General features: G+C 43.1%; 1 long non-coding RNA gene across 1 annotated transcript; it reads right to left on the bottom strand.

Moving 5' to 3' along the window:
- Nucleotides 1-439: 439 nt before the first annotated feature.
- Nucleotides 440-111,149, bottom strand: LOC142494398 (uncharacterized). Its single transcript, XR_012801416.1, has 2 exons — nucleotides 110,941-111,149; nucleotides 440-677 (listed from the first exon to the last, which is right to left on the bottom strand). It is a non-coding gene; the product is annotated as an uncharacterized LOC142494398 (long non-coding RNA).
- Between the last annotated feature and the right edge of the window lie 10,747 nt (nucleotides 111,150-121,896).

Here is a 121,896-nt window from a genome sequence, read left to right as displayed (position 1 = left end):
AAGTATTTACTGTATATATAGAATAATATTTTCTTATGTGATGTGACTTCATTGAGACACAGTTATAGCAAAGCCCAGGGGATGTTACAAAAACTGGAACCAGCAATCAAAGTCTTGAAAATCTTTGCTGTTCAACATCACCAGAAATCATTTCACAAATGAACTGCAATGATGCAGCTAAAATTAAATATTCTTAGGAAAATAAGCACAATATGTGAGGACATGTATCGTCTCGAGCTTGGAAGAAAATATTGCCATTCGTGGCATTACTTGTAGTTAGGGATTTTGGTTTTCAGTGTTTATTTATTTTTTGTAAAATCAGTGTTTGTTTGTTTGTTTATTTTATATATAAATACTTTTCCATGTGCAAAAAAAAAAGGTGTTTTTTGTGTTTAAATAATATATAACAATAAAAATAAATAGCAAGATGACAATATAATTCTGTGTTTAGCTTTTATAATTTTTTACCACACACATCAAAGAGCATAAATGCCACCTGACATGGTAACAGGGGGAAGAGTGGGGGAGGACAGGCTTTTGTAGATCTTCAATGTTCATTCAGGGTGTCAGCGCCTCCAGCTCCAGTGGGCTCCAGGATTTCCAGAGTTAGTCCCCCACTAGGGCAGATTCCATCCATACCTCTACCCAATAGACTGAGACCTGAGGCAGGGGTACACCTGTATATAAAAAGGGATGATTTATTGTAGCAGCCACTGCTAGCAGTACAGCATATGCATGAGGATTGATCTGGGTCCCCAGACCTCTGGATGGGGCCTTGGCTCTCTGGTAGACTTGAGGCCTATAATCTCTCTTGTTCAGTCAACCCATGAGGGACTGACTGCATGTCTCACTCCCAGCCGGGAGGAGATGAGGTTCTTGTTTCCTCACCCAGCTATAATTTAGCACTTCCTCTCTGATGCACCAGAAGTGCAGGGCACAAAGTCTCTACCATGATTGGTTATACACAGACCCTTGTGGCATCACCTCCTCTGTCACTCAGAGTGTCAGCATGAGGGGGGGGGGGGTCAATGCCCCTAGGATAGCCTGCCACAACCTGTAGCTACTAAGGACTTATGTGACAGGAGGCAGAGAGGCAGTCTGGATCAGCCATTGCTACACATGCATAAGTCATTGCCCTTCTACAGAGTGGGTATTCCGCCAAGGCCTCCGCTTATGAAAGACTTTTCTGCTGCCAACCTGCTGCTGGATCCAGAAAAGAAATTATTTAAATTCATCTTAAAATATACTATATTTCCTTTTGAATTTTTACTTCATAGAAAATGGAAATACCTTAGGCACTTATTACTTAAAAAAAATGTATTGATCATTTTATATACATAAAAAATAGGGTATGCAGAACAGAAACAAAAAAGGGGAGGGGGGATACAATAATACAAATAAGCTGGTTATAAAACAATAAGGGGGGGGATCATGGAAGGGGGGGATGGGACAGCATTTGTAACAATATAACACTGTAAACAACGAACTAAATACCACATGTATCACTCTGTTCCAAGCATCCTAGTCTATATATGGGGATATACCTGCAGGACGGAACTAAGGAGCCTAAATCTCAGAAAATTGCGAGGTAGAGCCGTTCAGATAGGCTGAGAGTTTTTCCATATAGACTATATGCCAAATTTTATTATTTATTTGGTTTAGGGATGGGGGCAGGTTGTTTCCAATTTTTGGCAATTGTACACCGTGTAGCATTTAAAATTTGGCACTTATTGAGCTTCCCTTTCAATGGTCGATTAAGCTTTATAGGAAGACCCATTTACAGTACAGTCCTGCAGTGGATAGTTGCATCACATAAAGAGACTAAAAGAGAGGACACGCAATAGCCACTAAATTAATATATGGTAATGTCATATCTGATTCTTTCTAAACAAATTTCCCAATGCAGTGATTCCCAATTTATACCAGTATCATTGGTCCTAAAATATGTCCTTAAGAGTACCATTTCTGTTGGGGCAATAGGGGCAAAGATACATTGATTGCAATACTCATTCCCACCAAAAGATATTTTTAGGTATACATTGTCAAACATTACTAAAAATAAGAGGGAATAGTATATGGTACACAAGTGGAAGGTATGATATATGTATTCGTACAGATATTCTAGTAAACTTCTTAACACTTGGTAGTATAGGGATTTCTGTGATCACGTTATGCTGTCATAGAACAAAATAATATTGTTATTTTTTTCCATAATGTTTAAATTACATTATTACTAGATTGTTTTAGAATTCTGCTGTGACAAAAAGCCTTGCATTTTCTGTTGATACAAACAGTTTAATTATATGTTTTACCTACTTTGTAAGAATATAATTGGCAATACAATATAAAAACGATGTTGTAATCTATTCCAGCAAAATAACTCTTGTGTATTTAACTTGCAAAATAACTTTTTTTGACCTCACTCTCAGTGCCAGTATGATTAACCTGTGGGAAGGAGTGATACCCTCCACCAATGGAAATAATTCCCAACATGTCAATGTACGAAAGTTACACATACCATTACTTGAAGTGAGCTGCATGTGAAAACAAGATTACTCTCTTGTAACACAACATGTATCTATGCAACTCTACAAAACATGTTTACTGTGTACAGATATTTGAAATCAATGATTTTTATTATCTTCAGTATTTTTTTTCTTTACTTACTGCAAACACATTTGTGGGCTATATTTTTATACTGTGTCCCAATACTATTAAGATGTTTTGATAAACATCTCACTATTCCCAATCAGGGAGAGTGTTGAGGCCCAAAACACTCTCTTGTCGTTTAAATGAATATTGAAAAGATTATATATTATTTTTATTTTATAAAACATATTGCATGTTCACAGGAGCCCTGTATATCAAGACTCAAACTGTCCAAACTACAACTGTAAGAGTTCCTGAAGAAGCCAAGTAGACTGGCGGCACATGTTGAGCCCATCTGGAAGGCAGATCCACGTTGCTACAGAGGTTTACTTGGAATCCCACATAGTGTGACGTCATCCGACTAAAACAACCTCACTTGGTGTCTGTGTGAGGAACAGACAAGCAGCATAAGAAGTAAAGCAGTTTCCCTCTGTGGGTGAAACAGGGAAACAGAGGAGAGAAAAAGACCTTGCCAGACACTCTTGATGTTAAGCACTGCTTGTGAGTGCATATGCCATCAGGAGAGCTGTTCTGTGTGTTCTCCCATTTTTTTCTAGTGCAAACTACAGATGTAACCATTAGTTTTAGTTACTTGTCTAGTTACTGTGGAGTGCTAAAGGACACTTCTTACTATGATCCAGAGCATGTTCTTTCCTGGTAAAACCAAGACACACCTGTCTGGAGTTTTGCACCTATTGAACTAGTACCAACAGGGACTGAGTGCCTGGATGGTAACCTTTTCTAATAATTAAATGTCTTAAAGCGGCAAAGGCCTTTGCAAAAAAAATCGTCGGCATGGATTACTCCTTTAAATACCTTCTGTAAAAGAGGCGCTGAAAAGAGTTTCCATAAAATATGGTCAACTTCTTCACTCATCTGTTTACAGTTCAAATAGTATTTTCTTTCATACTCCTTTGTTAAGACCTATGTAAAGTATATGCCCTGATGATTGGTTTAACTTTTTTAAGTATCCATGTATTTTTCACTTCCATTCACTCACCTTTTGCTTTCCATACCCCTACCCATATTACAGAAAATGTGTAGATAAACATTTTAAAAAGGGCATATGAAAAAATTAAAAATCACTAATGACTGCCCATTATCCCCACTGCTATTTGCTCTCACTAGCTTGTACAATATATGTATGTATGTATATATATCCTTATTTATATAGCATCATTAATGTACATACTGTAGCACTTCACAGCAGTAATACACGTGAAAATCATATAAATAACAAATCATACAAATACCCCGTTAATACCTCTCAACCTCGTTATAGCGCGATCCGCTACAATGCAGATCCACTTATAACGCGGTCTGAGTGTGGCTCCCGATTTAAAAACATCACCAAGTTTTTTTGTTTGTTTGTTTGTTTTTTTTTTTATCAAAATGGCCGCCGTGCGAGGACTTACCCAGCATCTGCAGCTCTCTCCTCTCTCCCTTTTTTAATAACATTCAATTCTTTATTGCTAACGGACACACAACATACAACACACACACACACACACACACACCTCCCCCTCACTAATAATTTTATCATACCATGCAGGAATCAAACCCATGACCCTTCATACACTAGTAGCGATTCTTTACCTGCTACACTATAGGATTGGTGTGATGTCATTGACTCCATTATCAAACTTAACTTCTACTGCACAGTAATGCCTTTCAGTATAATCGGTTATAACGCAGTCTCATTATGTGGACCCCGCGTTATAAAGGGGTTCAGCTGTAACAAATAATGGGAAGAAGTGCCAGACATAAAAGTGACATTTAGAAAAGGAGTCCCTGTCTCTAAGAGCTTACAATCTAATTGGTAGGTAGGAAGAATGTACTAAGACAGTAGGAGGGTGTTCTGGTAAGTGTGTCTGCAAGGGGCCAAGGTTTATGTATGAGGTGTAAAGTATCAGCCATGGAGCTACTCATATGCTTCGTTAAGGAGGTGTTTTTTAAGATGGGTCTTAAAGGTGCACAGAGAGGGTGCTAGTCGAATATTGAGAGGAAGGGCAATCCATAGGTGTTGGGCAGTCAGTGAGAAAGGTTTAAGGCGGGTGAGGGCTTTAGACACAAAAGGGGTAGAGAGAAGACAAAAAAACAGATTTTAAGTGCGCAAAGAAACCCTCTATTGCAATAAGGGAATATAAGCCATATACACCTAAGTGATATAAATATAACACAACCTTGGAAGGTATAGGGTCTGCAGCTGTGGATATAGGAGTGAGAAATCACTCCTAGAACTGAAACAAAAGAAAACAAGCGCAGACGCAAATGGTGAAGTAAGTTCAAATCAATTAATATATATTAAAAGGTATGATATCTGCGTACATCAGTGAAGACAAAAGTAGGCATATCGTGCACTTAGGTTAACATGTTACCCGGCACCGCCAGACGCACAGGAACCGTAGAACCGCAGCAACCGCCGTGTCACCAAAATGGGTGAGGTAACGCTGATCGTCCGTCATTTTAGGCCGTCACTGGCTGTCTTAGTCCGGCTCTACGAAGTCTGCAAGAACGTCTTTGCACCGTGCCCGCTGGAACCGCCGTCAGGCTCGTCTCTCCGGTGCCGGGTAACATGTTAACCTAAGTGCACGATATGCCTACTTTTGTCTTCACTGATGTACGCAGATATCATACCTTTTAATATATATTAATTGATTTGAACTTACTTCACATTTGCGTCTGCGCTTGTTTTCTTTCGTTGTAGAGAGAAGACAACCTTGAGCAGAATACAAGCGTCAGGATGGCAGCAGTGTTTAGGATAGATTAGCAAGAACAATCCCAATATCCAGGCCATTAATATTGGCATTAACATTGCTTCCTAATTTACAGGCCACGCTATCAGAGTCTGGCATGTTGTCGGGACACAAGATAAATTCACAAGATAAATTCGGATAATTTAGAGGTACTAAATTTAACCTTGACAAAACATGACATGAAACTACTCCAAATAGACTTTAATTACAAATGGAAAGACATATGCCTAACTAAGAATTACCACTCCATGTATAAATAAAACTATCCCAATTTATTAGCCCAAATTAAAAAAGACTTGCTCACATAGAATAATTTCCATATAGCATGGCTTTGATGTATAAGCTCTATTGAAATTTAAATTTAACAAAGATTTTGTACAATTTCCAAACACTCACTGTCCCCATACTTTTTAAATTCATAAAAGACCTGGAAAATAGATTATTTTTTTTCCCCAGTTCATATGGCAATATAAGAAATAGAGATAAGTGAAATTAGTTCTACTCAAAAACAGGGATGGCATAGCGGACCCAGATATATAGCGCTACTATATAGCTTCTCATTTAAAGCAAATTATTTTCTTACACTCTGGCCTGAATATCTATTGCTGGGTAAGCATATAGGGGCTTATTCACTAAACCTCGATAAGTGGCTTATAGACTATAAGTGCCCTTGTAGTGCGATATTGCCTTTGCTGCTATGCACAAAGCTCAGATAACAGGGCAATATTGCACTAAGCGGCCTATTCAATTAACTACTATTATTAAAAATCACATTAAAGCAGCTTCATTACCTTAGCAGCTAGCCGCTACGGTAATGAAGTTTTAATTTTACATTTTTTTTTAATAATAGGGTACAGGAGCAGGGGGTCTCTTGAGCTGAACCGCAATAATTTGAGCCTCATGGACCCCCTACTTCCCGAGATACAGGCCCCGGTAAGGCTAAGGCCCCGCTCCCAGAGTCAGCGCACCTGCGCTGCTGACAGGCGGTGCGCTGAGATACACAGACCGTGATCTGCGGTCTGTAGGGAGCGGGAGCCGGAGCGGGAGGTGGGCGGGAGGTGGGAGGTTTGATCGGGAGGTGGGCGGGAGGTGGGAGGTTTGATCGGGAGGTGGGCGGGAGGTGGGAGGTTTGACAGGGAGGGGGGCGTGGCTTGAGCGGAGGGACCCGCTACTCTCCCCCCCCCCTTCCTCCACGGACTCGGGCTGGAGCTGGAAGGTAAGTTTAAACACACACACGCAGGCACTCATTCATACACGCGCACACACACACACAGGCAGGCACTCACACACTCATACACACACACACGCGCGCACACACAGGCAGGCACTCACGCACTCATACACACACACACAGACAGAGGCAGGCACTCGGGCACACACACACACAGACAGGCACTCACGCACTCAGACACATACACACACAGACAGGCACGCACTCAGACACACACACAGAGAAAGGCACTCACCTGCTTTCACTCCACACTCCTCCCCGCTCCCCGAAGCCTCTCCTCCTCCCGAAGCCTCCCCTCCCCATTGGCTCACAGCCACACACGTCACGCGTCAAAGCTAGAAAACACCATTCTCTGGTGTCTCCAGCGGCTGACGCGCTACAGCGTGTAGTGCTCTGTGCAGCCAGTGGGGACCGGGACCGGCTCGCGAGGATTCCCCTGCTGGTGGGGAACTTGCGACCCGCCGCCCGCGCCAACGAGCGCAGCGGGACCGAGGCCTAAGGGGGGCCGGTATCTCCTGCAGTATTTAAACCCCCGGTCTCGTGGGCCGTGATGCATAGGATTTAAAAATGGCGGAGATACCGGCACCACATAATGGGACCTGTATCACGGGAAGCAAGGGGTTCCTGAGGCTGAAATAAATGTGGTTTAGGTCAGGAGACCACCTGCTCCTGTACACTATTATTTAAATGAATATTTAAACTGCATCAACGCCTGTAAGGTCTCGGCCATAGTGTAAGCGTGCACACACGTTGGCGCGGCGTCACGTTCGCCTCAAGCAGGAGAGATTTCTGTCCTGCAGGTAGAGGCAATGGGGAGGTGTCAGGGGCACGGCCGTGATGTCACAGAGAGGATTCACCCTCATTGGGCAAACCACTCATGTGAACCGGCCATCGTGCGGCAAATTCAATTTAGCTTGTTGCGCGAAGCACAGTCGTCCCATCGCGCTTGTGCACACACTCATAAACAATAGCATCCTAGTGTTTGTTTTTGGCGCGAGCGACATCTCCTGCATTAAGGACACAGCCTAAGGCCAGGTCCATAGTGCCTTCGCCCATGCGGAGGCGTGTGTGGCCGTGTTGTCACCTGCTTGAAGCGGGTGTGTTTTTGGCCATTGTACGTGCGCCGTCCATGGGCATGTCTAGGTGAGTGCCAGTGACGTCACAGAGCTGGTTCACCCTCATTGGGCGAACCACTCACGTGACCGGCCTGTCACGCCAAGAAATCAGTTTGAACTGATTTCTTGCGCAACGCGAACACTGGATGCGAACTGCGTTAAGGCAGTCTTCGGACGCCTCCGCACGGTCTGCAGTACCATGGCCTCAGTCTAAGAGCCGTGCATGGAGGCACAGCGTCTACATGCAGCTCCTCCAGGCTGCAGTTTAAACAAACACTTTCAGTGCGATAACTCAGAAAGAAAAAAAAACCAAGTAGTGCGTTCTTACATTTAATTACCACACTTTAAAAAGATGGTGTTTTTTATTAGTGAATACCGTTTTGACACATGTTTTATAGTTCAGTAAAATAAAACAAAGTCGCTTGCCTATGCACTGATTTTATTGAGGTTTAGTGAATAGGCTTCATAGGGCCTCATGCAGTAAGCGTTGATAAGGGAATTATCACCATTTTATAGCCAAAATTGGGTTTGAGATTCAGTAAGCGCCGATAAGTGCTTGATTTCGCCAGGTTTCGGAGCCGATTATTTTGTTATGGCCAGTCGGCTGCCGATAAGCCTGTTTTCGCCACAGATCGCCACTTTTTAAATCGGCTGGATTCAACAAAAAAAAACAGCTTATCGGGGCTGATCGGCACTACGAAATTGAGATGTTATGGCCGATTTCTCCCGCCAACTAAAGTTGGCAGTTTGGACGGGAGAACGATCGCTAAGGCTGCCGGAACGGCACTTAGAAAAAAAAAATCTTCTGTACATCAATGGAGTCAATGGAGCGGGGACGTATAACAGTATAGTACTGTTTACGTTTCATTGCTCACAATACAAACGTCATTTGCATTACAGTGTGGGGGGCATTCCCTGCATTGTGTCACGGCTGACGTGTATTATTTGCATAACATTATACTTTTACATGTTTGCAGCATTTGCGGGTCACATTACTCATCATGTGATGATGTGGCAAGGGAAAATACTATACTCAACTCTTAAAGGAGAACCTCACATCATAGCACACATTTTACTGCATTGATCGACAATTGTTTACATGATGTTACACATGTCACACATGTCACACATACACCGTATATTCATGTTCCTTTACATTACACAATGCTTGTAATGTATCACGCATCTTTAAACCTTCATGTACATCTAAATTCTCATGTTTACATCTACGTTTGGTCCTCCCTATTTTCATGACGTCACTTATTGGACGCTCAATCACATTGCATGTTTACATTGTAACCGTAGCATTACAAGCACTTCAACCTAACTTATACACACATGTACAGTAATTCAGCATTGGGACACCTTGTAAACTCATTCTATACCAACTATCCTCCTTACAGAAATGCATGCATATGCACACGACTATTCATTGTTGGCAACATGTCACAATAACATGGCTAATTACACATGTTACACAAAACTTTTCCCACATCAATCTCAGCCTTTTTGTCTCATTACATGACTGACTCTTGCGTTCACAAGTTTTACATGCATTGCACATGCAACTATTTATTTGCAAGCAATGTTTCTACAAAGCATCACGTCACATCATTGGCAAATATCATCATTCCCTGCAGAATACACACAACAACTGCACACAGCTTGCCACACAAGTACTTTATTATGTTCATGTAAAACCTTGCATTTTACTATGTCACCTGACATCATTATACCTATTTAAAGGACGCCCATTACCTGCTCATTCACAGCTACTCATTTCAAAATGTTGAGATTGTTTAGGAGACGGAGGAACATTCTTTTCTATGACATGCTTGATGATGAAGACAATCATATAGGGCAAGGGAGGGACACACCGAGGGACAGTGACAGGGACAGTGACGCGGATACGACAGGGACAGGGAGAGGGACAGGCCGAGGGACAGGGAGAGGGACAGGAGATCAGAGGAGAAGACAGAGGAGACAAGTTGTGCCTCGTCCGCGTCTGTACAGGGAGAGAACCCTGTTAGATGGGATGAGTGAGGAGGAGATTGTAAGTCGCTATCGTTTGAGTTCAGCAGCAATCTTAGCTCTTTATCAGGAGATAAGGGGAGATTTAGATTTTTTCACAGCCAGAGGTCGTGCAGTCCCTGGGCTTGTTAAAATGCTGTGCTCATTACATTATCTTGCTTCCGCGTCATACCAGACAACTGTGGGCATAGTGGGCGGGGTCTCGCAATCTACATTCTCGCGGGCCTTGACCCAGTTTCTCTATGCACTCAATAGACGCGCTAGGAATTATATTCATTTTCCTACAGAGGCGACAGAGTGGCTGGAAGTCAGGACTGGCTTTTATAATATAGCAGGGATACCATGTGTGCTGGGTGCAATCGATTGCACACATGTTGCTTTGATTGCACCTAGTCAGAGTGAGCATGTGTACCGCAATCGGAAGCACTACCATTCACTCAATGTACAGGTGGTATGTGATGCGACGATGAGGATAATGCATGTGGTACCCAAATTCCCTGGTTCCAGTCACGATTCCTCTATCCTGAGGAACTCTTCAGTCTTCCATGCGTTCGAAGAGGGACCTTTTGAATATGGTTGGCTGCTGGGTGAGTACACATTTACATGTTATAACACAAAACACATTTTTATTTAGGAATGTTGGCATTGTAGAATTTGATCACTAATGTAAGCTTATGTGTGCTCCATTCATTATAGGTGACTCAGGATACGGAATTAGGCCGTGGCTCTTGACTCCGGTGCTAAACCCTCAAACTGAAGCAGAGGAGAGGTACAATGCAGCCCATATATCTACAAGATCTGTTATAGAGAGGACATTTGGCCTACTCAAGACCAGATTTAGGTGTCTGGACAGAACTGGTGGGGCTCTTCTATACAAGCCTCAAAAAGTCTCTGATATTATCCTTGCCTGTTGCATTTTGCACAATGTTGCACTCAGGCACAATGTACAATCAGACCTAGCTGAGCCTTTGGTAGACGAGCATCCCACCCATGTAGCTGCTGAAAATGAACAAACAGCCAGTGGTGGCCAGACACGCCAGAATCTCATCAATTCATTTTTTTCTTGTAAGTAAAAACAGATATGTTCCAAGTTCTACTTTTATACTTACATTATGTTATCTTAACAATAATGTTTTTTTATATAACCTTCTGTTAGGACACAGATGAATATGGGTTGCACACCTTTCTTTTCTCTGCTGTGTGCACAAAGGGATGTGGCACCGGTATGTTATTGTTGCACAGGTTATATAATCCCTCTTCAATTGTACTTTAGTTGTGTGTATGTGAATACAACTGGGGTAACAAAGCACTAATATTTTAGCATTGTGTTGTTCCTTATGCTAACACAATACACATATTATGCCCATACTCATTCATGCTTCTAGTATGCTTACATACAATGTTATTGGTGCAGTGTAACATGTACATCCATATGATGTGTACACCAGGCTCATTTACATTTTGAATGTCATTAAATATACATGGTGTTGCACATTTAACACCAAATACACACTTTGATGTGTTGTTTACGGTACTGAAGATGGCATGTCAATGTTTGCAATTTATATATTGTTCCTTTGCATTATAGGTATATCTCCAGTATGACTGATCATGGTATGTATATTTGCTGACATCTCTCATAAGATGTGGCTACCTCAATCTTCCTATAATTATTTGAACTAAAAACACAACATATTGGTTTAAACACAAATGTTACATATATGTACTTTCTGTATCATGTATATGCATTTAGCTACTCTTGAGGTTTCATGTGCATTGTATTACAAAATGATTACTCACATTTCATCACATTTTATGTATGTTTCCTTATAATTTCCATTAATGTAATATAGAGGTGTTTGGAGAAAAGGGGATAACTGTACTTATTTGTTTACTTACGGGAGCACATTCATCACTAGCATAGACACACTTTTTAAGACAACTGTTTGTGTCTCTATCAATTGGTGTAGGATCCATGTATAACACCGACAAATGATAACACCAGCTTTATTATGGTAGCTTATATCATCATATTGACTATACTATGTATTTTTAAACGATTAATAAACACCGTAAACTATAGTTAGTTAGGTTAATGAAATATACACAGAAACGTACTTCATAACATGATGGTGATGTCATATTCAGAACATCATGCATTGGAGGGGACCATAACATCTGGCCAGTAACATTATTTGCTACAGTCCCAAACCATTTTATCTACATACCCATGTAACACGAGATTTTAAATATAAATGGCTACTTGGTTGTAAGTGTCCTTTACATTGGGAGAAGGAGTGGCTCAGTGAGTAAAGACACACACTGGCACTGATAGTTTGAAGCAGGGGAGTCTGGTTCAATTCCCGGTGTGGGCTCCTTGTGACCTTGGCCAAGTCACTTTATCTCCCTGTGCCTCATGCGGCAAAAAAACATTTGTACATTCCACGGGCCAGGGACCTCAGGCTGAAACATGTGTCTGTAAATCGCTGCGTACAACTAGCAGCCCTATACATGAACATGCTCATATTATTATTATTATTATTATTGTTACATAGTTTCGACAGTCATACGTTCCATTACACAATAGAATACACAAATGTGTTAGCAGAGTGGGAATGGTTGTTATATAAAAAACACACCATGTCATAAAATGTTAGTAGTCATTAAAGAACACTCAAGAAAAATTCAAGAGGCACTATTTTGCAACATCATTATGTTAATTAAGTGCTTATGCAATATAGGCATAAGGGTATCACTTTTTTAATTGTTTGTTAATAAGCGCTGCAAGCAATATAAAATTAGTTCCATATGTAGTATTGTAGTCGGTGGCTCCTCCTCACAATCATCTCATATAAAGGTAGACTCTTCTGAAATCATACATTGATCCGATTGTATCTTCCCCGACATCTCTGAAATACAGCAAACACATGATGGTCAAAGATGGCACCTTACTATATATGTATCCGTGACAACGCGTTACACAGCTCTATATGATTGTGTACATACACACGTCACTCATTTATATGTTACAACTACAAGTGCACATCAGTATGTAATTTTTATTATCATTTGTAGCAGCCATAACTATGTATATGAAGTGAACGTTGCCTGTATACTGAAAAATGTGCGCGCACATCTTAGTGTGCGCACGCACTTCACGCTTGGCTCCACTAACTGTTAGCGCATGCGCAAAACAAAGCGAACGTTGTGCGTTCAATACATGTAGAAAATACCAGTAAACATCACATCTTTATTTCAAATACAATGAAGATGAAACTAAAATCATTCTAAACGAGTACATCTGTATTCTTTTAAACCAGACGTGTTTGGACAGAAAGGACGGCCGATAACACAATGCGCAAATGCAATACGTGTGACGTCATGTTAAGCCAGCGTGAAACGCACGCTAACACTCCTCCCACTCAATTAACATTCGGCTAACGCCCAGGGTACGCCTACAAACACTGAGCCGCACGCATCACACACTGCAGTTACCGTTACTATAACAAAACATGACAGCCAATAGGCTTTGAGGCGCGCACGTCGCTTGGGGGCGGGACTTACATCCGTAATCCTTTTTAAGGACGCCTTGGCCCATGACAAGGGTCCCACGTCATACGTGGTGGACCCGGTTTTCAATGTTGTAGATGTTGCATGATAACAAAACAGGTATGTGTTAGAGTTATGGAAAAATGTTGCTAATATGTTTAAAGGGATAGGAAAGTACGTATATGTATACCGTCAGCAATGTGTACTACTCTTTCAGGTTCTACTATATTGTATTAGGAAACAATTTGTTTGTGATCGCTACATGTTATGCAGTCTGCAATGTTACGCTGTATCCACGCATTGAAAGTGAAAATGGTGGTTACAAAAAAAAAAAAAATTTAAACGCAGAGTCAACGCATAACGATAGTTATATTTACCATTCTTCTAGAATTAACTCTTCGCCTGGCTGCAACTGGTCGCTCCAGAAATGCAAGGCATTTTCATCCACGCTTGACCCAACCGCTGAATCCAGTATGACACATATCTCCTCCAGGATGCGCTCATAGGAATCGCCACTGCTTTCTTCAAATAATTGGTCGGGAGGTAGGTTCATTTCTTCGGGTTCCCATTCCAATGCATTTTCAGCTGAAAGGCTTGGTACATAATCATAGTACTTTTGTTCTTGTACAATGTGGGTTTCAGGAATGGAGGCTGCAGATATTGCAGCACGTATCGATTCAAACGGATCAGTAGTAGCGGATACATTGCTATTGCCATTAGGAATAAATATGCCTTTCACGACAATATAAGTGCCGTCTTTCAGGAGAAATTGTTTTTCCGGGGCAATCTTCCAGAAACCATAGGTGTGTTGTAGCTTATCCTGGTCACGTTCAAAAAAGTCATTACTTGATAAAGTGAATCTTATTGAGGAATTAAAATTCCGTGCATGCTTACGGTCTTGGTAATAAGGATATTTTGCTCGAATGAAATCATCGATTTGGCGTGTGCTTGCTTTCTGTCCGCGACTGTTCAAGATGGCTTCACAGATCATGTACTTATACCCTAAAAGGGGATTAATATTGTTAACGAATTCATCAGCCATGTCTGAGTAGCACAAAAGCTGTGTGCAGGTCTGTGTTATTTGCTCATCAAAATGAATGTGCTGAATGGCTAACAAACTCCTGTTTTTCCTTGTCAAGGTCAACAAAACTAACTACTTTGACTCCTTATTTCAAACGCCAATTGGATTTGTTTGTCTAATTGGGTTAACAGTTGTGGTTTGTGATATGGGACTGTGGGAGAAACATTTCTCCTTCTTTTATCTCGTTTGTGAAAAACATCCCTAGAATTTGAATGCGTTCACATAGTGTTTTTTTGAAAACTAACAAAGACCACTGTGTGAAAATATTTCTTAGCCAGGCATATCAGTACAAACACACACCTGCAAAAAGAAATGTTTTTTCCCCGCTTACATTTCTGTGTGTATGTGAAAGTCTGGTTAACTCCCTGTCTGCATGAGTTTAAATACGTGTGTATATATATATATATATCTAAATATATCTCTCTTATAAAAATATATATATTTATATATTATATTTTATTTATTTTAATATTGCAGGAGTACACACAACATTGATGGCAGTAAGTATACCTTGTATGAAACCTATTTAAATGGTGAGAAACATGATTGAATGAAGTAATAAACATTTGTTTAAGCACAATACTGTTAGAGTCTCATACTTAGGATATTTCTCAAACATTATGCCTGTATTATTAAAATAGTGTGCTTTCACAAGGAAGCATGAAGTGTATTAGTTTGTAAAATACATGTATACCAGTTTATATAGTACTATATATATATATATATATATATATATATATATATATATATACATACATACACACACACACACACACACACACACACACACACACACACACACACACACACACACACTCAGTGTGTGTGTATATATACACACACACTCAGTGTGTGTGTATATATATTTGTATACATTCTGAGATGTTATTGAAACAAGAACACACAAATGATTAAAGGACAAAATTAGAATGCCCAAGCAAGGCAAAGGTAAGTAATAATTTACACATAATCCTGCTGTACACGTACAAGAAAGATGTTTGCAGTTACTTAGGTGTTTTTATAAATGCATGTGACTAATATGCATATGCAATTCTTACATCAATTAACACACCCAAATGCAATGTTTTGCTGCAAAGTCAATGGCAGCTTCTCTAAACTTTGCAACTGGTTCCAGGTGGACCATTACTGAACAGACGATTAATACATAAATATTTATAACACTATTCATTAATTGAGTGTTAACATTTCCAAAACTTCACGTGTACAAGAACATACTTGAAAGTTTGGAAACAACACAGTCTTCAGCATACATACAATAGTAATTAGATAATGTGAAGTCAACAAAACAAGGCCAAAGACATATTTTCTGAATTATAACATTTATTTTTTTTGTTCCTTTTGCGAGCGAGTAACAGGCCTGCTTGTTGTCTCTTGAATTTTCCTTTTTCTTTTGCCACCAACTTTAGGCACAGCAGAGCCACTTTGAGTGGCCTCTGGCACTTCACGGGCAGGGCTTGTGGGCAGTGACTCACCTACAGGGCTTTTGGGCAGTGACTGTTCACCTACGGGGCTTGTGGCCAGTGACTCACCTACAGGGCTTGTGGCCAGTGATTCACCTACAGGGCTTTTGGGCAGTGATTCACCTACAGGGCTTTTGGGCAGTGATTCACCTACAGGGCTTTTGGGCAGTGATTCACCTACAGGGCTTTTGGGTAGTGACTGTGAGCAAGTTGGTAGACACTGCACAAGTGATGGTTGGTCTGTTTCATGTGTGTCTTTTGTTGTTTTTGACCAAAAACTGGTCAGTAGTAACTGCTTGTATTTTGTTTTTGTGGGCTCCTTTGTAGGTGTCAGCTGCTGATTTTGTACAGATGGCAGTGGTAGTATGTCGTCAGGAACCTGCACAGCAATCTCTGCTACTTGACCGGTAACATTTGGGCCTGGTGAATGAATATCAGATGAATGTGGTGAAAACTGACCTGCATGAACAGATCCTGGCTGGGAGGTGTTGAATTGTGGTACATTAGTCATTCTCCAGTAATTAGCTTGTGTTTGCTGAACAACTAATGCTTCGAATGAGGTGTTGATTTTTTGCAACTGTTTCGGCACTTCAATGAAGACTCTGTGGAGATGTGCCAATTGTGAAACTGTTTCTTCCTGCAGTGCAATCATCCTTTCCAGCACTGTCATGAAGTCAGAATGGCGACGATTTTCTGCTTCCACAATTTTTCCCTCAGAAGCTACAATTGCATCGTATGTCGTATTTGCTGGACGATTTGCCGGTAAAACAGTTTCAATTGGAACGTCTTCATGGTCACTTGCTTCTATTTGTGTGTGTATGGCGGTGGCGTCATCATCATCATCATCATAATCCTCTTCATCATGTTCTACAAATAAATGTACAAATTATTAAATGTCATGTTAATCTCTGCTGTGTTACTATGTAATTGTACTGTGTCATAAGTAACAACTAACATGTTTCCATACGTTTTATAACCTCACATTAAAAACTACCTTGACTTAAGAATAATGTTTGGACTCAGTATGAAATATGAGTGAATGAAAACTTGCTGTAAACTCAAAACTCCTACATGATAGTTAACATCACTAACACAATACAAGTTGCCTTACACTTCATTTTCACTGACACTAAGTAATCCTATTTAAAGAAGATGTGCAAAACAAATAATGAACATGACAACATAACATATAGAAGAGCACATATTATATGGCCACCAACTGATACACTCACCTTCTAGGTGTGTTGAGCTGGCTGACCCAGGTGAAGACACTTGTTCAGTCTCAGGTGACACATGTCCTTCAGGGGCAACTATATATAACAATAACATAAGTTTTACATTTACATGTGTAAATATTGAACAAACAGTTATTGTATGTTCTGTATTTATGAGTATCTAACAGCATCATTTCCTTAACCCAAAATGTGTGTGTGAAAGTGAACATAAATAGTTGTAATAACAATGTACATGCCTGTGTACTTAGAACTTTTGAGTTGCCTAACATACAACATACTATGGTTCTGCAGTAATGCGTGAGGAAAAATACATTAAATTTGTCCATAAAAATCATATGTTGTGTAGTGATATCAGTATCATAATGTACATAACTATCATGAGATGACCATTCACAATGGTTATCATGAAGGTGGTCATATTGCAAAAAGTGTTGTTTTTGGTAGAGGATATGTGTGGTACATTAATATAAGATGTGGCACACATGAATGTGGCTGTGACTAAACAAGACAAGACATGCAGTGTGTGATAATGTGTCGTTGATAGTAGTTCAACTATAGATATGAGTGAACTAATGTGTGACGTACGGTTTGATAAGTAATGAGTTGTTGGGGCATTTAGTAGCTAAAGTGAAGCTTTCAAATGAGTGTGATTAACTTCAGTTGTGCTAGTGAGGTTGTAAGAACGGTTTTCCCTTCCCCAAAAAGCCTAATGAGCCACACCTTTCAATTACTTGAAACAGGTGAAAATGGTGTGAACTAAGTTGCCCCTAAAATGAGGCTGTAATTAGTGTGTGTGCTGAACCCCACCCCCTCTGTTGAAGTGTATGCTGTGATGAGATATTAATTGCAGCTGCTTTAACACAATGGTAGATGAGCTAAATAGTCGTGTGCAGTTTTGAAGTTATGAAAACAATGACATAAAATATGATACGTGTGCCTCATTATGCTGTCTGTATATGACTTAAAGCAAAAATGGACCTTTTCATAAACAACTATAGATGTGTTAGTGCAAGTGATGTTTGTAGGCCGTTGCATGCAATATATTTGATGCATGCTTAAAATAGGCAGTAATGTCATGTTTGTCGGAGTAAAATAAATAAATACACAATAATATTCTACATATTTCTGTTCTGTACCTGTAGCTAGTAATAATTTCTGATTAACATGTGTTACACATGTGTACTACCCTGTTGTTCCCCATCTTCGCCCACCATCAATTGCTTCCACTGCAGCAATGCATTTTGGGAATTCACATGTAAATGAGCACGCAATGGCACGTGCTATATTAGTTACTGCTTTTAGTAGGACTACAACATATATGTCAATTTAGATATATATATATATACAGAATCAGACATATACATATATAGATGCAGGTATGCTTATATTGTGAAGACAGTATAAAAAGCAGTGTAACTATGCAAAATAACTGTAAGCAACGACACGCCTAGTACAGTAATATTTCTCACCTGGTGGAAATTGTGAGGGGTAAATTCCTATATCACGGTCACCAGGTAAGCCTTCCACGACGACGGGAAGTAATTTTGCCCGAAGCAGCTCCTCCAATGGACTTAATATGAGACGTTGTGGTGTGGGCCCACCTCCAGTGCCAGTAGCATGCACGCGTTGGTGTTGTATTTTCTTTTTCAATTTGGACCTAATATCATCAAATCTCTTGTGACAATTCCGCTTGTCCCTCACATGATTCCCACACGCATTGACACCAATGACTATTGTGTCCCACATTTCTTTTCTGCTTGCTGAACTTGTCCGCCCTTGAAAAACATATCAAATATATGAGGTAAATGAATAATAATATAAGCACCAGTTTCCTACACTGCTAGCTGTTCCAAGAGATAGCAAACATGCTGTTTTATGTGTAATATGTGAAGCACATGAGCATTCACTACTAAACCTATACATGTAAGCAAGGTTGCATTCATATTGTATGCAGTTATGGCAAATTGACCGCCTGTGTTTAGTTGTCCTTGTAAGGCATGCTAAAAAGCTGTGTTTCCAGACTAATTAACATAGAAAGATATTGTGAAGCCATATTTGCATATGAACAAAACTCAGATGACCTAGGATCACATGTATTTGAATAATAAATGTAAATGTACACTTACCTAGTAAATGTCCATATATACTGTCATAGTGCTCCAGAATGCCAGTGACAAGAGCTGTATTTTCCTGGTCATTGAAGCGAGGATTACGTGGCTTCTCCACACGTTTCTTCCGAGCAGGTTTAGGGTCAGAGCTTGGCTGGTGCTGACTGGACTCTCCTTCTTCCAATGGAAGAGCCTCCAAAAGCTGCCCACCAGCAAGCACGCCACCACCATCCACCCCATCAGCAGCACTCCCAGCACCAGCACTCCCACTCCTAGCACCAGCACTCACACTCCTAGCACCAGCACTCACACTCCTAGCACCAGCACTCACACTCCTAGCACCAGCACTCACACTCCTAGCACCAGCACTCCCAGCACCAGCACTCCCACTCCCAGCAACAGCACTCCCACTCCCAGCACCAGCACTCCCACTCCCAGCAACAGCACTCCCACTCCCAGCAACAGCACTCCCACTCCCAGCAACAGCACTCCCACTCCCAGCAACAGCACTCCCACTCCCAGCAACACCACTCGCAGCACCAGCACTCCCACTCCCTGCAACACCACTCTCACTCTCAGCAACATCACTCCCCTGAACAGTACGTTCACTCCGACGCGTACTCCCACGAGTAGCACTCCCACTCCCACCAGCATCACTCTTCCCACGCTTTGCGGGCATACTTCCAGCACTCACAAAAAACAGACAATAAATGTACAGGCAATCACACGAAACACTTCCACATATAAAACAAGACAAAGATGTAAACAAAACAACAATGGACAAAGCTCACCCAATACACAACAAGTCTCTCAGTCAATATGCAAATCTTCAAACAGCCAGCTCTGTGCGTCTCTCTCTCTCTCACTCCCAACAACACAGAGAATGATTAGCAGTACACGTTGCCTTTAAATATGGCGCGCAATCCAAAACATGCTTGTTTCGCCTGATTCAGCAAGATTTGTGATTGGGCAACCTAACAGCACCCCGCCACGCACGCCGATACACCTGTGTGTGATCGGCTAATCATCGTGAGAGTGGGCGGATTTGTTTTTGGGTTGATTTTGAATGTATTCGGCACTTACTGCATACGGAGAGGAAAAAACGCCAATAACATGACTAATCGGTAAGATTGCCGATTTCACATAATCGACGCTTACTGCATGAGGCCCATAGTCTGTTCAATCAAAACCAACTTGTTAATCAGCACTTCTTTAGCAGAATAAGGATAAAAATCATGGGCCTCAGATTTTGTTGCCGACTATAAACCTTAAATCAAAAATGCGATATTATCGGCCAAAATTATTACCTGCGGTACTTTTATGATGCAATACATAATGTTGCACCACTATAAATAGCGTATTTTTTTACACCGACCGATAAAAATATCAGGATTTACATCAAAATGACTAAATATCAGACTTTTAGTCATGTTATGCCATACTTGAAGTTCCAATATGCATTGTAACTACGGTTGAACCAATAAACTCTGCATTTTTTTAATCACATTCTCCAGGCTGGCGTTAGCCCTGTCTTGCCTATGTATATAAGGGTTATTATAGTTGCCATTGTACTGTGTACACAGACAAGATATCCTAAACCAACCTGAAATAGATAATACATTTTTATGTACTACACATTACAGAACATATTAACCTCTTAGTAGTCCAAGTGGTCAACTAGTCATGAGTTTCCATGACTAACTAAACACTAAGGACTACAAAGGGGTTAATATTAGCACTAAACAACACTACCTACCCCCTTAGCGACCTCAATGGCTAGTATAGCATTGCTATACAATTCTTTACTAACTGCAAACAAGGGGTTAACCCCTACCACCATCCCCCGGGGTCCTAGCCACCCTCCAGGGGCAACTACTCCTATCACTCACCCACTCAGCCCTATTGACTAATGGCTTATAGCCCTATTAACCAAATGTGGATAATAGGGCTTTTAGCCATTCAAAAAAAAAAAAAAAAGACATTTAAAAAGAATACATTACAAATCATCCAAATTCTGATGGCATAAACCCAAAAAATAATACCAATGGCCTATTTGTAATCCAAGGCCATCCGTGGCCTGCAACGTAGGATCCTCAACTTGGCCCGAAGCTTTCGATCCTCTGTTGCTTGAAGAATCTTCTTTGATCAGTATTTCAGCATTGATTGTCAATGTGACAACCAATGGGTTTATGTTTTTAATGTATTTTTTTTTTATTATGGTATGTATATTTGTAATGTATATTTTTTTATAAACTTTTTTTGGTGTTGCTGATGGAAAGGCTTTCCATATTCCAAATAGAGATGGGATCCCTAATAGAGATGCCGGAGCAGGATTTTCTTAGATAAGAGCTAGAGGATATGATGACTATACAGAACATTTATATAAAGTCTAGTAAAGAAAACCGACCCCAAGTGGAGTTGGTCTTTCTGCAGATACAATGCTAACATGAATAAATCAATTTCTCTTTATAAGTTTATATTGAGCAAACCTTATGAATGTAAATGTTGGTGGTATCCCTCCTCCTTCCCCTCCATATTTTTAATTTTGGGGGGTATTTTCTTGAGCAAAGCCAGATAGCAGGAGAGCTTAAGTATTACGCATACATGCACCAAATACATAACTCACTTTGTTGTAACATATTTTAATTGCATATTCATGACAAGAAATGAAAGAGATAGGAAGCCTGAGAAAAAACTATTTAACTAATGGGCGTTTTCTAATTTGTTATTTTTAGATTTTACCAGATGTTTCCCAATTTGTACAGTATGGGTGTCAATTTCTGTCTCTCCTGGCACAGTTCTTTATTGGGCTACTTCCTCCAGAGTCTATTTTGCTTGTAGGCTTTTATTGCTATACAACTCCCTGATAACTGACATACAAATAAAAAATAAAGAAATGATCTGCATGTAATTACAAGTTTCAAAACTCAACAACATTTCCATCAGTTTGAGAAGAGTTTGGGCAAGATCCACAGAGCTCTGTTAAGTCAAGGTACATTATGGTCCTGTAGCCCCGGTCCCCTTGGACTTCCAGAGACCCCCCTCCTTGCTCGCAGCCCGGGCGCGGGTGCCGCCGGAGTCAGCGACGGACCCGCCGGCTGTCCGCAAAGGTGGGGGCCGGAGCAGGGAGCGCTCCGATGCTCGGGAGGCTCTGCGGCGCACCCGGTTAGCAGGGGCCGCCATTGTATATGCACGCGCAGTGGTCGCGCATGCGCAGATCGCGGTCGGGAGTTGCTGCGGCCATTAGAAAGTTGCGCATGCGCAGTACGATCGCGCACGTGGCCCCAATGCAGTAGTAGCCTCCACGGGACTACAATTCCCATGAGGCTTAGGGCAAAGTACACCAGGTGCTCCCATGTGGCCAATGAGGGCCAAGGATTCCCGGCAGCAGCAGATAGATACATTTCGCGGGCTCTGAGTGAGGGAGTTGGAGCAGGGAGCTGGGTAAGTGAGGGTGCAAGGGAGCAGGAGCCCCTTGCATTAGGCCAGTCACCCCCAAAGGCCCAAGATAACTAATTCTATTGCCCCAGCTTGTGGTTGCTTCAGGGACAGGCCTTAAGGAAGGAGATCTGCCCCTTTAGCTATTTGGTTAAGCTAGGAAACACTCGGTGGCGCGCAGCCTGATTCCTGGGTCTGGGCTCAGACCCCTCTATATATAGAGACTATCTTCACGGAGGCCCCTGCTAAGCAGTGACTGAGGCCTGCCGGCTGCAGATGGATACACTTCAAGGTATAGACGGTACGGTGCATGGTGATATTATCCACGCCAGAATTCACCACACACCTACGAGGACTTCTCGTCGGATCAGGCGGATCCCATCAAGTTATACAGCGGCACCCGTGGGCAGGAGCCCGGGCAGGTATCTATAGTAGTGCACCAACACACCAAGGGATAGCGCTATCTCCAACACATTGGGTGGGTTTGGACATAAAGGACATCAGGGAATTGGTGTGCAGCACCCAGGTACTTTGGGGAATATCTATGTTGATGTGTGCACCCGGTGCACTTCTATGTGTATGGTTATAGGCATTATTCTGTGTGGTACAGGGTACCGAAGTTAGTAGTAATAGTAAAACAGTTATTAGCATACACTGTGTGCGTGTTTTATTATTGTTGTTCCTGTAAGAGGACCATCCCACTCAGGTGGGAACCTTACAGGTGGGGGCGCTGTGTTTGAATGATCAGGTAACCCCAGGCTCCCAGTGGCAGAGGTTCAGGCCTTCTGTGAGCCTATCAGGTAACGCACCACATCCGGTAACGCAAGTGTAGATTTCCCCACATGGTCTCTATCTGCGATTGGGGGGGTGGGGGGGAAGGTGTTACATTTGGAGGAGCTGCTGAGATCTCAGACCTGGGGTGCCCTATTCTATTTTTCATCCAAATTGTTCAATTAATTTTCCACTATGTGGGTGCCCTCAAGGCAGGAGGTCCACGCATGGGCCACAAAGATTAGCCAGACCCCCAACCGCCTGGTCGTGTAGGTGGAGTTCCTGCTCACGCATTCGCGTTAGACATCCAGGAGCATGTTCGCAAACTCCCTGGACTGGCGCAAGCATGGGTCATAGGGCGAAGGTATGATTCCCTCTGTCAATGGAGTGCCATGATAATAAATGTGGGCCATGCCATATGTGAGGAAGATGGCCGCCCCCAATTCCTAAATATCCCAGAGGGTCCAACCAATGGGTGCCCAATTATCTATCCTGACCTAGCAGTTTGGCTCCCTCATCCGGGGAGGCTAATAATGAGTCACACCTAAAATGGCATCTCCCACCAAGTCAGGAGAGTGCACGTGCTAATGGCTCCAGACTGCACCACAATGCTTTACAGTAACCTGCCCGGGTCTGGCGGGAGAACCAGAGCGCCACCCCCGTGACATCAGTGGCTAAGAGCAGAGCCAGAATCATTCCCTGATAGAGTGTGCCCCTTCTCTAGATTTTACCAGCGGGAGGAAGCACAGTGAGTTTCAGTCGACAACTTCTGTTCCCCAGCAGGGAGGAACAGGATGCAGCGAACTGCACCCTCAGTTATATAGAGTAAGAGGAGTGAAAGTGCCCTATCTTTTGTGCCCGTGCTTACAAAAAGAATTGAATAAGTATGGCGGTATGGACTTTGACCCCTATCATCTACCAATAGAACTTCTGGCGGCAAAGGTGGACAAGCAGGGGTGCGTACAATGTTTCTGTAGCAAATGTGACTTTCCAGATGGAGAACTGACTTTGGGATCCAAGAGTATTTGCTGCGGAGCACAGTTCCTGCAGCCCATGCTGCTGCGGTCTATGGAACCACAGATGATGGAACCAAAGGAGGGTAAGGAATCTCTACCCCCATGTTCGTCTACTGACGACAGTAGCCAATCAGCCGTGGTTATGCGCCAGCCGGCGGACCACTCAAGTGAAGCTGAGGACAACGGCTGATTGCCACATCTACTGCGGACCCTGCTGTGGGCCCGTGGGCCCTACTGTGGCCAGTCCGGCCTACAACGATGGTACCATCGGTCCGAGGCTTGGGATCAGTACCTGTCAATGACGACAGGGGTGAGTTGACTGCCCCAGGGGTGTCGGGTGTGAGCTCCCCGGTGATCGCGGAGCACAGTGGCTCCAAAGGTATGGTCACCAGGGCAATGGGCTCACCCCGTCATCGTGTGGGTGAGGTGTCCCCCCTAGAAGATCTCTGCAGACCAGAGAGCAAATGTGACCCCATCAAGGTAACCAGTGCAGCGGAGATGGTACTTGACAGCTGTTCAAAGTAAATTAAACTGGCACTTACCCTGCCAGAATGAAGGCTGTCCTCATTCTCATTACTGTCCCTGTCCTCCGTGGGCATCAAGAGCACAATACAAAATACAATCTAATGGCCCCTAACCCCTTAATCACCTTTGCGGTTAGCTACCGCTATAGTAATTAAGGGGTTAACCCACCCTCCCCCACTGCCCACACACTCTACCCACGGACATCATCCCGCTACCCATTGATTGGCACAGTGTTAAAGCATGCCCATATAATATTGGCATGCTTTAACACTATAGCAATAAATGGGAATGCTAATCAAAAACAAGCCCAAAATAAAAAACAGTATTATAAAGAAAATAAAAACCCATTAAAATGCAAAAAAAAACAACTGATTGGCATGGTGTCACACCCAGGCCCTGTGGGCATGAACTGCAACCATGCCAGGCAATATACAACCTGCCAATCACCAAAAGAAGCCTCAAATAAAAAACACATTCAATTGTAATCTTAAAAATACCAAAACAAAAAAGATTGGCATGGTGGCAATCAGGGCATGAGCTGCCACCTTGCCAAGCAATATACAACTTGCCAATCACTAAAACAAGACTCAAATAGAAAACACATTCAATTGTAATCTAAAAAATGCCAAAAAAAACAATTGATTGGCACGGTGGCAACACCTATGCCCTGTGGGCATGAGCTGCCACCATTCCAGGCAATATACAACCTGCCAATCACCAAAAGAAGCCGAAATACAAAACATTCAATTGTAATCTTAAAATGCCACAAAAAAAAGGATTAGCACGGTCGCACACCCATGCCCTGTGGGCATGAGCTGCCACTATGCAAGGCAATATGCAACCTGCAAAAAAAATACAGTACAGTACATACATCAAATAAAAACCACATTGCATTGCCAGCCATAACACAAAAAAAGCCAATAAATCAATTGCCATACAAATGCCCTGTGGGCATGGTCCATCACTCTGTCAATCAATTGGCAACCTGCAAAAAAATGAATGCATCAAATAAAAACTACATTACTGTACTGTACATTGCCATAAACAAAAACAATAAACCAATTGATTGGCACAGTACCACACCAATGCCCTGTGGGCATGGTCTGTCACTATGCCAGTCAATGGCCAACCTGTAAATTATACATGCATCAAATAAAAAAGACATTAATGTAGATTTTAATTAATAAAAATGCCAATACAGTACCAACCTAAAAAAAAGCTTGCAAATAAAAATACAAGCACCAAACAAAAGACATTTACATTGGAATACAAAAGTTACAGTATGCCAATGCAAATGCCAACCTAAAACAAAATACAATATTAAATAAAATACAAGCCATCTTTTTCTTACCTTTTGATGTTTTCACCCACCGAATCCAACTCCAACACCAACACCAGCAACAGCAGCAGCAGCAGCAGGAACTCCTGATCCACGACGCAATGATCCTCAACAGCCACGACCCACGGGTAAAATCTTTAATTCTTGTCTTGTTTCTTTTCTTGTTTATTTTCTTAATTTGTAATCCATTTTGTGGTCTTCTTTATCTTCATCTGTACTTGTAATCCACTCGTGGTTCTTCTTTATCTTCATCTTCATCTGTTCTTGATCTGTTCTTCATCTGTTCTTCATCTGTTCTTCATCTGTTCTTCATCTGTTCTTCATCTGTTCTTCATCTGTTCTTCATCTGTCAATCCAATAGAGACATGCTGCTCATTCAGGCCTGTGCAATTAAATGAGACTGCACAGGCTTTTATACGGCCTGTGACGTCAAATTTGAATGAGAAATGGTCCCCACGCCATCTAATTGGCTGGGATAACCATGTGGGTTTTTTTTGGATGTGACATCATCAAAAGGGAGTGAAGCCAGCCAATCAGAAAGGCTCAGCTTCCTTTACCTTTAAGATGACGTCACAAAACCCAGAATGCATGGCATCACATGGTACTGATCCCAATAGGATTGGGGGTCATCCTATTGGTTCTAGTAAACCATGTGACAACTTCCAGTTTGTTAAAGGATCCCTTGAGGATATCACATCCTCTTTTAAAGAAATGCCTCGTTTACTAGAACCAATTGTTATTTTGGCATTTTTAAGATTAAATTGAATGTGTTTTTTATTTGAGGCTTCTTTTGGTGACTGTCAGGTTGTATATTGCCTGGCATGGTGGCAGCTCATGCTCACAGGGCATGTTTGTGCCACCTTGCCAATCAATTGTTTGTGTGGCATTTTTTTGATTAAAATTGAATGTGTTTTTAATTTGAGGCTTGTTTTGGTGATTAGAGAAAAAAGAGAAATGAGCACTGCAGATGTAAAAATGAGACTGGCCGTAGGTACAAAATCATTTATAAGGCTGTGTCCATACTCCTGCCTCTCGTGCTGAGGCGCGCTCACGCTGTGCCTAGCCAGCGCAAGCAGGAGCTTTTGCCTGGCCTGGCCAGCGAGGCAGTGAGCGCGCTTGCGAGGCAGCAGGATGGGGGGCGGAAGGCGGGGCGCAGGGCGGGAGGCGGGGCATCAACCCCCCGGAGCTTCAACTCACCCACCCCACTGGCAGCCAGTCTCTCCCCTGTCCCCTTGGGATCCTCCTCCCCCCCCCCCGCAACAACTCACCCCGCAAGCAATAACTCACCCCGCTGCCAGCCAGACTCTCCCCCGTCCACATCTCTCCCCCTGCTCCACTCACCTCTTCCTCATTTCCTGCTTTGTAGTCACGTGAGCGGACTCAGCTCTCAAACTAAAATCCGACAGTCAGGTAAAAGTCAGCACGCTTCCGCACGCCTGCGGAAGCGTGCGCAAGCCCCTGCTAAAGCCGCTCTCATTGTGGTTGCAGGAACTCACTGCCGAGCGGCAGTGCGGGTCAGCGCCTAAGTGCTGACCATGTCCGCGGCCTTAGGCATAACAGCCAAATCTAAAAGCAGCAAAAAATCCTCTGACATGTTTCCCGCCTCTGGGGCGCTTTATCAAAGATTGATTTTTTTCCGGCAAACAATTCTATCTATAGATCCTCCCCGTGGACAGGTGTAACCAACATTGCCTCTAATTGGCTTGATCCGTGAGAATCAGGTGCAACTACACGAACTGACTAATGAAAATACACCAGCCCACAGGGAATGAAGTGATAGAAACACATATATAAAAAAATATATAAAAAATATCATGGACAAACAACCAAAAACATGACGGTATAAGGACTTCTCAAAATATGCACTGCTATCTGAATGGTCAAGACGTAAATAAGTACACAAATGATATGTGTGAGGATTCGCCATCATGGTGGCTTAAACTCATCATCTCGTACCTTCCCTTCAACCACTGGAGACGCTCAGGATGTGCGACATTGCGGCAGCCCTACTATACGCACGCGCGTGGATGTGCACGGTCGTCTCTTTCCCCCGCGGGCCCCGCCTCTGGACTCCGCCCCCACTCTGACATCAGTGCCGTGTGGCGCGCACGATCTGCCAGTCTTCCCTCGGGCCCGCCCCCAGACTTCGTTCCCGCTCTGACGTCGGTTGTGTGAGTGGCGTGTGATCGGGTCGCCACGCTCTGACGTCAGTGACGTGCAGGGTGCAATATACTACACGGAGTTCCACCCTCACTTCTAATCTAATAGGGCGCACCTGCGCGACCCTGCAGCCTATCTGGTTTCTTCTTCCTGGTTCCTTGTTGTCTTCCTATTGGAGGGAATTCCTTTATATTCCTTGCTTGCTCATTCTCTCATTGCTGAGCATAACCTTGGTTTGTGACGCTGTACCTTGTGCAATTTCTGTATTGATCCTTGTCTGCCTTGTTCCTGCTGTTGCCTGACCCTGCTTCGCGTTTTGGATTCCGCACTTCTCCTCTCCTGACCTGGCTTACGTACGACTATCCTGAACTCTCCTATATTGACCACGGCTACCCTCGCAATGACCATTCTCCACTCTCCAATCCAGACCTCGGCTAAGTACCCCAACGATCCACTACTCTACTGTCCAGACCCGGCAAGTATAAACAACTATTCTAACTTCTGTACCACTGACCTGGCTTGCAAGACTACTCTACACTCTAGGTGCGCCCTCGCAGTTGTGGGTTGGCGTTGCATACAATTCCCTACCTCAGCCTCGCGGTCGTGTCTGGTTTGTGGTGAGCTACGCGTTACAATAAGTACATAAATGTTATAAATGACGAATGTTGATATAAATACTATAACATAATCTACTCTAAATGTGCATATGTTCTCATTTAGCATTGCATCAAAAGAAAGCCTGGTGTCCCACTATATTATTCTTAGAAACCGAACTTCGCAAGAGAAGTATGATACAAACAAGAACTATGTATTTCATTTTTTTTTAATGCACAGGATTGATACCGCAGGACTGCGGGAACCCCCCAAGACCATTAGTCTGCCACGGCACATTTTGAAAGGATTTCTGGGAGATCTCGTAAACCAATTCGAGAAATGGTCGGATAACGGCCGCTGCATCTGTACCCTCAATGCGAATCTCTTACTGACTGATGCAGCCCATTCAGAAGTAGGGATGCCCGCTATGTTAATCCTGATGGGCCATTCCACCTTGCCAAGCACTGTGCCGTGACCTCTCAACTCTCGGTACACAGCTTACCAGCACATGTCCTGTAGTTGCTGATACATACAAGATGCTGTATTGCATTGCATAATTTCAAAATGTTCATTAGTAACTTTCGACTTGAAATAAGTTTTTTCTTTGGCACAGAAATCACAGACTTGACAACTCCCACCTCCAAAGAAACCTTTAGGCAATTTTAGCCAATTTTTATTATTCTGCTCTTTGACACATTGTTTTAATTGTACATGGGCTAATTTGCTTTTTAAATTAGGAGCTTTTGTGAAAATGATATTAGGACAGTTATGAATTGTTCCTCCAAGTACAGGATCATTTTGCAAGATGTGAACCTGTTTAATTCTTAAAGCATCTCAATTGTAATGTATTACGAAAGCAGATTTGAAGTCCTTTCTAGGTTTTACCGTTATCTCTCTATGGGGTCTATGCAGTAAACGGCAAAAAGGCACTTTTTGCCAGTTTCTCACAAAAAATGCCTGCTGCGATTCAGTAAGCCCCGAGAAGCTGGCGAGAGAGAGCAAATATCGAGGTTTTTTTTTTTTGCCGAAATTTTTTTCCGGCAGACGCGTGGCGAAAAGCCACTTTTCGGCGCTGTTCGCCCGCTTTTTAAACTCGCTGAATTCTAGTAACCCTGATCTGCTACTCGCCGCTCTAAAATTGAGAATTCCTCTCCAAACAATCCCGCTACAAAAATTTGGCAAGAGGCTAGGGAGAAGCAGCGAGGAGCGGCGAGGAGCGGCGAGGAGCGGCGAGGAGCGGCGAGAGAGGGGACTTAGAAAAAATCAGGCCCTTTTCCTGCCACGCATTGATGCCGGGGGTCTCCGGAGCTAATACTCATTAATACCAGCACCGGAGACCCCCGGCATACCCCCAACAACCTCTATACCCCCCTAACATACAGTACATTTTTTTTTTATGCACAGGCCGGCATTGGCCCTCGGTGGTCCCCGCGGGTCCCCGCTTGCCTACAGTACCAATTCTGTGCCCCAAAAAATAAATTAAAAATACATAAATACTTTTAAATAAATACACACACAAATCCACCGGACCCCTGCACCTTAACACATACAGTATAGTAATGGACAAAATGACTATTATCCACATATGGATAATAATGCATTTGCCCATTTATAATACAATAAGCAGCAGAAATAAAATAAATAAATCTTGCACTCACACCTGCCAGGCACCCACGATGAAGGCCGTCCTCATCCTCACCCCGTCCCTGCCCTCCGTTGCGGCAAAAAATACAGAAGAATAAAAAGAGACAATATAATGTCCCCTAACCCCTTAATCACCTTATCGGTTAGTAACCACTAGAGTAATTAAGGGGTTAACCCACACTCCCCCACTACTCACCAGGGAAGCCTAACCCCCCTCCCCCACTACCCACCTGTGAGACCTAACCACCCTCACCCACTACCCTCCAGGGAGGCCTACCCACCTATGGGGACAATACCCCCTTCACACACCCCTCCCCCCCCCACTACCCACAATAAAAACACTACACAGAACAGCCCCACTAGCCACCTCCTAGGCCCACAATATTACCATATTTAATAAACAATACATACTGTAACCCGCTTCCCCCCATAAAAACATGATTATTATAATAAATACAGGCTTAATAACCTAGGCCTACGGTAGACCCCAGTGGTCCCAACGGGTGTCCGCAGGCCCCATTGTGCACAAGAGGGGGGTGCCCACAGGTGTCTGGGGGTCTCCATGTGGTCCCCACTAGGCACCGTGGGCCTCCAGGTGGTCCCCGTGGGTCACCATGGGCCACAATGGGGTCCACGGGTGGGCCCGCGAGTGTCTGGGGTCCCCGGGTCATCCTCACAGGTGTCTGGGGGCCCTCGGGTGGTTCCCATGGGGGTCTGGGGCCCTTGGGTGGTCCTTGTGGATCTGCGGGGTCCCCGGTTCTTCCCCGCAGGTGTCCCACGTGGGTCTGCAGGTGGTACCCGTGGGCGTCCGGGGGTCCTCATATGGTCTCCATAGGTCCCCGCAGAATTAAGGTACAAATCCTGTATGGAAAAAAAAAAAACATGGCCTATATTTAAATAAATCAATACCCCCACCCCCCTCACCACCACCAAACACATGCAGTACAGTAATGGGCAAAATAACTATTATCCAAATATGGATAATAGATTATTTGCCCATTATTAAAAACATAAAATAGCATAAATAAAGTAAATAAATACAGTTCTACTTACCACAGCAATAAGATGGGCGTCCTTGTCAGGATACAGAAGGTCCCTGTCCTCCGTTGCCAGAGAAATACATAGCAAATATATTCTAGTAATTAAGGGTTTAACCCACCCAGCCCCGATATCCACCCACGAGGCCTAACCACCCTCCACAGACAACTACCTCCACCCTTCACCCATTCCTTTGTACAGTGGCTTCATCATGCCCATATATAATATATATAATATGGGCATGATTAAACAATATACAAACAAATGGTTAAGGATTACAAAAACATATCAAAACATCACATAGCCAAATCAAAACATCACATAGCCAAATCAAAACATCACATAGCCACATAAAAAACGCAGCACATTGCAAAAGAAAATAAAGCACATCTCAAAAGAAAACACAGCACCTAGCCTAATAAATATATAACAAATGCCAATCAAACAATTGAATGGTACAGTGTGTACATGATGTAAATAATCTGTGCATCATGTAACACTATGCCAATCAATGCTCAAACTAAAAGAAACAATTACAAACAAGATACAATGCCATACAAACAATAATAAAATAAAAACAAAGCAAGAAGTAAACCGAAATAAATTTCCATCAATTACTCCAATCCAAAATTAAATGACACAATTCACTATTAAAACCACAAATTCAAACCCTTATGAAATACATTAAAGCTCAAAGTAACACCATCAGCCAAAATCTAACCAAAAATAAGCCACTCTTAAAAAGCAAGCAAGGGCATTCTAATAGATTAACTACAAAATTAGTATTGCAGTTTATCACATTTCTCATAGAAAAAGTCTCCCCAGTTACATTTGAACTCAAATCTTTAGCTCTCTTTGTCCCATGTGTACATGCTTCACAATGTAAACAGGTAAAAAAAAACATTTGTATGGGTTTTAACCACATTTGTTAAGAACCTAAATTTTCTACTGAATTCTGTTTGATTTTCAAGACACTAGGTGCCAACTTATCTTTCAAATTAGATGCCTTAGAAAATATTAATTGTGACCTTGATGGTAAAAATTCTACTAAAAGTGGATCTTGTTGTAAAATCTTTCAGTGTTTATTTAAAATATTTTTGATTTTTCCCGATTGGGTACAATATTTTTTGGTAATAGAATCTCCTCTCTTTTTAAATTGCTGACTCACATCATCGCATTGTCCAACAAATCAGGGTCATATCTCTTCTCCAGGAATCTGTCTCTCGGGAGAAGAGATTGATCTCCACATAAAATTTATTATGTACAATTTCTTCTTACCCGCCTTAGTTGTCCATAGGGAATGCTATTCAACCAGTCCCTATGATGACAACTAGTACGGTCCACATAGGTATTGCAATCTATGGATTTAAAGTGAGTTTTACATTGCACTTTATCTTCAGCATACAAATGTAAATCCAGGAATGGAATATCTCTCTTGCCTAAATTGTACGTAAACTTCAAATTCCAATCATTGTAATTCAAATTGTTTATAAAATCGATAGCGTTCTCTTCAGTTCCACACTATAGAAGTTCAGGATAGATGGGAAAATAAGTTAGTAGCCCATATATATACACTATAGTCCGTTGCGAGGTAACACTGGCTTGGAAGGAACCTAATAGTCTGTCTTTAGAAAAGGTTAAGTTGAGAATCTAGAGGGTCTTCCTAATGGAAATACTAAGAAGCATAAGGTCAGACACATTTAGAGAAATGTCCAGGACATGTAAGCCATGGATAGCGGCCGTAGGCCATAGCAATGTACCTAGAGCGATACTACAGGTGTAAATTTGTTGGCCCCAATGAATGGATGCCTTCATGTAAGGATAGCAACATTGAAATTTAAGCATAGGCCCTTTTATCAATGCTATCTTCTAGTTTAGATAAGCCAGATCCCATCTTAAAATGTTACAATATGTCAAGGGTCACCAAACTCTTAGTCCAAAAGAGCCAAATATGAGTAGCACAACGATTTAGAATTTTTTAAAGAGCCACAAATATATTTTTACAAGTACGGTTGCTTAAAGAAGACAGTGAATTGATAACACATTATAAGTATTTATTTATTAAGTGGAGAAGGTTTTCTGAATACAACTCAAGTAAATATTCAAAAAAATATATTTCTTGGCATTGTTAACATTGTAAATGTATATAATTTTACAGAAAATAAATTACAACTTGGTTGAGGTTCGGATTCAAAATTAATGTACATATAAAAAATACTCCCACCTCCCAATACATATAAAATATACTCCCACCTCCCCCATACATATAAAATATACCCCCAAGCCCCCCCCCCATCATGGCTCCCATCAGCATCTTACACCCTCCACCCCACCTCCGATACATCAGACTGCCCCCCCCCATCATTATTCCCCCCCATCACATCAGGCTGCTCCCCCCCATCATTATTCCCCCATCACATCAGGCTGCCCCCCCATCATTATCCCCCCCATCACATCAGGCTGCCCCCCCATCATTATCCTCCCCCCCCCATCACATCAGACTGGCCCCCCATCATTATTCCCCCATCACATCAGGCTGGCTGGCCCCATCATCATCATCTTATCCTGCCCCCCCCCCCATCATCTCATCTCATCTCGACTTGGCCCCTATCATCATCTTATTTCCCCTTCCCCCCCCCCCCCCCCCTTCCCAGGCCACAAATGCTGTCCTTACCTTATTAGGCAGGATGCAAACTTCTGTCTCTGCCGGTGTGTGTGGGCTCCGCGTGTGGGCTCCGCTCCCGCTCTCCTCTCCATTGGATCTGCCCGCTGCCGTGCTCGCCGCCGCCGCCGACCGCCCACGCGCTTGCCTCCGCATCATCCGCCGCCCACGCGCTTGCTTATGAATCATCTGCCTGCTGCCGCTGCAAATTCTTAGGAGAGACGCACGGACGTACCCCAAGAGCCGCAAGTGGCTCGCGAGCCGCGGTTTGACGACCCCCTGTTACTGTATATGTGAACTGTGTGACCGTGACTGCTACTTGTTGTGTACATATATAATACTGAATTTTTGTTTTCCCTTCCCCCTTCTTTTGCCCTCTACCCATTCCTATGTTTCAAAAAAACTATAAAAAATTAGAATTGCATTTATTTATTTTGACTGATTTTAAACAAATTGTGAAGCAGAAGAGAAAGTAACGCTGGGGCACTCAGTCATGACTTTTAAAACAAAAATACATGGGTAAATTGCTAGCAGAAATATAGAAAGCATTGCTTTTGTTAGACATCACAAAGTAAAATGTATGCTCATCAAACAGAGATTAGACATGTTTTGACATAAAGTACTTAATACATGGATATGACAAATACAACAAAAATTCTTGAAAGACGTAGTTACTGAATGGGAGATGGGACAACCTACGTCTTAAACCAAGTAATTAAGTGATCATATTAAGATGATATAAACCTAATAACATTTCAAAAGGTTATGCAAAAAATTGATTTATCAAGGTCCCAGTGGTTGTGCAATAAACATATCTCTTTAAACTAAATTATGTTATTTTACCTTTTACTTTTTTTTTTGTCGTGTTTTGATACAAATGTATTTTGCTAGATACCACAAAATGAGGAAAGGTTGTGAAATGCGAGATACATTGCTATTTCATGCCTACATTTTCTATTCACCAACTTCACCCTAACCATTCCTATTGTTGTATGACAAGCAATTTCTCTGGCAAAATATTCAGTCGACATCTTGCACACTCACTGATAGTTGGTTGCAAAATCAGCCCATAGCGGGCATCATATGGTATATTTTCCTATCGCGACTTGGAAGCAAAATAAAACATTTCAAGATCTACTGCTCTTTCTGTCAGCTGCATGCTACACTTTTTTTCTGCATATTAAATTATTGTCTGAATCCCATCTTTTCAAGAAAGATCCAATTGCTTTGTCTCAAACTAAAGTACAGGCAGTCCTTGGTTATCCAACGGAATCCGTTCTGGAAGTAGCTTTATATAGTGAAACCGTTGTAAAGTGAGTCCCATGTTAATCAGTGGCGGTGAGCGTTTGATAACGCATTCAGGCGTCGGATAACGCATTCCGGCATCGAAAAACGGCCCGTAGGGTTGCATTGTAAAGCGTTGGATATGCCATTCGTTGTAAAGTGACATGTTGGATAACGAGGACTACCTGTAATGTCATTCCACTGTTTGTCAATCAGTAAAATCTTAAAGAAGTTGCATCTACAGTAATTGTATTTTCTCTGTAGAGCTCCTGACATACATATAGATTGTAAGATTTTAGGATTGATTTCTATTTAACCCAAGTGTTTATATCCTTGTGTTGTGTAATCATTTCTCTTTTTGAAATGCACAGTTATAATCAGGAACATACAGTATATAAGAGCATTCCAAATTAGGCATAAAATTCTAACGGTGATAAAGCATTATAACAAATATTAATGGGCATACACCACATGTTGATTTAGTTATATTTTAGATAGTAACTCATAACATCTGTAGATTGTGAACTGATGCTAGGTATTTATAAAAGGTAGTGGTTGATCAGGTGTAAACAAAAGTGTCGAAAATCATAATATCAATTTTTATGAACACTCCACAAAAAGGATTTCTCTTCATAGATTTTTTGGACCTTAAATTTGTTAATTTCTAAATGTGAGCATTGCATGGTTAATGCTATAAAAAATAGAAACAATATATAATTAGGTATACAGTATGTGAGGTATAAAGTATTTGAACCGGAATAGCAATAAGATTACTTAAATACGTGCTCAGAAAAATATGTATCTGATTTTAGCACAGCCAGATTTTGTAGCATGTTCGTCCAGGTCAACAGATTATTCTGTTAAAAAAAATCAAATTAAAAGTACGAAATGATTGGCATTTTGTTGATTTTATTTTGATGACTCAATCGCATTATTGTATAACATTGCTGATATTGATTTTAATTGAAATAACAACAAAGGGTCATTTAGTCTATACCACCCATGAACTAGTAGCCCTTAGCGTGTACACATACAATATCCAAGCCAACCAATTACTGAATATGGGTCACAGTTTTATTTTATTTTTAAAATGAAAACTTTATAACCCCAGCCTGAAATAAGCAGCACATTTTCAAAGATGTGAGGAAATTAAAAATAGTAAATATTGCTAGTGCTTCTTACCATAAATCAAAATCTTTACACTGATCATCACAGAGAGCTGAAACATGTCTATACAAAAACACTTTAATAGCGTTGACATGTCATGAATTAACATAGAAAAACATGGAAATTGTAAGCAGAGTAATGGCAAATGTTACAAGTTAGTCTAGTAGTTTAAAGAGTATATGATAATGTGGGAAAAAACCTAATCGCACCTCAGGAGGAAGAGCTGATTTAATTAAATGGCTCATCTTTAAGCTAAATTACAGTTTAAACAAACAAACAATGCAAAATCAGTCCACGCACACCCTCAAAATGAAGCAATAATCTGAACTTTATTTTAGGATTTAAATATTATTTTTATTATGGTTTTTTTTATCAATACACACTAAAGTTTGTTTTATATACGTCATCACCATTCACCAGCTCCAGGATGTGTTATACGTAACAAACTTATTAATCAAGTTTCTTACATTGCATCTGGTGCAGATAGTTAAACCATGGAGGTTTACAATACACCACCACAGAAGTGGATTTTGTTTATGTGGGAAAAAGGAGGAAGAGAATTGAAGTACAATAGCACAAAATATATATCACCCTTTAATCACAAACTGACATACATGGTAAAAAAAAAAAGTCGTGTGTGCTGAGCATGCGCATTTTAAGTGAAACTTCTTTGTCTTTGGTCACTGTTGTGTCCCAGATATTGTATTTGTGATGGTGATATTTTTCATTAAAATTCAAAACACAATGTCAGTGGCAAAACGCAAAGAAGTTTGTGCGCATGTGCATCTGTGTGTGTGTGTTTGTGTGTGTCTGCCTCTGGGTGCCTCTGTCTCATAAGCGGCGAATCCGGTCGCCATTGCGCATGTGCCCCAGATTCTACCTGCCACTGCACAGGTGTGCCAGACTCCGGCCGCCACTGCGCATGTGCACCAGACTCCAGCCGCCACTGCACATGTGTGCCAGAGTTCGGCCGCCACTGCGCATGTGCACCAGACTCCAGCCGCCACTGCACATGTGTGCCAGAGTTCGGTCGCTACTGCACATGTGCGGCGAGACCCGGCAATGTTTTTTTGCACATGCGTGAGCGCGACAGCAACATGCGACAGGCACGATGGCAATGCGTGATGTACACGAGCAACAGCGTGCGCCTATTCGTACCGTGCCATCACTCATGTTGCGGTTTTTCATTACAACGCAAGGATTTTTGAAGTGAAATTTCTTTGCTGGCGCCTACAGGGTTTTCATGGGAAAAAATCCTTGCGTTGTAATGAAAAACCGTAATGCGAGTGATGTCACGGTAGTAATAGGCGTGCGCCGTCTTGCGTGGCCATCGCGGTCGCGCCCGTCGCGCGTTGCCGTTACGCTCGCGCACGCGCACAAAAACACTGCCTGGTCTCGGCCTGCACGGCGCGCATGGAATGAGGCTTCCTAAACTCGGTGCGCACCGCGCAGAGGCCTCGCACACACACACACACTTCACAAATTGGTGCAATGCACCTTGAAGCAGAAATCCTACAGAAAAAGTAAAATGAAGTAAATCCATAACTTTATGAATATTTCATGTTGGGCTGATCTATTTCTTCATTTTTTATTTTATCAAAATCTTCTTCTTTTTTTTTTTTACTTAGTTTTGCCACGTTTATTATTTCATTGACAGCTGGCTTTGTAATGGTAAAAAGAAGGGAGACCTTCATTTTTATGGTGAATTGAGCGGATTGCTGTTTGGAAGATGAAATATTATAGATGAAAATTGTTCTCTTTGCGTAGAATTTGCTCCAAAGTTTCCTTGATACATACTGTAGACATCACTAAATTAAAATCTCATAAATTGGTTGTATTTCAGATGTAGCCCAACTTAATTTTTCCTGCGTTTCTGGGTAGATGTGTCTGCTGTCTCGCATCTGCTGCGGGATAGTTCTGTGCCCCTGCTTTACCCTTTTTGTGGTGCAGTTATGGGAACAGAGATTCATGATACGTCTGTATAATTCCGCTGACCACTGTGGCAAGTGGGTCAGTCCTAATCTATTTGTAATAATTTAGTCTAGTTGAACAGTGTATTGCTATGTGTATCTCCCCTTCTGATGGATAATATTTTTCATTTTTGTTTTCTTATTATTCTTTTCTTAATGTACTATCTATAACAGATACAGCTCTTCGACTAGTTTTCCAAAGGGGCTATATCAGAAATATGTAGGAGCAGAAGGGCCACAAGCTTATTGTAATTTAATATATGAAAAACTATTATATTTAAACATTTAACAAGCATTTATAACACATGTACCATAAACATTTACATTAACTTCAATTGTAAGTGATTCAGTGAAAAACGGTATTGATATACCTTAGAAAACTGGTACCAAATTACCAGGCACAGAGCGCCAGGACCACTCTAAGGCCCTTCGAAGGCCGCATTTGGCCCACAGGCCACTTGTTGAAAAGCCCTGATCTACAGTATTGATTATTGGACAATAAACTATTCAGGGGCACCTGTGTGATGCCCGAGAGCAGCAAGATGATAGGATCGCATCTCTGAACATGACAATCCAAAATCCAGTTTCAGTGTTTTTTTAACATAGTTAATGCTAATAACACATTTCGCCATTTTATATCATTTAAAAATGTAAATCCACATTTGAAATTTGTTAGCAAAAACAATAAGTACCATTAATAGGCCGAGTTGCGAGGATTACCCGCCGACATGAGGAGCGGGCCAGCTTGAATTTACTTCTAGAATGTGAGTGGGCAATTGTCGTCCAGTTTTGAATAAAATTGTTATTTTTTCAATTACGCACTATGGAGTGTGCACTCTTCCTTTTTGTTTTTTAGATTCGTGTTCGGATGAGGTTGATTCGTTGAAGAGCTGCCACCCTTTTTCCAGCTGATTGCACTTCTCAATTTTTGCTTCAGTCCTGAGCTTCATCTTTGGTTTTTGGACACTTTATTTCCATGTCGCAGGTACATTTGTTGCAAAGGGGGAATTATATAGTATCTCTTATTACATCACATGTATGCATATTATATTGTTATATATTACACACATTGATTTAGAGTGCTGGTACATTCTTTCTCATATATATTATATTACGAAGTCGGCAAGCGCCGACAAAACGCGGAGAACTGTTATGTCATCGCGCAAGGACGTACTGTGCGTGGTGTTCCGCTGCTAACTAAGGGACTCCTGTATACTGAGATTGCCTCTGGCACCTCGTGTTGATCAGCTGCAAGAGGTGAGACCGTTACCATATCCCACTGTGCCTGCTCTCACTGTGACTCTGTCTGCAGTCATTTCTGCTGCAGGTCTAAAGGCAACTGGCTTTCAGTGGGTATACTTAAAGGTCTCCCCCATCCATCTCAGCAGATCTGTACCTCGAGTCTGTGTGTAAAGATACCTTTACGCAAATTTTACTCTTTGTGTCTTGTAAGTGTGTATTATCTACCTTACATTTATTTAAATACATTTTATTTCATCTGCATCATAAGATAATGCACATGGGGAGTGCGATTTTTTCTCTATACAGTACTGGTTTCGGAGTGATTCTCCCATGGATGAGCAGCACCCCTCCTACAATTGGATTGGATCTGGCTATTGGGAATCTTTCCCCTTTGTTTTTCTAATGAATACCCTTTTTCACTGGACTTGTGTTTGATGGACTGAACTCTGGGATTTGTACTTTGTAAAGATAAGTGTATTCGTGCATGACCTGTATGTGTTAGCGCTGCTTTGTTTTTGTTTTTTGTTTTTGTTTTTTTTTTATATATATATATATATATATATATATATATATATATATATATATATATATCAATGTGTGTAATATATAACAATATGACTGAAGCAATATACTGAAACTTTAGTAAGGCAGATTTTAATAAACTGAGGTCTAATCTAGTAGTAATACACTGTGTGACAGAAACCAAGGGATGGTAATAAATTCCATATATAGGGCTCCCAGGATACTGAACAGTTTATATCCTGTTTAGGCTGGAAGTTCAGCCTCATAATACATGCACTCCATCCCACAGTTTGGCAAGTCCTGGAACTGAGGGATGAGGGACACAAACCAGAGTTTGTCTGCTGCCTGGCTTACATGGAGCTCCCGCCACATTCCAAAGAATGATGGATAAAATTTTAAAACCACATACTCGGTTTGCTGCCGCCTACCTGGATGATGTGGTAATCCATAGTGAAGATTGGCAATCCCACCTTCCAATGGTCCAAGCTGTGCTTGACGCAGTTCGGTCTGCTGGACTAACTGCTAACCCCACTAAATGCACTATTGGTCTGGAGGAGGCCAAGTATCTGGGGTATTCTATTGGCAGAGGTTTACTCAAAACCTAAACACTCAAAGTAGAGGCGATACAAAATTGGCCAAGGCCATTTACAAAAAAACAAGTAAGGATCCTTTTGGGATTAATTGTTACTATAGAAGGTTTATTCCCAATTTTGCAACTAAGGCAACCCCACTAACCAACCTCACAAAAGCAAGAGGACCACTAATGGTAAAGTGGTCCCCCGAAACCAAACAGGCCTTTAGAAACCTGAAAGAAGCTCTCTGGTCCCCCAAAACCAAACAGGCCTTTAGAAACCTGAAAGAAGCTCTCTGTGCCACAAAGAAGCTCTCTGTGTCACATCTGACTTCTCTAAAGAGTTTTTAGTGCAAACCGACGCATCTGAGGTAGGGCTGGGGGCTGTACTCTCCCAGGAGTCTCAAGGTGAGGATCCCCCATCCTTTATTTAAGTAGGAAACTAAATCCCCAGGAGAAAAATTACTCCATAGTCGAGAAAGAGCATCTCGCAATAAAGTGGGCTGTAGAGACGCTCAGATACTATCTTTTGGGGAGAAAATTCCGGTTGGTCAGAGATTATGCACCCCTCACCTGGATGTGTCAAAACAGAGAGAAGAATGCTAGAGTGATCAGGTGGTTCCTAAGCCTACAACCCTTTAAATTTTCAGTGGAACACAGGTCAGGGTACAAACATGGCAATGCTGACGGGTTGTCAAGGATGCACTCCCTAATATCCATGGTCGTCATCCCTCGAGGTCTGAGCTGGGGGGGAGGATATGTGACAGAAACCAGGGGATGGTAATAAATTCCATATATAGGGCTCCCAGGATACTGAACAGTTTCTATCCTGTTTAGGCTGGAAGTGCAGCCTCATAATACATGCACTCCATCCCACAGTTTGGCAAGTGCTGGAACTGAGGGGTGAGGGATCCAAACCAGAGTTTGTCTGCTGCCTGATTTCTGTCACCTGTCCTGCTAATTAGAAATCAGGTATTTAAGACTGATTTCCTGGTTCCTCTCCCCTCTCCCCAAGAGCCTGGAGGCAGGAAGGCTGCTGGAAGCAGAGAGCGGAAATGTTCCTTATTTTGTTGTTGGAAGTGGAAAAGCCACTTCAACTCTGAGTCAGGGAAAACCTAAGTTAAGTTATTGCTCAGGTGAGCAGGTTTTTGTTTGCTTGTGTTTCTGTTGTATGCACTGTGGCAGTCTCAGTGCCTGGGACTGAATAAACCAGGCATAGCCTGTTTAAAGGAACAGCACATGAAGCCTCGTCATTTAACCTGCCCTAAAAGACCGTGTTCTAACAGTTCCGGACAGACGGCAGAGCCCCGGAGTAAGCCGTTTGTCACATATGGTGGAGAATGCGGGCAGGACACTAAGAGGTCTGTGGGTTAAAGAACTTTAAAAAGAAAAAAAAAGGGGGGGGTTTTCTCTCCATACAAGATGGAAGATGTGGTGAGTGCCCTGGTACGCAATGTCGCTGCCCTGAAAGACGCAAATGAAAACCAGCAATAGACGAATGCAGCCCTGCAAGAGGCGAATGCAAACCAGCAACAGACGAATGCAGCCCTACAAGAGGCGAATGCAATCCAGCAACAGCTGCTAAGAGCCCAGCAAGAGATTAATGCAAACCAGCAACAGGCGAATGCAAACCAGCAAGAGACAAACCGTTTGCTGAGAGAGTAGCAACAACGGTTCGCCCAGGGCTTACAGCAGGAACTTGAGATCCTGAGAGAGACAATCATTAAGACTCCACTGGCAGAGGCAGCCCAAGTCCCGAAAATGACAAGGGCAAGCCACTACCTTCAAAAGATGGGGCCCTCGGGTGATGTTGAAACCTATCTTCTCACGTTTGAACGCACGGCACAGAGAGAAGGATGGCCAGAAGCTGAGTGGGCCAGTCTAATCGCACCCTTCTTAAGCGGCGAACCCCAGAAGGCTTACTTTGATCTAGAGCCAACCGAAGCTAACGTCTATGCCAAATTGAAGTTCGAGATCCTCGCCCGCCTCGGCATAACCACGGCTGTTCGTGCCCAAAGGTTCCACGCATGGTCCTTCACGTTGGATAAAGCCACCCGAAGCCAGATGTATGACCTCATCCACCTCGCTCGGAAGTGGCTACAACCCGAAATCAACTCAGCAAGCCACATCGTGGAACGGTTGGTCATGGACCAGTTCTTGAGGAAACTTCCCTCTGCCCTACACCGTTGGGTCAGTCAGAGTGAGCCCCACAATGCAGACGAGCTGGTGGCCCTCGTAGAAAGGTACAATGCAGCAGAAGAGCACCTGCAACCCATAGTCATGGAGCTTCCCCACTACCCAAGGATCCAGGACTCTTCCAGAGATGGTAAAAGGGTACCAGGGTTAAGGGGGGCTGAAGAGCGACGACCGCCTTCACACAGCACCAGCAACAGTGCTCGCACACTAAGGGCAACAGCCAACATGGGGAGCCAAAAAAGGTCTCTAAGTGGGACACTGTGAGGAATCAGGGATCGCGGCGCCCGCACCCTGGTTCCTCTGCTGATATATTCCCTCCTGCTGCCGTGGCGCGCATCCCTCGCCAGCGCCACTCACCTCCGTCGGTTCTGGGGGTTCCCCGTCGTCCTCGGCGTCCCCGGTTTCCAGCAGTACCTCACGCGGCCGCCATGTTGCTCGGGCGCGCGCCTGAACAGTGCGCGCCGGGCGAAATTAATTTATTCACTGCTCTGGCAGTGAAGACCCGCCCCCAACACAGGAATATGATCTCCTGTCAAGACAAGAGTCCTCACCTGCCTGCCAATCAAGGGAACCTATCCAGGATGGCTCCACGCAGTCCTCCAGGTCTGCCTTCACTTCTGATTGGTCAGCCACACTTTATAAAGCCAGTCCTTCCTATCATTCATTGCTCGACATAGTTTTCACTTGGATTACTACTCTGGCGTTTTCTCTCTCATTCTCTCAGGTTACGACTTGGCTTGGCGGACGTCTCTCTCTGGCTCTAGACCCCTGCTTGGACAAACGACCTTCCAGTATTCTCCAATCCCAGACTTTGGCTAACGGCAACGACAACGGCATTTCTACACCGGTACCGGCAAGTATTGCTAGCTAAATACACCTGGCCTGGCAACGCCAAAATCACCACACTCCGGACACGCTCCCTTTGTTGCGGGTGCGTGCTTCTATACGTTCCTCACCTCAGTGAAAGGAACGGGTCTGGTCTGCGGGCAGCACCGGCGTAACAGACACAGACTATGTACCTAAATGTGTAAATTGTTATGAGAAGGGCCACACCGCGAAAGTCTGCCCACTAAATGCTGAACCAATGCAATGCAACAGCGTTGAATCTTATTCGCTGTGTTCCCAATGTATGGGCCGTAGCCCAGAGGACAACTTGAATAACCATCTGTGGGCATTTGTAAAGGTAAATGGTAAGAGGGTTCGGGCACTTCTTGACTCTGGGAGTATGGTCACACTAGTGTCCGAATACCTGTTGCCCATTGAGAAAAAACAGGTAAACAGTTCACAAAGAGTGGCAATTTGTTGTATACTGTACATGGGGATAATCACGAATATTCCACTGTTGATGTTCTTATTGAAACAGAGTTTGGTTCTTTAGATTTTAAAGTGGGTGTAGTACCCAAACTGGCACATGATGTGTTAATAGGGACCAGAATAGTACTCCTGGTCAACTAGATAGGTCACTTGCCTACCCCTACTTCGAGGTAGAGAATGACCTAGTATATCGGGTTGATAAAAGGAATTCAATTATAACTAAACAATTGTTGGTACCACGGACATTCCGTAATGTAGTATTACACCTCGCACATAGTCACCCATTGGGGGGACAGCTAGGGGTGGAAAAGACAAAAGAAAAGGTTCTGCGAAGCTTCTATTGGCCTGGGGTTCTGGCAGAAATAAAAAATTATTGCTATGGATCTAGTAGGACCCCTAATAAAGTCTGCTAGGGGACATCAGCATATATTGGTAATATTAGATTATGCCACCCGATATCCGGAAGCAGTTCCCCTACGTAGCACCTCTGCTAAAAACATAGCAAAAGAGTTAATAGTCCTGTTTACCCGGGTCGGAATTCCTAAAGAGATCTTAACTGACCAGGGAAAACCATTTATGTCCCAAGTAACAAAAGAGTTATGTAAACTCCTAAAGATCAAGCATCTCAGAACCTCAGTCTATCATCCACAAAAAAATGGATTAGTGGAACGGTTCAATAAAACCTTAAAGAGCATGTTACGCCGGGCGGTCGATAAGGATGGGAAAAACTGGGATTGTTTGTTACCATACCTGTTATTTGCCATTAGGGAAGTTCCCCAATCATCCACAGGCTTCTCCCCATTTGAACTATTGTATGGCCGACACCCAAGGGGCTTAGTGAATATAGCCAGAGACTTGGGAACACGAGGTTACCCCTTACAGAAGTGTAATAGAGCATGTTGCCCCGATGCAGGACCGCATAGCTGCAGTCCTACCTATAGTGAGGGAACACATGGAAAAAGCTCAAGAGGCACAGAGGAATACGTATAATAAGGGTGCTAGGGTCAGAATTTTTTTTCCAGACGATAGGGTACTTGTTCTGGTTCCCACCGTAGAGAATAAATTCCTTGCTAAATGGCATGGGCCATATGAGGTCTTGGAAAGAGTGGGAGAAGTAAATTATAAGGTGAAACAGCCAGGTAGGAGGAAACCTGAGCAAATTTACCATATAAACCTACTTAAGCCCTGGAAAGATAGAGAGGTCTTGTTAACCCTAGTACCCCCAGGTCCGTTAGAGAATTGAGAAACTGACCCAGAGATTAGCATAGCTGAAACCCTGTCCGTTCATCAGAAACGAGAGGTCCAGAATTTAGTGAGAAGAAACAAAGAAGTCTTCTCTATACAGCCAGGTAGAACTAGCGTAATTTAACATGACCTAGTCTCTGAACTGGGGGTCCGAGTTAACCTAAAACCGTACCGAATCCCAGGGTTGATGAACTGGTAGAGAGACTGGGCAAAGCCCGATATCTCACGACCCTGGACCTACTGTAACAAAAGGGTACTGGCAGGTTCCCCTCATTGAAAGGGCAAAAGAAAAGACAGCCTTCTCAACCCCAGACGGCCTCTTTCAGTATAGGGTGCTGCCTTTTGGCTTACATGGAGCTCCCGCCACATTCCAAAGAATGATGGATAAAATTTTAAAACCACATACTCGGTTTGCTGCCGCCTACCTGGATGATGTGGTAATCCATAGTGAAGATTGGCAATCCCACCTTCCAATGGTCCAAGCTGTGCTTGACGCAGTTCGGTCTGCTGGACTAACTGCTAACCCCGCTAAATGCACTATTGGTCTGGAGGAGGCCAAGTATCTGGGGTATTCTATTGGCAGAGGTTTACTCAAAACCTAAACACTCAAAGTAGAGGCGATACAAAATTGGCCAAGGCCATTTACAAAAAAACAAGTAAGGATCCTTTTGGGATTAATTGTTACTATAGAAGGTTTATTCCCAATTTTGCAACTAAGGCAACCCCACTAACCAACCTCACAAAAGCAAGAGGACCACTAATGGTAAAGTGGTCCCCCGAAACCAAACAGGCCTTTAGAAACTTGAAAGAAGCTCTCTGGTCCCCCGAAACCAAACAGGCCTTTAGAAACCTGAAAGAAGCTCTCTGTGCCACAAAGAAGCTCTCTGTGTCACATCTGACTTCTCTAAAGAGTTTTTAGTGCAAACCGACGCATCTGAGGTAGGGCTGGGGGCTGTACTCTCCCAGGAGTCTCAAGGTGAGGAGCCCCCATCCTTTATTTAAGTAGGAAACTAAATCCCCAGGAGAAAAATTACTCCATAGTCGAGAAAGAGCATCTCGCAATAAATTGGGCTGTAGAGACGCTCAGATACTATCTTTTGGGGAGAAAATTCCGGTTGGTCAGAGATTATGCACCCCTCACCTGGATGTGTCAAAACAGAGAGAAGAATGCTAGAGTGACCAGGTGGTTCCTAAGCCTACAACCCTTTAAATTTTCAGTGGAATACAGGTCAGGGTACAAACATGGCAATGCTGACGGGTTGTCAAGGATGCACTCCCTAATATCCATGGTCGTCATCCCTCGAGGTCTGAGCTCGGGGGGGAGGATATGTGACAGAAACCAGGGGATGGTAATAAATTCCATATTTAGGGCTCCCAGGATACTGAACAGTTTCTATCCTGTTTAGGCTGGAAGTGCAGCCTCATAATACATGCACTCCATCCCACAGTTTGGCAAGTGCTGGAACTGAGGGGTGAGGGATCCAAACCAGAGTTTGTCTGCTGCCTGATTTCTGTCACCTGTCCTGCTAATTAAAAATCAGGTATTTAAGACTGATTTCCTGGTTCCTCTCCCCTCTCCCCAAGAGCCTGGAGGCAGGAAGGCTGCTGGAAGCAGAGAGGGGAAAAGCCTCTCCCCAAACAGGTTAAATCATTCTGATCTTTTTTGTCTAAAACTGCAAAGTTCCTTATTTTGTTGTTGGAAGTGGAAAAGCCAATTCAACCCTGAGTCAGGGAAAACCTAAGTTAAGTTATTGCTCAGGTGAGCAGGTTTTTGTTTGCTTGTGTTTCTGTTGTATGGACTGTGGCAGTCTCAGTGCCTGGGGCTGAATAAACCAGGCATAGCCTGTTTAAAGGAACAGCACGTGAAGCCTCGTCATTTAACCTACCCTAAAAGACCGTGTTCTAACAGTCCCAGACAGACGGCGGAGCCCCGGAGTAAGCCATTTGTCACAACTGGGATGATGTTTTTGCAGGGAAAAATATAGAAGAAAATTGGGCAGTCTTTAAAACATTGTTAGAAAAGCACTCTTATCAGTGTATACCCTTGGGTAATAAGTATAAAAGAAATAAGTCAAAACCAATGTGGCTAAATAAAAAGATGGGGAGGAAATGGACAAGAAGAGGAAGACGTTTAGATTATTTAAGTCAGAGGAGACGGAGACATTGTATCATAATTATATGGAATGTAACAAAAATTGCAAAAGGGCAATCAAATTAGCAAAAATGGATAATGAAAAAAGGATTGCAATAGAAAGTAAGGTCAACCCTAAAAAGTTCTTTAAGTACCTTAATAACAAAAAAATGAGAAAAGAAAATATAGGACCCTTTCAGTGTGAGATGGGTAGGCAGATTATTATTGGAGATAAGGAAAAAGCTGAGGTATTAAACAAATTCTTTGCCTCTGTGTTTACCAAGGAAGAATCAAGTTCAATAGTAGTGCCGCAGGAGGAAGCCACAACCTCCATATTAATGAATAATTGGTTAACTGAGGAAGAAGTTCATAAGCGACTTGAAAAAATTAAAGTAAATAAGGCACCTGGCCCCGATGGCATACATCCAAGAGTTCTCAAGGAGTTAAGCTCAGTAATAGCCAAACCATTATATTTAATATTCAAGGACTCCATTTCCACAGGCTCTGTACCACAAGATTGGCGTATATATGGGTTATAGGTATATGTAGGTTATATATATATATATATATATATATATATTCATTTTTTTGGCTGTGTGAGATTGTATGATTTCAATGTGAATACGTGTATTTTTGCATATTTGTAGATGTGTATGTACAGTATGCTTGTCTATGTTTATGTATGTATATGTGCCAGTTTACATGCATGTATATATCTGTGTATGTACAATGTTTGTGTTATGTGTATGCATGTGTATCCCTTTTACATACACTTTATATTGTATTGTGTGTCTGTATTTCTGCCATACCCAATAAATGACCCTGAGAGGTTTGAAAGCTTGTAACATTTCAAGTACTTGTTGGTCCAATAACATTTATATCATACTCCCTACTTTGTTACTACCGTACATGGAAGAAAGGACCAACACTGCTACCCACTCCTCTTGGCTCCAACTTTGTATTTGTAACCATGTATTATTTGTCTTAACTCTGTGCCCAGGATATACTTGAAAACGAGAGGTAACTCTCAATGTATTACTTCCTGGTAAAATATTTTATAAATAAATAAATTAAAAAACTATTCAATTTTACAAACTCAGAGTTACTAAAAAATGCTGATTGTGCCTCAAGCATCAACATTAGATTGTAAGCTCCACGGTGCCTGGAAAATTCAATGTACAGCGCTGTGCACATTGTCAACTAAAAATGTCTACTATTATTTTCTATTATTCTGCACTTTTTCTCAAATGAAAAAGAAAAAAAAGTCTGACAAGATAAAACAAAAGTTAAGAATTGAAAAAGAAAAAATAAATTAAATTGCAGAAGGCAAATTAAATAAATGTATCTAATATAAATGAATACAGAGGATTTCTGCCATTAATGTCGATGTGTACAAATACTGTGGGTCCTATGCAGAGAAAAACATGTTATAATTCTAGTTTGAATTTTTTTGTCTGTGTTTAAATTTGATGCATTGAATTAGAGCAATATATCTGTGTCACTTAAGATTTCACATTGTTCATGTCAATAAAAAACTGTTCAGTCATGTGAATATATAAACAAGCATGCAAACTTAAATATTAATTACACAGTCGTATTTATATATATTTTAAGAATTTGTATATCACACCCACAGGCAGAATTGCTTTGATGAGATGAGACAAACTAGGCAAAGCATAGTAAATCCATTTCAGGAGCATTCCTAGAAAAAAAGATTAAGCACAACCCAACATATCCAGACTTTCGCAGCATGATTTTTTTCTGTTCATTTCCATAGCTGAACATCTTATTAGTACAGTGTCCATTAAATTCCACATAGATAATGTCATTAACTCGCAGTATAAATCATATGAAGTGTATAATGCAGCAATGTGAAAGTCTAAGAGAGCTCATTCCCAGACTACATCAGAGAAAATACTAAATCAACAAGTTGTAAAGTAAAAAAACTATTTGACCAAGAGATTTTTTTAAAAAAAGCACTTAAACTAGACCTGTGTGTACATGTACAGTATGTATATAGATATATTTATACATATATACACATATACATATATACATATATACGCACACACACGTCTAGTTTACATACATATATATATAAATATAAGACCAAGAATCAACAGTGCCAAAGAGTGATAAATAACTTAATGTGAATATAATATGTAAAGAAATTGTGCACAAACAGAGGTGTAAAGAGCAAATATATATTCAAAACAAAATTAATACAGTGATAGACAATCTGATTTATAATCAAAAATCAGAAAAACATGATATCAAGTTTAAAAATGTAAAAGAAAAGCGAGGAAAAAAAGAAAAAAGGAAAAAAGGAAAAAAGATTGATCCAGGTTAGCCCCAGAGTTCAAGGGCTTAAAAAGTTTTAAATTAACCAGCTCAAATAGACGCGCTACTGGAGACTCTGGCAGCTCTCAAAAGGACGAAACTACATCCAGAAGCAAATCTAAAAAGAGAAACAAGAGAGCGTGCGCTCGATAACGTAATAAAGTTTAAACAAATGCATACTTATTTTAAAAAAAGAGTACAAGTGGCACTCACAAGTGTAGGAAGGTTAAAAGCATTTAGGTCGACATATAGTCACCAGCCAGTTCCATCAGATGAAGACAGGTCATCTCAGCGTCTCAGCAAGTACTGGGACTAGTGCAACCCTCCCGTGGGTATGGGGGGGAATCTGGTGTGTCCCAGCAGCTGCTCAGTCTTCATCTATCAAAGACCAGCAAGGAAAATGCAGACCAGATGATCAATCAACTGTGGAGGAGGCTGGAGCTCGAGAGGTTGTACCGGCAAAGCAAATGTTGTGACGTCAGTAATGTAGCACAACGCGTATCATCCCAACACGTGACTTCATCAGGATAATTCATTGGTGTGATCTAGGCCCTTTAAATAGCCAAACATGGCTAAGCAACGTAGACCAACCATTCAAAGGCTGGACACTTTATCAAGGAGAGCGGAGAGCCAGGAGAACAATAAAAATAGCAAATATGGACGTATACTAATGCTAACAGTTATACATATCAAAAAAAAAACTCGTCAAATTTGGATGAATGTCCTAATAAACATGACTATAATGTATAGCAGGTCAAAGAACCATCACTAAAAAACGATGATTAAACTACACACATCCCACACAAAGTAGAATGAAAGAGAAGTGTAGCTAATAATGCAATATAATAAACGAAAAAAAGGTGTATAAGTAATATATGAAAAACTTGTGTTGAACCCTAACATTTATTCACTCAAATGTTAAAAAGTACATTGAAACAGTGATCAAAGAAATCATTACAGAGAAATCAAAATATAAATAAAGAATTGAATAAATGGGTAATCAATGCCAACATGAAACGACATAGAGATAAATGAACTGTGATTATATCTATGAATGAATAAATAAGAAAATAATTCAATGTAGGAAGAAAGAGACACAGGACTAGATACCCAACGTAGACCATAGTGCTTGTGTCCAGGCATTCGTTAAACCCCCCTGCGGCTTAGGTCCCTAGGCGATATATCTAGTATATACATACAGACAGACACGTACGGCACACCTGTGAGCACATGACCTGCATATGGCACAAGGGTTAATACACAGTTCACAAGCTAGCCCACTTTTTCACCATTACAAAGGTCCCTCAAATGAACAATATCTCCTAATCAATTCCCATATACCATCTGTCATGAACAGCACACAAGTGAGCACGTGACTTAGATATGCAACCAGGGTTAATACACACGGATACTCTAGGCAACTCACCTTTCTCCTCCGCAAGGTACTTTCAATGAGTTAATATTAACCCCTTACTCGATTGCAATCATATCATACCATACGCTGCCATCACCTAAGAATTATGCAAAAATATGTAAATTAATATATCTACAACGGTCTAAGGTCCCTATTTATTATAGAAAAAACTATGCACTTAACACACACAAATCTGTTGTAACAAAATGTGTCTGAAATGTAAATACTCTCTACAGAGCATTCAATCAGAGCCCCAAATCATCACTTCTTAAAGAATTTTTTTATATGTATAAAAATATAGTGCTTCAGAATACAGAAAAATATAATTACAGGAACATACCATTACAGTAAATGCCGGACAGTTTCATAAAATAACAGCATAAAACAGAAATCCCTGTACATTATGTTACCATATTTCAGGATTTTCTTCCAGAGAGGTCACTGGCGTAGAAAATATGAGAAATCATGTGTTTGGTCCAAAACACACTTCTGTTGAAATCTGATTTTCATAATACCTTGCTAAGTCTTATGTACTATTTTTCCCTGTTGAAACAACATAAGCCCAGCCCTGTCGTAAATCGACAGTGAGATTGACGGTTTTACGATAGAATAAGAAAAACTTCTACCAAATGACGACTTACGTTTTTGCCTCTATATATATATATATATATATATATATATATATATATATATATATATATATATAAACGCACTAATAACTTCCTTTCTTTAATACCTAGACATGCATGAGTCACATCAATAGATTCAGGTGATCGTGACAAATGGATATCTGTCCTTGGCACCTCTTAGCCATGCAGTGTGTGGTGTGGTCTCATTGCATGCACCTCTTTGCCACGATTACAGATTTGTAACTCTTAGTATGTACAGTAGATGATGTCACATGACACCTCATTTTTAATAAAGTCCTCCAATGAAGGCATAACCTATATGTCACCTCTCTCTGGAATGAGCCAGTAATCATTCACGAACATTTAGTTTTCTTTGAGACTGACAGAGTAGTCTCTAGTGATCGTTTATGGCCTTGTAAACAACACATGTCTCACCCACAATTAAGTCCTCTTTGAAGGCCAGTACAAACCCAGGAAAAGTCTTGACCTGTCATAAAACCAATATATTGTATTTTTCAAATCAAACTGTAGCTACATTAACCTCTGAAGCACCAGATTAACTAAAAGACTTGATATCTCATAATATTATTATGACACATACATACAGAAATATTATAATATATATGAAACAACATAAACCCACCACTGTCGTAACTCAACAGTGAGATTGACAGTTTTATGATAGAGTAAAAAAACGTGTCATATACATGTGACAAACAAACAAAGAGTAGCGCTAGGTCAGTGTAACTATTAGAAAATAATATTGTGACAAACAATGATACAATATTAAAATAAAACACTTCAGCTAAAAATCAATTAGTCACAGTTAATACTTATAATTAAATAGTTACATCAATACCAATTAAACAGACAATGTCCTCAAAATTGTGTAACAGAGAGGAAAGTCCAAACAATGTCCAAACAAATGTCCAAACAATGATAGCTGGGAGCTACAATTGCAGCTTCTTATGTGGTTTAGCAAACCACTAAATATCTACAGAAAAAGAAACAAAATGAAGCGCAAGCTCCATAGCATAAATCTGGTTGATGCAAGGGATTTAATAAAAGGAGAGCAGCCCAATCGATAGGACATGCACTTACATGAGGGTAGAAGATAAAAAGCATATAGAGGATGTAGCCGAGTCCCCCTACCCTGCCTCCGGTGCAGGGGAGCTGTTCAGTGGTTCTCCGGAGCTCCGCGCGATAGCGAGGTGGGGGAGGCGGCGGCCATATTAGTGTAGCTCTGCAGATGCAGCCGCGGAACTACAAGTCCCAGAATCCCTAGAGGGAGGGACTGTACCACATGGGACTGCCCAGCAATAGGATTGTAGCAAGGGGGAAAACAGGATATCCTCTGCTGGCAGGGAGCACGCACGCCAGTCCTGACAGAGGAGGCGAGGAAGAAGGTAGTGTCCAGGGAGCAGTGCTTCCGGGCCTAGGCCTAAACCTTGCCCCCTAGGCCCTGAGCCATAATAGAGGAGTGTTGTAGGGAAGACCTCAGATAGGGACTCTCCCCCTACTGATACTTCTGCACTGGTGACCGAACAGCCACGCGGTGCACTGCGACCTGGGATCAGACCGCAGTACCTTAGAACATTCAGGTGAAACACTCCTGCTAGAGCTCACCTCACGAGGACGATCAGGATCCATTAGGAGAGAGGGGATTTGTGTTGGAGCGTGTCCCATGTAGCGGGGCTCCAACTCACTACGCCAAGCAGCACCTGGGTACTGGAGCATCCAGGCAGGTACCCAACGTGCACCTACATCCAAAGGGCATAGCGCTACATCACATTTGAGTGGGAATTGCTGGGACAGGACACCAGTGGTATTGGTGCCACAGCACCCTCAGTACTTTGGAGGAACACCACGTGTTGGGGCACTAGATTAATACTGTGGGTACAGTTATATATTACAGGCCCCGTATGGGGTGCCAGTATCCCTGCAAAGTTTAAATCTCCCACGTCACATGACAGAGACATTTAAACTTTGTGGAGATAGCGGGACCCCATACCAGGGCCTGTAACTCAGGAAGCAGGGGGTTCCCAAGGCTGAAATTAATGCGGTTCAGCTCTGGAGACCCCTGCTTCAATACTGTGTTATTAAAATAAAAATAGCTTAATTACCTTAGCGGTTAGCTGCTAAGGCTATAAACAAGAGTACCTGTTTTGTTGGGGGTAGAGGGGCGGGGTGAAGGGGGTGGTTTCCCCAGGGTGGGTGTTTAGGTCTACTAGGAGGTTGCGGGATGAGTTACCCCTTCATTACCTTCATTACCTTCATTACCTTCATTACCTTAGCAGTTACTACCAACTATTGTTGTGTCAGTTACTACCGCTAAGGTAATGAATGGGTTAACCCCTCCTGTAAGAGGCCTAACAGGGCAGCTACCCCTTCACTCACCCCCTCTATCCCCAATAAACATTAAAATACAATACAAACATCAATACTAGCCAATACACCCATTGATTGCCAGTGTGGTATCCTATGCCCTCAGTGGAAGCAAAGATAACCCCAATAGCAATGAATAGACGCTATCCAATACATGATAAAAGATGTTAGACTCAGTCCAAGGGACAGGCATTTGAACTGGGGCCAGGCAGCTCCGTTAGAAAGTGTGAAGTTTGATACTTGCATGGCGCCACATTGCGTGGAGGTGAGGAGAGTCCAATAAAAGCACAGGCTGCACCTTACCGCTTCTGCATCCTCCAGTTACTGCTGCTCCGGTTCTACTGCTTTCTGCGCTGACTGCTGCGCGTTTGATTTCAAGGTGGAGGGAGCCGGGGGTTCCCCATCATGAGATGCCTATGCTATCTATTATCATGTATTGGGGTTAATATCATCAGGCAACTGGGTGCTAGATACTTACAAGTTTTTGTTCTTTGCTGCTGGCCTTTGCTGTGGAACATATCTGCCATTAATCATTTGGGAATCATTTACCAGCTATACCATGGACATTAATGGGGACTGTCTCATGTCACTCATGTGCTTGGAAGTATTATAATCACCTTCACTAACAACTTCAATTAATACTGGTCTGAGTGTTCCTTATACAGCGGAGACTTAGATTCCTTAGGCAGGTTATTTATTATTTTGTACCATCTTCTGCTTAGTCTTTGGTTTTGTTATACTTTTCAATTAGATGCACTCATGATATACTCTATACAGGAGTCTATTATATACCGGCCGGTCTTTATTACATCCCAGGGGAATTAGTCCTTTTCCTCTGTCTTGTATTCATGTATCAATGTATTTTTAGGTAGATATTTTGGTTTCCATTTATGTATTTTTGTGGTCAGTAGGTGATTTAGTGATTGTTACTATTTTGTATTTACATATTTAATTACTTTTTGGGCCACATATATTTTTTTGCAGCATTATTACTTTGGAGATTAGCGGTTGGTGTTGATTTATATGTTTTTTTTTTTCTTCTGTGTTGTTAATAAAATCCATCTTATTTTTCCATCTATTTTGAGTGCTTTTTGTAGACCTACTTTTTTCTTTTCGCGTGTGTATTATATATCATATTTTTTATATATATATATATATATAGTGACAAAATACCCTTTTTGGCTAAGGGTTCCTGTCTGGGAACCTTAAAACCCGCTGTCTTTTAGGGTAAAGCACAGTCACAGGACCATCCAGCTCTGGTTTAAGTGCTTTATTTTCTTTATCACTCCAGCAGACAAAATCAGGACAAACAAAAGAATCAAAATAAATCCTAGCTCTATCTGAGCATTAACTAGACACCAATTCTCTAGCTATATTTGGGTGGCTTTCCCACTTATCAACCAATAAAACACAGATATATAAACCAAACCTGTTGCAGGCCAGTGCCTATCTGTAGAATCCAGCTCTTAGGCTAAGACCCCGGTATCTCCGCTGCAATGCGCGCCCGCGAGATTGGTGGCGCGTGCAGCCGATTACCTGGTCTGCAGCTCACTGCAGGAAGAGAGACCGGGGGGGGGGCGTGGCGGGGGAGTGACGGGGCGCGGTCATGACGTCACCCGGCAGGTTCGCCCTCATTGGCTGAACCACCGGGGGGCGTGCCGTATCGCTCGACGCGAGTCCTGCTCTCAATTCTATTGAGAGCAGGAGCAGCTCTCGCCCCAGCGCTGCAGCCCCCCCCCTCGCAGCGGGCCCGGCGCCATTGAGGGGAGGGCTCTCGTCAGTGCAGCGTCCGCCACAGCGGACGCTGTAGTAGGCAGCGGGGTCAAGGCCTTAGCTGGAATAAGGGGAGAGGGAGAACTGAACCAGCCTGACTTTTCTGTTAATTAAGGACAGGAGATCTGCACCTGGCTGTGCTTGCAGAACATCCTCTTCTCCTCTTCTCCTCTTCTCCTCTTCTCCTCTTCTCCTCTTCTCCTCTTCTCCTCTTCTCCTCTTCTCCTCTTCTCCTCTTCTCCTCTTCTCCTCCTCTCCTCTTCTCTCTCCTCTTCTCTCTCCTCTTCTCTCTCCTCTTCTCTCTCCTCTTCTCTCTCCTCTCTCCTCTCTCGTCGTCTATTCATTTTTGATGAGAGAAAGAGAGAACAGGATTAAACATACTGTACATGTTTTGTTTTTGTTTTTTACAAAGCTCGCTCTGCAGTGAACTGTACTGGTTAAATCATTACTTCTGTACTGTATCTCTGTTCCATAAATAACTTATATCCATCCCTTAAAAGTAGGTATGCCTCCAGGAAAGACAAAGCACAGTTTTGTGGCCAATACAGGTTGGACATCTGTGCAGAAACTAGTACAATTATTGAATGACCATGTGCAGTTTTGAAAAGAGAGGCTGAATGAGATATTTTATTGGCTAGATGACCAAGATGGATCAAGCAGGAGCAATGTAGAGCTGGCCTGTGATCATCTGGAATTACAGAGAGTTATGCACACAATTTTTATCTGTTTTTTTCATGTAAAAAAACCTTTGCATTGGGCAATTCACTGTACCTAATTCCTTGCAGGAGAAGTTTAATATTCAACACATTAGCATTATCCCCTTCTTTGTGTAGCACCCTGCTATATTCCTCTGGCCTAGCATTGCAAGTCCTGGTAATAGCAGGCAGTGCTAGAGTTAAATCCTGAGGCCGAGCTCACTCTGCCTACTGCACAACGTGGTGTGCGCGCGTCTGCGTTTGCACGCCTCTGTCTGCTGGGCGATGTGTGCTCATCCCCCGCAGACTGAATGACACGACTTGGAGGCGGCACTTCCAGATCCTTCGTCATCCATGTAATAAAAAAAAAAAGAAACAAAGTGTGTGTGTGTGTGATTTTATTGGCTGGCGAAGTACACGTGATGCTGCTGCCGCTTCAGTTACTCCCTCAAGTGCAGCAGCGTCAACGCTGTACTTCGTCGCCGGGAGTCATTTGTAGCTAGACAACTCCCATCGACAAACATTAAAGAGTGACGATTGTGTGTGCGCACGTAAGCGTGCACACGTCACATAGCAGCCAGAGTGAGCGGGGAATAGGCATATGGCCCTGTATGTGAATTAGTTCCCCTAGAGGTATACTATGTTGCAGCTTTCACGCACATGTTTGAAAGCAGTTGGAGTCCAATGCCAGGTTGAGGGCTTGCTACAGTAGTTGTTACTGGGGTAGAGAAGCTGGCCGCTCCACAGGTATAAAGCTGTTATTCCCTCCCAGATAGTTGTGTCCTGTCTTGAGCATGTTCCTGCCCTGACTCCTGTTGAGTCAGGGGCAAGTGTGACTCCTCCTGAGTCCTGTCCTACCCAGGAGGTGGATGAGACCCCTCGGTGAGGATACTCCAGACTGAAGCTCACCAGTTCATGCTGGGGCCTACCTGCCCAAGGGAAGGGTAAGGATAATCTATTCTAGGTAATCAGTTCCTGATGAGCCTTACATCTGCCCAAGAGAGGGGTGGATGCTATACTGCCAAGAGAAGGGTAAGAGACCCAGGCAAGGATAGTGCGTCTTGAGGTAAGCTGCGATATTACAACTTATCTACCTGGGTTATGTGGGGACCAGTGTAGGTGAGCATCTGTCTTGCCTAAGGAAGACCTGTACTGATCATGATGTATGAGGATGATTTCACCCAATAAACCTGTTCAGTTGAAAAGTTCCTGGTACTTCGTCCTACTTCATTGACTATAGTTCCTGTGAGGGCTTACCACCAGTCCGTGGCTGGGCCCTTGAAGGTGGAGGCGCTGCGCATTATACCCCAAGCTCCCACATTGCGGAGGTTCAGGCTCCAGATTTACCAACAGGTGAGCACCAATAACATCTATCACTGATGATAACCCTGATCAGCAGTATAGGGGTGTTACATTTATGTGCTTTAATTGTTATACAATATATCCTTCATTGTTCTCTCTGGTAAATATTAGGATATATTGTCATGTACAGCACCAATATTGCCATTGAATCTTTGTAAACTCAGTGATATTCTGAGATATACTATACGTTGTGTAATTAGGGAAACAATATCACTTGCTACATATGCAATATTAAAATGAGCATTACATTGCATTATGCTCACCATTGGCTTACAGTATTATTGGAGGACAGACTTATTCTGTAGTGCCCTTTACCAGTAATCTAATTTTAATTTGTTTTAAACAAATTGTGGACGCATGTGTAGCCTAGGCCTCTGACTATCATCTTTCTTTGGACCTAACAGTATAAGTCCTGTTAGACACAGGCAATGTGGGGGATAAGCTCTCTCATGGAGGCCTAGCTTGTTGTTGCAGCCTGGATACACTATTGCTGTATCCAGGGGCTGGTTTAACAACACCTAGAGAGTCTCATCCCTGGGGAGGATACTGGCTGGGTCACATGCCGATGATCTGATGCCTGTCAGTATCAGACCTGCCCTGTTATGGGGCAGGGTTACAAGCCCCTCCCCTGGGGTACAAAAGCTGACACTCTCCCAGAAGTCAATAGCTCTCTTCCCTCCCCCTGTGGAGTGTAAGCACTTACCCTTTATCCCATAAAGGGGTAAAGGAGCTGATAAAGGGCCTGCAGGGCTTCAAGCCCTGTGGGTACTACTTCAGAGAATGAGCCTGCCATAACTGTATGTGTGCAGCAAATAAAGGTCCAGTTGAATACATCTGTTGAGGGCTGCTTAAATGGAAAACCACACAAGTTTCCAGTGAGGACCATCCTGGCTGCACCAGGATCCTCACCCACGTCAGAGGACCTTGTTGCCTATTTTTTGCTGTTATGCTTGTTTAAAATAAGTATTTTCTTACTGGACATCAGCCTCCAGCCCTATCTAATGCAGTGATCAGCCCATACCCAATTTTTTCTCCATTTACTTCTGGACTGAAGCACGCCATTCTGGGACTCAGCAGATGCCTCTATCATGAATGTTTATCATCACCCACGGATACAGATTTCTTCCTCCGATAGCCAGTGTGTTCCTTTGCTGCTCCAGCGCCTATACCGACGGGTTGACATTTGTACACCTCAAGTGGGTGAGTGCTGTGTTGTCACCACTGACCACCGGTGGTACATTTTTCTCTCCCTATTTACGGTCATGCATTATGGGGTTTTATTGTGAGCAGGACTTTTATTCTATGACATACACACATCATTGTGCATTTCGGTTGGTGATTGGCATATGGCATTAGTAGTCCCGGATTCACTCATGACACTATGATTCCATGCTGTGACATTTTTGTAGCACCAGTTAGGGGATCTCTCCTATGTTTCACTATTTCTGCAGAAGAATCATCACTGAGAACCTGTCCTGATGTCTCCCCATACCATCGCGGAGTTCCCCCTTCTGTTCAACCTCACAGGTATGCACCAGCACCACAAACACTGGTAGCTAGATGATCTCACTTAGGGTGGGGAGTAGGTGCTACACATGTATGATGATAATGCCTTCTATCATTCCACTAAGAGCTATATTTAGTGAGTGGTGCTAAGCCGTACAACCTTAAGACCCATTCACTTAAAAGAAAACATGGCCTTAAATGTTTTGTATTTAAACAATTTTCTATTTTTGGTCTTCTTCCTTTTAAACTTTATTGACTGTACAAAAAAACAACAACATGCATTTCTCTGATAATGAATGTACAATGTACTGTCATTGATCTTGTGCCCAAATGCCAAACATTGTAGATTTCCTGCTTATTGAGTCAGATCACAGCGCCAAATATTATTTGGGATACAAGTAAGCCTTCAAATAATAGAGGTACCCTAAACCCCAATTAACCCTTTGCTCCACCTTTGGAGTTTTTAAAAAGCTCATAGGAGCAGGGTTCGCTCTGTGTATACACTATACAAGACATTGTGATTGATAGATAGATAGATAGATAGATAGATAGATAGATAGATAGATAGATAGATAGATAGATAGATAGATAGATAGATAGATAGATAGATAGATAGATAGATAGATAGATAGATAGATGTCACAGGGGATATCATTCATAACTAATAATGATTACAAATAGGTTGACCTCAAATTGCAACATTCTTGTACATCATGGAGACCATTAATTTGCCTTTTAGATTCCTTTGAGTGTCAGCATACTGCCACATTCCACACAGTTCAGATGAAGCATCAAATACTTTCCTTCAGTTATTTGCTAGCAGTGCTGTTTTACACCTCAGTAAAAGAAACTGTAAAAATGGTCTTCAGCATGTGGCACAAATAAATATTACTCCAGGCTATGACACACTGTGGGAAAGACAGCAATAGTGAGGACCTCTGCTTGCCAAGCTGTAAAATGAAATAAGTAATGCAAAGGCATCCTCAAAATGTCACACACGGAGGAAACTGAAATAATAACTGTTATAGTTAATAGGTTAATCTAGGTAATTTGTGTCTTTAAAATAATCAGACAAGAAAAAGTGATTTTAAAAGACTATTTGGGGATTGTTTGTATACAGTCTATTCAAGGGTTCCACATTCTACTGAAGGCCAACCCGGAGAAAAAATAAAATAATCCCTTACATGGTGTGGTGTGGTGCGGCGGTGTCTCCCAGCATCCTGCTGTAATTCCCCTCCAACTGCAGTGAACATGGCTGCACGGTGTCAAATAACAACCGGACGCTACGTGACATCGTGACGCTGCCATAGCAACGTGACGCCACGTAGCGTCATGACGTCACGTAGCGTCTGGTTGACGCAGTGCAGCCATGTTTACTGCAGTTGGAGGGGTAATTGCAGGAACATAATGGTGAATGCCGGAGACGCAGACGCAGCTCCCCCCGGTGCACCCCGCCGCCACCTGGAGATTGACAACGGCAACCCGTAGCCAAGTGCCCAATACCCGGAGTCTCCGAGTCAAACCCGGAGAGGTGGCAACCCTGGCAAGGATCCTTTTTTTTGTGCAAATTGTTAATTTATAATAAAGCTGTGACCATTCTTCATCCAAGTCCTGTGGGGTTGTTTTAATGGTGGTTGTGTGGAAGGCTGGGCACAAGGGCAATTGCGTCTTGTTACGCCGGTGCTGTCCGCAGACCAGACCCGTCCCCTGAGCTGAAGGGGGAAGTGGTAATACACGCACCCGCAGCAAAGGGAGCGTGTCTGGAGTATGGTATGAAGCGTTGCCAGGCCAGGTGTAGTAAGGTAGACAATACTTGCCGGTACCGGTTGTAGAGATAGAGTGAATGATGCCTTGCCGAAGTCAGGGAGTGGAGAGTGGAGATAGGTCGTAGTCCAAGCCGTGTTCAAGGGGTTACCAGAGTGAGCGTTGTCCAAGGAGTGCCGAGATCGAGAACCAGAGGGGGTAGTCGTACGAGCCGCGTCAGATCCTGTGAAAGCACTGAGAGAATCCAGAAGTACTTCCATACAGAGACTATGTCGAGCAAAGACTGATAGCAGAGAGGAGCTAGATAAAGCAGGAAGGTCCAATTAGGAACGGAGGCGGGACAGGAAGAGCTACCGGGAGACACTGCAGATTGGTGCAGGCATAACAGGCCAGGTGAGTCTTGTTAGTAACCTGAGTATGCCCGTGCAGTGTGCGGGGGCGGAGCCTGAGGTCCGGGGGACGGGAATAAGAGTGTGCAGACTGAGCGTGCTCCGTAACTCGTGTACGTGTGTGAACAGCGCCAGTGGATGGTGCAGGTGTGCGTGCAGGAGGGCGTGTGCGCGCCCGGCGCTGAGCAGAGGAATCGCCGAGGGGAGTGATCCCGCGACGGCGGCAGGGGCGAGGAGCCGTGGAGGCCGGTAAGACAGGATTGTTTTGTGTGTCCAGGGGCTCCCTGCGGGGAGGGAGTGCTCTGTGTGGTGGGCGAGGAGAACGCCGATTCTTGACAGTACCCCCCTATTCAGGAACGGCCTCAGGACGGTCCAAGAACGGTTTCTCTGGAAACATTTTCCTGAAGGACTTAAGAAGGGCCGGGGCATGAATGTCCTTTGAAGGTACCCAGGATCTCTTTTCAGGGCCAAAGCCCTTCCACTGCACTAAGAACTGGAGCTGACCCCTGGATAGGCGAGAATCCAAAAGAGAGTGAACTTCGTATTCCTCGTTATTTTGTACAGTAATGGGATCCGGTTTATGAGTCTGATCCGGAAAGAAGTGACTGGAGATAAATGGTTTTAAGAGGGACACATGAAAGACATTGGGAATCTTCATACTGGGTGGAAGTTGGAGCCGGAATGCCACGGGATTGATTTGTTCACAAATAGGGAAGGGACCCAGGAACTTAGGTGCCAGTTTAGGAGATGGTACCTTGAGGTGGATATTCCTAGAGGATAGCCATACCAAATCCCCTGGTTTGTAACTGGGCGCCGAACGACGACGACAATCGGCCTGTAGTTTCGATCTGCGGGAGGAGTTGAGAAGGGTAGACTGAATCCTGGACCATGCGGTTTGGAGGGAAGAAATGCGTTCATCTATGGTTGGTACTCCAGAAGGAATGTTGGGAATGGGAAGACAGGGAGAGTAGAACCCATAATTTATAAAGAAGGGCAACTCCCGGGTGGACTCGTTTTTTGCAGAATTGACGGCATTCTCTGCCCAAGAGAGGAGTTGAGCCCAATCATCCTGGAAATCGGATATAAAACATCTCAGGTACTTCTTCAGGGATTGATTGATTCTCTCCGTTTGTCCATTGGACTGAGGATGATAGGCGGAAGTGAAAGAAGAAGAGATGCCCAATCTCTTCGTGAAAGCTCTCCAAAATTTGGATACGAACTGAGAACCTCTGTCAGAAACAATGGACGAAGGGATCCCATGAATCCGGAAAATCTGCTCCGTAATGATATCAGCAAGGGCGGGGGAGGTGGGTAATCCTTTAAGTGGAATGAAATGGGACATCTTCGAGAACCTGTGGACGACCACCAAGATAGTGTTCATTCCTCTGGACCTGGGCAACTCCACGATGAAGTCCATAGAAATGTGGGACCAGGGGTGGTCGGGAACTGGAAGGGGTAACAGAAAACCCTGAGGCTTTTGACGGAGAGTCTTGCTTTGAGCGCACGTGGGGCATGCGCGGGTAAACTCCAGAATATCTTGAGACATCCTTGGCCACCAGAAATTCCGACGAATGAGATCAGTAGTCTTCTTAAAACCTGGATGACCTGCAGATTTAGAGGAGTGACCACAAGACAGGACCTCTGGAACAAATTTGGATGGTACAAAGTGTTTGTTGTCGGGAACGACCAAGTCCTTGGGAATGCGTCTCTGGGAGTGCAAAATCTTGTCAAGATTCTTGAAAGAAGACGTGGCGAGAATCCGCTCATGTGGAAGGATAGTCTCCAAAGATTCCTCTGGCCTCTCTTCACAAGAATGTATTCGGGAGAGTGCGTCTGCCTTTACGTTCTTGGTCCCCGGGGATATAGGAAAGGTGAAAATCGAATCGAGAAAAAAAAAGAGCCCAACGAGCCTGTCGTGGACCAAGGCGTCGAGCGTTCTCTATGTAAAGAAGGTTCTTGTGGTCCGTGAGAATAGTAAACGGCTCTTTCGACCCCTCCAGCAGGTGTCTCCACTCTTGAAGAGCCATCTTCACGGCCAGAAGTTCCCTGTTACCCACGTCATAGTTCCTCTCGGCAGACGAGAATTTGTTGGAAAAATATGCACAGGGATGTAACTTATCTTGGGGCGTGGGTCTCTGGGAAAGAACGGCACCAGCGCCGCAATCAGAAATGTCGACCTCCAGGACGAAGGGAAGTTCGATGTTGGGATGACGGAGAATAGGTGCGGATATAAAGGCTTCCTTGAGTGTCTCGAAGGCGGAGATGGCCTCGGATGACCAAGCAGAAGGATCAGCTCCTTTTTTGGTGAGCGCAGTGAGGGGTGCCACAATGTTGGAAAAACTCCGTATAAACTTACGATAGTAATTAGCGAACCCTAAAAAACGTTGTATGGCCTTGAGAGAGTTGGGTCTTGGCCATTCAGTGACTGCTTGAAGTTTACCGGAGTCCATCATAAACCCCTCATCGGAAATGATATACCCCAGGAACGGAGTAGAGGTCTGATGAAAGGTGCACTTCTCCAGTTTGGCATACAAATGGTGTTCATGGAGACGGGAAAGGACGTAGGAGGTGTGGCGTATATGGTCCTGGAGATCTTTGGAAAAAATCAGGATATCATCCAAGTATACAATAACAAAAATATTGAGTACCTTACGAAAGACGTCGTTGATGAAATCCTGGAAGACAGCGGGAGCATTACATAAGCCGAAAGGCATTACCAGATATTCGTAGTATCCACTACGCGTGTTGAAGGCCGTCTTCCATTCATCCCCCTTCCTGATGCGCACCAGGTTATAGGCACCACGTAGATCCAACTTGGAAAAAATCTTGGCCCCCTGTAATTTATCGAACAGTTCGGTAATAAGGGGAAGGGGGTAACGATTTTTAATAGGGATGTGGTTTAAACCCCTGTAGTCGATGCAAGGCCTCAACGACCCGTCCCTTTTCTTGACGAAGAAAAACCCAGCCCCTGCTGGGGAATTGGAGTGACGAATAAAGCTTTTCTTGAGATTCTCCTGGATATATTCATCCATAGCGTGAGATTCTGGTAACGACAAGGGGTAGGTCTTGGACTTGGGTAGGGAGTAACCTGGAACTAGATCGATCGGACAATCGTAAGTCCTGTGTGGCGGCAAGAGGTCTGACTGTACCTTATTGAAAACGTCCCGGAATTGATGGTAAACGGAAGGTAGAATAACTTCGGGAACAGACGTATTGGCCAGCAGCTGATGAGTCTCGCCTGACCTCGGCCTACAGGAAATAGGAGCAGAGGAAGTCCAGTCAATGAGAGGATTGTTAAGCTGTAGCCAAGGAAGACCAAGGGTGATGGGTATCCCAGGAGCGTGAATGGCATCGAGAACTAAGATCTCCTTGTGCAGATGTGAGGACAGAAGCAAGGGAGCCGTCTCTAAGGAGATGTGGGCCGAGGTAAGAGGACGTCCATCGATACCGACGAGTGCGATGGGAACCTTCTTTCTCACGAGTGGTATGCTGTTTAACCTGGCGAATTCAAGATCCACGAAGTTTCCTCCAGCTCCGTAGTCAATGAAAGCGGCGGTAGAAGTCTTGAACTTATCGCCTGAAAGGGAGACTGGAAATGTAAGTTTCTTAGGGAGTTCACCTTTAGAAAGGGGACGTGGAGACATTACACCCAGAGAGAGCCCCTCTGTACTCACTGGGTGTTCCCGTTTCCCGAACGCAGTGGACACTCCCGAACCAGATGTTCCATGGATCCGCAGTAGAAACACAATCCCCCGGCGTGGCGGAACTGCCGTATCGGTGTGCAGATGCGTTGTACCCCCAATTGCATTGGCTCTGGCAAATCCAGTGCAGGACGAAGAGGTATGGTAGCACTTGGGGGAGCAGGAGTGTTGCTGGGAGTACTGGAGAACGGAACTTGAAAATTATGGACGCGAGTGCTCTGACGCTCTGAGCGGCGTACCTGGATACATTGATCCACTCGGACAGCCAAATCAATGAGGACCTCCAATTGATCCGACCTGGAATGGCGAGAGAGTTCATCCTTGATGGGATCTGCCAGGTCTTGCCAGAACACGGAGACGAGAGCCTCTTGTCCCCAGCTAGTCTCGGCTGCTAGAGTCCGGAATTCCACAGCATACTGCGTCACCATTCGCCGTCCCTGAGTGATCTGGATGAGAGAAACAGATGCCATCTCCCGACGAGCGGGAGAATCGAATACTTGTTGAAACTCGGCTTTAAATGCCGGGTAATCTTGGGTAAGGTCAGAACGTCGCTCCCAAACCGGGGAAGCCCAAGCCAGGGCGCTGCCAGTGAGGAGGTTATAAATGTAGGCTACCTTCTTGCGATCAGTATTGTAGAGATGGGGGGCCATTTCAAACTGCACCTCACACTGGTTTAGGAAACCCCTACAATCTTGCGGTTCACCTGCATAAGGCTTGGGGGGGGGGGAATCCATACATCTGAGCTGCTAACTGCGCTTGCGGAGTGGGGGCTTACATCTGGCGGGGTCGCGGTCGGTACCCTGTCTGCGAGTACTGCGACCTGGCGTGTAGTGCCACAATTTGATCCGCCATGGCCTGGTTTTGCTGAAGCAGATTGGACAGAAACTGTTGAAGTTCGGTCTGGTCTGCGTCTTGTGTGCTCGACATAATATTACGCTGGTGCTGCCCACAGACCAGACCCGTCCCCTGAGCTGAAGGGGGAAGTGGTAATACACGCACCCGCAGTAAAGGGAGCGTGTCCGGAGTGTGGTATGAAGCGTTGCCAGGCCAGGTGTAGTAAGGTAGACAATACTTGCCGGTACCGGTTGTAGAGATAGAGTGAATGATGCCTTGCCGAAGTCAGGGAGTGGAGAGTGGAGATAGGTCATAGTCCAAGCCGTGTTCAAGGGGTTACCAGAGTGAGCGTTGTCCAAGGAGTGCCGAGATCGAGAGCCAGAGGGGGTAGTCGTACGAGCCGCGTAAGATCCTGTGAAAACACTGAGAGAATCCAGAAGTACTTCCATACAGAGACTATATCGAGCAAAGACTGAGAGCAGAGAGGAGCTAGATAAAGCAGGAAGGTCCAATTAGGAACGGAGGCGGGACAGGAAGAGCTACCGGGAGACACTGCAGATTGGTGCAGGCATAACAGGCCAGGTGAGTCTTGTTAGTAACCTGAGTATGCCCGTGCAGTGTGCGGGGGTGGAGCCTGAGGTCCGGGGGACGGGAATGAGTGTGCATACTGAGCGTGCTCCGTAACTCATGTACGCGTGTGAACTGAGCCAGTGGATGGTGCAGGTGTGCATGCAGGAGGGCGTGTGCGCGCCCGGCGCTGAGCAGAGGAATCGCCGAGGGGAGTGATACCGCGATGGCGGCAGGGGCGAGGAGTCGTGGAGGCCGGTAAGGCAAGATTGTTTTGTGTGTCCAGGGGCTCCCTGCGGGGAGGGAGTGCTCTGTGTGGGGGGCGAGGAGAACGCCGATTCCTGACACGTCTGCAGTCAAGTTATTTTTTTCACTCGCAAATATATTACAATTAAACCTTAAAGTTGAATAAAATAACTGTATGTCTTTCTTCTCTTAAGCTACAAGAGACTTCAGCCATGCAAATGAGTGCTTTTCTGGGCCTTATGTCCGCAAATGGGATACGATTTTCCTGCATTATGAATTTCCAGTAATGGTTAGTACTGCTACAAAGCAATTTACTATAGAATACAATTTTTACGGAGGCGCATGTGCGACGGCCACGGGTATGGAAGTCTAAGTAGTTAGCTCCGTGCCGCGCTCACAGTAAACAGTATGAAAAACACCCCGAAAATAAAGTAAAACTACTAAAACAGCTAAGAAGCACTAAATAAACCTACACGGAATGGCCCCGAAAAAAACAGCAAGCCAGAAGAAACAAAAACTGGAGGATGTCAGAAACTACTTTGGCGGAGCAGGATCGGGCGGCATGGCAGGGGAAATGGCGCCGGCTTCAAACCCCGACACTGACACAGAACAAGAAGGAGAGGAGGAGGGGGTTAGCAATCAATCCCTTTTACCTGTACGAAGATGTGATTTTGAAAGACTGTACAATGATTTAAAATCCCTCTTGCAGGCTGAGATTATGGAAGTTAAGAGGGAGGTCAGTAAGCTGGGGAAAAGAACAGACGATCTGGAGAACAAAGTAGATCAAACTATAAAGGTGGTAAAGAAAACAGAGAAGAGGTCGGGAGACTTACAGCGGCAGATTGATGAGCTGAAAGAACGCCAGGAGGATGCGGAGAACCGCGAACGGCGGAATAACATCTGAAAAAGAGGGGTCTCTGAGGAGGTGGGAGACTGTGAAGAGTTCGTCGCGTGCTGGCTGGAGTCCCTGCTGCCGGAATGTAATAAGGAGGCTCTGGCCATGGACCGCTGTCATAGAGCTCTCCGCTCCCGGCCTATGCAAACCGAGCAGCCCCGGGACATTATCATCCGGCTGCACTACTATACCACCAGGGAGGCAGTATTATGCCAAACATGGGCCCTACCAATGGTGGAGTTCGAAGGCAGCAAAATGCTGATCTTCCAAGATCTGTCCCCTGTTACACTGATCAGGTGCCGTTGCCTACTACCGATTACAAAGGCCCTGCGGGACCAGAATATAAGGTACAGATGGACCTTCCCATTTGGTCTGATGGTGGCGAGGAACGGGAGGCCCATCACAATGAAAGACCCAGCGGAGGTGCCGGCATTTCTGGCCAAGTTGGGCCTGAAGGGTGCCCCAGCAAGGGAGGCAGAGGCGGAGGAGGCATTGGAGCCCGAATGGAGCGGAGGTGCGGGCTCGTCCAAAACTAAAGGAGGCAAGAAGTGAAGGACTAACATAGCCGCACTAGCAGTGCTTACAGTTATTAAAAGTTGTTCAGTTTAACAAAAAAGTTGCCTCGCCTGTTGTGTCTGTGAGTTTGCCAGAGCGAAAAGAAAAGTAACTTGCAAGGCCCCTGTAGATGGGTTACAATGGAAGTGCAGCCCTCAGATGAGCCGCGAAGAATTCCAACGAATCTACGGGTTCGGTGACAGTCCCTGTGCAAAAAATAGGTAAAACTTACCTTTGCTCTCCGTTTTGGACGTTGAGGGAAGATGGTGGACGAGATGGCGCCCCAATGGAACAAGCCTGAGACGCAGAACCCGGAAGAGGTGAAAAGGCGGGAGGAGAGCGCACGCTTCAGCCTCCTCGCGGCAGAAGCAGGTCCAAAATGGCGGACGCCGAAAACCGGAAGTCGTCATAACTGGTGGACAAAAGGGGGGGACGCCATCTTGGATGGGGCAGACTTGGTCATTGGCACACAGGGACACACCAGAGAGCGACGCCGAGGAACAGAAAGCCCCCTAAAGGCGACAAAAAATCTGCCGGACAAAGAGAAAGATGCGGCAAAGGGAAGATAAGAGGATAGGTGGGGGAGAAAGAGGGACGGAAAGGATGATAGAGCGGGATGGGGGAACAGAACAGAAAGAGGTGGGATTAGGAGACTTGAGGCGGGAGGTAAGAAGAAGAAGGGGAGGAAGGGTGGATAGAGAGAAGGAGAGGGGGTAAGGGACAGTAAGGAGATAGAGTTGAGCCTGGAGGGGGGATGTAGGGGGAGGCGTGAGGCAACACATTTAATAAAACACCAGAAGAAGCTTGGAGAGTGAGCTTTCGGTAGATAACAGGGCGCATGAGGCAGCAAGTTTCTCGAAAGTTAATACAGGCAAGTTGGGGCGAATAAAGTTTAGCTTACAAAGTTAGAAGGGTGCAGATAGAGCACGGATATGGAGTAGAGGAGGAGACACATACCCCAGGGTTGGCATTGGTCTCAGTCGGGGCCTGGGGTGGAGGTACCCCCTGGATCCCGATAAAGTCCTTTGGGGGATAAACGAGGGTCGTGACATTGTGAGTACATGTCCTATGCATTATAAAGTTTGGTGTTTTCTGGTCAACACTATGGTTTTTCTCCATTCCTGCATGAATCTGACTGCGTGTATCTGACTGGGAGTTGAACATACCATCCAGCATTATACCAGTATTCACTGCTGTGTGCTGCGGCCATATCCACCTGTTACTGCGAGTTGGAGTCCCCAAGAACCACCTCTAAACCACTTGCTGTTTTTTATCTTACTTGTTGTAAGTAGGTCATCTATAAGAGCCAAGTTTTTGCACTCTAGATCATTTTTTAGTTAACTTACTGCAGGCACCGGCAAGTGAACCAGCGTGGCACAGGAGGACAGGACAGCAAGAAAGGAGCGTGGTGCCGCACAGGAGGACAGCCACAGAGGAGCGCGCACCTGTAGCTGCAGAAACCGGAAATCAATGAAGACTTCGGGGTTGGAGGGTACTGGGAGCGCGCCGCGCACTCCTCCACAGTTATAGCCATCCTCTGCCGCCCTGCTTCGCCGGCCACACAGCTCCTTCAAGTTTGTTTAGCTCCTACAGGTACTAGGTCAAATGAATGCGGCACCGCCACCACTACCGCACCGTCCGCCACCCGGAGATTTCACTTAAAAACCCGTTGCCCGGAGATAGGTATGCAAAACCCGAAGTGTCTGGGTCAAACCCAGAAAGGTGGCAACCCTGAGTCTATTGTAACTTGCAGTGTAGAGCTGATTTACTGCTTTTCTGACATAGCTATTCTCTATATCTGTTCTCTTATGTAACTGGTGTTGTAACAAGAGAAAATGTGCATGACTATGATGACTGGGATTAAGTAAAAAAGACTGACAATCACCACCTATTCAGAGTACCCATTGCAAAGGGGAACAAAGGACAATTTTCAGACTTTTTAAAATAACACAATGAAATGTATACTTTTTTGTTATGGTTTTTAAAGGCCTCAATTACCAAGATGCAATTCATTAAGGCCCACATTTACTAAGTAGTCGTCTTCCATAAGGCACCTTCTGGAGCTGGAGAGCACCTCACATCCTATCCAAGTCAATGGGCTGTAAGGTGTCTTAAGCAGAATACTGCTTAATAAAAGTGGGAAAACAATGTATATCTACCGCTAGCGTTGATCAAGAAATCAGTGGAAACTGATTTCGTGGCGCGACATGCAGGTCACGTGAGTGGTTCGCCCAATGAGGGCGAACCAGCTCCATGACTCCCCTAGGAACGCCCCTAGGAATGCCCTCCCCCTCCCCCCCCCCCACGGCCCGTCCACCATGGTCAGGGAAAGCACCTGCTTCCCCACAGCCTCCGCACGGGTGAAGGCACCATGGCCCAGGCCTATCTCTACTCTATAGGGAAGAACACCCCCCTCCTTCCCTGGGAAGTGGCTTGTAAGCCAGCCTATTCTTGCCATAGACCCCCCTCCTTACAATGAGTGCTACTCATGAACTTTATTGGTCATTCCTTCTGAACAATATAACATTACACATTGAACGTTAGAACTGACCCCATAGGAATTATGCCCACACTGCCACACTTCATGGGGACACAGTGGAACCAAGGCCAGGGAATGTTAGTCCAAGGAGACTTGGCTACAATCTCCCTTTGGTTTTAAATGCCTCCCGTCCACACAGGAGGCGTAACATCCACCATACAGTTATACATTAAACATTGAAATGCAATAACCAACTTTAACATAGTACACAGTGCAGTCAGACCGTCAATAATAATGAGCAGGGTCAGGTTTGCGCACCATGTTCCCCTCGCTTTCGTACTTGGTCACAGAGTAACATCACTTGCAGCCATCCTCAGTGACATACTCAACCCTATCAAGGTGTATGTTTCGGCCTACATGCCAGGTTTGTCTCAGGAAAGCAAACCTTTCCTCCCTTTGACTGGCATTACCCAAGCGCTGCTTTACGTGGTCCATGAGAGACGCACGCACCCACTCTTCTTTATGCCTTTCCGCTTGGCGCATTAAATCCTCTGGAAGGTAAGAGTAATTGTATCCTTCCACTCTAAACTTTTGAACTAGCACCCTATCGGCGCAACTAGATTTGATCAAACTATGCCCATAGGCCTGACCTGGTAGGACCCAATATACTGGTCCTTCCCACAGAGGCTCACTAGCTGAGTCCTCTCCTTCGTTTCCGGAGAAAAGTAATTCCTCCATTCTTGCTCAACGCTTGCACATGATCTCTGCTTGTTGCTCTGCAGAGAAATAACCATCTCCCACCAATGGTCAGTATGGGATCCCCGTTCTAGCAAAAACCTTTTGCACTTTAAGTGGGCCACATATCCCCTAAAATTTGGATCCCACCATGGTAATTCATCTGTGTCAGTAAGCACATTGTCTGTCACACGCGAGGTAGTCATTGTGCAAGGGACAAGAAGAAATCACCACTGCCGAGGAGGAGAGTGAATCAGCGGGCACGACCACGCAGCAAAAATGGCAAAGGCTGGACTGAGCTATATAAAGTCTTTATTAAAGCATAGATTTAAAAAACAAGAGGCGCGGGGGGCTGTTACCCCTCCTCTTGTTTTTTAAATCCATGCTTTAATAAAGACTTTATATAGCTCAGTCCAGCCTTTGACATTTTTGCTGCGTGGTCGTGCCCGCCGATTCACCCTTTTCCTCGGCAGTGGTGATTTCTTCTTGTGTCTGCATACAGCGTGGAGCACACAAACCCGGATGAAGCAAGGACATATGTGAATACTTCGTTACTATCTCTTAAGTGGGAGCTTCCCCAGGTGTACTGGTTCATTAAGTTGCCGGATTCATGTATGGGGTCTGGGTGGGTCTCAGGACTTCCCCCAGAAAACCCTTCACATTCCTGCTGGACTACGTCCCAACTAGGGGTTAATCTACATAGCTCCACACAGCATTTCATTATAACATTATGTTATCCGGATGCAGCAATTCATTATATAAGTGGATACAACGCTTTGCAGCACTTGTTAATTGAGGGGATCTTTACCTCAATATTTCCTTATTGTACAAGGGACAGCCACCATCCTTGTGGCAGGAATGGCTACAGTCACAATGGGCACAACCGGTCTTGAAGACTGGGACTTGTCACTATTATCCTCATGATCACCTCTCTCTCTTTTGGGGCTATTTTCCTGACTCAGGGTATGATTAAAGGGAGGTGACTAAGTGGAACGAGAACACGGGGCAGAACGGAATAAGTCCCGGGCTCAAAAGGCCAAAGTCTCGCGTGAAACGAGCTTCGGTCCCCAGCAGGAGTGGCAGCCAGGTAGACTGTCCTTAACAAGGCCAATTTCTGGCCACACCCCAGAGTATGAGATACAGCTCCCAAGGATTTGGCAATGTCCTCTCATTGCCTGTGCCTCCCAGGTATGGCGTCTTTGCTCCAGCTGCTCCCAGACTCGGAAGTGCTGCAAGAATAGGGCCCCTGGAGCAGTACTCACCACCGTGGAAGCAGGAGCAGACGTAGAAGCCGGAAGTTCAGCGACATCGGCAGTCACGTCCATCACAGTGTCCTTATCAGGGATCGCAGCATCCGGGTATCCTCTGAAGGTATGGCTCACATAGGCCATGGCTCGCTCACGGGCCTCGTAAATGGCCTGGCACTGAAGATGGAGCTGGGACATCCTTCTCGGAACATCGATCATGTGAAGGTCGACATCTGGTGTCGGGAAATACAGGTAGGAAACAGGACTCGTGACGGACGATAGGGTCACAGCATCGGGATCATTGGAGGTCACTTCTGACCCCTCCTGGACTGTTGCACCCACGTTGTCTGGCGCGTATCATGCCAGTCCAGTAGCAGTAGATTTCTCTGGTGGCGAGGAGAACGGCAAGGGCGTAGCAGGCCGGCTTGGCCTGGTCTTTCCAGGTATCGCCATGCCTCTTCCAAAGTGTAGATCTGAACGGAAGTGGGTAAAGCAGGAGCGGGAGACACACAGAGCTGCACCCCGGAAGGGGTGGGCGTAGGTACATCCGCAATGGCAACTTCTCTTTGCAGGGCTGAATGAACCACTAGCTTTGATTCCCAGCACTCCCAGCGACCCTGTCCCAGAGTCATCACTGCTAGAGTGCAAATCCCACTATGAAGTCGGAATTCACAGCTGCTGGAGCATGGTTTAGTAGTCGAGCTTAGGGGCTTGAGTTGTCTGGCCCACCACCTCTACCAGTCTCTGGATGAATTCAGCAAGATCAGGTAGGTGAGTAGACATCTCCAATCCAGGTCCCTGGAAACGGAGGTACTGTGTAGCACATTCTGAGCACTGGGAAGTGAATATGGCAAGTATCTGGCACACGTCTTGAATGAATAAATGGAACTCAGCTGCCGGTGCTCACGGAAATAAGGGGATGTCCTGAAAGGTCCCTGGAGATTCACATGAAGAAGGAAGAAATCGAAGCACACGAGCTTCTCATTAAGGATTTTTAATCAGCAGTAGAGACCAACGTTTCGCATGCCACGCATTCTTTATCAAGGTGAATCCTGACAGACAAAACAAGGCACACAAATATATACCCTATTCTTATCTAGTCCTGAATTATTGCAGGTGTGTATTGGCATGAAAACGGACTACTCCGTGTTGTCATAGCCGCGACAGAGGTCCACGCATGCGCATCAACCAACCCACATGAATGTGAGCCCGATGCCAGCATGCGGCACAATGTCAAGACGGTCGCACGCCACGGAAGGTCCTAAACGCCACACCTCTGTTGCCAAGGCAACCGGGCACCACACACCGCGCTACTGAAGTATCATAGCGCTGTATACGGGGCCAGCCTCAGCAACAGAGTTGCAATGATACAGTGAGGCAAAGCCCCTAACTGATAAAAAAAGATGAGAAAACCTAATCCTATACAAAATAGTGCCACCATATTCCCATAAATATAGGGTGAAACCCCTTAAGAGCATTAATAGGACATACACAAACCAATAGTGTATATACAATTAGGGAACAATAAAAAATAAAGTGGACAAATATAAATAAATAGAACCCTTACATACAATACAAACAATAACGACAAACAACATATATCACAGACATAACAGAAGTGTCACAGAGCAAGGTATAAGCCATCTCATATTTAGAGTAAAACTTCCAGAAACTAAAGCAAACGGAGGTAGAAAGCGCAGGCGTAGTAGTAGTAGTAATCCCAGGCTATGTTTAAAAGCCGTGTTTAAAGCAGCATGCATTGGCTTAAGGGTTTTCCATGTAACGTGGTCTTGAGACAAAAGGTGGCACTGTGTGCTCATTTGCATGTCATTTCCCAGAATCCCTTGCTGCAGTGGAAGCACTGTATGCTAGGTGATAATGGCAAAAAGCAGGGTTGCAGACCTGTCTAAGACATGTGAATGTGCTCACAAGTTATATTTTTATATGAGATATATATATATATATATATATATATATATATACATATATATATACATATATATACAGAAAAAGAGAGAGAGCGCACGCCCCATTGCATAACACTGTGTATTTATTGTAAAAATGAAGGGAAAAAGGGGGGGGGAAAGGAATCACACTCACAAGATAAAAATGATAAAAAGGCAGTTTGTGAATATATATCACCACCATCCAGTTCTGTACTGCGGAATAGCGTCTCTGTGGACTCCTTCAGGACTGCCGGTAGAAGTCACCGCTCACCGGATACCTGGGGTGCCGTTTGCCGTCTGTTTGCCGTCCAGAAAACTCAGCTCTCCACTCCGAATGGCCGCCATATAGTTCCCACGCTGGATTTGGCCTCGTGCGCGTGCGCAGCGTCGTCGTGATGTAATTGCGCTCTCAGAATCCCTGACGCGTTTTGTCACCACTGGGCGACTTTCTCAAAGGGCTGAAAATCAATTGTTTCAATTCAATATCAATTTTTTGTATTATTTTGCTAATAAAAATCTAATTTAAGTGCTAGAACCAGTTTACTACAATTTAAAAAAAAAAAAAGGTGTGTAAGAACCAATGTGTTTTTGGTAAAAGAGGAAAATCAGCCCTTTGATAAAGTCGCCCAGTGGACGGCAAACAGACGGCAAACTGCACCCCAGGTATCCGGTGAGCGGTGACTTCTACTGGCAGTCCTGAAGGAGTCCACAGAGACGCTATTCTGCAGTACAGAACCGGATGGTGGTGATATATATTCACAAACTGCATTTTTATCATTTTTATCTTGTGAGTGCGATTCCTTCCCCCCCCCCCCCCTTTTTCCCTTTCTTTTTACAATAAATACACAGTGTTATGCTATGGGGCGTGCGCTCTCTCTCTTTTTCTGTTTTTAGATATCCGTGGATGTGGTTAATCCCGTGTGAGAGCAGCCGGAGACCCCCTTGTCTACATCATTTACCTCCATTTATGGACTAACTATCAAAAGACTGGTTGGACTTTATTTATTCATTTTTCCTTCTTTATGCACTTTTTGCACTTTTTTATTTTTCACTTAAGATGTTTGTGTTTCATTATATAGTTCAGTAGATATTATTGTTATATGTTATTTGATATTGCATTTTTCACTTTTGCATATATTTATAGCACTATATACACTTTATCCTATATCATTATTCACTATAGTCCACCTACAGTATAGATATCCTATTGCAGTACTACTCTGGCGCTACACTTTTTGCTCTCATACATATATATACTGTACATATACATACAGAGAACTATCAAACTATATACAGGGTAAGAATATATATATACAGTGAGTGCAGATATACATCTTCAGCAGAATCATCAGAACATAGCACACAGCATAACTATCACAATGAAAGTACTTATCTGCAATCACTCTATTGTGAAAATGTACAGTAGAGATATCTACCACACAATGTGGTACAGAGGGCAAACGTTTTCAAGCTTGTTTAGCTCTTCTTTTGGACCATCCCACATCTCAAAAAGGGTGATTAGCATTTTTCAGATTTTTTATTATCATTACCAATATAGTCCGTGGATTCCACAATCCATTGGTGGATTTATAGAATCCAATTCGCGGATTCAGCAATCCATTGGCGGATTCTTAAGAATCCACGCATGGATTGGTGAATCCGTGGATTGGATTCAACAAATCCATCAACAGATTGTATCCAATTGGGGTTTTTGATGAATTAAAAAATGATTAAAACTGACCAAAACAGTTTGCGGATTCTACACCGTGAAACAGATTTTTGGGGGGAAATGCAAGAAAATCAAGGAAACTGATTTGGTTGTTGTGACAGGGTGAAGTCATGTGTGGATAATAATCCCTGGGAAATGTACCTCTGACTGATAAAACCACTTACTGACCACCTACCCACCTTTGTTGTTTTCAGTTAGGAAACATGCCACAATCTAAGGAAACATGCCACAATCTAAGGAAACATGCCACAATCTAAGTAGCAGTAGTAAGGGATTACGATGGTTCTCACGATTAATAAGGATACAGTATGCTCTTGATAAGAGTTCTCGGTTTAGTAATTCCGGAGTATGTTTGGACCAGCCCAACCAAACGTTTTCCTGTGCATTCTTGATCGAATAGGTATAGAGGAAGTATGCAACAGATAATAGTGTGTTGCTAATCCAGGAACCTGAAGTTTGGACCTGAAAGGCTCATTCGACAAGTGGTGTGGATTTACTAACTCTATGCAAGAGACTGCCAATCGGTTCTTCTGCTATGGGTAACTATCCACAGAGATAAAATACAATACAATATATATATATATATTGTGACAGAGTCACTGACTCAGTAAGCTGGAATGGAGGATGTGTGTACTTTCCAGCACTAAACCAGTTAACCTACAGTTGGAGAACTGCATACACCTGCAGCCTAATTAAGCAGGATGCCTGAGAAACTGCAGGTTTAAAAAGCAGGAAGTGGCACACACAAAGTGAGCTTGTTTTTCCCCAGGAGGGTGGAGAGACTTCTCCTGGCTAGGAAGCCCTAGCTGTTGCTCTGGTCCCCCAGCCCTGTGAGGAGCTTTGCTGCTGGGACCAGCTGGGACCCCAACCCAGGATAAAGATAAAGATTACTGCGAGCTGGACAGAGCCTGCTCCCCGGAACCGGCGTTCCTGTTTGCTATGGGAGCTACAATACAGATAAGACTTTATTTTTATGCTTTATTGTTATACTTTGTGGAGCACATGTTTTGGGCATAACCAGATTAGCTGGCTGCCCTGTTAGTAAGGGCTCAAGAAGTTGAGTTAGTTTCCCTAACGGGAATAGGTTTTATTTTCTATAATTTGGTTTCTTAAAGGGACAACGCACCCGTACTTTATTTGGTTGTGGCTAATAAACCACTACAGTTTAAAGTTTCCCATCGTGTCTAGCGTCTTACTGACCCCTCCGCGAGGCCGTCCTGCCACAATGTATGTATGTATGTATATATGTATGTGTGTTGGTAAAAAAGCAACAAGGCCTGGTGCTAATAATGTGTGTGTATATATTTATATACATACACACGTTTATATACTCATATACACAGTGTTCGACAAACCTATACATTTGCACGCCCCGGGCGAGTGGATTTAACATCGTGGCGAGCTCCTATTGGCCCAAGCCGCACACGTGTGTTACTAGGTGGCGAGTAGATTTTTTTGTTTGGCGAGTAGATTTTTTGGTGATTTGTCGACCACTGCATATACACATTTAATAATTTTTGTTTTTTTTAATTATTTCACAGTTTGAATCACAGAGTAGCACTAGATTTTTTTTTTGTTTATTAGTATACTGTATACTCTTGATCAGACAGAAATAAAAAAAGTAGTATGTGGAATTTACATATTTGACATACACAAACTTTGCAACATCGAGACCCACAGTTTTATCTAATACATACAGTATAATTCCCAGTTCTTTCCCCAAAACAATGTTAGAAGTGATAATTATGGAAATTCACAAAAAAATAAAGGAATGCAGGTTTGACATGTTTTGGCCAAAAGATTAAATTAAGTTACCCATACTTTTGAGGAGAAAAAAACATAGAATGTAACTAAATAGTTTGTCATTTTGGATGTACATCGGGGCTTCTTTGTTTATCTTAATATATAAATTTGAAATTTGTGGGGTTGTTGGGAGATGTGGTGAATCTGATTGGGTCTGTCACTCAGCCTCTGGCCAATCAGATTGGTCCGTATCCCTGCCCCGCCCCGCACGCCTCTCATTGGCCTGTGTGGCTCTATGACGTCACCCAACTGCCACTCTCTTCTCCTCCTCACCCGCAGCTCACCTTCCCCCTCGGCCTCACCCAACTGCCACACACACGCACCCAGAGGACCGGACCGCTGACTCCCCCCCCCATCACCCCCCCCAACTCACCTCCCCACCAGCTCCCCCCATCACCCCCCCTCACCCGCAGCTCACCTCCCTGCCAGCTCCCCCCCCTCCATCACCCCCACTCAGCCGCAGCTCATTGCGCATGCGCACAATGCTCCCGTTACCTAGGGAGGGAGATGGGCGCGGGGGGTGGGATGTTGTGGTGCGCAGTCACGGCGCCGCCGCCGGACTACATCCCCCAGCTTCCCCTGTGAGCGGGTGACGCGCCGGTCCCGTGACCCGTCCCGCCTGGCTGCTCCTCCCCTTCCCTCTGGTCCCCTTCCCCACGCTCCCTTGCTTGCCCGCGTGGTGAGGGAGATGGGCGCGGGGGGGTAGGGTGGTGGTGCGCAGCCACGGTGCCGCCGCCAGACTACATCCCCCAGCTTCCCCTGTGAGCGGGTGACGCGCCGGTCCCGTAACCCGTCCCGCCTGGCTGCTCCTCCCCTTCCCTCTGGTCCCCTTCCCCACGGCACTCCCCTGCTTGCCCGCGTGGGGAGGAAGATGGGCGCGGGGGTGTGTGTGTGTGTGACACTGTGTGTGTGTGACACTGTGTGTGACACTGTGTGTGTGTGTGTTTCACACTGTGTATGTATGTGACACTGTGTGTGTGTCTCACTGTCTATGTGACACTGTGTGCTGCACAGGGGGGGGGACCAAAGCTGCACAGGGGGGGCCAGAGCTGCGCATGGGGCGGACCAGAGCTGCGCATGGGGCAGAACAGAGCTGCGCAGGGGGGGGAACAGAGCAGCACATGGGGGGACCAGAGCTGCGCAGAGGGGGGGCGCGAGAACAGAGTTGCGCAGGGGGGGAGCGGAGAAAGACTGGGGGAGCGGAGAAAGAGACAGGGGGAGTGGGAGAGGAGGGAGTGCAAAATTTTAATCCCAGGCAACGCCGGGTCTCTCAGCTAGTTGTTACATATAAGGAATCCTGCATGGTTGCTTGTCTACCTATCCCAGTGCACAATCTCTGGAAGATTTTTCAGACACACCCAGTAAAAGTTTTGTGTATATTTATAGTACACACACACACACACGATATAAAATAACTTGCCCTAGTTTACAAGGAAAATGAACACTGGAATTCAAACCAAGTTTACCCCCTTCAAAGGCTGCGTTGCAACAAGGCATAGCACCTTAGTAAATATGGCCTATAATCCGCTATTTTACTAAACGGAAATATCCGTCCATTATTTATTACCCCTGAAGATTATTGAGAAAAGAGAAGATCATTGCTACAGCTGCATTAAAACCCCACTAAAAGTGGTTCTTAAATTGTAACACAATTGAAAATAAAATTGTAATAATTCCAGTTAAAACTATAATGTGATCAAAACAGAACAATAAAAACCTCGTACCAATGGTTACCAGTCCATATGTAATATATAACAGAGGAGGGTAAAGTGGATAGCTGAGTAAATTTATATACAGATATTGCAGTTATAATATGTACATAATTTGGGCATTTAAGTGTACAGCATCAAAATATCTACTTTTATCTTCATCTCAATATGTCCATACACTTTAGAGCTCAGCTAGCACCACCTTAAAACTAGAAATTTACATAATTTAGTTAGGCAGGACTACCCACCCCTCTATTCAGTTATATGTGTTATAATATTAAAAACATAAAAGGCTCAGGGATAATCCCAATTCACATTTATGTACATTTCACATCACGAATGGGATCAGATCTGAAAGGGGGAAATCCATGGTGAGAGTCTGGAGCAGGAGTCCAGATCTGAAGATGGGCAGGAACAGAGGAGGAAGCTGGATACAGGCCACTGGACACAAGATACAACTAGACACAGGACACAACTGGACACAACTGGAGCAGGATTAAAGTAAGGTCTGGAGAAAGGCAAACTAAAGGAAATAACTTGTTTATTCATTAAAAAACAAAAAAAAACAAATAGGTAGCGCTATATCCCACAGTGAGCTGGCAGCCGGTGATATAACCCTGACCCCTAGTCAGGCTATAGAAGTGGAAAAGAAGTTATATCAGTGGCGCTCAACACTGTAATGATCAAAGCAATTCTAATAGATATTATAAAATATATATTATAAAATATACAACCAGAGCCACGGAAATCGCCCGTCCGATTGGATGCTCCACGTGGTAAGGGTGAACATGTAAATATACAAAGAAATCAAATCATAGCATAATACTGTAAAACATACACATACATAAACAAACAACACTTAACAGACGCTGAGAACAACAGGTAACTACTCACAATGGCATTTAATATGGCATATCATTAATATCATAAAATACACTTATTACACATAAAATAGTACATAAAAACATATATTAGGTTCAGGCAAGATTCTCCAACTCGGGTGGGGGTACCTGCTTACCGAAAACAGGATGTAATCAGGCAATGGATAATTCAAAGAGTATCCCCTCTTATGGATAGCTGCTGCTGCTGCTGCTGCTGCTGCTGCTGCTGTTGTTAACACCTGGGCTCAGACGAGGAGTCTCTTATGGGCAGGGACAGGTTTTTCCAGCTAGCTGCGTCTGCCTCAATCCTCTCCCAGCACTGCAGAAGCTCCAGGACCACACACACAGATACTTCCTGGTCTGCCCGAGCCACGTGCACCAAACACAGCAATGCTGAAATGTTGGATATTCCTACGCCAGCATGTGATTTACCACAGCTCACAGCTCACAGCTCACAGCTTCGGAAGGGTACAGCACTCACACCCGAGTAGTAGGGACCTCACAGAACCACCCTACACGTTTCGAAAGTCTTGCTTTCTTCCTCAGGGGTAAAAAGTAATGACTTGTTTATTCATTAAGCCTTAAGGCATGAACACTAGTAAAACAAAAACAAGGGCTGCCTGAGTGCCAAAGAGCTGCCTGAATGAAACCGACCCTGTGTGGTTCCTGACAGTATCCCCTCCACCCCCCTCTATGGAGCAAGACGCGGATGAAAGTCCTTGATCTGTGATCTTGGTGGCATATCATTCGAGTGAAACTATGATGGATAGCAGACTTGGAATAAGTCTGTTGCTTACAGGTAATGGATCTGATGTGAGACCATCTCTTCAGGGTAGCAGATTTGATTTGAGACTGTCTCTTCATGGTATCAGACTTGAAGCTAAATAGTCTCTGGTAGGTAGCACACTTGAGTAAATCTGTCTATGATAGATAGCTGACTTGATGTAAGTGCATCGCTTACAGGTAACAAATTTGATGTGAGTCCATCTCTTCTAGGTGGCAGACTTGAGGTAAGACAGTTCTTTTGTGACTGCCACCTCTGATGGTTCTAGCAATGAAGACAAATAGGACAAAGTCAGTAGTTCAGACGTAGTGTCTTATTCATCAGTTAAATCAGACAGGTGAAGCTGATCAAAGTGAGAAAGTAATTGGTCAACTGACTTCTGGGACAGAAAGCAGTGGTATGCTAAGTCTTGGTATGCAAAATGCATCAGACAAATTGAGCTGTTGGTGATCACCAGGTTATTTTGGACACAAAAAACAAGATGCTCATGAGTAGTGTCCTAAGAAGAAGAAAAAAGGTGATGTAGAATCCGGTTGAGTAAAACCAGAGTATAAATCACAGGACGGCAGAAGGTTTATTGCAATGAGCGCCAACCAGGCTGGTAAGATCTGTCCTCCATGTGCAGAGAGTTTGCAGAGGGTTTGGATCACCGGCGTGTTCCTCCGTGTGTTGTGGTCCCCGAAACCGGAAGTGACGCCCCCTATGTACTTCCCAGTGTCCCGTGCTTGCCGGGACCGGTAGTGACGTCACCGGACGTGACGTCACAAATGGATGGGTCCTTCAACGGGGCTGGCAAACGAACGGAGATCTTCACTCCTCTGCCGCTCTTTACAAAACTGCAGCACTCTGCATAGAACCTGCTTCTCCTTAGAATGTCCAACAATATAAAAAGCACCCTACGCGTTTCGTGTGCGTGCGCACACTTCCTCGTGGGATATAAGTGATGTCAGTGGTGCCCGGTATATATACTCCTGCCTTCGTAGTGATTGGCCTGTCAATCAAGACAGTCTTAAAACAATACCTACTTGGCACATAATAAAAAACACTGACATTTGATAAGCTTTGCATGAAACATCAACAAAAAACAACGATTACTTGACACAATAACTAAACATAAAAACACACAAATATAATACACATACTGTGGTAGAATGGTAAATGATAGCATATACATTAGTGCAAAAACAGTTTAGTGAAAAACCAAAACAGTTATATGCAAAAAAGGAAACAAGGAATCACAAAAAAGCTCCTAACTCAAAGTCTATATTAAGGCCTCTCGGGGAGAGTGTTTGTAACTCATAGATCCAGTATGCCTCACGCATACAGGATCTGTGTAACCTATTCCCACCTCTTGGGCTAGCTGGAATAGCCTCAATAGCCTGACATATAAGTCCAGGGGGGGGGTTGTTATGGTGTGTGAGGAAGTGATGGGATACACTGTGAGTGACTAGTCCCTTTTTGATATTGTATATGTGTTCATATACTCTCCTTTGATATGTTCTACCTGTCCTGCCTACATACTGTAGGCCACAAGGACATTGGAGTAAATATATGACATAACACGTATGGCAAATAGACAAAAAAACACAGCACACAACGCTCATAGTGCATTAAGTATATTAAATCAAAAATTCAATATGGTAAGTAATGTGCGTACATCAAGTTAATTACAAGTGAGCATGTTAGGGGTAAGTTACCCATACACCAACAGATGTCATCAGTGGAAACCGGTTTGGATGTCACCAGCAGGAACCCTCTGTGGTGCCAGGTTCTGTAGCATCAAAAGGGGAGTCTTTTTGAGATAACCACTCCGTGAATAGACAGTGTCCCGTGTTTGCAGTTCACAGAGAAGCAGCCCTGTCTCTAGGACATACACGGCAGCTTCAATCCTCCTCCAAACCTCCGTTGCGGCAGGCACTTCCGGGTTGTGACGTCATCCGTCTAAAGCAGCGCTGCTCGCGTGACTGTCCTCCGGTAGCCAGGTAGATAATGCCAACGGGGTGGGTAACAGGTCTAGGATACTTGTTTAATCCAACGCGTTTCGAAACCGAACAGGTTTCTTCATCAGGGAATGTAGAATGGTACAGTAGCTAGCATTAAAATACCCCGCGCTGGTAGCCCATTGGTCCGTCACACGGACTTATTAGCCAATGGGGTAACAGCAGGGGAGAATCCATATTGAAGAAAAAAAAACCTATCAACAACAACTTTCTTTAACATAATCTAAAATGACATACAGTATTAAAAAAGCAGCGATTTTAAAACGAAAAAGAAAAAGTAGTATTACTGCAACATATTAGAAAACAACAATTAATAAAGATCTCATATAAATGGAATAAAATATTGGACTGAACCTACGAATTTTCAAAGAAGAAGCACGAACTAAAAACAAGTCCTAAACCAGGGGCACAACCTCTAATCAATATCAACTATAGCAGCTTTCATATTTTTAGATTTGGGATCAATAATTATAGACCTATATACTTATCACTTTACACATATTACTCACATAATTTGACTACTCTAAATATATATATATATATTGTAAACTTTACATTAAAAAATGTTTATTAAAAGGTTATAGCAAAATATATAAAAAATGACCAATAATTATTATAAAATCAATAAAATCAATAAAGAGACCAAATATCGATATCCTCGTTTAAACCCCCTGGATGTAGTGTGTTTAATTTGTGTATCCAGAAGGTTTCCTGAATTGACAATTCCTTAACCCTATCCCCTCCTCTCCTATTTCTATGTACATGTTTAATGCCTTTGAATAAAAGTGAGGAAGGGTCTTTATTGTGATGCAAAGCATAATGTTTAGATAAACTATGCTGCATGTATCCAATTCTTATATTCCGCAAATGTTCTTGGATCCTTATTTTTAAAAGACGTTTGGTACGTCCCACATATTGCAATGCGCATGGGCATTCAATTACATATACAATGTAGTCTGAATTACACAATATAAAATCAGTAATCTTATACTCTTCCCCTGTGGAGTTACATTTAATTGATTTCTTAACAGAATGCATGTGCTTACACACCGAGCATTTCCCACACTTAAAGTTCCCTACAGGTTTGTTGTTTAGCCACCTTTTTTCCCCAGTCAAGTTTTCTTTTATTTTAATATCACTGGGTGATAGTGTATTTTTTAAATTCTTTGCTCTCCTGTATATGAATTTGGGATATTTTGAAATATGGGCACTTAATATCGGATCATTGGCGAGAATAGCCCAATAGGTCAATCTTAATAAAATGTATTTTTAAGGTGAGATTACGTACAAGTTTGTGTAAATCAGTGTATAATTGAAAAGAGCTTGGACCACAAGTACGGGAAAAAGTTAGGCCTCTATTTAAAACCTTTTTTTGGTCATTGGTTAAAATTCATTTTCAACAGTAATAATCCATTCAAAGAAAACATTATTATTTGGCGTCGTTTTATAGACGATATCCTCTGTGTATGGGATGGAGACCAGTGCTCTGTGGGTCTCTTTCTAACGTATATCAATAATAATAACAAAAACTTGACATTCACATTAGAGGATAATGTAAGGGAAATAAGCTTTTTAGACCTGAGCCTGAGGTTTTCAGAGGAAGGGAAACTTGTAACGAAAACACACTTTAAGGATGTAGACTCCAATAATCTGCTACTTGCCACGAGTAACCACAAAAAAACGTGGATCAGAAATATACCCAGTGGCCAGTTCTATAGGTTACGGAAAAACTGCAGTCTATATACAGATTTTGAAGAACAGGCAAAGAACCTTACATCAAGATTCCTAGAAAGGGGTTACCCTCTGGATAAACTCAGAAATGATCTGGAAAAAATAAGAAAAATAGACAGTAGTACAATGTTAATGCCAAAAAAGAAAGAACACAGGAAAATCAATGAGGATAAATGTAGTGTGGCATTTATTACCAGTTTTAATTCAAGGACAATGCAAATAGAACAGATTGTGAAAAAACATTGGGCTATTCTCGCCAATGATCCGATATTAAGTGCCCATATTTCAAAATATCCCAAATTCATATACAGGAGAGCAAAGAATTTAAAAAATACACTATCACCCAGTGATATTAAAATAAAAGAAAACTTGACTGGGGAAAAAAGGTGGCTAAACACCAAACCTGTAGGGAACTTTAAGTGTGGGAAATGCTCGGTGTGTAAGCACATGCATTCTGTTAAGAAATCAATTAAATGTAACTCCACAGGGGAAGAGTATGAGATTACTGATTTTATATTGTGTAATTCAGACTACATTGTATATGTAATTGAATGCCCATGCGCATTGCAATATGTGGGACGTACCAAACGTCTTTTAAAAATAAGGATCCAAGAACATTTGCGGAATATAAGAATTGGATACATGCAGCATAGTTTATCTAAACATTATGCTTTGCATCACAATAAAGACCCTTCCTCACTTTTATTCAAAGGCATTAAACATGTACATAGAAATAGGAGAGGAGGGGATAGGGTTAAGGAATTGTCAATTCAGGAAACCTTCTGGATACACAAATTAAACACACTACATCCAGGGGGTTTAAACGAGGATATCGATATTTGGTCTCTTTATTGATTTTATTGATTTTATAATAATTATTGGTCATTTTTTATATATTTTGCTATAACCTTTTAATAAACATTTTTTAATGTAAAGTTTACAATATATATATATATTTTTAGAGTAGTCAAATTATGTGAGTAATATGTGTAAAGTGATAAGTATATAGGTCTATATTTATTGATCCCAAATCTAAAAATATGAAAGCTGCTATAGTTGATATTGATTAGAGGTTGTGCCCCTGGTTTAGGACTTGTTTTTAGTTCGTGCTTCTTCTTTGAAAATTCGTAGGTTCAGTCCAATATTTTATTCCATTTATATGAGATCTTTATTAATTGTTGTTTTCTAATATGTTGCAGTAATACTACTTTTTCTTTTTCGTTTTAAAATCGCTGCTTTTTTAATACTGTATGTCATTTTAGATTATGTTAAAGAAAGTTGTTGTTGATAGGTTTTTTTTTCTTCAATATGGATTCTCCCCTGCTGTTACCCCATTGGCTAATAAGTCCGTGTGACGGACCAATGGGCTACCAGCGCGGGGTATTTTAATGCTAGCTACTGTACCATTCTACATTCCCTGATGAAGAAACCTGTTCGGTTTCGAAACGCGTTGGATTAAACAAGTATCCTAGACCTGTTACCCACCCCGTTGGCATTATCTACCTGGCTACCGGAGGACAGTCACGCGAGCAGCGCTGCTTTAGACGGATGACGTCACAACCCGGAAGTGCCTGCCGCAACGGAGGTTTGGAGGAGGATTGAAGCTGCCGTGTATGTCCTAGAGACAGGGCTGCTTCTCTGTGAACTGCAAACACGGGACACTGTCTATTCACGGAGTGGTTATCTCAAAAAGACTCCCCTTTTGATGCTACAGAACCTGGCACCACAGAGGGTTCCTGCTGGTGACATCCAAACCGGTTTCCACTGATGACATCTGTTGGTGTATGGGTAACTTACCCCTAACATGCTCACTTGTAATTAACTTGATGTACGCACATTACTTACCATATTGAATTTTTGATTTAATATACTTAATGCACTATGAGCGTTGTGCGCTGTGTTTTTTTGTCTATTTGTCTAACGTTCTAGGGGGTGCTCTGAGCCATCCCTGGTACCACAGCTGCAGACGCTTCATTCAAAATTGATAAAAATAGGTCACGTATTTCACTTATTTTCTATCACAATTTAATCACTTCACGTGTGTGTTAGAATTTAATAGTTGCGCACTTTCCCTTCACCTTATAACACGTATGGCAATTAATACATGACTTTATAGGATAGATTCTCTGTGTAACATTTGACTTAAACTTCTTTGCATTAAAACTATATGCACATGCCATACATTTTGAACATTTAAAAAAACCTTTATCTATCTTATCACTGTGTTGTTTAAAGTAATTGAGTGGGCAGCTAGGAGCCAATTTTGATTTTAAATTTGTGGCCCTAGTAAATATGATGGTTGGTTTTAAGGAAGAATTTCAGCCAAGGTACTGTCCCTCAGGAGAATTGGCCAATACTTATTAATAATCCTTTTAATCTTTGCCGCCATTTCGTTATATTGTGTAATGAATGGCACCTTATCAAAAAAATTATTTTTAGAATCTTTTTTCTTATATATAAGAAGATCATCTCTTTTCAAACTGGTTACTATCGCTTCATCTAAAAGATGCTCAGGGTAATTTCTATTAAGGAACTTACATTTAAGTTCCTCGGCCTGAGACGCAAACGCCCTGATATCAGAACAGGCGGAGGAACTGGCCCCTTGGGATATTTTTAATCCACAGTGGATCATGTGAACTGTCGGCTCTTAGATAAGTATTAGCCTGCACAGGCTTGAAGAATGTTTTGGTGTGCAACATGTTATTGGTGATATAAATGTTTAAATCTAAAAAATCAATGTGATCTGTGCTTGATTTAAAATTGAATTTGAGATTTCTATCATTGTGATTTAAATAAGAAAAGAAAGTTTCTAACTGTGTTTCACCGCCAGACCAGATGAATATCACGTCATCTACAGTATGTAACGTTTCCAGAGCACCAGGTTTTCCCCAAGGGGACAGTTGTTCCAAATAAAATCTTCTTCCCAACTGTCCATGAATAGATTAGCATAACTTGGGGCAAACCTGGTGCCCATGGCGGTTTCACATACCTGATTGTAAAACTGAGAATTAAAAGTAAAATAATTATGTGTCAAAATAAAACGAATGCTCTCAACCAAAAATTGTTTTCTGGCAGATGTCAATTGAGAAGCTGACTCCAATTTTTGAGACACTGCCCTGCAGCCCAACTCATGGTCAATGACCGTATATAGTGATGTTACATCTGCGGTTACCAGTATGAAATTGGGCTGCCACCTCAACTCCCGCAAAATTTGAAGGATATGGGTCGTGTCTCTCAAATAGTACTTACTACATACTACAATTGGCTGCAAATGAAAATCAATAAAATGTGATAAATTGGAAGACAGAGATGAAATTCCTGAAATAATAGGTCTACCCGGTGGTGCGGTGAGGTGTTTGTGTATTTTGGATATAAAATAAAATAAAGGAGTGCGTGGATATGGAATAAGTAAAACTCTGCCTCGTCGTGCGTAATAGCCTCATTCTCCAAGCCAGCGCCTCCAAGTCGACTTTATATTGTTCCAAAGGATCATTACAAAGGGGGGGGGTAGGTAGCTTTATCGTCCAATAACCTTTTGGACTCTTGTACATAATAGGATCTATCCATCACTACTTTTTTCAGTGTCCCAAGAAGACTTGAACTTGATAGAATTATAGGAAGACTCGGGTAGTATCATAGGCATTGTTAACTCAGAGGCTGACTTTCTGCTCAGCTGATTGTGTGTACATAGATACCAGTGTTCATAATTAATCTTAATACATGGACATGCAGATTGGCAGTAAAACTGGGGGCTCAAGCACTAGCTGTACAAGTCCATCAGAAGGCCGCAAGATGGATGCAAATTTCTCCATAGTAGTTCTAGAGTGAGGAGTAAGAAGCATAGATGGTTGGTCAGAATCATAAGTCAAAAGTTTTAGTGGAGAAATTATATTACTGTGATCAGCATGTAAAAGTTCATGAGAATGTTCTGTCACTGGTTGAATCCAAGGACAGTATGAATAGAGACTGAGGAGGCCCAATGAAAGGCACCGATATAATCCTCTTGTCAAGGTCTAGTCCAGTTACACATAGCTACTTATCTGTGACAGTCAAGGTGATGAAGTAGTTCTCTACCGTTGGATTGGCCATCAGTAGAGGGTCAGTACCTTGGGCAGCTGGGTATCGGAATGCATCAATACAGATGCCAGGGAATCTGTGAGCAATACACTTGTCTTTCACATGGGAGCATTGGAATATACCATGGATACATTAGGCTTTGCAAGAGAATCAGTGTGTAGAAAACTTGACTTTGGGGGTTATAGAATGAGCAGAGGATGCATCAGATACTGACGGGTAATCAGACACAGTGTGCTTGTCTTCACAGAGGGACCGTAGGAATTAACAACGGGTACATCAGGCACTGCATGGAAATCCAAGAGAGGTACATTTGTATTTGTAGTGGGCACCATAAAATCAGCAAAGGATACCTCAGGCTCTGCACAAGAATCAGTGAGCCGTAAATCTGTCTTTAAAGCAAGATCCTTTGAATCAGTAAGTATTATCTGCAGGAAAACCAGTGAGGTGTAAATCTGTCTTTGAAGCGGAAGCCTTTGAGTCAGTAATGGATACCTCAAACGCAGCAGGAGAATCAGCGAGGCCATAAACTTGACTTGGGAGTGGATATCCCAAAATCATCAAGGGTTAAATAAGGTACTGTTAGAAAATCAGTGAGAGGAAAACTAGTCTTTGATGTGGGAATCTTAGTCGGTAATAAGTACTTTAGACACTGCAGAAAAATCGGTGATACTTAAACTTGTCTTTGAAATGGGAGTCATCAATGGCTATACCAGGTACTGCAGAGGAATCAGAGAAAGATACTCTTGTCTCTGACATTAGAGCCTGAAAATCAGTAATAGGTATACAAAATACTGTGGGGAACTTTAAAGCATGAACCTTTGAATCAAGGATATGAGTATCAAACATCACAGGGAACCCTGCAGTACGGGAACTATTCTAAGAAGAATCAGAAATAAGTATGCCAATTATTATGGGGAACTTTAAGGCGGAGCCTAAAAATCAAAGGTAGAGGTATCAAACATCGCAGGGAACCCAGTAGTAGGGAAATATGTTTTAGATCAGTGTTTCCCTACTCCAGTCCTCAGGGAACCCCAACAGGTCAGGTCTTAAGGATATCCCTGCTCCAGCACAGGTGGCTCAGTCAAAATGACTGAGCCGCTGATGGACCCACCTGTGCTGGAGCAGGGATACCCATAAGGACTGACCTGTTGGGGTTCCCTGAGGACTGGAGTTGGGAAACACTGTCTTAGATGAATCAGGAATAGGTATGTTTAACCATGTGGGGAAATCAGAAAAAGGTGAATCTGTCTTTAAAACAGCAGTCTTACAATTAGTAATAGCGATATAAAACAATGCAGGAGAGTCAGAGAAAGGGGACCTGCCTTTAAATCTATGGCTCCAGAACTAGCAACGGTTACAGCAGGAACTACCAAGGAAACAGGGAGAGGTAAACTTATCTTTGAATTGGAAGGCTTAGAATCAGCAGTTGAACTTTCAAACATTGTAGGAAAGGCAGCCTTGTGTTTCTGCATAAACAAGATGTGGTTTTGATAAAAGGTATTTCTTGCTTCTTGAAAGGGGTCAAATTTAGGCTGAGGGTGCAGAAACAGGTTCTCTTTCCTAATACTCAATAGGGAACTTCAGCAGAAAACAGCTGGATTAAATTAATTTAGACTAAAGGCGGCGTACTAAAGCTTAGCAGCCTTTCATGGTCTGGGGCGTAGTCTATTCAGCAAACTAAAACAGAACTACAGCACAAAACCTGTTTCCAAATAGAAAAGCCATTAAAAACAGTGAGATTGTTTTCACTTGATAACTACTGTGTTATGCTATTCTTGTATGTTTTTCTTTTTAAATGCTGTACAGTTCAGAGAGTAACAGTTAAGTGCTCTACAGTTAAGAGAGTTACATCAAATATACTTTCCTTTTTGATTAAATCTGGCATCAGATACACAATAAATCATGAATCCTCTAAAGTTCTGGGGTTTACTGAATTTCTTTATCGATATAAATTATATCAAAATGAATTGTACGCAATGTAGATTTCATTCAGCATGAGAATGACATAAGACCATGTAACAGCACAAGCTGCAAACATTGTGAACATATATTTCTTTATAAAATATGTTACCAGGAAGTAATACATTGAGAGTTACCTCTCGTTTTCAAGTATGTCCTGGGCACAGAGTTAAGACAAATAATACATGGTTACAAACAGTTGCATAAATGAACAGGGTTGTAAACATTGTATACAAGACATTGCATGCACAGTTAAAGAAAATATATATTATGGCCCTATGCAACAGTTACAGACCAGATTAAAATGTGAGACAGCCTTAGATTTAAAAGAACTTAAACTGGTGGTGGATGTGAGAGTCTCTGGTAGTAGGTTGTTCCAGTTTTGGGGTGCACGGTAAGAGAAGGAGGAACGGCCGGATACTTTGTTGAACCTTGAGACCATGAACACTCTTTTGGAGTCTGATCTCAGATGATAAGTGCTGCATGTGGTAGGGGTGAGGAGCTTGTTCAGATAGCTGGGTAGCTTGCCCACAAAGAATTTGAAGGCAAGACAGCAAAGGTGAACTTTGCGCCTAGACTCGAGTGATGACCAATCTAGTTCTTTGAGCATTTCGCAGTGATGTGTGTTGTAGTTGCATTGGAGAACAAAACAACAAATTGAATTGTAGAGGGTGTCAAGTTTGCTAAGGTGGGATTGAGGTGCCGAGCCATATACTATGTCTCCATAGTCAATAATTGGCATTAGCATCTGCTGTGCGATACGCTTTCTGACCAGGAGGCTTAGGGAGGATTTGTTCCTGTAAAGTACCCCTAGTTTGGCATAGGTCTTGGTTGTCAGGATATCAATGTGCATCCCAAATGTTAAGTGGGAGTCAAACCATATGCCCAGCTATTTAAAACTAGTGACAGGGGTTAGGGTGGTGTTAGCGTTGGTTCTAATCTGGAGCTCAGTCGATGGAAGCTTAAAAAATTTAGTCTTAGTCCCAAATACCATTGTTACAGTCTTGTCAGTGTTTAAAAACAGTTTGTTTTGGGAAATCCTATTTTCGAGTCTCAAAAAGTCAGACTGAAGTATGTGTTGAAGGTCAGAGAGGCTATGGCTGTGTGCATATAGGATTGTGTCATCTGCATACATGTGTATTGAGGCTTCCTTACAAGCTGTGGGAAGATCATTAATGAACACTGAGAAGAGTAGGGGCCCCAGAACAGAGCCTTGCGGGACACCACAGGTGATATCCAGGGGGTTGGAGTTAGAGCCTGAGATGGACACATGTTGGGATCTACCTGATAGGTAGGACTGAAACCAGTTTAAAGCATGCTTCCCTATTCCAGAGCTCTGGAGTTTGTTAAGCAGGATAGCATGATCAACAGTATCAAAAACCTTTGCAAAATCTAGGAATACTGCACCAGTGAGTTGTCCCAGTTCCATTCCACACTGGATTTCATAGCAAACTTCTAGCAGGGTAGTTACGGTGGAGTGTTTGGGGTGAAAGCCAGATTGGAATTGGCTAGGGAAATTTGTCTTGATATAGTAATCGCTTAATTGGGAGTGGACACATTTTTCCATGACATTGGATAGAATTGGGAGAAGTGAGATTGGCCTGTAGTTTGAGACAGTGTTTTTGTCCCCACTTTTGAAGATTGGGACAACTCTGGCAGTTTTCCAGGTCTTAGGGATATGGCCTGCAGACAGGATAGAGTTGACTATGGAAGCAATTGGTTTGGCAATGGCTGGGGCACCAAGTCGTAGGAACCTAGATTGCAGTAAGCCAGGTCCACATTGGCTGCTTAGTTTTAATTTGAGGAGCTCTTGTGTAATCTCCTCTTCGGATACTGGGCCAAATTGAAAATTGTGGGCAGTGTTGGGAAGGGGTGGGGCTATGTGGATGCTCCCAGGATGAGATTCAGGTTTGTGGTTTGGGCTGCGTTTCGCTAATTAGTTAGTGGCACACCCCACAAAGTAATCATTGAATGCATTTGCAATGTCAGTGGGGTTTGTCAGAGAAATATCCCTCTTAGTGATATTACTTGGTTGTTGATGGTTAGAAGGCTGGGATATATTGTTGATAACCTTCCAGAAGTTAGCTGAGTTTGATGTATTCTGGTGGAGATTGTCAGAGTAATATTGTGCCTTGTTTGCCTTGTGCACATGTTCCGTAGGCATCTGTAGTGATTGAGATCCTTGGTAGTGCCAGTTACTTTGTAGCTTTTCCACAAGGTATCCCTGAACAGATAGAGTGCTATAAGGTCAGTTGTAAGCCATGGAAGGTGGGCCCCCCGTACCCTTATTTTGCGTAGTGGAGCATGGATATCGCAGAGTTTTAAGAACTCAGATTGGAAATAGTCGAGCGCAGAATCAGGGTCGGGAATTAAATCGATTCTGTGCCATGGGCAGTTGGTAAGGTCATCAAGAAACTGTTGTGGGTTAAAGTTTCTAAATGTTCTAGAGAGGAGAACTTTAGGGCTTGAATGGGACAGATTAATTTTCCTTACACAGTACACTATTGCATGGTCACTGAAAATATCAGGAAGGATGCTAGAGGATTGGATTCTGCTGGGGTTTGAGGAGATAATAAAGTCTAGCAAGGAATGTTTATGCGATTTCAGGTTTGTCCATGTGGGTTGGGAAATGAGTTGTGATAGGTTAAGTGACTCGAGTTGCATCTGGATTTTGTGGTTTTTAGGGTCAAGCCAATTGAAGTTGATATCCCCAAGAACTAGCAGCTCACTCTTCTCATTCAGAGAGGAAATGGAGCCAAGAAACTGGGTGATATCAGTCAGGGATTGTGGAGGGGCTTTACGGGGGCGGTAGATGCCAGCAAGCAAGATGGGCTTAGAAAAGGGGAGGCAGATTTTGCCAACTAGAATTTCAAAAGAGGGTGGGCTTGGGGGGCAGTTTAACACTGTGAATTGTAAGGTGTCTGCAATATAAAATAACACCCCTGCTCCTCTCTTTGACCTATCTCTCCTAGAAATGGAGTATCCCTGAATGGCGATATTTGCATCGGGGGTTTTAGCGGTTAGCCATGTTTCTGTAAGAACGATGGCTTTGGGTTTATGCATAAGGCACCATGCCCTTAGTTCTTCCAGTTTGGGCAGCAGACTCTGGATATTTATATGGGCGACAGATAGCCCTTTTTGGAATTTAAAGGTGGAATTCTCAGGACTATGGGACAGAGCTGAAATGGGAGGACCTGGGTTAAGTTCAATATCACCTGCTAAAGTGAGTAATAGTATGAGTAGAAATTTGGGTAGTTGTTTGCAAGTTGTAAATTTGTGATGTTTGCCATTTGAGTGAGAGGTGGTTGGTGTGCTGGTTTTTAGAGTTCTCCACCAACATTCAGTAGATAGTGCAAGGCTTTTGAGTAGCCCAGGGTGTATGGTGATGTTGGGTGTGGGCCAGGAGGGATGAGTTTGTAGTGGATAGAGGGAGTAACATTTCCATGAGGCCAGGAGAAAGAAAAAAGTTAAGATACATAGCAGGTTCATTATGCCAGAGGTAGGCAGTGCTGCATGGAGCTGTTGTGAGCAAAGTGTGTGTGTGCAGACTAAACAGCAGGGGTGTGCCTGTTCCTTGTCACATGTTTTGCTGCATTGCAATGCTAGGATCAATTTAGGGTTTCAGTGGACTAAGTGGGTGTGGGAGGTAGTTTTGTGCAGTCAGTTTTGGGAGAGGCTTCAGTGAAATAAGTTGTAAAGTGGTGGGGGGTTAAAATATGCAGGCTAACAAGCATGGGATCATAGTGTGGTCATATAAGCTCACCATTTGTTGCCTTGAGTAAAAGAGTTTGCAGAAAGATGAAGTCCCCAGTTACCTCTAGTAAAACTATAGTCTAACTATATATTGTCACTTAAAATGATCACTTTAAATGCATCACTCTTAAGATGCCAATGCTACCCTGCCAATGCTGGGGGGATATTTGTTTTATACATCTAAAGCAATCACATGACCCTCCCCCCTCCCCAATAAATCAGCTTGTTCCAGTTGGTCAATTAGCAGCACACAGTTAAGAGTGGGGGGGGGAGAAAAAAATCCACCTTTTGATATTCAAACATACCAAAAGATCAATAGTACAAGCCGGGTGGGTAATTCTTTTAAAACAGGACTTGCAGATCAGGGACATACCAAAAGATCAATAGCACAAGCCAGGTGAGTAATTCTTTTAAAACAGGACTTGCAGATCAGGGACATACCAAAAGATCAATAGTACAAGCCGGGTGGGTAATTCTATTAAAACAGGACTTGCAGATCAGGGACATACCAAAAGATCAATAGTACAAGCCGTGTGGGTAATTCTTTTAAAACAGGACTTGCAGATCAGGGACATACCAAAAGATCAATAGTACAAGCCGGGTGGGTAATTCTTTTAAAACAGGACTTGCAGATCAGGGACATACCAAAAGATTAATAGCACAAGCCGGGTGAGTAATTCTTTAAAAACAGGACTTGCAGATCAGGGACATACCAAAAGATCAATAGTACAAGCCGGGTGGGTAATTCTTTTAAAACAGGACTTGCAGATCAGGGACATACCAAAAGATCAATAGTACAAGCCGGGTGGGTAATTCTTTTAAAACAGGACTTGCAGATCAGGGACATACCTGTGTAGAGAATGCATTTAGATCCATGTCATATCAGCTGAGGTTATAGGTCTTGCATGAAGAAAAGTAAATATATAAACTATAGTCTAACTATATATTGTCACTTAAAATGATCACATTAAATGCATCACTCTTAAGATGCCAATGCTACCCTGCCATGATTCCACAGCCAGTCCTAAACAGAGAACATTCAATGTTAGAGGACCATACTACTGCACATCGAGGAATGTGGTATGTATGATTCAATGCAGCAAATGTGACCAGGGATGCTACATTGGCTACATTTTGAAACCAGCCAAAATCTTCAAACCAGAATGAACCTACACAGACACAGAATAAAACATTATGAAGAAGGAAGATACTGCACTCCAGTGGGACACCACTTCTCACAGAGATGTGATTCCATAAATGATTTAAACATCAAAATCCTCAAAGGAATGTTTAAAAGCCCTCAAGAACGGAAAACATTTGAACTTAAAATAAGAATGCTTTTTGATACTAAAACAATAAAACAAGACAACTCAATGCTGATATGGGGTTTCTTACACACTATCATAATCGTTTGGAATATTTTTCCCTACCACTTTAATTTTCATTCCAAACCCATCTCCCCTGCTGTACACTCCCTTACACACACTGCTAATGGATTGATGATCCTATATGCTCTCCAAATATCTCAGTAACTCTTTCATCCATTTATTGTTATTTGTCTATTTACATGTGTTAAACTCATGGAATCTTAGTAAATCAGAATTGCTTGACCCAAGGAAGAGAATAGAGTTCTTAAAATATCAATTTAGTCCAAATAAAAAAAGGTATGCACTAATACAGATGTACTAATTTATTCAGCATATAAATCAGGCGTACACAAGATACGGCCCGTGGGCCGCATGTGGCCCACCTGGGCTCCCTGTGGGGCTCGCGATGCCCCCCACCCCACCGAGCCCGCTCTCCCATCAGAGGAGGATGGTAGGGACGGAGCGCGCTCTAGCAGTAGGAGCGTGCTCCAGCAGTGTGACGCGCCCCCCCCCCCCCTCCCCGAGCCCGCTCTCTTGTCAGAGGAGGATGGTATGTGTTGATAATGATGGGGGACTTCTTAAAGGGACTAAGGGAGATATTATGATGGGGTGGCTAAGAATGATGAGGGGGACTGCTGAAAGGGACTGAGGGAGATATGATGGTGGGGTGGTTGATGATGAGGGGTGCTGGGGGAGATGATAAAGGGTGCTAGGGGAGATTATGATGGAGGGTGCTGAAGGAGATGATGAAGAGTGCTGGGGGAGATGATGAGGGGTGCTGGGGGAAATGATGAGGGGTGCTGGGGGAGATGATCTAGGGTGCTGGGAAGATGATGAACGGTGCTGGGGGAGATATGATGAGGGGTGCTGGGGGAGATATGATGAGGGGTGCTGGGGGAGATTATGAGGGATGATGAGAGAGATATGATGATGAGGGGTGCTAGGGGAGATATGTTGTTTTGTGCATTTTTTGTATGTCTGCGGTGTCACGAAATAAACCCAATTTTATTTAACAATGTTGTCCTGCCTAGTGGATTGATTGAAGCTTGTTGCTGAAAAGAGGTGTAATACCTCTCATTAAGTTTGTGAGATGATTAGGAAATGAGTTCATTTGAATTAAAGTATTTTAAATTTAATTTTGTTTTAAGTAAACATGGTAAATAAATGTATAATTTTGAATAATAAATGCTGTTTTACCTGTGCGGCCCAAATCTGTTTTCCTTGGAGCATTTCGGCCCTTCTCACTTTACAAGTTGTGCAGGCCTGATATAAATGATTCAGAAGGCAATGGCAGAGCTTTTAACTCACGGACATTCCATCATTCAAGTGATATGATACAAGTATTCCAAATATTCAATAGTTACCTCAAGCAGAAAGCCTACCCTGGACAAGACCCATGCTTGTGGAATTTTCCACTGTAGTATTTAACAAATATTTCATACAGCCTTCCTTTTGGAATGTACAATACTGCTAGAGATTTTGTATTTTGTTCTCTTTCATAAATAACAATGTAACTTTTCAATGAACATAGGACAATTACGTTACAAATAATGTTTTATATATTCTAATTGTACCAAGAAATGTTTTTATTTTATGAAAGTCTTGCACTGCAGTTACCTACATGTTAATTGATCTGGGGTTATTATGCCTCATTAAAAAATGTGAGAAGCAGGTAGAATAATTTTAATTGACCATAAGATTACTATTTATGTTTTTATAGCACTGCATTATGTGCCCACATGTAAAATGTTATATACAGACACTGGAATTTCTTTCCCTTATGATATTAAAAGCTATATTTTCTAAAGGGGTATAAAGAGACTAACTCAAGTTATAAAAATCAGACCCTGAGATTCAATGTTATCAGTAGATCACTCATTCTCTGCACTTATAGGTCTGTTTACATGGCTAGAATTGTTCTGTTCTGAAATATACTTAATTATAGGCTGAAGCTGGAAATCCCTACTCTGATTGGATAATGCCCAGAGTTTCAACCAATCAGTAATGGCCTGGAATATTTGGCACCCTGCCAAGTTTTTCAGCCAATCCGCTTTCAGTTCTCATTCACAAAGAGTGACATTTGCTCTTAGACAGGGGAGGTGATTGGACAGAAGGCAGCAGCAAGGCACTGACTCCTCCCCCACCCTACCTGCAGAGAGCTCCGCACGGGAGAGTGAGGGGAAAGGTTGTGTGTCGGTTGTGTGTTTTGTGGGTGTAAAGGGGCCAGCAGTGTGTTTTATTAGTGTGTGTGTGTGTGTCTTCTGTTGCTGTGTGTTTTGTGGGTGTAAAGGGGGCAGCAGAGTCTTGTTGGTGTTTGTCTGCTGTGTGTGTGTGTTTTGTGGGTGTAGAGGGGGAGCTGCAGTGTATGTGTCTTCAGTGTGTGTTTTGTGGATGTAGGAGGGGTGCAGAGTGTTTTTTTGGTGTGTGTGTCTGCAGTGTGTGGGTTTACAGGGGGCTGCAGTGGGTGTAGAGGGGGGCTGCTGTTGTGTGTTTTGTGGATGTAGAGGTGGCAGAGTCTGTTTTGTTGATTTGTGTGTATCTCTGAAGTGTGTGTGTTTTGTAGGTGAAGAGTGGGGCTATAGTGTGTGTTTTGTGGGTGGAGGAGGGGTGCAGAGTGTTGTCTGTGTGTCTGCAGTGTGTGTTTTGTGGATGTAGAGCTGGCAGTCTGTTGGTTTGTGTGTGTCTGCAGTGTGTGTTTTGTGGGTGCAGAGGGGGGCTGTAGTGAGGAGGGCTGCAGAGTGTGTGTGTGTGTGTGTGTGTGTGTGTGTGTGTGTGTGTGTGTGTGTGTGTGTGTGTGTGTGTGTGTGTGTGTGTGTGTGTGTGTGTGTGTGTGTGTGTGTGTGTGTGTGTCTGCAGTGTGTGTCTGTGTTCTGTGTATGTGTGGGTGTAGAGGGGGATGCTGTGTGTGTGTTTTGTGAGTGTAGAGGGTGGAGGAGGGCTGCAGTGTGTTTTGTGGGTGTAGAGGAGGGGGGCTGCACTGTGTGTAGGGGGGACTGCAGAGTGTGTTTGTGTATATAGAGGGGGGTTGCAGAGTGTGTGTGTGTGTGTGTGTGTGTGTGTGTGTGTGTGTGTGTGTGTGTGTGTGTGTGTGTGTGTGTGTGTGTGTGTGTGTGTGTGTGTGTGTGTGTGTGTGTGTGTGTGTGTGTGTGTGTGTGTGTGTGTGTGTGTAGGGGGCTGTGTGTATGTACAATTTCCTTTTAATAAACTTGCAGTAAAATCATAAGAATGTAGACAATCATGTTGATAAAAATCAATATGACTACAAAAATGTATCTTTTTTATGAATTTTTAAAAAAAAATTACAAATAAGTCTACATTTAGCCTATAAAAGTAATAATCCCCTCAGAACAGGGCATTGCTGGCCAATAATACCCTGGCTGGGTTAAAGTCCCTCGTCTTTACCTCGGGACTTCAACTCTTCCAGCCAGGGCATTATTGGCCAGTAATGCCCTGTTCTTCGGGGATTATTACTTAAGTACACAGCAGCGGATTTCAAAATCTGCTGCCCCTAGGCACTTGCCTATGTCGGTCGCCTCATTTCTGCCGTCCTCCTGCTCCTTTGGAATCCCAGCCTCAAATGACGTTGTGACATCACATTGCCATGGCAACGAGGTGCCATGTGACGCCACGTTCGTGACGTCCGAATACGCTGGGATTCCAAAGGAGCAGGAGGACGGCAGAAAGGAGGCGGCAGACACATCATGTAAGTGCCTTCCCATTAGATCTGATAGGCCCAAAAGCCCGAAAAAAGCATATGGGGGCGGAATTTTTTGCTTCCCTAGGGCTGGGCCTAATGGGAGATCTGCCACTGTAAGTACACCTCTTGTTCAAGAAAGCTGACCAATACACTGATTTAGTCAAACTATTTTCACTAACGTTCCTAAGTACTGTAAGTCGATGGTGGTGAATTGCAATTTGACATTTGCCAAAAGTACTTCAAGTCATCCATCTGGGGGGAACATATCTAAGCATTATTCTGCAGCCTGAAGCAAGAATACAGATGTAGCCCCCTGTAAATAGCACAGGCTATACCTATCTCCCTTCTACTGTGGTAAGTCCTGTTAAGATCAGGCACCAGTAATCATCATCGGTTTTTCCCCCTTCATAGCCCTATCCTGAGTGGTAGATGCAGGCCTGGACTCTGCTGCAGGCGTGAGCAAGAGGGGAGGTTCTGCTGACATCACGAAGGGCGGGGCTAGCTCTATATTTAGCAGCCAACTCCTGTGTAGTAGTGTTAGTTCTAGTTATGCCGGGAGTATGCAGTTCCATTAGTATGCCATGAGTCACAAAAAATCCTGCGGATCGGTCCGAGGAGTTGGAGGAGACCGCGGTCTCCCCTGCGCAGAGTGCAGGAGCAGAGAGAGAGAGGAGTGGAAAGATCAGCTTCCTTTAGTAGAGCTGATAGAATTATAGACTTGGTGGACCAATGCCCTCACCCCACTGCCAGGGGTGATGGGAAGAATTCAAGCCCCACCGCGAGGATAACCTCGGGGGTGGGCCACGGGGTATTGAAGCCCTAGCCCAGACCATCCTGTCAGAGGAGAGACTTGGAGGGAAGGAGAGGAGGAATTATATGTGGGGAAGGAGAGTGGCGTAATAACAAGTCTTTGCTGTTGTTGTTGCGGCTACTGGAAGCAACCACCGTTGGGAGATTGCTGATCTGTCAATAAAAGAGACTATTCGTTATTACCAAAGACTGTGTGTGAATTGGAAGGTATTACCCTGGGACACAAGGGGTTCTTCTATACAGGTCTTCTCCCATATTCCTGGGAGTATAGAAGATGGAGGCGCTGCACCACTAAGAGTTCATGGAGGCTACCACCCCAGAAGCCCGGTCCTGGCTCCCCCACAACATCGCGGGAAGCTCAGGCCCTCCTGTTCCTCACAGGTATGCACCACACTGCATGTAATCTGCCCTCATGCACCCTAGACACCACCGTAGAGTCTGGGGGAAGGGGGGAAGCAGGGTTACACAGATATAAAGGTTTTCCTCTGCAATGTTACATATTTCAACAACATTTAATAAAGTTACAAAAAGGATATGTACGGTATGAAATGTTTACATACATTATGCTTTAGCATGGATAGTGGAAATTCTTATGGGCTATTTCTTTGAGTACTTTTCACGGCAGTACACACTACCTATGGGATTTAGCTCCTCCCCTCTGGGTTAGACAGGTGCAGCCCTGGCTGGTTTTGGGCTATAAGTCTGCCCTCCTCCTGGCAGTAATCCCTAGTAAGAGAAGGTAGCCAGGAGTAATCATAGGTTTTCCCCACACATTGCACTACCTTCTCTGACTCACTGAGCTGCAATCAGGCCTGCTGTCCAATCAGGGACAGAGGGTTGGTTCTTACTGGAACTGACTTAAGGAGCTGCACATCTCAATTTAGTTAGTGTGCCTCTAACGTGATACGGGTGTGGTCTCTCCAACTCAGTAGTGCAGGGCTCTGCTTACTGAGGCCTTCCCTACGGGACAGGTGGAAGACTATTCCCCTTACCCCACAAGGGGGCAAGGGAAGAGCAAGGACCGGGAGTGAAGGTCCAGGGACATCCTAAAGGGGAAAATCTCAGTGATACGGATTGATTCAGTGTAAGCTGTGCACTGCTGTGATTCAGAGCCAGAGACTGAATAAAGATCACCTGTTTCTACGTTCTCCTTGCCTGAGACTGAAATCTATCAGGGAGGAGAAGAGATAGTTCTCCCGCATAGATTTTTCCCCCTACATCTGGGGACTGAAAGAGATGGAGGCGCTGTCACCGTGAGTACAATTCGGGCAAGACCCCAGAAGCCTGTCCTGACCTCCCCTATAATACCATGCAGGAGACCCAGGGCCCCCTGTTACCAGCAGGTTTGCCCCACACAACCATGAGTAACCAGAGCAGCTTTCCCCAAGATAGACCCTATGTGAGATTGGGTGGGGGAAACAGGGTTACACAGGAAACAAACTTTAACTGAAATGAACTCAGTTCTAAATGAGAGGGCATGTAGACGGACGTTCACAGAGGTACACAATTTGAAGACGTTAATAATGTGAAATTATAATAAGGCTTTATTGTGCCTTTTCCTTTTCATCAGGAAATCCATACAAACACAGGGGGGGGGGGGAACAAAGCTTCTATTCACTTGGGAGTATTTCTAGTGAAATCCTATGCAATTAGTTCACATCTCCATTAGTCAAGCATTTCTCGCAGCCCCAAAACATATAGCATGAAATAAGCAGATATAAGCAGTCTCTTAAGAATAAAAGTCTTATCTGTTTCTTGGAGGGAAAATCTTCTCACTTCCTGGTTCAGCTTCAGGTGTAGTAGTTTTCCCTGTGTCTTGAAATCAGCTCTGCTGTGCAGAGCTCAAGACTGGTCAGCTCCAGAGATCTGGGTTTCTTTTGGTCAGTCTCTCCTGGGACTCAAGAACCTCTGCTCTGTCTCTCCAAAGGTCAGCTCTCAGTCAGAGCTAAAGAGAGTCACTTCCTGTCTCAAAGGCAGGCTTTTTGTAAACAATCTAATCAGGCAGGTGTTGTTTAGTAATTAACTACCACACTGCTAGATTAAAGGAACATTACTGAACACGGATAAGTCCCCTGTTACATACCTCCCCTGTTTGTGGGAAGCTCGGGCTTAACATGGCCAAAGCCCATCCTTCCACTCTCATTCTAGATATCTCTGTGACATGAATGAGAGTGGATGGAGGAAGAGAACCCTCTGTCCCGCTGGGATTGGAGCCCTTTCTCCAGTTTATTTTTGTCTCCTCCCGAAGATGCTTGAGATCAGCACTCCTCAGTCGCTCGAGGAGGACTTTTTCCACGTAAAGTCTTTTTATCGCGTGCGTGGTCTTGAGATTTCTGTTGCGTCGGCACTCCTCTTTTTGTAGACAAAGTGTATGGCAATAGTTGTAGAGCAGTTAGGACTAGCCCTTAGAGTTTTCTGCTCTTGAAGTGGTCTTTCTGCAGCTTCTCCACACCATGGAGTCGCCAGTTCAGCTTCTTCAGCTAAGGATTCTTCTGGCTTTGATTCTGCACTCCTACCTCTGTTTGTTGCCTGTTGGGCAGCTGTAGGTTTGGCTAGTGCTTTCTTTGGTGGCTCAAACTTTGTAATTTTGTTTTGAAGTTGCGTGGAGTCCCCAACTCTCACTGTACCCTTGTCCTTACGGGCATTAGTTACTGTGGGATACTGGTGCTTGGGCAGAGCCAATACCTTTTTCCGTATTGGAGGAATCTGTATCAGAGTCTCCTTCATATTCTGGAGCTCTGTAATTTTTGTCGTCAAGGTTGCCGCTGCGTCTGTTTTCTCCTTGGTGTACTGACTCAAGGGAATGGAACAGTCTCTCTGTCTCTCCAGCTCTTGCTCCAGTTTCTGAGCCTTCTCACGCTCCTTCTCATACAGAGTCACCTGGTATCGAAGCTCCGCTTCCAACGATGCTCTGAAGACATGCAGCGTGGCCTTTAGCTCCTCATACTGCTCTGTGGGGATGTACTGGGTATTCAGACGTTCCTGCAGCGCTTGTACCTCTTTAGCAGCCTGCAGTTTTTCTTCCTGTAGCGTTTGCTGCTTCTCCTCAGCATGCTGGAGGTGTGTACGCAGACCTTGCAGTTGGTTCTGCAGTCGGTGCTCTGCGTCAAACTTTTCCTTGACTTCTTCTGTTAACTGAAAATTTTCTTCTTTCAGTTTTAAGTTTTCTCTTTATAATCTTGAACTTTCTCCTTTTTCAGTCTCTGCATTCTTCAGGGCTTCTTTGCAGTCCTCCTTCCATTTACGCACATCTGCTTTGAGAATGACAATCTCCTGGCGTGAGACTTCCTTCTCTAGGTTGAGGGTCTGAAGCTCCTTCTGTGAGACTTTGAGAACTGTACCAAGATTACCAATAGTTTCTTTAGCAATGTCCAGCTCCTCAGTGAGACTGTGTAGTTCCTTTCTGGAAACTTCCAGGTCTGTGCGGCAGCTGTTGGTCTCATGATGTGAGGCATCAAGCTCTATACGAAGAGTGTGAACCTCTTGCTGGAAGACTGTCATCTGCTTCAGTGCCTCCTCATACTTCCACTTTAGCGTAGCCACCATTTTATCAGATTGGCTCTGCCTTTCATCCATGGCGGAGATAGTAGCCTTTGCAGTATCTAGCTCAGTCTTGAGATCCTCCAATTCGGTCTTGGCCGCAGAGTAAATTGCGAGCACAGTCTTCTGTAGCTCAGCATTATTTTTTCTCTCTCTTCCTAATTCTTCACAGAGCAGATCACAGTCATGCCTGGCAATTTTCAGGGCGTCTTCAGGGCTGGTCAAGGGATCGTCACTCATTGGTTCCGGCTCCGCTTCCCTGGGATGACTGGTTGAGGGTTCCTCACTCTTGGCACCGGACAGACACTTCTTTGGGGTACACGACTTCTGCCTTGGGCCCTCTGGATATTCGGTTAACCGCGGGACGAATTCTCCATTTTCTCTAGGCTGCAGGGTAACTCGGTCCCCCTTTTCCTCCACAGGATCTGCGGACGTGTCTGTTCCTTCCACGGTAAGTGAAGAACTGCTTTTCTTTTTCCGCCTTTTTGATTTGGATGACACCGTCCCTTCAGGGATATTGGGGTCTCCATCTTCATTTGAAATTTTAGCGGCTTCATTATATACACCAGGCTTTTCTTGCAGTTGCTTTAGCTGACAGAAATATTGGGTGATCTGCTGCTCCCGCTCTGTCTCCTGTTGATCATATTCGTCATCAAAGGGAGCGGTCTTTTCTGTTCGTGCCGAGTTCATGCACCCCCCCCCCCCCCCCATTCTTGGGGTTTTTTGTGGGTGTGACTCGGTTCGGGTTCCCCGTAAGAGATGTCTTCCTCTTTATTGGACTGGAAGGGCCACTCTTCCGTGGGGTAGGGTTCATTACAGGAACGCTGTATCTTGTCTTCCATTTTTAGGCTACCAGGTGTAATTTATTCCTGACCTCAGGAGGTGCTTTTGCAGCTGTTGCCACTGTATTTGCTAGAACCCCCAATTGTGGTAGTCCTACAGATGGGCATATTTTGCTTGTAGAGGTCGTAGCTCTCACAGGCATCTCTGTAGACTTTTCTTTCTTGGATAAAAAATTTTTTCAATATCAGCAGTACTGTGCATGCATTTTCTTTTATCAGGTATACAAGATGTGCAGTTGCTAGATAAAAAAGTCTATTTGCTTTACACCATTTTCTTGCAGGGTGCAATCTCCCCGCTTCAGCAACAGAGTTTGGTTTTCTGCCTGAGTTCAGTAATTTTCTGATCTTTGGGTATTATGGCATTCACACTTCACACTTTGGGTGTCTGTTTTTGCTCCCAAGATATATATAGGCAGACTTTTTTTTAGTCCCACAGTTCCAGCTTGGAATACTAGCAGTGCGCCGCTCAGTGCGATCGTGCGCCTACCGATGACGTCATAGGATTCTCCTCTGCTCCGGAGCATAGAGGGCGCACTTCTAGTGTTCCAAGCCGGAACTGTGGGACTAACGGAGGTTTCTGTACTCCGCAACAGGACATTCTACCAGCCATACCATCTGGTTACCCAGAGATGAGCAGAGTGTGATCTAAGACTCCGTGGAGGTTCCTGTCCTGGCTGATATCGGCTTTATTCCTGTTGCCTAAACCGCCTCCGTTGAAGAGCTGAAACTCCGGCTGTTTCTACTGTGTGGTAACCCCACTAACCAATTGCCTGTTTTATTCATTATTGATGTACGCAGAACCTTTAACCTTTTAGTAAATTTATCATTTTTTACTTTACTTCACTATGTGCGTTGTGCGCCTTGTCTCTGTGTCGTTTCGCCAAAATGCTTAGTCTGATTTTTTTGCACAGCTTTAAAAAAAGAAATAAATAAAAATAGTGTACATGGAGCCAACATTAAGAAGATTAATGCCTAATGTGTTTCACGCTGCCCACAGCGCTTCATCATAGGCTCTACGCTGATGGAGGAAAATCACCCATCCAATCAGAAGTCAATTGATCAACAATTCGAGAAAATGTCATACAATGTAATATATTTAACATTCCTAATACATTAATCAATATGGAATTGTTATGACACCCATATTCAGAGAATTACAAATATGTGTAATTTTAAAAATATGAATTTATAACTGATAATAAATCATCCATTTTTATTGTGCTAATTAAAAAAAATTTAAATTAAAATAAAATATTAATCAATTGGGGAGGGAAAAATGAGAAGTGGTTATAAAATATATAAAAATGTATATATAAATATAATATTTAGAAAAAAATACATTAATGAAGTTGGTATGTGAAAAATAACTAATTGATGTATGAACTTGTTATCACATTTAGCAAAATTATCTTTAAATTTTCATTTTTAATATGACATTCGTCCCTTTTCTATTGCCCCATTTTTTCCTTTACCTTTCTTCTTTTTTTCTTTTTTCCTTTTTTCTTTTCCCTCAATTAAATGTAATTAAAAGTACAAAATGTGCTTAGTGTAACAATTAAGCAGAGCCAGCATCAATGGACATGCTGGGCTGAGAAACCCTTTGCGCACCCTGCATGTCCAGAGAAAATGGCTGCTGCTGGGTCTGGGGGTGGAGGAGAGGGGCAGGAGACAAAGGAAATGGCGTCCAGGGACAGAGATCGGACCGGGGAAGCATCCACCTAAAGACCAGGGCCATTTGCTGCCTCCCCAGCCAGAATGGTGCCAGCCCAATGGGAAAATGTCATGTCAGCCGGGGGAAGCAGTGGCAGATTCCCTCTGGTAGGCACTGCACTTATTGGCACATTTGAATTTCCCTCCACAAAGCCATTTAACTCTGGAAACCCACCCCTATCCCTGATTAGTCCATGAAAGGGAGCCCTCGCTTCCTGATTGGTCCATGAGTTGAATCCACGCTCTGATTGATTTCCAGCCCCTCTACCTTGCTTTCCTATGGCAGAGGGGAAGATAGAAAAAGGGGACCCGATGACCACTCCACAGCTCACTTGGATCCTGTCGTGGAGGTGAAATAAGCGGTGTGCTCCGAGGCTGCGCCAGAGACACCCGAAGGGGGATCGGAGAGCCCTAGGAAGTGGGAGATTTGTAACGGCTTTGTGCTACCATTGTTTTGTTGCCGGACAAGCAGAGAGCAAGACTTTCAAGAGGCAGATTTGAAAGTGCTCTGCCGCAAATTGCACCAGAAAGGCCTGGACAGTACCTACCCCATGGGAGGGTGGAAGCAAGCCCTGGGTAAACCTTTGATGTGGCTCTCAGCACCTAGTCAGCTAGGATTTCCTCCGTATGCACCGTTGTTTTTAGTATAGCTCTGATTGTGTGTGCTGTGCTGTGCTGTGCTGTGTTGTGCTGTGTTGTGCTTGCTGTGCTGTGCTTGCTGTGCTGTGCTGTGCTTGCTGGCTTCAGCTGAAATAAAAATTATTTATTGAACTGCTTTGTCCTGTCTGGTGCCTTGATCCATGGGTTAAGTTCTGGTCTCCCGTGACAACAGGAATATTACGTTTGCTGTTTTATTATCAGGCAAGTAGTTTGGCACCTGGCCCTCTAAACGTTTGTGTGCCCTAGGACATAGCTAATGTGCCATGAGTTCTGACACCCTGGGTACCCCATCACATACATTAAAAACATGCATACTTTCTTATGGAAGGTCATGTTTTGCGCTCCTATGTTGTGCCGGACGCAATCTGAACTGATGGCTGATTGAAGGTGGGTGACTAATGCACTAAACTCTGTTAAATCTGGGCAAATAATGTTAGGTTACCTAACTTAGTAACAGACATTGTTTCCCTGAGTTTAATGCACAAAGGTAATTATATGCAAAAATAACAGCCATTGTTTAACTTATTAACATTTTAAAGTCAGGTTAAATTAGCACTTCCTTGTGTTAGCTTCAAATAGCATGGCTTGCATAATGCCTGTGCTACTTAAAGGTGGTGTTACTCCCATCCAGACTCCGAGATATGGGCTCTGGAGGAGAGATAAGAGGAGACAGAGCACTACACAGAAAACGCATGGCCTGAATAACATCAGGTTAAATCCCTGCTTAACTTGAATAACCTTTAGTGGATATGCGATGTTAGGGAGGAATGCCTCTTTTACAGATCATTAGAACAAACAGGCGGAACATTTCTAACCATACATTATTTCAAGGAGTAACACTGATTAACGTTAGGTTTTTCTCTTTAGTGGATATGCGTTATGATTAAATTAACATTAATTTAGGTTAACATTAGGATAAATAGCCTAATGGAACTTGGTACATCTGGGCCTTAGAGAGGTGCTGTGTTATAAGATGAAAAAAAGATGTATGTAGATATATGAGAACATGAAAAGGAGAGGAGCACAACAACATTACAATTACACAACTACTAATGTGTCATATTACACCAGAAAGTGACTAAGATGGAGTGCAATTAATTTGTTAACCTTTGATTGATGAGAGAACTTTCATTGTTGGGCTACTGGGAAAATGAAGACCTAAATAGACAAAGAACATTAGAATATACTGAGACTGACAGGGGGTGAGCCAGTGATGCTGACCAGGACTTTTGCCCAGTAGCACCACCCTACCTCCTTGTCAGCTCACTCTTGGTTAAAGTGATATGTGTCAATGTCTCTGGACATGTACGGTACATGTTCACATTCAAAGTTCTGAATAAAACTTAAGTTTAAAAAAGTTCAGGAAATGTACCATAAAGAAACATTTAAAACGTGTCTTACTTTTCATTACTATTTTTTAAGACACTAAATCACAACATTTTAAAAGATGATATTTAATCACTGTCTTTAGTTTGGTTCTAAACAGGACTGTAACCTTAATGTAAGTTTGAAAACTCTACTGCAAGAAAAATAATTATGCAAGAGAATATGAATATGACAGTAAAGTGAATGTTCAGAAAAGGAATATATGTGCATTGTGTAACAATAGATATACGCACTTGATCATATTAGAAACTGGACATCTAGCATCATTTCTAAAAGGACTAATTTCAAATGATAAATAAGACAGCATAATGTTGGCAGGTATACGAGGAAACAAAAAATCTACTCAGCATGGACTACAGAGGAAACTTTATAAAATACTCACTACACATTTGTTGCAGTTAAAACATGACTAATATTTAACATGCTTTATTTTAATAATACAATACTTTACAGAGCACTAAAGGGAAGCTGAGTGACCACCCTAACAAAAAGACTTAGATTAAGGGAAATCCCAGCATTATTTATTTCCTAAAATAAACTTTTTACAGATTCCTGATCCCACTCGAAATCAAGGAGTTGTGGGAAAACAATTGAGTTGTTACCCTTCTGTGACTGACCCATAGGGCAGTATATTGTATCTCACAAACTGAAACACATCACAAACTGAAGCATACTGTAGCCCTATTCTGACTATGCTACACATTCTGTCCATGAATTCAGGAGTTTACATCAGTTTTGCTCCCCACATTATTTTTACGGCACGGTTATAAGAGGATATACAGTAGTTTCAGTATCTGAAGGAAGGTGAGTTTAACACAGAGATGTTTCTCAAAGTAAATTTTGTTAAAGAGCACAGCATACAATTAGGATAATAATACAGTTGCCTCAGTGTGGGGAGCAAACGCCTGGTCTAGACAAATGACCTCTCCTAAAGCACTTTATACTGTATGTACCTGAACAAAGCAGTATCCTTACATCATTCTTATATTAGCGTATTCAATGTTTCCCAGTCATCAGCTGTATCTTCTTGCAGCACTTTCCTGTTATCTCCTTTCTGTTGATTAGTGTAGGTGAATGAATGGTCTTTGGTGTGTCCAGCAGATTTCGGTCAGTCAAGGTAATCGTGTTGCAATCATCTGTTGTCTATTGTCCAAAGACCTTGCGTAGTTCTTGTCTGCAGCTGTATTTGCCAAGATATTTGATTTGATAAGATATTTTGCTAATCTTCTTAAAAATAACTTTATTCTGCATTCAACCTCTAACCCAGGGGTGAACAAACGTTTTATGCCAAGCCCCCCTTTTCATCCATGAAATTTCTTGGGGCCTCCCTGCCTGATGTAATCAATCACATGAAAAAAAAAAAAAACCTTTATTAAACGGTATACAATGTAAATACAAATATGTCTAAATACTTACATATTTCAACAGCTCGCACTTGCAAAATTAGGCTGCGTCCACGCTGCCGCTGAGAGCGGTGACATCACCAACTCTCCAAGCATGAGCACAGGGTGTCCTGCATAATTTTGCAAGCACGAGCGGGGAGGCATGGATCGGGGCTATTTTGTGTGTTTGTGTGGCTGTGTGTGTATGTGTGTGTGCATGTGTGTGCGCATTGACTGCTGCTGAGCGCGCTTCAAAGTCAATTTTATTTGTCTCCCGAAGCACCAAGCTTTGGAGACCGTACGCCCCCCCAGTTTTCACACCACTGCATTTAATCCCCACACACATACACACAATCACAACACAGACACAGCACACATACTCAATCACAACACACACAACACACACTAATATCACAACACACACACACACAACACACACACTCAATAACAACCAACACACACACACTCAATCACAACACACACACTCAATCACCACACACACACACACACACAATCACAACCAACAGACACAACACACTCACAACACACACTCACTCACAACACACACACACACACATACACTCAATCACAACACACACTCAATCACAACCAACACAGGCACAACACACACACACACTCAATCACACCCAACACACACACAATCACAACACACACAATCACAACACACACACACACTCACTCAACACACACTCAATCACAACCAACACAGACACAACACATACTCAATCACAACACACACTCAATCACAACCAACACACACCCTCAATCACAACCAACACAGGCACAACACACACAACACACACACGCACTTAATCACAACACACACTCAATCACAACCAACACAGGCACAACACACACACACTCAATCACAACACACAATCACAACACACACAAAACAGACAGACAGAACACCTGGGGGAGGAAGTACTACTGTAAGCCTGCTCCTGTCCCCCATGCTGCTGAAAACTGGGACGGGCAACAGGAGGAGGGGATGTCTGTGTGCAGGGAAGAAAAGCCCCACCCCCGCAGCAAGGCCCCACCCCCGCAGCAAGGCCCAACCGCCTCTGTAAGACAGAGCAGAGAAGTAGCCTCAGCACGGAGCTTCTGGCCGCACGTGCACAGCTCTGCCCGCCCGTAGGTTTCCCCGCATGCAGACTGCGCCCCCCTAAATAATCTTGCGCCCCCAAGTTTGCGCACCGCTGCTCTAACCCATCCCTTACCGGTCCATGCTTGCACAGTCTCATCATTTTATTCAGTCTCTCTTTTTGGGGGGTCTTACAGTCCAAAATCCAAAATAAACTCCTCTTTGACCCAATAGTGTCACAATTGCTTTCTAGATTTGTGTAATTCACAGGCGGGGTGATCAAACCTAAAAAAAAAAAAAAAAAAAAAAAAAAAACTTTCACTCCCATTCACACAGCTAAGACAGATTCTAACTCTAAAGTATATGTAAGTATAAAGCAGCACAGAAAAATTGGAGTAATAAAGAAGAATATATAGAAATAATAATTATAATTAAAACAATTACTGGGTGTATTATTTCTTAACAGCTAACCCCTGTGTGATCCCATCTAACCTGCCTACTACAATGTATGTGATATGCATTTAATCTTTTGTTAGGTATTTCAATTATAAAGACATACAACTAAAGCATAACCTTACTTATTATAGATTACCATGCATGTATTTGTGGATTGATTTGTAATGTAAAATTATGAAGGCGTTCTGAATCTGATAACATTTCCCCTAATATACCTCAAATGGATGCGAGCTGGTAAATAGTCTGATTCTTTCTAATCAAGAAGTTAGAGAACAATAGTCATATTTGAGACATGCATCATGGAGAAATAGGAAACCAATTCCAATATTATCACTTTCAGTCGTTTACCTTCCCACGGAGTCTCAATTACATTCTTAAAGAAGCAGTTCAAGCAGCACATGGAAAAAAAATTAAGAATTAGACAAACAATTTGGGGGGGGGTTAAAAATATGCAGCCTTTGATTACCTTTATTGAAAACTAATGATCTAAGATGCCACAGTGATTAGAGCTCTTTTGCGGGTCAAGTTCAGAGATAATCCCTGCACGTCCATAACCATCTGAACAGAGCTGTACCACTACTTTCATATATTTGTAACGGTTCGACCCCTACCCAATCTCATATGGGCCCCTAGGTGTAGAAACTGCCCCCCGTTACATGTCAGTGTAGTGTGGTGCACCTGCTGGCTCACAGGACTCCTGAGTCTCCCGCTTGTTGGGAGTGGGGATTTCACCAAGACAGGCGTATGAGGTAGTGCTGAGTTCTACTCACAGTTGGTACAGCGCCTCCATGTCTTCCAAATCCCCACGATAGCAGGGAGGAGTCTCTGGAAGAGAACTCCTGGGTGCGTCTTCTTCCTGATTAACTCCAGTCCCAGGCAAGAAGGGTATTTGAATCAAGGGCATCTTTATTTGCATCTTGCATGGCAGACTGTCCATCATAGCGGCCGGTACTTAGCCACACATCATATAGCTGCACACCTCAAGGAAGTTCCCTCCTGACTCTGTAATAGAGACAGGGATATTTCTGCCACCTCCCCCCTAAGGGAGGGCCATCAGCTGTGCCAGAGCCCTGGACACAGTGTGGGGTCAGCTTGTCACTCTGTCACTACTGACACTTGAACTTCACAGACTTGATTCCAGACAGAGCAGACTTGAACTCTAACTTTAGGAAGTGATGCGTAATATATAGCTTCCAGAAGACCCACCCCTGTGTCCCTAATAGTGGACACAGAGCATGCTGTCACTTCCTTTGCTTCACTCTACACATCACAGGGGTTGAGGGCAAACCTCCATGATGACTTCTGACAAACCTGCCCTCTTAACAGGAATTACTGCACAGAATGAGAAAGGCATGTAACCCAATTTTACACAGGGCTACATATTGTATGTGGATAAACACAGAAATACATGGGCAAGACCCCCGGGGGCACAAAACATTGTTTTCCGTGGTAAATCAGACAAGACACAATTGCAGGACAGGGCTTCACTATTATTATTTTTTAACGCCTGCTGCCCTTTTCATCACAGTTAAATGTACCACCAACGTGTTCATTTAAACTAAAATAAAACTATGATTTTTGTTAATAATAGCAATTTCTTGTATAGCGCTGCTAGTTTTACGCAGCGCTTTACAGAGACATTTTGCAGGCACAGGTCCCTGCCCCATGGAGCTACAATCTATTTGTTGATGCCTGAGGCACAGGGAGATAAAGTGACTTGCCCAAAGTCACAAGGAGCTGACCCCAGGAATTGAACCAGGCTCCCCTGCTTCAAACTCTCAGTGCCAGTCAGTGTCTGTACTCACTAAGCCACTCCCTCTCCAATAGCTTTGCTCATCACTGTCACATGCATTGAATTCACATCAAACCCCCTTTTTTTTACAAATATGTAAAACCTTTTTTTTAAAGGAGTAACCTCCACCAATGTGAGAGTGAACACTCATATTTTTGCTTATTAGTATGACTATATTAGCTAATGGATAATCTCAACATTACATTGTACTGACAATACTAAAAACATGTAACTATGATGTTTCTACATCTGTGTGTGAGCACTCCTTCACCAGTATAAAGTACATATCACTTTAAACACATGCAGTAGGTCACTCGGAGAAGTAGAACAACGTTATACTATATAAGCTCTACATAACCCACTTAATGTATGTATGCATGTATGTCTTTATTTATATAGCGCCATTAATGTACATAGTAATACACGTGACAATCATATAAAAATCAAAAAATACAAATAACTCTTAATGGAAAGAAGTGCTTCAGACATGAATGTAACATTTAGGAAAAAGAGTCCCTGCTCCGAAGAGCTTACAATCTAATTTATTTTTAAAGTGTCCTGTAATTTGAAGCCTGTAACTTTTTTTCCCTTTCTCCTGCCTGAGGCAGAGTGGGTGTGGTTGGTTAATTGGCTGGCCTAACACACATGCAGTGGGTGGGGTTAGTTAATTGATAACCTAACACACCTGGTGGGTGTCCGTATTTAAACAGAGGCTTCTCGCGAATCCTGAGCTGGCGTGTACTGACTGATCCGTGTGGTTGATTTAAGTGCTGGTTGTTTAAAGTGTGTGCAGTTACAACCAGATGGAAAGGGAAGTACTGGGTAGACTAGCAGGGGTGGCTGTTTTGGGGGAGTGTGCAGTGGGTTCATTTATTTTTAAAGTGTGTTGTAATTTGAACCCTGTGAATGGTGTATGTGGGGTGTTTAACCAAAAATGGCGCTCATATACATTTACAACAGACAGTGATATAATCAATAAAATAGTGATAAAGTGATACTTAAACAAACACAATGGTTGATTGCAGCTGTGACCTGGTGTAGGATTTCTTTCTCAAGCCTCGTTTGAAGAAGTGGCAAGTGGATCATCAGGAAGCGCATACCATGTGGGAACTGTCTCTACCCACCGGAAGCCTCGGATGCTGATGACGTCACTTCCGGTCGCTGACACGCACCCGTGACACGCGCAGCAGAGAAGGAGAAAGATCCGAGAGAGAGATTCCATCCGGTGGCAGCACAGAGCGAAATTTGCAGAGATCATTGAGATCTAAAATGCTGTTTTTTATCTTGCACCATGTGAGTAGATTGGAATATAACTACTTCATTTATTAAATTGTCATACAGTCTATGCTATGTCCACTGTTTTCCTACCCTAAGGTCAGCTGAGAACCACACTCCTCTGGCAACAACATACTTGACAGACTGACACCAGTTCGTAAAAGATACCTTTATGTGTCTGTATCCTACCTCACGTTTGTGAGTATTCTGTGTACACCTTTTTGGGCTAGACAATTTCTTTCAACATTGTTTGCACAATATTGCACCATAAGCATTTTTTATGTGTTCCCACATGGTATGCGCTTCCTGATGATCCACTTGCCAATTTGAACCCTGTAACTTTTTTTCCCCATTTCTCCTGCCTGAGGCAGAGTGGGTGTGGTTGGTTAATTGGCTGGCCTAACACACCTGCAGTGGGTGGGGTTAGTTAATTGATAACCTAACACACCTGGTGGGTGTCGCTATTGAAACAGAGGCTTCTAACGAATCCTGAGCTTGCGTGTACTGACTGATCCGTGTGGTTGATTTGAAGTGCTGGTTGTTTAAAGTGTGTGCAGTTAGAACGAGAAGGAAAGGAAAGTGCTGGTTGTTTAAAGTGTGTTCAGTTAGAACCAGAAACTGTTTGAACAAGGAAGCGATTAAACAGGGTATAGTATATTGAAGTACAGTTTACTGGTAGTACTTCTAAACTTCATAGTTGCTAGAATGAGCAGGATTGAAAATGCCACTCAATGCACATCTTGCCACATGTATGTGCACTTGGAGCAGCTGTTCCAAGGAGCATAACGCTGTGAGAGGTGTGAGCGGGTGGTCTCTTTAGAATCATAGATTGCTGATCTGAAGAGGCAACTTGCAATATTGATGGACATTGGCAATCTTGAAAGGGAATTAGAGCTCACTGAGCAGGCCCTTGCTTCAACTAGTGGTGCAGGTGGTGGCGCTGTTAGTGAGGAGCAGGTAGGTTGCTTGGTTGCCATTAGTGAGGAGCAGGTAGGTAGCTGGGTGACAGTTAGAAGGGGAAGCAGGGGCAATAGGGAGAGGCAGGTCATTTCTGAGCTGACACGTCCCAATAGATTTGCCGTGTTGAGTGAAGATATTGGGAATGTCGGGGCAGAAATGGCAAGGCTGGGGAGACTAATTCCTCTAGCAGCCAGGGTAATAGTTCCTCCAGCACAGTGGGGACTTAGGATGCTCAGATACAAAAGAAAGATTGTGGTGGTAGGGGACTCCATTATTAGGAAGGTAGATAGGGCAATCTGTTGCCGTGACTGCATGAACCGAACAGTTGTTGTCTCCTGGGGGTTGTCTCCCGGCCATTATATGACCCAAATTATTGAGGAACCAACCAGGAGAGGAGCAATACTGGATTTGGTCATATCAAACAATGTAGAAGTAATAACAAATATTCAAGTCCTGGAGCATTTGGGTAACAGTGATCATAGATAGCATGGTCTCATTTGAAATCAATTATCAAAAAATAGATTTCTTGGGTTCAACAAAGACCTTAAACTTTAGAAAGGCAGATTTTAATAAACTGAGGTCTAATCTACTACAGTAGTAATACAATGGAATGATGTTTTTGCAGGGAAAAATGTAGAAGATAAATGGCAGTCTTTAAAACATTGTTAGAAAAGCACACTTATCAGTGTATACCCTTGGGTAATAAGTATAAAAGAAATAAGTCAAAACCAATGTGGCTAAATAAACAGGTAGGGGAGGAAATGGACAAGAAGAGGAAGGCGTTTAGATTCTTTAAGACAGAAGGGACGGAGACATCGTATCAGAATTATAAGGAATGTAACAAAAATTGCAAAGGGCAATCAAATTAGCAAAAATGGAAAATGAAAAAAGGATTGCAATAAAAAGTAAGGTCAACCTTAAAAAGTTCTTTAAGTACCTTAATAACAAAAAAATGAGAAAAGAAAATATAGGACCCTTTCAGTGTGAGATGGGTAGGCAGATTATTATTGGAGATAGGGAAAAAGCTAAGGTATTAAACAAATTCTTTGCCTCTGTGTTTACCAGGGAAGAATCAAGTTTAATAGTAGTGCCGCAGGAGGAAACCACAACCTCCATATTAATGAACAATTGGTTAACTGAGGAAGAAGTTCATAAGCGACTTGAAAAAATAAAAAAAATAAGGCACCTGGCCCCGATGGCATACATCCAAGAGTTCTCAAGGAGTTAAGCTCAGTAATAGCCAAACCATTATATTTAATATTCAAGGACTCCATTTCCACAGGCTCAGTACCACAAGATTGGCATAAAGCAGATGTGGTGCCTATATTTAAAAAGGGAGCTAGATTACAACCGGGAAATTACAGACCTGTAAGCCTGACTTCAATAGTAGGGAAACTACTTGACGGTTTAATACGGGATAATATTCAGGAATACCTAATGGAAAACAAAATTATTAGTAATAGTCAGCATGGATTTATGAAGGATAGATCTTGCCAAACTAAACTTATTTGTTTCTTTGAGGATGTAAGTAGGAATTTAGACCAGGGTAATGCTGTTGATGTGGTCTACTTAGATTTTGCAAAGGCTTTTGATACGGTTTCACACAAGAGGTTGGTGTACAAAATAAAGAAAATTGGACTCAGTAATAATATATGCACCTGGATTGAAAACTGGTTAAAGGACAGACAACAGAGGGTTGTCATAAATGGAACTTTTTCAGGTTGGACTAAAGTCGTGAGTGGAGTACAGGGTTACAATTGGAGGCGCTGCTGAGATATATGTTGGCAGTTTGCTGGGTCAGACTATCCTCTCTCAAGGGGGAGAGGAACTGACTAGATTCAGGATATGCTATGCAATGATGACTGATGTATGATGACACTATCTTCACTGCCTTACTACACAGCATAGGTGGATGTGGGGAAAACCCCTGATTACTCCTGGCAAACCTGCCCTTACCAGGGTTTATTGCACAGGAGGAGAAAGAAGAAAGAACTATAACCCCAAAAATACCCAGGGCTATATATATATATATATATAAAGTGTTCGACAAACCTATACATTTGAAAGCCCTGGGCGAGTGGATTTAACATCGTGGCGAGCTCCTATTGGCCCAAGCAGCACACATTTGGTACTAGGTGGCGAGTAGATTTTTTTGTTCGGCGAGTAGATTTTTTGGTGATTTGTCGACCACTGTGTGTATATATATATATATATATATATACTTGTATAGTTACCAGAGTAGCCAGAACTGGTCCGGTGGTCCGGTGACAGAAAGACAGCACACAGTGGTATAGATAAAAACTATATTAAAGATAACGCAGGACACCAAAACCAATGTTTCGGTCCTCAACATGGACCTTCCTCAGGGTAGTGCACTGTGTGCTGTCTCTCTGTCACCGGACCACCGGACCAGTTCTGGCTACTCTGGTAACTATACAAGTTTATTATCTGCTTTATGGGACAAGCATCAGAATTTTGAGAAGGCTAGTGTGCAACACTGTTATGCTATGGACTATATATATATATATATATATATATATATATATATATAATATATATATATATATACACATACACATATACACACACACAGTGGTCGACAAATCACCCAAAAATCTACTCGCCGAACAAAAAAATCTACTCGCCACCTAGTACCACACGTGTGCTGCTTGGGCCAATAGGAGCTCGCCACGATTTTAAATCCACTCGCCCGGGGCGTGCAAATGTATAGGTTTGACGAACACTGTATATATATATATATATATATATATATAGATATATAGATAGATAGATAGATAGATAGATAGATAGATAGATATAGATAGATTATATATATATATCACAAATACAAAATGGTATGGCCCAGTGCCATACCATTTTGTATTTATGTCCAATATTACGCTAAGTGGCTGTGAGAAATTTTGATGCAAAATTTGAATTTAGTTGTCTTCACATTTTTCTCATAAATTGATGTTGTGTTTAACAAAGATTACCAGCCAAAGCTTTTTGTAGGAAAATACATGCGGTACATTCTCTAATTCCTTAGGGATATGTACTTTCAGAAAAATATAGACTGTTGTGTGGGTATTTTTCTGCTAGGGCCAGTTTTGCCTTGTGCTAATTTGGGGTCTGTATTGGGCAAAATATATATAAAAAGCAGAAGTGCATGCCCCATAGTGTATTATCATTTAATATAAATAGCAGGTTGAAGAAACCTTTAAAATGCACACTCACAAACATATAAGATTAGATCGCATTGTGGATAAACCTATATCAGGTAAGGGTTTCTGCTTAGCTGTAATGCTGGTACACGTTTGGAGCAAGATGATCCAACTCCCTGTTACCAACCAGTCTGGGTGGCCTCAGTTAGGCTCAAACCACAATGTAACAGTGTCCCCTGGGGTCACTGTAAAATCTAAAAAAGATATAAAATCAGAAACAGGGCACACACAAAACAGAATATCAAGTAAAGGTAAAGAGATGGTGCATACTGTCCAAAAAGATTTAAAAAAAAGACGAAAACAGGACAGGCACTTCTATATGAAAAAAAAAATGAAATTGATTGACTCAACGTTTCGGTCCCACAGGCTCTTGAGAAAGGTCCCAGTGGGGACCGAAACATTGAGTTACAGTGTGTGTGTGTGTGTGTGTGTGTGTGTGTGTGTGTGTGTGTGTGTGTGTGTGTGTGTGTGTGTGTGTGTGTGTGTGTGTGTGTGTGTGTGTGTGTGTGTGTGTGTGTGTATTATTTTTTATTTTTTTTATGAAATTAATTTGTTAGAAATATTTGGGACAATATTCAGAAAAGTAGATTTTTTTTTTCTCTCTCATATTTATGACATCATATCTTGGTCACATGATATGGAATCCACCCGAACAATATAACATTTTCATAGGTATATAAAAAGCAGATCAAAAGAATCATACTTAAACAAATGTATACCAAAAAAATTTAAATGTGTGGCCGAGCCGGTGGCATACCGGCTAGGTGAAGGGGTTAATGTATAACCCCCTAAAATGCTTTTCATCAAATTTTATTTGCATTTCACTCATATACATGTAACGGGTATTCCCCCACCCAATCGCATATAGAGTGTATGTGAGGGGGAACCTATATGTTACCAGGTGTGGTGCAGTATACCTGTTAGGCTCACAGGAGGTCTGAGCCTCCGCTAGTGAGAGCCTGGGGTGAATTCTCTGGAACGTTTCTTGTCAGCGCCTCCACCTATGTGACCTTCTAGGAGTGTAGAGTGGCCCTCACATAGGAACATCCATAAAGTAAACAGCTCACACCAAAGGTTATGGCTAAAAGGGTTTACTATATGGCAAATAACACAACATACTTCAACAATATGACATTGACAGTGTCCGTCTATAACACTAATAGGCACAACTACCCGGTCACCACGCAAGGCTTTGTACCCCACACGTTATATCAATAGTCCCAAATGTACAACAATATCCAAAGTGAGTGACTGTTGGTAAAGTTGGTGCTCTTGATGACTGACTGTACCTGCCCAGTGCTCCAGCACCTGAGGCTGCAGATTCTTCACAAAGGATCCGCCGCTCTGCGATCTCCTCTGTGACGTCCTGCAACTCTGCCTGACGGTGGGTGACTCCCGCATGGAGTGATCCACCTTTGGAAAGTCTCTTGCTGCAGAGCCTGTCTGAGCCCAGACGCAGGCCGCGATCACTGAGTGCAACTGGCACCGGTGATATCACATAGAACTGGGTACTATAGAAAGCAACCCCCCCTTGCACTGAAAGGGGCCTTCCCTGAAACTGCCAAACTAACTGCTGTGGCTGCACTGCAAGCCACACTGTCTCTTCTTGTCAGAGCACACAGCACTGCAGCTGTGTCACTGACAAGACTCAGATGAGGGCAGGGTCCCTACCTAAGGGGCCTTCCCTATGAACTTACCCACTAACCTAGTGGGGAGATTGGCCTACCTTGGCCTGGGGTG

This window comes from Ascaphus truei, chromosome 5 (assembly GCF_040206685.1).
Source record: "Ascaphus truei isolate aAscTru1 chromosome 5, aAscTru1.hap1, whole genome shotgun sequence".
Taxonomy (NCBI): Eukaryota; Metazoa; Chordata; class Amphibia; order Anura; family Ascaphidae; genus Ascaphus; species Ascaphus truei.
The sequence above is the reverse complement of the archived record's forward strand: the minus strand, read 5'-3'. Positions and strand labels throughout refer to the sequence as shown.